Source organism: Benincasa hispida, chromosome 2 (assembly GCF_027475165.1).
Source record: "Benincasa hispida cultivar pf3 chromosome 2, pf3_genome.v1.1, whole genome shotgun sequence".
NCBI lineage: Eukaryota > Viridiplantae > Streptophyta > Magnoliopsida > Cucurbitales > Cucurbitaceae > Benincasa > Benincasa hispida.
Window position 1 is genome coordinate 30,992,921 of NC_143479.1, and position 144,179 is coordinate 31,137,099.

The 144,179-nt window shown below is 38.0% G+C and overlaps 1 protein-coding gene and 1 pseudogene across 5 annotated transcripts; one reads left to right on the top strand and one right to left on the bottom strand.

Moving 5' to 3' along the window:
* Positions 1 to 58,420: 58,420 nt before the first annotated feature.
* Positions 58,421 to 59,964, top strand: LOC120070771 (mitochondrial import inner membrane translocase subunit TIM23-2 pseudogene; annotated as a pseudogene). The gene is made up of 2 exons (XR_016527728.1): positions 58,421 to 59,181; positions 59,475 to 59,964. The product of XR_016527728.1 is annotated as a mitochondrial import inner membrane translocase subunit TIM23-2 pseudogene (transcript).
* Positions 59,965 to 60,701: 737 nt separating this feature from the next.
* LOC120070734 (Pseudouridine synthase family protein) lies at positions 60,702 to 106,700 on the bottom strand. 4 transcript variants are annotated; one of them, XM_090310809.1, is made up of 21 exons: positions 106,436 to 106,700; positions 105,740 to 105,818; positions 105,436 to 105,633; positions 104,898 to 105,109; positions 104,154 to 104,226; positions 103,250 to 103,306; positions 91,642 to 91,721; positions 91,489 to 91,551; positions 91,243 to 91,330; positions 89,021 to 89,124; positions 88,792 to 88,894; positions 88,474 to 88,547; positions 80,389 to 80,453; positions 80,086 to 80,270; positions 68,455 to 68,522; positions 68,294 to 68,354; positions 63,381 to 63,418; positions 63,203 to 63,271; positions 62,801 to 63,122; positions 62,529 to 62,618; positions 60,702 to 61,041 (listed from the first exon to the last, which is right to left on the bottom strand). In XM_090310809.1, the coding sequence occupies exons 1-20, from the start codon at positions 106,630 to 106,632 to the stop codon at positions 62,592 to 62,594; spliced, it is 2,163 nt and encodes a 720-aa protein (XP_090166935.1). In that variant the 5' UTR covers positions 106,633 to 106,700; the 3' UTR covers positions 60,702 to 61,041; positions 62,529 to 62,591. The 4 variants fall into 4 exon arrangements, with proteins under 4 accessions (XP_090166935.1, XP_090166937.1, XP_090166936.1 ...); XM_090310808.1 differs by having other exon boundaries at positions 61,018 to 61,041; positions 62,691 to 63,122; XM_090310811.1 differs by lacking the exon at positions 63,381 to 63,418.
* Between the last annotated feature and the right edge of the window lie 37,479 nt (positions 106,701 to 144,179).

Genomic DNA, 144,179 nt, shown 5'->3' on the forward strand with positions numbered 1-144,179 from the left:
TTGACATGAAAATTCCTCATCTTAGGGTGCCCATTCCTATCCACTGGGCGTGCATTGATAGATGTGCAAAAAGAAGAATTGACCATTCAAGTTGATGATCAGCAAGTTAAATTCAATGTGTTTAACACATTGAAGTATCCAGATGAGCTAGAAACATGTTAATGCATTGATGGCGTGAGAGTTGATTATTGGGAAGTTTTGAAAGAGGAATTGGAAGAAGAAGAAAAAGAAGAAGAAGAAAATGATTTGGTTATGAAAGAAGTCCATGCGGTGATGAAATTTGACTCTAGTTTTGAATCTCTGAATCTGAATGAAAAAGATGGCAACAATGTTTTCAAGGGCAATGGTCAGCGAGTGAAGCCTTATCACGGAGGATCTGTGGATCGTGGCAAGGAGACCATTGACTTAGGCAGGCAAGATTGATTGCCTGTGCGAAAGAATCCTTGCGGCTCTTCACTTCAACCTTTCCAGGGATGTCTTCTTTTACTTTATAATGCTTTCTTAATTAACTTTTTCAGTTGATTTATCTGATTCTTGTTGTTTTGGACTTCTACTTCTTGACTTCCTGACTTGGACATAATTGAATTTGAATTCCTGTCTGATGCGATCAACATTGTTTAATGCGATAAACAAAAATAAAATAAAAAATAAAAAATAAAAATGAATGATGAGTTCATATTGAGTATTACGCAATAATTAAAATCAACCCAGCTCAATGCATGGAATGTGTAGGGTCTCTGTCGATTTGTATCCCGAGGAAATCGAGTGTGTAGTATGACGAAACTCCTTTCGTCTGACCTGTATTTAATGAAATGTCACTAAATGTCATGATTGCCCTCGACATTTGCGAGTTCTGATCTTAAACCCTTATAAGACCCTTGTTTATTCCCATTCATTTGTTTATCGTTTACAGTAGATCCTTTAAACCCTGAACCTCTGCGCACTTAAATTCCCTACCTTTTTCGATCATTGTTTTTCCATCCCTTTCTTACCTTGCTAGAATCAATGGCTTCCTAAAGCAAAAACACCCAAAACCCTGCTTCTGAGGGCACTGGAAGCCTTCCTTAGCAGCCAATGGCCTCTATTCCATTGGCGTTAATAACCATGTCCATTTTAGAAGCTGCTTATCTTGCTGCCAGCCAATGAGCTCAAGCCCAACCAAAGCCAACACGTCCACCACTCTCTTGTCTCAAACCCATAATCCATAAACCCACTTCCTTTCTGACCATTTCGACATTAGTGCTTAGCCATGAGGGACAGCACAAGGAGAATGTCTCTTCCACCAGTCCTGAACTTGTCATGGCAACACTTTTCTCTGAAAGTGAACTTAAGAGGAAAGACGATAAGGAGATGTTTGGTAGTATCTTGAGCACCATAAAAAAGGATAGTGGTTTGGTGGAAGCTGAGGTAGTCAATCAACTAGAAAGAAGAGAAGAGCACCATGATGAAGTAGCCACCGCAAGGGTTAGCCCTTACGGCTAAGTTTCCGAAAGGGAAAGTGCCACCAAGCCCTAATGATAGACCTATTAAGCCAGTAGTGGAAGAATTGACTGCAAAGAAGAAAGAGAAAGAAAAGAAGATAGAGGAAGAGGAGGAAAAGGAAGTAGAGGAAAAGGACAAAAAGAAAAAGAGAAAGGAAGAAAAGCACGCAAGGCGGAACGTCAAATTGTTGAGGACTTGTTCACCATCGAAAGGGTGGAAGAACTGTTGGCGATAAAGTTTACTGAGCCAATGTCATAAGTTGAAGATGAGCTCCCACAAGAAAGAATGGCCGAATCTGAGGCCCAACCAAGGGACACATAAGACGAGGATAATGTGCATGTACCTCTCATCCAACGACCAGGAGGAAGAGAAGAAGAAGAAGAGGTTGTTGGCCCAAGGTAGATGGACAAGTGACCGATCCTGAGGTCACTGCAACTATGTCTTTTGTGGACCTAGCCCATGTGCAGTTAGGAAAAATAGGAGAAAAAGAAGGTGAAGAAGAAAAAGGCAGAGATGATGGAAAGGGCCCGCCTAATTATCGCATCAGGTGGTCTGGCGAGGAAGCTGTACCATGAGGAAGTCCATCGCGACAACATGATGACAAAAGAAGAAATGCGGAGAAAGGAAGAAGAAGATAAGCACATTGAGGTAGAAACTGAAGAGTTTGTGCGAGAGATGGAAAAGGAAGAAGAAGAAGAGAGAAAAAGAAAAGAAGAAAAAGAGGCACACAGAAAGGACAAAAACATATGCCAGAGAGAGAAAAAGAGAATTGAAAGAGAGTAGTGGGAAAAAGAGAAGAAGGAAGAGGAGAAGAAGAAGAAAAAAGATGGGCGTGTAATTATTGAGCACCCAAGAGACTCAAAGGCCCATGCAAAAGGAAAGGACAAGATGGATGAGTCGTCTCCTGGAAATGAAGTAGTAAAGAAGAAGAAGAAGGAAGATAATGATATGTTATTGGAAATAGGGTTCTTCTCAGTGCCATCACCACTACCCGACTACATCACCAGTATCATCGCAGATCTGGAATGGGAGGACTTCTGCCAGACTCCCTCCATTGTTATGCCTAACGTTGTGCATGCCTTTTACCAAGGTAGCCTGCACGATGAGAACGATGTGGTGATGGTGTTTGGTCACAATGTGTCGTTCAACATTGACGACATCGACAATCTCTTCAAGTTAAAAAGCAACCCTAATGCACCTTGTAATATGTTGATAATGGCATCGAATAGTGAGCACATGGATGATGCACTGAAGATTTTGGCCCAAACAAAATCTACATGGAAGAACTCCCCAAATGACATTCTGACTTTAGATTCTAATAGACTACTTCTAGAAGGGAGATTGTGGGTCTATTTGGTTAAGAAAAGACTGATCCCCACAACGCATGACAAAATAGTATAAGGGATCGCCTGATGGTTGCCTACTGTATTGCGAGAGGGGTCTTCATCAATGTTGGGCGCCTCATCGCACCGCAAATACAGAGAGTGTTTGACAAGCCCAGAGGACAACTTTTCTTTCCCTAGACAATCACAAGCCTTTACTTATGTGTGGGCTTTGGTGTCCAAGAAGAGCCACTGGCAAAGGTAAACGGGGTTATCACAAACAAGATTCTGCATCGTATACTAAGGAATTCCTCTCTTTACCTCAAACCTGCCAAAGCCCTTAAGCACTCAATCCTCATTGACCTTAATGACCCTCAACCTCATCCAACCAAATGCCAAAGGTCTAAAGCCAAAGTTTGGGAAGTAGCCAGAACTAGCATTGAGCATCATAATCTTTAAGAATAGTTTCCGTACTCCTTTGTCGCTGAGGATCCTCCAACCTCAAGAACCCTTGCTACTCCTGTACTCTTTGCCCAATAATCTTAGTTTGCTCCCTTATTTCACTGATCCAGAACAACAACAGACCTCCTCTTCACCATAAAAATGTCCATTCCCCGACCATTAAGAAAGATCTCTCTCTGTCTCCTTCCGTGTCCAACTTTAATGACCCACTCGACGTGTCGTTGGTCTCTCCAACCAGTCCCAAATTGTAGCTAGTAAAAATTTGGACATCTTGCCACACCAATCTCCTCGCCACATTCCTTCACCACCTCATCCAGCACCAACACCTGCTCTATTCCCTTTCAATCTCAATGAACTCCAGGTCTTCATTTCCCAAGAACTTCAGACCTAGCTTGCACCCATCTACCAATCCCTCATCGAAGTGCGACAAGACGCAGACACAATTAGCCACTCCCTTGTCAATGTGCACCCTTTCCAATTTTAGCGCATGCTGGTGATGCGTTATTTTATGAGGTGAAATTATGGATGAAATGTGGTGATGGAATTGCGTTGAGCAACAAGTTTTCTTAGTAGAATCCAAGTATAAACCCCACTGAGTTTCCTGGTAAGTCCAGGGTTGAACTTAGGGACTTGAGAAAACAGTTTGCGGTGGTAATTTTCAAGAAAACTTTACGGTAACCGGTAACTCAAATAGTTGTTTGGTATTGTTGTTTGCAGTAATGAAAATAAACAAATGCGGCGGAATTTCAAAAATAGTTGATAAAATTGGAGATGCGATGAGTATGCGATGAATGGGTTGAGAAGGGTTTGGCTAACACTTCCTAGGATGCGTTCATGTTATGCGACCATGCAACACACATATAATAGTAAACCATCTCTCGATGCGAATGCTACGACTTCTAATACTAGAACGCATGCGATATATGTGATGAGTCTATAGGACCTACATAAGCCTGTATTCTTATTTATGCGATGACAAAATGAAACACACAAATAAGGTGACCACATAATATCATATCCTATCTCTAGGGTACATGCGATGCATGTTGACAAACAGAGCTTATCTCTAAGTCCCTATCTCTTGTTTATGCAGATCTAATCTTGCACTCTCAAGTCTAGATTCTAACCTCGCTCTCTCAAGTCTTAGGTTCTTTCTTTAGACTCTCTCTCGAGTAGTTCTAAAAGGGATGTTGGGCATAGCATAAAACAAGATAATCGCAAGCAATGAAGATCCTAGGTCATGTTAGCTTAGTTCTTCTTAACCCATTCGACAAGTTTAGCTACTCATGCGTGCTAAGAGAGTGAATAGATATAGAATAAGAACTTCCATTGTATAAATATAAAGTTGAAGTACAAAATAACAATGCAAGAAGAGAATAAAGAGCCTGGTAGCAATCTCTTGCTTCCCAGGCTTTTACACTGTCTTTTCTACTCTTGTTCAAAAGATAGTCTCGCTCTCGCGAGAGTCGGACCGCTCTCTGCTTTCCACGCCTCCGGGTTCTCTCTCTAGTTGCCCTGAGCGATCTTCCGACGTCTCTTTTCTTCTCTTCTCTTCTCTCGCTTTGCCTTCTTAAAAATAAAAGACAACTATGGACAAGGCTGAACTATGAACAAAAATTTGCTGAACTGCTGAACCTCTTTTCTAAGGGATGCCTTTGGTATTTATAGAGTTTCGGGGTGAAGGGCGACTTCTCTCTTATGATTGCACAGATGGGATGGCTTTAATTCTCTGACTGATGCTCCGAATATTTGTCATCGAAAAGCTGAGTGTACTTGTTATCGTTAGTGGCTTGTCAACTTAATTCGGATTCGACCATCATAAGCTTTCTGTCCCATCATGATTAATTATACTTTTCACTCAGATGTGCCCACTGTAACGCTAAATTTATATCTTTAAGCATGTGGAAAATTATGAATGTGAATGAATGAACAAGTCCATGTCTCCAGCAACGGCGCCATAAACTTGACACGATGTTTTTATATCTTTAGTCTTTATGCGATACTACTTCTAAATATGCGTTGTTAATGATATGCTTGTAGTATGTGATAAAGTAATGCGTGTCACAAGTTTCCTTGCGCTGAAACCAAGTATAATTCCAACGCAAGTTTTTCAAAATAATCCGAGGTCGAACACAAGGATTGTTTTCGTTAATGCGTTACTTTCGTGATACATGTGACCGGTTTTACAATTAATAAAGAATGGTTATTTATACAGGAATTTAAATTGCGATGGAAGAAAATTGCGTTTATAAAATAAAGTTGCGTTGATAAAATAAAATTGCGTTAAGAAGTAAAGTCCTAAACTAAAATGATACAGGATACAAGATACATGATACATGATATTGAGTTCGAGACTGACTGTGAAGTTATACAAAGGATCGTGGTATGCGATGGCAAGTCTTTATGGATGAATCAGAAAGAGAAAGAGTAAATAGTAAAAACAATGCAAGTTTGTTAATTGCGTTAAAGAAGCAACTAAGGTTCCGCTTTCCCTTGGCGGACACCTCTCGGTGATCGGCCGTGTTCCTATATCTCTATGGTGAAACAGGGATGAACGCAAGGTTGCTTCCATCTCTGGAAGTAATTCTTGCTTTAGTTAACGCATTCTTCCAGCCTTCTCTCGATAGGCGGAATAATATCTTCACTTCTTCTCTCACAGGTGAAGATGCCGTCAAGCATGCTTTAGCTAAACTTAATCATTTTCTTAACACAAATTAATTTACTTGCCTAATTCTTGCTAATTACCCAGGAAATTAGGAAAACATCATGAAGAAAGTGGATTATGGATGAACGGAAATAGACAGAGAGATGATAATGGTAATGATCATAACATTTAATACTAAGATTAGGCGTTCGATACATGGTGTGAATGAAAGATTAAGAAGATGAATACAAGTGATGAAATAGAGATTAGAAACGAATACAAAAGGAGTGTCAATGTCTTGACATAGATCCTGAACGGAGGTTTTGCTTGCCGGCGTTTGGTAGAAATGGAGAGGAGAGCTTCTCTCTCAGGCTTGCTCTTTTGGTAGAAGTGACCTTCGTATAGAGCTTTAACGACGGGGATTGGAAGGATTCTTTGCCTGGAGACTCACCTCTCGGCCTTGGCTCTTAATTATCCTGGACTTACTCTGGAAATCGCTTCAGACCAATCTCTCTCTCAGATCAGTATATGCATATCTCTATGTATTCAAGTATATCTTTCAGTGAATTTGCAGAAGCTATTTATAGGCGAAGCTTGGCTCTTTGACTTTGTGGTACCCACTTTATGGTTATGGTAGTTCCTGAAATGGCGGAGTGAATATTCCTTTTGTTATGCAATCAACTCGTCAGAAATGCACTACTAAAAACTGTACATTTGTCAGAATCCTCCGCAAATGCGTTGCTCTTTACATCTTCGATCGATCGCCGCATGCGGTGTTATTTTTGATTACCGCATGCGGTTGAAATTGCATTGATCGCTAAGCTCTTGATCGATTGTCGCATGTGTCGTCATTACGTTGATCATCTCTTCATTCCTGAATGATGGGCGCAATGTGACGTAGATACGTTGTTTATTTTATCTTTGAGCCATGAACGCATGCGGTGACTGATTTCCTGCAAAACATAAATTGAAATACTCTATTCTACCATCGCAATAGTGTCAGTGGGTGTATTGACGACATTTTATAATTTTCGTATTTGTTAGCCAATTTCTATACTATCGACATAACTTTTCTTTCTTTCTACCGCAACATCTAAATAAAACAGTATAAATAACTTGTATTTCTACAAGTTATCACCCACCAAGTTGCGCCGGCTCTATGCGGCAATCCTTCTTGAGCAGATGTTTGCGAGCATAAATCACCACAAAGCCTTGCAGTAATGCTGCGCTCGACCGATGATTTCTTGTGATCGTGCTTTGTGCCTTGTGTCAACGCATATTCGGCATAAAAATACAAAAATTGACTGTTTCTATGCGATGAACGCATACGACCACAATGTTATAAACTTATTGTTTTTTGGACGCAATCTAACATATTTTATCAACGTAAACCTTCATTGTTTAATAACTTAGCACTGTAATAACGTGCATTTCTGCCCGTTATCACACCCCCAAATTTAAACAATGCTTGTTCTCAAGCATAAGCTAAAAATTTCCTTTTGAAAGTCGACCGCAAATCTATTTTCCTAGATTTTTCAAGGATACTTCATCCTATACATCAAACTTTCCTTGATTCTTATTCAAGTCTCTTCTTAAAATATTTCTAAGACCTAGGGACTACAAGCTTAACCTTCAAAAGAATTTTACTAGATTCCAGGACATCGCATGATTTATTTCAAAAAAACTTTTTCACTGGGGTGTTAAATGATTTTTACTCCTGCATATTTTTGACATTGTTATTTTTTTTCTGACCTTACGTTGATCCAAGTACCTCGCCTTCGTTTTGGCTTGCCCCCACGTGTGTTATGCAGACATCCAACTACGAGCAAGGCGCTCTTCCTCAGACTAAACTCATACCTACTTGGCAGCGAAGTTGCGGTAATTTATTTATGCGTTGATCCTGGCGACTTACTTTCATTTTGGCTTGCCCCCACATGTGTCATGCGGACATCCAACTACGGATAATGCCTTTCATAACTTAACTCTTATCAACATGGGTTTCCCATTTGCGTTGACAGTGGAGTTGTTATACTCAAAATTTTCCTCTCTTTTATTTTTTTTCTCTTTTTTTTTCCATAGAGCTAAAAATAGCAAGAAAAAAAATACCTCACCCCCAAATTTAAAATGCGGCAATGTCCTCATTGCCAAAAGATTGAAAGAAGTCATGCGATGTTCTTAGGAAGCTTGGTAAAAGGTTAGTTTGAAGGAAAGCTAATAGACCACTAACTTCTAGAAATATTTCATGAGGTGACTTTTCTAAGATTAAGTTGACTCTAACGTATACGAAAAAAATAAAAGCATGTATGTCATCATCGAAATCATAATTGGTAAAAAAAAGAAATCATGCAGAGACTTACTAAATTTATCAATGTTAAATGATTGCGGTAATCAAAGAGTATGCGATGATAAAACTTTCAAAGTTAAAAATGCGATGTGAAAGTGCAGAATTTGGAATAAAGTGAAGGAAAAATACAACCCCCAAATTTGCACTGTCGCCCGCATTGTTTGTTGATGCATCCTGCTTTGCGGCGATCTATCTTCTTTAGGTTACGGTGACGGAATAAGATAAGTTGCTTCTTCGTGTAACGCCTCCGCAATCGTTCGCCTCGATCGTTGTAAGAAAAACAATGAGAGGGTCAAATAATATTAAACAAAACAAACTCTTTCACCGTAATCAGTTTTTTTTTTTTTTTTTTTTTTAGACTAAGAACTGAAAAATATAGTGAAATGAAAATTATGAGTAGAGAAAAGTTGAAAATTTTATGATTCCAATAGGTACATCACAAAACTTGTGTCCCTGATGAATTTCAATTGTCTGATAACACAGGGACCACCTACTTCTTTCTTATTAAGAGTTTCTCAATTCCACGGAGCCGACTTGGCGATGCCAACCTTCTCCGTGATACACTTTTACTCGTTGCCCATTAACTTTGAATATGTTGGTTCAGTCATCATTAGATAATTCGACCGCGCCATGCGGGAATACCTCTCTAATTGTGAATGGTCTGGACCAACGTGACTTTAATTTCCCAGAGAAGAGCCGTAGTCGTGAGTTAAATAGTAAGACCCTCTGCCTGACTTGGAGGTTCTTGACGCATATGTGTTTGTCAAGCCAGTGCTTTGCGCACTCCTTGTAAATCTTTGCGTTCTCATATGCGTTAATCCTTCATTCCTCCAGTTCGACCAGTTGAAGTTTTCTCGCTTCTCCTACTTTCTTTAAGTCAAAGTTTAGCTTCTTCACCGACCACAGTGCTTTGTATTCTAGCTCTAGAGGCAAATGACACGCCTTACCAAATACCAATGCATATGGAGACATACCTATAGGTGACTTAAATACAGTCTGGTATGCCCACAATGCATCGTCGAGCTTTATTGCCCAATCCTTTTGCAAAGGCCTTACCAGTTTCTCAAGTATCAGCTTGATCTCCAAGTTGGACAACTCGGGCTGACCATTCGTCTGCGGATGGTATGTGGTGGTTACTTTGTGGAGAATGTTATATTTGTGTAGCAATTCCTTGACAGTATGATTGATAAAGTGGGACCCTTCATCACTTATTATGGCACGAAGAATGCCAAAACGAGTGAAAATGTTTTTTTTCAGGAATTGAGAGACTATCGCTGCATCGCTTGCGGCGCATGCCACTGCTTCTACCCACTTGGATACGTAGTCGATGGCTAACAAAATATAATTTTTACCATTCGACGGAGGAAATGGTCCCATGAAGTCGATACCCCAGACGTCGAACAACTCAAGTTCCAAGATGGTGTTCATAGGCATCGCATGTTTCCATGAAATGTTACCTGTGCGTTGGCACCGATCACACTTCATCACGTAGTCAGCTGCATCCTTAAACAATGTTGGCCAATAGAATCTACTATGTAATTTTTTTGCTGCGGTGCGCTGTCCTCCAAAGTGCCCACCATATGGTAAGTCATGTCATTGCGATAATATGCGTTGTTGAGCAGCATTTGGTACGCATAGTCGCAGGATCTGGTCTGCCCCCTTTTTATACAGATTTGGCTCGTCCTAAAAATATGATCTGCATTCGTACTTGAGCCTCCTCTTCTGGTGGTCAGTATAATCCTCTGGAAATTGCCCGCAGACAACATAGTTGACTATGTCAGTATACCATGGCAGTTCTTCAATCTAAAACAACTGCTCGTTTGGGAACACCGCACTCACTTCTGTCTAATTGTGGTCAACCTTTGGGTTTTCCAATCTGGACAAGTGATCCGCAACTTGGTTCTCCATCCCCTTGCGATCAATTATTTCTATGTCAAACTCCTGGAGGAGGAGAACCCATCTGATCAACCTCGGTTTCGCATCCTTCTTTGTCATTAAATACTTTATCGTCGAATGATCAGTGTGGATGAGTACTTTTGTTCCCAGCTAATACGCTCTAAATTTTTCCAACGCAAAAATTACCGCAAGGAGCTCTTTTTCTGTGGTGGTGTAGTTAGTCTGAGCAGGATTCAACGTTTTTCTCGCATATGCAATGGGATGTAAGATTGTTTTTCTTTTCTGTGCCAGAGCTGCTCCCATCGCATACTTGCTTGCATCGCACATTAATTGAAAAGGCAGTGTCCAATCAGGTGCGATTAACACGGGCGCGATTGTCAGTGCATCCTTCAAAATCCTGAATGCGTTGAGGCAATTGTCGTCAAAATCAAATTTTCTATCAGCCTCCATCAGCGCACTCAGCGGTCGTGCTATTTTCGAAAAGTCCTTGACAAACCGTCTGTAAAATTCGGCATGCCCCAAGAAACTTCTTACAGCCTTTACACTTGTTGGAGGTGGGAGTTTATCAATTGCTTTTATTTTTTCTTTATCCACCTCCAACCCGTCCCGAGATACCTTGTGCCCCAACTCAATGCCCTCCTTCACCATAAAATGGCATTTTTCCAGTTAAGAACGAGATTCGTTTCCTCGCATCTTTTTAGTATCTTCTCCAGGTTGGCAAGATAAACTTCGTATGTGTGCCCATAGACAGAGAAGTCGTCCATGAATATTTCGACAGAGTCCTCAAGATATTTTGAAAAGATGGCCATCATGCACCTTTGGAACGTGCTCAGCGCATTGCAAAGGCCGAACGGCATGCGGCGAAAAGAAAAAGTCCCATATGGGTAGGTGAATGTGGTCTTGTCCTGATCTTCTGGAGCAATCATAATCTTGTTATACCGAGCATACCCATCTAGAAAGTAGTAGAATTCATTTTCGGCTAGATGATCTAGCATTTGGTCAATGAACGGTAGAGGGAAATGATCTTTCTTCATTGCCACATTTAGCTTGCGGTAGTCCATGCAAATACGCCACCCGGTGACGGTTCTTTGTGGTTTCAGCTCGTTGTTTTCGTTCGGTAGTACTGTCATGCCACCCTTTTTTGGCATGCCCTGCACAGGGCTGACCCATGTGCTTTCTACTATCGGATAAGTAATGCCCGCTTCTAACCACTTGATGATCTCCTTTTTAACGACCTTTTTCATCACAGGGTTGAGTCTGCGTTGATGTTCGATCGATGCCTTGTGGTTTTCTTCGAGACGAATTCGGTGCATACAGTATGCGGGGCTAATTCCTCGAATGTTTACGAGCGTCTAGCCAATCGCTCACACATGTTTCCTCAAAATGCTCATCAACACATTCTCCTGGTCTTCATTAAGTTCCGAGGAAATAATGACTGATAGCTTTTCATTCTGCCCCAAAAATGCACACTTTAGGTGATTCAGCAAGGTCTTCAATTCCATTATTGGTGGTTATACTAAGGACGGTTGCGTTGTTTTTTTTTCTTCTTTTACTATTGGTCTTCTTCTTGGGTTGCGATCATCTCAACTTCCTTGTTTGTTTTTTCTATGATCGCATTACATGTCACAATGGATGCGTTTGCATCATCTTCTTCATTTTCTTCGTCAAGCTTTTCTTCTTCAGTCAAATTCTGGTCGTCGTCAGATTCATGCAGGTCTTCTTTGTCAGAAAAATTCATGGCACGGATGATGTTGAACTTGAGCTTCTGTCCATTTATGATCAAAGTGATCTCTCTTTTGTACACATCAATCTGAGCACGACCTGTTGATAAAAATGGTCGCCCCAGGATGATGGGCACATCTTTGTCGGCTTCGTAATCTAAGATGATGAAGTCGACTGGTAAGATAAATTTGTCGATGGTGACCAGGACGTTCTTCACCTTCCTCTCTAGATGCACCAGAGATCTATCTGTAAGTTGGAGAGTCACGGTCGTGGGCACAAGTTGCCCCACATTCAGCTGCTTGAAGATCGACAGAGGCATCAAGATGATGCTGGCTCCAAGGTCACACAATTCTTGCTGGATGTACAGTCCTCTAATGGAGTAAGGTATAGTAAAGCTCCCAGGATCACTCATCTTCGATGGAATTATTGATTTTGAACTCCGTGTTAAAGCCACCATGGCAAACTTACTAGTTCCTCTCTTCTTGGTTACCATATCCTTCAGAAACTTCGCGTATGCAGGCATCTCCTCAATCGCTTCACTGAATGGAATATTAATGTGCAATTGTTTTAACATAGACATGAAGCGTTGGTATTGTACCTCGTCATTCTTCTTCTTTCTGAGTCTTTGCGGGAAAGGTGGCAACTGTACTCTCCTGGTCCCCTTTTCTGTTGGCTTTGAGGTGGACGCAACTTCTGGTTCTATCACTTCTTTTCTCCTTCTTCTTCTTGAGTCACCCCGGCTCAAGGGAATACGCCCATTTTCTTGCCCAATCACACAGAGAAAATGGAAACAAAGTAAGTCGAAATTCTTCGGCAGAGATGTTCGGGAACACAAAATTTTTGCAAATTTCTATAAAGCTACGGAGGTGGACGTGTGGGTCCTCGCCACGCCGTCCTCTGAATTGTCCTGGAGTCTGGATCATCTGCAGTATCATCGATTTCATTTCAAATTGGCTTCCATCAAGGGCAGGCCTCATGATTCCTGGAGAGAAATCATAGAGGTTTGGCGATGCATAGTGCCTAATGGGTCTATTACGATCGTTTGCCAATAGGATTTGATTCGCCATGATGTTGTTCTCGTTTGGTGCTCCGTTTCCAGGCTGCTCTACAATATCTTCTTTATTTGGCTATTGTTGTTGGCAGCTGTTTCTTAGTTTCCGTCTGAACGTCCTCTCAAGCTCCGGGTCGTAATTCGCCAGAGATTGAGAGCTGCAAAGAAATCAGAAAAATTACCGTTAGCACACTGATTTGCCGAAGTCCCTGACAACAGTGCCAAAAACTTGATGCGTTATTTTATGAGGTGGAATTATGGATGAAATGTGGTGATGAAATTGCATTGAGCAACAAGTTTTCTCATTGGAATCCAAGAATAAACCCCACTGAGTTTCCTGGGAAGTCCAGGGTCGAACTCAGGGATTTGGGAAAACAGTCTGCAGTGGTAATTTTCAAGAAAACTTTACGGTAACTGGTAACTCAAATAGTTGTTTGGTGTTGTTGTTTGCGGTAATGAAAATAAACAAATGTGGCAGAGTTTCGAAAAAAGTTGTTAAAAGAAGATGCGATGAGTATACGGTGAACGGGTTGAGAAGGGTTCGGTTAACACTTCCTAGGATGAATTCATGTTATGTGACCATGTAACACACATACAATAGTAAACCATCTCTCGATGCGAATGGTACGACTTCTAATACTAGAACGCATGTGATATATGCGATGAGTCTATAGGACCTACACATAAGACTCTATTCTTATTATGCGATGACAAAATGACACACACAAATAAGGCGACCACATAATATCATAACCTATCTCTAGGGTGCATGCGATGCATGTTGGCAAATAGAGCTTATCTCTAAGTCCCTATCTCTTGTTTATGTAGATCTAATCTTGCTCTCTTGAGTCTAGATTCTAACTCGCTCTCTCAAGTCTTAGGTTATTTCTTTAGATTCTCTCTCGAGTAGTTCTAAAAGAGATGTTGGCCACATCATAAAACAAGATAATCGCAAGCAATGAAGATCCTAGTTCATGTTAGCTTAGTTCTTCTCAACCCATTCGACAAGTTTAGCTACTCATGTATGCTAAGAGAGTGAACAGATGTAGAATAAGAACTTCCATTGTATAAATATAAAGTTGAAGTACAAAATAACAATGCAAGAAGAGAATAAAGATCTTGGTAGCAATCTCTTGCTTCCCAGGCTTTTTCACTGTTTTTTCTACTCTTGTTCAAAAGATAGTCTCGCTCTCGCAAGAGTCGGCCCACTCTCTGCTTTCCACACCTCTGAGATCTCTCTTAAGTTGCCTTGAGCGATCTTCTGACGTCTCTTCTATTCTCTCGCTCCACCTTCTTAAAAATAAAAGACAACTATGGACAAGGCTGAACTATGAACAAAAACTTACTGAACTGCTGAACCCCTTTTCTGAAGGATGCCTTTGGTATTTATAGAGCTTTGGGGTGAAGGTCGGCTTCTATCTTTTGATTGCATAGATGGGATGGTTTTAATTCTTTGACTGAGGCGCCGAATATTTGTCACCAAAAAGCTGAGTGTACTTGTTATCATTAGCGGTTTGTCAACTTAATTTGATTTCGACCGTCATCAGCTTTCTGTCCCATCGTGATTAATTATGCTTTTCACCCAGATGCACCCACCAAGTTGCGCCGGCTCTATGCGGTAATCCTTCTTGAGCAGATGTTTGCGAGCACAAATCACCGAAAAGTCTTGCGGTAATGCTGCGCTCGACCAATGATTTCTTGTGATCGCGCTTTTCGCGTTGCGTCAACGCATATTCTACATAAAAATACAAAAATTGACTGTTTCTATGCGATGAATGCATGTGATCGCAATGTTATAAACTTAATGCTTTTTGGATGCAATCTAACATATTTTATCAACACAAACCTTCATTGTTTAATAACTTAGCACTGTAATAACGTGCATTTTTGCCCGTTATCAGTAGACAGAGCCAAACAAGGAATACTTTAACTTCTTAACCGCTTACCTTCATAGCCCAACCATTCCCCCCATCTTTTCCAGTCGTTGCGCTTTTCTGATGCACAAAGCCCTGCACCTCTAGAGCCACGTAATGATGATCCTCCATCGCAGTTGTAAATTTGGGGATGATGGTTTGGAGTTTGATTCTTTTCTTTCTATTTGTGATTTCCTTTACTTATATTTACCAATCGTTGTAATTCAACCATCACATTATTTATATCGAATGAATTCTACGTTTATTTTTGCTCATTATTTTGCCTTATCTAGTCTTGCCTTGTTATTTTTCATGCCTTATCCTTTTGAAATTCATTTTGATGCTATGTCTTTTTGCGCATTGATAAATTGGCAACTGTGCTGATCTTTATGCACTTCATTAGTTCACTCACTAAGAGTCGGATACTTTTCTCAGCCATAATAGCCTCTTCATTGTTTGACAGTCTTAAATTTTGTGCGCGCAAGCCTCTGCTCAACCCTCTTTTTCAAATTTTTTGAGTAATTTTATTCTTGTTTTTTAAGCAATGAGAACCTTGCTACTCTAAAAAATTTGGAGTGTGAGAAGTAGGAGCAGATGCGTTTAACTTACATACTGTGATTACATACATCATTTTACGTTAAAAAAATAAAAATAATAATTATAAAAAAATTCAAATAAGGAACTCCACTATCAGCGCAAGGGAAAAACCCAACCTGATAAGAGTTTAAGTTGTGAAAGGAATTTGCTCGTAGTTGGATAATTCGCATGTCACTCGTGCAGGTAAGCTAAAACAAAGATAGGTTACCAAGATCAGCACAATGTAAATAGCATTTAATAAGAACAACTTCAATGTCTGGCTAAAGTAAACTTAATCAAGATAAGAGTTGAGTTGAACTTGGCATGTAATCGTAGTTAGATGTTTGTATGACACCCTTAGGGGCAAGCCAAAAAAAAATGGCGTTACCAAGTTTAATGTTGTTATAATCTAAATATGCAATCACAAAGTGTCAAAAACTGCTTTTCCTTCAAAACAAATGTATTACAAAAAAGGGACATGAATGTGTAAAAAATGAGAAAAAAGTTTTTGGGTAAGGGTTTGTCGGATTTGAATTAAGGAAATATTTCCTTAAAGAAGTGGCCAAGCTCAAGAGAAAAATGTGGCTTGAAAAAGGAGTGTGAGTGAAAAACATTTTGAGAAGCTAATAAGCGCAACTTTAAGATGTAGAGTAAGTATGAATTTCTTTAGTATAAGATTTCTTCCTCCCTTTTCCCTTGGATTTCTCATTCTTTTCACTTTATATATATATATATATATAAACAATCAAACAAACTCTCTTATTCTAAGATCTTCTACGTTGAAGCATGGCGTCGATTGAGCTAAACATAGATAGTCAGATGTTCTTTTTTGCTCATCGCCCACTTTTGGTCACTAGCGTTGGTCTTTGTTTTCTTCCCCTCTTTCTTCTTCTTCCTCTCTCTCCCATTCTTACTCAATTTCACACAGACACTCCAAAACTAAAAATTGACTCTTTCATTTAGGAGCTCCAACAACTGAAGTGTTGCATCAATTGTGCTCCCCATGGGTCATCAAATTCTCTTCCTTAGCCGTTCCCCACCTACCATCGTTGGTCACTCACCAGCGGTTATCGATGATTAAGTTTCTTTCTTTCCTCATTCCTCCCTCTTTTCCCTTCAGTTTCTCATTCCATTCTCCTTCTTTTTCATTTTCACACACAAAAAATGTAGAAACTGATGGATAGACTAAGAATCCTATTAAATGCAAACCTCAAATGTAAAATTAATTTAATTGCTACAAGAAAAAAGAGATAATTTAGGAATTTAAAGCGAAACAAACTTTGTTATAAATGCATTATAAAACTAAAATTTGAACTTTACTACTTTGATATCCAAAGATAAATTTATTATAAAAAAAAGATAAATTAGAAATTTAAAGCTAAACTGAATTTGTTATGATTTTTTTATAAGACTAATTTTCAAAGTTTTGTTATTTTGTAACTAAAAACTATTTTACCAAAAGATTAATTTAGGAGTACCAAAGACATATCAAATATAAATGTGTGAGAACTCAAGATGACTAGTTGATGTTAGTGAGGATCTAATTTAAAGTGATACACCCCCTCCCGAGCTCACCTCTGAAGTCCAAAAGGAGGCGTGAGGACGACAGATACCACCCTTTTGTGATACCTACTGCCCATCTGAACCCGTTTCACTCATTAATTTTAAAGCCAAGTAAATAAACAATGACTCAATGGCTTAATTTATTTTATTACAAACAGTATAACGTTTATACAATTTCCAGACTCAACTCAGCAATTCCAGACTCTTAGGTACAACCATTTACAACAACAACTTAAATCCGGAAGTGCGGCTGTAGTGTGGCAGATCTTGATCTTAGTAGCACCCTAGAGCTTATTTCTTTTGCTACCTGGGGAAAACGTGAGCTAGGAAGCCCAGTGAGTGATATTTTATAAAAAAAACTTTTAAAGAAAACTACGTAAAACTATATAGCAAAACTTTTCAATAAACTTACCGAGTGCATAATAAATCATACATCAAACTTGTACCAAGCTTCCCTCGGTAGACATACTCACACCTTCATTTACTGAGGTGGAACCAACCCAACACACTCAATTTTAGTGCTAATGCGGAACCAACTCAACGCATAACACTCGTCATACGTGCATACAGAACTCTCAACTTGGTACTAGATCTAATGGTTTTGAAACTTACTTTCAAAAACCGTAACTTAAACATTCAAAAAAGAGTTTCAAATAACTCAAAGCATAAAAACCTAATTTCTAAAGCTTTGCTAAAACAGTCACTCATAGTTTGCCAGCAGTTTTCCTCCCCTCTTTCTAAGCCTTCTTACTCTCTGTCTCCTTCTGGAATCCTGAGCCTGCATTAGCCCAATTTTAACATAGAATCTCATGTTTAGGGTTAGAACAACCTTAGATTACCTTCTTGGCCCTAAACTTATCTTACCAACTCCAGCGGACAAGAAAACAGGCTTCCGATCAACTCAGAACCACTGTGGACGCATGGTAGCCTTCCTCAGCACCAGTTGGACGTATGACTGGCCCACTAGGCCAATTGAACGCATGGTACACCATCTTGACACATGGGATACCTTCCTAACTTATCACAAACTCATATGGATGCTTGGACTACTTCATGGACGCATGGTTGGTCCATTCCAATGCATGTCATACCCCCGGAACCCTAATTCTCTCCAACACTCCCCTTTTTGAGTCCTTTTTGGGAGAGCTTTGAGTTGAGATAGGAAATGAGGCTCCCTTGGGGTATATGCCTTCGAAAACCATCCTCATCATCCTTTCAAGCTCCAAATGCATGACACCTTCTACTTCATGAAAATTCTAAGTGTCAGCACCATGCAAAGTTCAGCACCAAGATCTTTACACCTCCTATTTGCATGCTACTTGATGTGTCCTTCTCTAACCATGTCCAACGCCTAGTGCTTGCTTGAAGTGTCTTCTTCAAATTTTTCATGCTTCAAGCTTGATTCTAAGCCATCCACCTCTTGCTGAGATTCCCAAGGTTGCACTTGGTGAAGATACATCAACCCTACTTAGCCTTACTCCAATGCATGGCTCCTTGAATGTGTCCCAAAACTTCCAACTTTTCTATCATGCGTCCAAGGTGAGGTCCAACGCCTACCTACTTGGTGTTTGTGTGTCTAAGACCAATCCTTTGTGACTTAGAATTCCCTAAGTGCTTCCCAAAACACTCAACTTCCTCACTTAGGTGTCTAAGTATGTTATGTTTTCAAGGCATGCGTTTTCCTTAATTCTCTTAAGGTTCTTGTTTTAGCTTCCTCTTCCATTGTTACCTTAAGCTCTAATATTTCTTTCCTTAGGTTCATATTGGCTTTTAGTTGTCCCCCCGTACATCCAACATGCCCCCTGGGTGTCCAACCTTCAAACTCTAGGGTTCTACCTCTTGATTAGGTCATATGCATTCTAACACTTAACCAAATTTCCAGCTTTGACCTACCTCATTACCATTACCATGCGTTTACCTTAGGCATTCCCTACCTCATTACCATGCGTCCAACCCTTATCTTTCAATTGTTTGTGCCTAGATCAAAGTATGGTTGTCCAAACTTAACCATTTCTTCCCCTTAGGCGTTTGACCTATCCAATGTTGCTAAAGTTGCCCTAACATGCGTCCAAATAAGCATTTCTATCTTAGGGTAGCATCCAAGGTTCTTACCTTTTCCAGTTATGCTTCTAACTCCGAGATGACTCATTACATACTTAATACTTAGTCCAATTTCCTCCTTCTTCCTTGGCCTATGCGTTTACCTTGTCCCCCAACACTTAGCCAATTTGTTTCTTCCATTTCTAGACCAATTCTAGGTTTAAAGCATAATCTTGACACAACCAAAATTCTGCCCTCCAACCTACTATGCTTCAAACTCTTGAATTGTTTAACACTCAGCTAAAATTTCCTTCTCTAAATCCTCCTTAATTCCTATGTCAACCATATGGTCTCCATACTTAGCCATTTTCTTGACTACTAAAGGTGACTACTTGATGCCACCTCCAAACCATGGTTCAAATACTTAGCCAAAATTTCTACTTTCAAACTTTCTAGCTTGGGTTCCCATCAAGTATTCTTAACTCCAAGGAATAGTTTAGGGACTTGGCCAAACTTTTTCCTTCCAAGACTTAAATTATGAGTTCTTTTCTCACCCTAAGGAATCTTGTGAGGGTCCGGGTGTTACACAAAGTATGGAAGAAGCTAGATTATGTGTGGAAGTGAGAGGAGGAAGATGTAAGAGTGTAATAACATGCAACAGAAGTAACAAGGATCAATAAGCATTCAAATTCACTAATTTTGACAGAAACTAAAGCATGTTCATCTAAAATAAGAGGGTTTGTAGTCATACCTTTGTAGAACTCTTCAAGATCTCGATCAACAATAGCTATCTTCACCAAAGAACACCGTAAACCACCTTAAGTTCTTCCTCACTATCCTTTTGGAGCTTTAGAACAAGTTGTGTCATTCAAGAACAACTTGAAGCAATGGAAAACCAGAGAAAAACTTACTGCACCAGCACACTCGAAGATCTCTTCTTTAGCCCAAAATTTTCTCTAAATTTTCTATTGAATGCTGATAACGGGTAGAAATGCACGTTATTATAGTACTAAGTTATTAAACAATGCAGGGTTGCATTGATAAAATATATAAGATTGCGTTAAAAAAACATTAAGTTCATGACATTGCGGTCGCATGTGTTCATCGCATGAAATCAGTTAACTTTTGTATTTTTATGCCGAATATGCATTGATGCAAGGTGGAAAATGCGATCACAAGAAATCAACAGTCGAAATGAAATCAGGGGAGATCATTTCCTAGGAAAAAGTCGAAATGAAATTGGTGATGCTGCAGATGATCCAGACTGCAGGACAGTTCAGAGGAAGGCGTGGCGAGGACCTGCACGGCCACCTTTGGAGCTTCATAGAAATTTGCAACACTTTTGTGTTCCCGAATATCTCTACCGAAGAAGTTCGACTAACTTTGTTCCCATTCTCTTTGTGTGATCAGGCACGAAAATGGGCGTACTCTCTCGAACCGGGGGAGATCACTTCCCAAGAACAAGTCGTAGAGAAGTTTATGAAGAAATATTTCTCACCCATTGAGAACGCCAGGAGAAGAAAATTAATAACCAATTTTGAAGAAGACATGGATGAATCGCTCAGTGATGCCTGGGCGAGGTTTAAGAGGCTGGTAAAGGACTGTCCACACAACAGATTACCAGACTGCTTGCAAATGGAGATCTTCTATCGTGGATTAAATCCCGCTTCGCAGATCGCAGCCAATGCAGCAGCCACTGGTGGTCTGCTAGACAAAACATATGATGAGGCCAAGAACATCCTCGATCGCATCTCTAAAAATCATGAGGACTGGAGAGAGAGCGATCAGAGATTGAGAATAAAGGATAATGACACAAATAATGGTGCTATCGCATCACTTCAGAGTCAGATGACTGCGATGATGAACCTAATTCAGGGAATCACAATCAACAGCCCAACACCGCATAGTGGGCAAGTAAAAGCAATTAATCAGACTGCCGCAAGGTGTGCGACTTGCGGTGAAGGACACGCAATGGAAGAATGCCCGTAGAACCCACAGTCTATTTATTTTGTGAAAAATAATCCATTCTCTAACACTTATAACCCTGGGTAGAGAAACCACCCCAACTTTGCATGGAAAAATCAGCAACAAAATTTCCAATCAGTTGGGGAGGTTTTTCCATGCAAAAGTTTCCTGATGTAGCTATCTTCACCATCCGGGCACATCACCTGGATTTTTCATGGTGAAGATAGCTACATCACCCGTAGAACCCACAGTCTGATGTGCCCGGATGCGATCATTTTTATCAACAGGTCGTGCCCAGATTGATGTGCACAAAGGAGTGATCACCTTGAGCGTGAATGGACAAAAGCTCAAGTTCAACATCATCCGTGCCATGAAGTTTCCTGATGTAGAAGACCTGAATGAATCTGACGACGACTAGAATTTGAATGAAGAAGAAAAGCCTGACGATGAAAATGAAGATGAGGATGCAAGCACATCCATTGTTGCATGTAATGCGATTATAGAAAAAACAAACAAGGAAGATGAGATGATCACAACCCAAGAAGAAGAGCCAACAGTAAATGAAGAAAGAAAAACAACGCAACCGTCCTTAAAAGAACCACCAATAATGGAGCTGAGGACCTTACCTAACCACCTAAAGTATGCATTTTTGGGGTAGAATGAGAAATTGCCAGTAATTATTTCCTCTAAACTTAATGAAGACCAAGAGAATGCGTTGCTGAGCATTCTGAGAAAATATGTACGAGTGATTGGCTGGACGCTCGCAAACATTAGAGGAATTAGCCCCGCATATTGTATGCATCGAATTCATCTTGAAGAAAACCATAAAGGATCGATTAAACATCAACGCAGACTCAACCTTGCGATGAAAGAGGTCGTTAAGAAGAAGATAATCAAGTGGTTAGATGTGGGCATCATTTATCCAATAGCAGACAACACGTAGGTCAACCCTGTGCAGTGGGTGTCGAAGAAAGGTGGGATGACGGTAGTCCCCAATGCAAATAATGAGCTGATATCGCAAATGACCGTCATCAAATGGCGTATTTGCATGGACTGCAAGTTGAATGCGGCAACAAAGAAAGATCATTTCTCTTTATTGTTCATTGACCAAATGCTGGATCGTCTAGCCGACAATGACTTTTACTACTTTTTGGATGGGTATGTCGGGTATATCAGATTATGATTGCTCCCGAAGATCAAGACAAGATCACATTCACCTGCATGTATGGAACTTTTACTTTTTGCTGCATGCCGTTCAGCCTCTACAATGCGCTGAGCACTTTCCAAAGGTGCATGATGGCCATCTTTTCAGAACATCTTGAAGACTCCGTTGAAATATTCATGGACGACTTCTCTGTATATGGGCACATGTACGAAGTTTTTCTTGCTAATCTGGAGAAGATATTGAAAAGATGTGAGGAGACGAACCTCGTACTTAACTGGGAAAAATGCCATTTTATGGTAAAGGTGGGCATTGTGCTGAGGCATAAGGTATTTAGAGACAGGTTGGAAGTGGACAAGGAAAAAATTGAAGCAATTGAAAAACTCCTACCTCCAACAAGTGTAAAGGTTGTAAGAAGTTTCTTGGGGCATGCCGGATTTTACAGACGTTTTGTCAAGGACTTTTCAAAAATAGCACAACCGCTGAGTGCATTGATGGAGGCTGACAGAAAATTTGATTGCATTGATGACCGCGCCCGTATTGATCGCACCAGATTGGACACTTCCCTTTGAATTAATGTGCGATGCAAGCGGGTATGCAATGGGAGCAGCTCTGGCATAGAAGAGAAAAACAATATTACAGCCCATCGCATATGCGAGTAAGACTTTGAATCCTGCTCAGACTAACTACACCACCACAGAAAAAGAGCTACTTGCGGTCATTTTTGCGTTGGAGAAATTTAGAGCATATTTGCTGGGAACAAAAGTACTCATCCACACTGACCACTCGACGATAAAATATTTGATGACAAAAAAAGACGCGAAGCTGAGGTTGATCAGATGGGTTCTCCTCCTCTAGGAATTTGACATAGAAATAATTGATCGTAAGAGGATGGAGAACCAAGTTGCGGATCACTTATCCAGATTGGAAAACCCAAAGATTGACCACAATCAGTCAGAGGTGAATGCGGTGTTTCCAGACGAGCAACTGCTTCATATTGAAGAATTGCCATGGTACATAGACGTGGTAAATTATCTAGTTTGCGAGCAATTCCCTGAAGATTATACCGACTACCAAAAGAGAAGGCTCAAGCACGAATGCAGATGATATTTTTGGGATGAGCCAAATCTGTATAAGAAGGGGGCAGACCAAATTCTACGATTATGTGTACCAAATGCTGCTTAACAACGCATATTATCGCAATGTCATGATTCACCATATGGTGGACACTTTGGAGGACAGCACACCGTAGCTAAAGTATTACAAAGTGGATTCTTTTGGCCAACACTGTTTAAGGATGCAATTGACTATGTGATGAAGTGTGACCGGTGCCAATGCACAGGTAACATTTCATGGAAACATGCGATGCCTATGAAAACCATTTTGGAACTAGAGTTGTTCGACGTCTGGGGCATCGATTTCATGGGACCATTCCCACCATCGAATGGTAAAAATTATATTTTGTTAGCCGTCGACTACGTGTCCAAGTGGGTAGAAACAGTGGCATGCGCTGCAAGCGAAGCGGCGGAAGTCTCTAAATTCCTGAAGAAAAACATTTTCACTCGTTTTGGCACTCCACGTGCCATAATAAGTGACGAAGGCTCCCACTTTGTCAATCACACTGTCAAAGAATTGCTGCGTAAATATAATATCCTCCATAAAGTGGCTACCGCATACCATCCATAGACGAATGGTCAGGCCGAAGTGTCCAATCGGGAGATCAAGTTGATACTGAAGAAGGTGGTAAAGCCTTCGCGAAAGGATTGGGCAACAAAGCTCGACGATGCGTTGTGGGCATACCGGACTGCCTATAAGACACCCATAGGTATGTCCCCGTTTGTGTTGATATTTGGTAAGGCATGCCATTTGCCACTAGAGCTGGAACACAAAGCACTATGCGTGGTGAAGAAGCTTAACTTTGACTTAAAGTCAGCAGGAGAAGCGAGAAAACTTCAATTGGTCGAGCTGGAGGAATGGAGAATTAACACATATGAGAACGCAAAGATCTATAAGAAGCGCGCGAAGCACTGGCACGACAAACACATATGTAGCAAGAACCTCCAAGTCGGGCTGAAGGTCTTACTATTTAACTCACGACTACGACTCTTCCCTGGGAAATTAAAGTCACATTGGTCCGGACCATTCATAGTCAGAAAGGTATCACTGCATGGCGCGGTCGAGTTACCTAATGATGATGGAACCAACATATTCAAAGTTAATAGGCAACGAGTTAAAGTGTATCGCGGAGAAGGCTGGCATCGCCAAGTCGACGCCTTAGACCTGAGAAACTCTAAATGAGAAAGAAGTGGGTGGTCCTTGCGCTATTAAGCGATCTAAATTCATTAGGGACGCAAGTTTGGAAAGTACCCGTTGGAATCCTGAAATCTTCAACTTATCTCTACTCCTTAGTATTTTTATTTCACTATCCTTTTGCTTATCTAAAAAAAAAGAAAAAGCGATCGTGCTGAACGATTACGGTGAAAGATTTTGTTAACTCTATTTTTTAATATTATTTGACTCTCTCAATGTTTTTCTTGCAACGATCGATGTGAATGATTGCGGAGGCGCTACACGAATACGCAACTACTTTATTCCGTCACCACAATCTAAAGACAGTAGATCGCCGCAAAGCAGGATGTGTCAACAAATAATGTGGGCGACAACGCAAATTTGGGGGTTGTATTTTTCCTTCACTTTATTCCAAATTCTACACTATCACATCGCATTTTAATTTTGAAATTTTATCACCGCATCCTCTTTGATTACTGCAATCATTTAATATTGATAACTTTAGTAAGTCGCCGCATGATTTCTTTTTACCAATTATGATTTCATTGATGAAACACATGTTTCTATTTTTTCGTATACACTAGGGTCAACTTAATCTTAGAAAAGTCAGCTCATGAAATATTTCTAGAAGTTAGTGGTCTGCTAGCTTTCTTTCAAACTGACCCTTAACCAAACTTCTTAAGAATATCGCATGAATTCTTTCAATCTTTTGGCAATGAGGACATTGCCGCATTTTAAATTTGGGGGTGAGGTATTTATTTTCGACCTTGTTATTTTTAGCTCTATTAAAAAAAATCATAACTTTCCAATCGGATCCTACTCGTAGTTGGATGTTCGCATGACACACGTGGGGGCAAGCCAAAACGAAGGTAGAAATCGTGATCAACGCATAAATAAATGACCGCAACTCCACTGCCAAGTAGGTATGAGTTTAGTCTGAGAAAGAGCACCTTGCTCGTAGTTGGATGTCCGCATGACACACGTGGGGGGGCAAGCCAAAACGAAGGCGAGGCACTTGGATCAGCGCAAGGCCAAAGAAAAATAATAATGTCAAAAATATGCAAGGATAAAAGTCATGTAACACCCAGTGAAAAAGTTTTTTTTTTTAAAATAAATCATGCGATGTCATGGAATCTAGTAAAGTCTTTTTGAAGGTTAAGATTGCGGTCCCTAGGTCTTAGAAATATTTTAAGAAGAGATTTGAATAAGAATTAAGGAAATTATGGTGTATAGGATTTGAATGAAGTATCCGTGAGAAATCTAGGAAAAGAGATTGCGGTCGACTTTCTAAAAGAAATCTTTAGCTTATGCTTGAGGACAAACATTGTTCAAATTTAGGGGTGTGATAACGGGCCGAAATGCACGTTATTACAGTAATTATTAAACAATGTAGGGTTGCATTGATAAAATATATAAGATTGCGTCCAAAAAGCATTAAGTTCATGACATTGCAGTTGCATGCATTCATCGCATGAAAACATTTAATTTTTGTATTTTTATGCAGAATATGCGTTGACGTAAGGCGGAAAATGCAATCACAAGAAATCAACGGTCGAGCGCAGCGTCACCGCAAGACTTTGTGGTGATTTGTGCTCGCAAACATCTTCTCAAGAAGGATTGCCGCATAGAGTCAGCGCAACTTGGTGGGCACATTTGGGTGAAAAGCATAATAAATCACGATGGGACAGAAAGCTGATGATGGTCGAGTCGAATTAAGTTGATAAGTCGCTAACGAACTACTGTAGCAAGTACACCCAACTTTTCGGTGACAAATATTCGGCACATCAGACAGAGAATTAATGCCATCCTATCAGTGCAATCATAAGAGAGAAGAAGCCTTTCACCCCAAAGCTCTATAAATATCGAAGGCAGCCTTCAGAGAAGGGGTCGTTCGTATAATTTGGTCATCTCGAGAGAGAACCCAGAGGCGTGGAAAAACAAAGAGAGGGTCGACTTTCGCGAGAGCGAGACTATCTTTTGAACAGAGTAGAAAAGACAATGTAAAAGTCTTGGGAAGCAAGAGATTGCTACCAGGCTCTTTATTCTCATCTTGCATTGTTGTTTTGTATTTCGACTCTATATCTATAAAATGAAACTTACTTATCTACATTTGTTCACTCTCTTAAAAGTACGCATGAGTAGCTAAATTTATCAAATGGGTTGAGAAGAACTAAGCTAACATGACCTAGGATCTTCATTGCATGCGATTATCTTGATTTATGTTGTGTCCAACATCCCTTTAGAGCTACTCGAGAGAGTCTAAAGAAAGAACCTAAGACTTGAGAGAGCTAGGTTAGAATCTAGACTCGAGAGAGCGAGATTAGATCTGCATAAGCGAGAGATAAGGACTTAGAGATAAGCTCTGTTTGCCAACATGCATCGCATGCACCCTAGAGATAGGTTATGATATTATGTGGTTGCCTTGTATGTGTGAATGTCAATTGTCATCGCATAAACAATAATAGAGGCTTATGTGTAGGTCCTATAGACATATCGCATATATCGCATGCGTTCTAGACTTAAAAGCCGTATCATTTGCGTTAAGAGATGATTTCCTATCGTATGTGTGTTGCATGATCGTATAACATGAACACATCCTAGAAAGTGTTAGCTGAACCCCTTCTCAATCCGTTCCCCACTTATTCATCGCATCTACCATATTATCAACTCTTTTCATAACTCCACCGCATACATTTATTTTATACCGCAAACAACAATCCAAAACAACTATTTGATTTATTGGTTACTGCAAAGTCTTCTTGAAAATTATCATTGCATACTGTTTTCTTTAGTCCCTGAGTTCGACGTTGGACTTGCCAGGAAACTCAGTAGGGTTTACATTTGGATTCTGCTGAGAAAACTTGTTGCTCAACGCATTTCCATCACTGCATTTCATTCCATTATTTCATCATATAAAATAAAGCATCAAATGCATCCCTCAAATTCACTCAAATCTTCTTTATTTATTAGAGATGAACATGCAAAGAAGAATGCTGCATGAGTTGCAGTTCATGCTTGGAGAAATGAAGAGGAGGAAATGGGATTTGTATGAGCATGTAGAAGATGAGTAATGAAAAAACTCATTTTTCCATTTATGCATGTTTTTTAACTTTTCAATTTTTCTCAAAATCAAAACCGATTTCAAAATCTATTTTGATTTTAAAATTGAAAATTTAATTTTATAAAATTAATTTCATAAATTAATTTTTAAATAATACTAATTAATTTAATATCAAATATTAAATTAATTTTTGCACAAATTCATCTTCATATATTTAAATCATATTAAAATATAAAGTCTCCTATTCCATTTAATTCTAATTTGAACGTTTCAAATTAACTTATCAAGCTACTTTAAAGCTTATCCATTTACAAGCTAGTAGGGGGACCTCGCGGACCTATAGATCATAGGCTCCAACGATCCGAGATTAATCAGCTAAACTCATTAGATTGATCTAACCCCCATTGGTTAACTAGTGGGTCACTCCACTATAGCCCAAAGTTGAACTCCCTTCATTGTAGATATATTATGTCCACTTTATATAACCATAATCAGTAAGTCGATCCTTCACAGGTTGTTCGTAATCACAGTTGGGTCAATATAACCGTTTTACCCCTGTGAATACATCTTATTCCTTAAGTTCCCACTGACCCTCTAATGAACAATTCTTATTCATAACACCTATGAATCAAGTCCTTTCTCTATCATGAGAACGCGGGGCCTTGATTGTTCAAGACCTGGAATCAGTACTTAAGAGAATAACCTATCTGTTAACCCTAAATTGGGTAGGAGTCAATTCCATCTTGCAGGGCTATGTCCTCAGCTATTCATCCGGTCTTATCCCCAAACTGGGAGGCTTATTGAGCAAAGTTGTTGGACTACTTTCACCGTTTGCAAATCAAAGGATAATCCCAAATAAATAGGAGTTCATAGCTAGCTCAGAATTAAGATTGAGTTAACCTAGGTTATTCGATAAATGAAATAGTCAGTTTTAACAGTAAACAGTTGTTATAAAGAAAAGTGACTATTTTCGTGGTCCAGTCTATATGCAAACTCATTGCATAGGATGCCCCCACTCACATGTCTTAACGTGAACTATCTGTGGATCACATCATTTGTAGCACTTTACAACTTCTTGTAACAACTACAAAGTGGACCGCATCTAATAGTTTTACCAGGATGAGATACCCAATTTCACCCATATACTTATTAGACCATTTAGACTATATAATGTTAACTTGATCCTGTTTATAATAGAATGAAAAATCAACAATTTATTATTATTGATAAATAAAATGTATAACACGAACTGCGAGTTCTATGACATTCCCAACAGAAGAGCTCAAACTTAAGGAGAACCTATGTAATGCCCCAGTCTCAAGATTTAGATCAGAATTCAAAATTCATATTCGGCACCTTATTTGCCCCGATATTCTCTGCATTCCCTGCAACTAGACACATTATCGTCTTAGGCTTCCAAGACTTAAGACTATCCCCATAAACCAACATTGGTTCTTTCAGCATGCTTTGTCCTCACTCACATGCATCTTAGGAAATTTCCCAGGAGGTCACCCACCATAAGATTGCTCCAAGCTAAGCATGCTTAAGCCAACGAAAAGAAAGGTGCACCTTGAGTGACTTCTATTCTTTTAAGCCTTTCTTAACCATACTTTCATGTCCTCAGGATCCCTCTCATTCGGATATGGTCTCGGTTCATTCATGTACCCCTCCTAAACTTAGATTGTTACATGCTCATTAGCTTTTGCTTAGTTCATCCACGAAACACATCTTACTGGGAGAGGTTCACCAAGAATAGGTCTAGTGGAATTTCAAGGATGAAATTTTTTTAAGGGGGTAATAATTTGTAAACCCTAAATATATTTTCCTTCACTAAACTTTAAGAAGTACCAAGCAATGGCTACACTCAATATGCTAGAGTTCAGCTTAAGAAACTCAGGAATGGTACGAGTGAATTGGAAGAACTATGCATCCAAAAGTGCCTTATTTATAGTAGTCTCCAAGCCCTCTTCTTGGGCCAGCTCCTCCTTGGCTGCATGTCAAGATGTCTTTTGAAGGACTGATGTGGAAATGTGGATCATGTCCCAGTTTCAAATTTCACAGAGAATTAAAATTACAGAAGAACATTATGCATATCAAAACAATTTTACAACATGCTTTTAAAATTAAACAGAAAGAATAGGATTAGAATTATTCTAACCTTTGAAAAACCAATTCTTCACGATAATCCTCCTCGATTTGATCACGAACTCTTAAAAAACAAACACCCAAAAACTACAACAAAAGCAACCCAATTTGGACACCACCAAGAGGTAATCTTTTGTATTCTCCTTAGGGTAGGGTGAGAATAAATAAAGTTGTGGGCTCTGTCTATTTTGGACGAGGGAGGAAGAATTTTCTAAGAGAGAACTTTCTAGGAGAATTACATAGGGAGAATCTCACACACAGACCAACACTATGTGATCTCCTCAGTGAAGAAGATGAAATACCTAGGAAAACAACTCCCACACTTCCACAATTTTACTAAGAGAAATACGGGGAGGGAAGTTGTAACTCCCGTCCTTTAATTTAAAATTTAATTAATTTTATTTATTATATATATATATATATATATATATATATATATATATATATCAAAATATGTTATATCAAATATAACACAAAACCTATAGTTTACATTATAATATAGAAAATAGAGAACACAAGATTTATGTGGAAAACCCTAGAATAGGGAGTAAAAACCACGATAGAGAGTCTCTCTTTTATTATTTCTAACTTACAATTAAAGTTATAATAAAAGTCATATTTATAGGCTCTAGCAAGCCTTAAATAAAAAGGAAATAAACCTAGAGTAAAGTAAAATATTAAAATACCCTTGGAGCTATAAACTCAACAAAGCCCCTTATTTCCAACACTCCCCCTCAAGATTGGGTGTAGATGTCAATCAGACTCAACTTGCTAACACTGAGCAAAAACTTTTCCCAAGTAACCCTTTGGTGAGAACATCAGCAACTTGTTGACTAGATGGAATATACGAAATACAGATACTGCCATTGTCCAATTTCTCTTTTATAAAGTGTCTGTCAATCTCCACACGTTTCATTTTAACATGTTGTACGAGATTATTGGCTATGCTTATAGCCTCTTTATTATCACAATAGAGCTTTATAGGTAGAACACTATCTTAGTGTAGATCAGACAGAACTTTCTTCAACTAGATTTCTTCACAGATTCCCAAACTTATAGCTCTATATTCAACTTCAGCACTGCTTTTAGCAACAACACTTTGCTTCTTACTTCTCCAAGTAATCAGGTTAGCCCACACAAAATTACAATATCCAAAGGTAGATTTTCTGTCAATAAGTGATCCTGCCCAATTAAAGTCGATATAAGCCTCAATGCATTTCCTATCAGTTTTTCTGAACATCATACCTTTATTTGGTGAGCTTTTCAAATATCTTAGAATTCGATTCACAACTTCCATATGTTCTTCGTAGGGTGCCTGCATAAGCTGACTAACAACACTGACATCATAAGAAATGTCTGGTCTAGTTTATGGAGAGACCAGTCTTTATAAACTGCAACAGAAAGAAGGACTCGAACTGTGTTTAACTTCGCTACAGGGGAGAAAGTCTAAGAATAATCTATCCCATAAGTTTGAGTAAACCCTTTTGCTACAAGTCTAGCCTTGTACCTGTCTAGAGTTCCATCTAATTTATACTTCAGAACATCCATTTGCACCTAACTGTTTTATGCCCTTTAGGAAGAGCAACAAGGTCCCACGTATTATTCTTTTCAAGAGCTCTCATTTCTTCCATGACGACAGTCCTCCACTCAGGAATTTCCATAGCCATATGTATGTTTTTTGGTATTGTTACTGTATCAAGGCTAGTAATGAACACCCTTAACCCAGAAGACAAATTACTGTAAGACATACAACTATACATGGGGTACTTGGTGCAAGATCTAGTGCCTTTTCTCAATGTAATGGGCATGTCAAGAGAGATATTATAATCCTTTGGTTTGTCTGATTCCTCATATGTAATGGTATTTGGATTACATTTTCTAGCCTGATGAAGAATCTCACCCTCTCGTGTTTCTGTCGAAGTCTCATCACTGCTTGCAACCCTGTTATTCTTTGGAACTAACATATCATTCTTATCATTCGAAACCAAATCAACAATATCATCCTCAACACACAAGTTAGAATTATCAAGGCCAGTAGTACCCTATGAAGGAACTCTTATACAAGAATACCTATGAGCGGAAGCAGATCTTTCCAAAGATATTGTGACAGAATTACCACATTTACATTCACACATACAAATATGCATTAAACTACTAAATTACCGGCATGCTTAGAGATAAAAAAACACGAGAACGAGTAAACTTACCAGTTGAAGACTCTCTTCACAGAAAATCTCGCTCTCTCCACGAACGGACTCCTTGCACTCTCGCTAGAACAACAAGCTTTCATTCAGCAACACCTGATCGTCTACCACGAACGGACTTCACATGAACAGACGAAGAAGATGGGGACAACACCACCACTTGGAACCCTTAGTATTCTCGGAGTGAGAATCCAAAGAGTGGACTCTGTTCGGATTTGGTAGAGGTGAGAAGGAAAGAGATCGTATACAACGATCAACTAAGTGGGAAAAGACAACATCTATCGTATAGACAGGATGCTTGATCGTTTAGGCAAAGTACACGATTGTGTAGGAAAAGGTAAGCAATCATCTATACGATCATTTAAAAAAGCTCGAGCGCTAAGTGATCGTTTAGAAGAAGGTAAGTGATCATTTAGAAAAGCGTGCATGGGTGTAAGCGATCGGGTAGTATATACAAGCTATCGTATAGGCTTTGAATTACTAAGCGATCGAATGCAAAACACCCCGTGAGCTATTAATCGAGTCCTTTGAAAAATGAAAAAAAATTTCATTTTATTCTTTAGTTATGAAAACCGAATTAGAACTTCCCACGGACGCACGATTATGGAGAAAACGGTGGCCAATTATCCCATAATTGCCAAATTAATAAAATAATAAATATAATCATATTATATTCATAATCTATAGTTTAATATCATATATCAACCATAGTGTTTTCTCCTCCACTAGATATAAATCATATTTATATTCAATTTCCTCCAATTAATGAATCTCATACATAAAGTCAATTATATCATATATAATTAACTAGTTCGATCATATCATATATAATCAAACTCCCTCTTGTCAATTTGAACATTTCAAACTGACTAAAATTGATTCTCAACTTGAATCCAAGCTACCAAGGGGACCTTATGGACCTATGGATCGAAGCTCCAACCGTACGTGAATAGCTGATTAAACTCTTTAGCCACGAGATCCATCATCCGTTAACTGGCAGGCATTCCATTAAAGACCGATAGTTGAACTCTCATTACCACATATATATTTATGTGTCCATCGGATATAACCAATCATCAATATGATAATCCTTCACAGATGCTCGTAAGTACAGCTAGGCCAATTTACCGTTTTGCCCCTGTAGTTACATTTCACACTTTAAGTACCACAGATCCCTCTAATGAACAATACAACATAGTCCAACATGTGTGAACACCTCTCGGGCCATGAGAAGGTGTGTGGTGCCACATCGTTCAAGCCCCGGGATTAGCCCTTAAGGGAGCAATCTATCTACCTACCCCTGTTTTAGGGAAGTAGTGAATTCTATCTTGTGTAGCTGAGTTCCCAGCTCCCAAATTAGACGAATCCTTAAAGTGGTAGGTTTGAGTCGGCGACCTGGCCACTCACACCCATGCAAATTAAAGGACCGCCCTCAATGGCAGGAGTTCCCAACTTACTCAGGATTGAGGTCATGTTACCTATAGTCATCCTAGTGAAGTGAAGTCTCTGTCATGAACGGTGTTATATACCGAGACGTTAACACTTCGTGGTCAGGCCTTATACAAACTCTTTGTATAGGACGCCCCTGCTCGCATGTCCCCACATGAATGATCAGGAGAAGACCATAAGTAGAAAATCACAATGCTTGTAACTATTCTACAAAGTGGGCCGCATCCGTCGCGTTACCAGGATAAGGTTTCCCTCCTGTATCTATATACTACATACCATTTTGTTTATCAATTAAGACATGATCCACTTGTATGTCATCACATATATGCTTAAGTTATATAGTGATAACCAGGGATTTTAGTTTATTGGTTTGTGGTAAAGCAAATAAAACATCCAATGTACAAAGTCAAGAAGTGAAGTAAATATCATATAATATACATCACAAGCGTTCGTACAAACTGTGTTTACAAACTACAGGACACGAGACTTTAGGCATCATCCCCAACACCCTAAGCATGCATTGGTTCAGATTCATACACCGGAGTCGATGGAGTAGTAGGGGACACCATTTCTTTTATGAGATTCTTCCTGTAGCAGGTTATCCAATGGACTTGTTTAGTGGGTTGAATAGTGTCATGGGCACTCAGGATGGGTTCAGGAAGGTCATTAGGGACTGAAGATATGAACCACTTAATCTCTTCACCAATACTCTCCCCTTGAAGATGGCTAACGGGAAAGAAAGGTTTATGCTCAAGGAACGTTACATCCATTGAGATGAAATATTTTCGGGAAGAAGGGTGGAAGCATTTATAACCTCGCTGGTGAAGGGGATGCCCATCCAAGACACCTTTCTGAGCATGAGGGGTGAACTTAGTTTTGTTAGGGCTATGACTATGGACAAAGGGAGTGCACCCAAAAAATCGAAGAGGGATGTCAGGATTAAGCCACGTGGTAAGGTATGACTCCTTGAGGCTTTCAAGAGGGGTCAGGAGTTAGTGGACATGGGAAGGTTTCGATTAATAAGATGAGCTGAAGTCAGAATTGCATCCCCCCATAAATAAGATGGAAGCGAAGAAGACAGCAGAGGGACCATGCAATCTCAAGGAGGTGACAATTTTCCTTTCAGCCACCCCATTTTGTTGAGGTGTATAAGCACACAAGCTTTGGTGGACAATGCTTTTAGAAGACAGAAAATCACGAAGAGTATTATTGAAGAACTCACAACCATTATCACTACGAAAAATAGCAATGATCTTTGGTGTTGAACTGAGTCTCAACAGTAGTGTAAAATTTTTGAAATACCAATGAAACCTCAGATTTATCAGTGAGGAGAAAAACCCATGTAAGATAGGTATGATCACCAATAAAGGTCACAAACCACCATTTCCCTGAAGAGTTGGTAATACTCGAGGGACCCCACACATCACTATGAATAAAGGTGAAGTGTTGAGAAGGTTTGTAATGTTAAGACAGAAATGTGACCCTATGTTGTTTTGCACGAATGCACATATCACAAGATAGAGAAGAGACATCAATTTTATTGAATAAATGAGAAAATAAATATTTCATATATTTGAAATTTGGATGACTAAGGCGAAAATACCACAACATACAATCTTTTTCTGAATTTGAAAAATAAGAAGACAACAAACTAGTCATAGAATAGTTCCTAGAGAAAACATCATCATCAAGGACATAGAGTCCCCTATTATTTCAGACAGTGCCAATCGTCTTCCCCGAGCTCAAGTCTTGAAAGAAAACATTCTCTAGTGAGAAAGGAACTTGACAATTCAGATCTCTAGTTATCTTACTAATAGATAGTAAATTGTAAGATATTTTGGGCACATGCAACACGTTTTGTAAAGTTAAGCCATCAAAAGGAGAAATATGATCCTTGCCCACAATAGAAGCAAAAGACCCATCTGCAATCCGAATCTTTTCATTACCAGCACTCAGAAGATATGACAGAAATTTATCAGAAGATCTAGTTAAATGATCTGTAGCCCCTGAATCAAGTGTCCATTGTTTCTTACCATTTATGTTGAGGAGACTTAAGGATTGAGAGTACCTGATTGAGCAACAACCCTAAAGGATGAGACACTAGGGTCACTTTGACAAATCACCTTCTGCCATTCGAAGGTCGTAGATTCACTGGGGGGCACTCACAGATTCACTCATAAGAGCCCAACCAGGATTGGACCTATCATTTGGAGGTCATCTTCTGCCATTCGGTGGTCTTCCATGTAACTTCCAACATTGATCTTTTGTATGACAGGGTTTCTTGCAATGTTCACACATTGGGGTCTATTTCCCATTTTTCTTGTCACTATCAAAACCAGATAATTTTGTACTGAAAGCAATAGAATCAATAGCAGATCCAGTCGTGATGTTCATAGCTTCCTCAATCTTGGAATACTGCACACCTCCACAAAGACAATCCAGATAATTTCATGACACAGGTTCGTCTCTTGCAAGATTAAGGACAATTTGTTAAAGTATGAAGTGACATCCATCGTCCCCTGTTTGCACTCATGAGCCTGTTTATGAAGAATGCAAAAATGAGACACATTTTTCCTTTTAGAATATAATTTTTGAACTGCATCCTAGATATCTCGAGTAGTCGCAACATACAACAACGATTTCCCTATCTGAGGCTCCATAATATTAATTAGCAATGATCAAAGCAGGGAGTCTTCTCCTTTCTAAATGCGTTCATGAGGATACCCTAGCCTAGGTCTTGGTATCTCACCAATTAGATACCAAAACTTGTGACGCCCCTCAATAGTCATTTTAATGGACTGAGACCAGGAGAAATAATTCTGACCATTCAATTTTTCTCTTGCAATTAACCCTATTAAATTTTCCATAGATCCAGACAAGTAGTTTCCAATAGTTAAAGTAGGGAAAGAGGTTACCAGATTATCTGGATACATCGATAGACCGGAAGGAATATCATAATTCACTAGACTAGAATTCAAGTTTGTGGAAGCACCTAGAACTGCCCCAAGAGCAACGATTTGTTACTGAAAACTTGCCTAATGATTAGCCAATTGTTGTTGAACCATTACCAGAGATAACCCAATCGAACCTTGATGTTCATAACTAGGTGGCTCAGGATGAGGAAGGCTCAACGACTACAGATAGGTTGCTTACGCTGAAAGGGAAAAGTCGAGGATTTCCAGCGTTGCCATGACAAGGGATTTACAACTATGGTAGGCGGATGACTCACCAACCTCGGCTTCAAGGTGTAGCTTTCGACACTGACAGTGAGGTTTGAGGGATAAGCAACGGAAGCTCTTGGTAACAAGGGAGGAATGTCGCCGACTACATTGTGAAAAAGGGCAACGGTGCTAGGGTTTCCATCAAATGGTTGAGGTGGTGCTAGAGTTGGATGGATATGCAAGAACTGAAGGTACTGATTAACCGTGGCTTAGACAGTAGTAACAACGACAGTATCGGCAGCATCTCCACGGTATTGGCGGCATCTTCGATGGTGGTGGCGACAACGGTAATAACATCGATGGTCAGAATCGGCAGTAATGGGGTTGGTGCAGAACTAAGATTATCTTACACCGGTTGGTTTTTCTGATGGCGTCTAGGGTTTCGTCACCACACTCTGATACCATGTTAAAAGATGGAAAATAGAGAAAACTAAGTTTACGTGAAAAACCCTAAAATAGGGAGAAAAAACCATGATAGAGAGTCTCTTTTATTATATTTGACACACAATGAAAGTTACAATAGAAGTCATATTTATAGACTCTAACAAGCCCTATAGTAAAAAAGGAAATAAACCTAAGGTAAAATAAAATACTAAAATACCCTTGGGGTTATAAACTATCGACAAAGCCCCTTATTTCCAACATAATAATTCATGGTATTTAATATAAATCAAATTTATACTAAACTTAATTATATGAATCTAATCCATATAATTAGTATTTGAATCATATTATATGAACCATTCAAACTAAACTAAGTTTATTTATTTCCTCTCATAATAAACTTTATATAATATATCAAATACATTATATTAATTATATCATATATAATAAATATAAATTAGTTATATCATATATAATTAATTCCCTCAATTAATATGAACCATTCAAATTAATACAAAATTAATTCTTAATAATCCAGTTGAGCTACAGAGGGGACCTTATGGACCTGTAGATTGAAGTTCCAATGGTACTTGAATAATTAATTAAATTCCTTTAATTAAATTACTTAACATCCATTAACTACCGGTCACTCCATTAAAGAGCGACAGTTGCACTATTCGTACTACAAATATATTTCTATATCCATTGCATATAACCAATCAACAGTACAACGACCCTTCACAAATTGCTCGTAAATAAAATTAAGCCAAAATTACCATTTTGCCTCTATAGTTACATCTAACTCCTTAAGTCATGGTTCAACTATGACCAAACCCCTCTCGGGCCAAGAGAGAGTGTGATGCCACATTGTTCAAGCCTCGGAATCAGCTCTTAAAGGAGAAATTTATCTACCTACCTCGACATTTGGGAAGGAGTAAATTCATCTTGTGTAGTTGTGTTTCCAACTCCCCAATCAGATGAATCCCCGAAATGGTAGGCATATTGTTTGATGATCTGGCCACTCTCATCCATGCAAATCAAAGGACCATCTTTATAGGCAGGAATTCACAACTCACTCATGATTGAGGTCATGTCACCTATGGTCATCCTAGTGAAAGGTAAGTCTCTAGTTTTAACGGCGTTATATAATGAGACTATTCATTTCGTGGTCCAGTCTTATACAAACCCTTTTGTATAGAACACCCTCATTCACATGTCTTTACATGAATCATCAAGATTAGATTATTTGTAGAACTTTACAACAATTATAACATCTACAAAGTGGGTCGTATTTGTAGTGTCACCAGGATAAGGTACCCAACCTTCTCCATCTACTACAGGCCATTTAGGTTATCACTTATACGTGATTGACCTGTATGTCTCTATATACATGTTTAAGCTACAAAAGATAACCTTGGATGTTAGTTTATTGGTTTTGTGGGTAAATTCTACTAAATGTCGAATAAAGTACCTCAGATTTTATTAAATAAATAAATCATTTGTACTTTACAATTACAAACTACAGGACCCCCGAGACTTAGGTTATCAACCCCAACATCTCCACCATGCATATTCCAGCACAACACTCACCCATGTGGTGTCTACGTCAATCCCTTGCATGCCTCTCCTTGTCTCCCATGCACCCCTCTACTATTTAAACTAGGTCAAGACTTCACCTCGTTGCACCACATACTCCTCCTTGCTGTCACCCATAGCCTTGCTCCCGAAGCAAACTCCAACTCAATGCATAGCACCATCTTTGCCACATGACCCCTTACTTTCCACGCCTAGTTCCTACCCTTGTGGCTGCATGTTCTTCATGCATGGCTCCTTCTTTGGCCGCCTCTTTCTTAAATGTATCCCCTTTTTCCTTTGGGTGAGGTACACTCTTCTTTAGGCACATATGCTACCTCTTCTGGGCTTATACCCTAATCTCCTTTAAGGTGCATGGTACTTACTCAGTTGCTTGGTCTCATAATCAACACGCAGTCTAAGCTTTGCCTTTTATAGTATGTGGCCAACTACACCCCCAAGTATCCTAAAGTTCACTTATGCGCTCAACCCTATCCTTAGGTTCAACGCATAAGTCATGGTTACAACTTTCCTTTGGATTCCAAGCCCTAATTCCTTTGTATGTTCCTCTAAATGTGCTTAACCCTAGATGCAATCAAGAAAACTTCCTCTATACAAAGCATGCGTCCAACATGGTCCTTTCTTGGCTAAGGCATGTGTCCAATGCTTCTAAGCTAAGGACAAGTCCTCACTTCTTACATACTTAATACTTAGTTACTTCCCAACTTCTCTATGGACTCTACGTCCAAATGGTTTTCTTTAATCCGAGTATGCATTTAACCTAAAGGTAATGAGTTCAATCCTTCCTCCTTAATGCTTAAACTCATGGGTCCAATACTTAAACATTTTCATAAGTTCCACCTCTTTTTCCAAAGCCTCCTTAAACACTTAACCAAATTCTTAGATTTTAAGACCTCAAGTAGGCGTCCAACTAGGGCTTACTGTCTCAAATCATTGCCTGGTACTTCTTAAAGTCTAGTGAAGGAAAAGAGATTAAGGGTTAACAAATTACTACTCCTTTAGAAGAGTATCGTCCTTGTAATTCCACCAGACCTATTCTTGGTGAAATTTTCTCTTTTCTTGGAAAGTTTCACAACAATCTCCTTTATTAAAACTTAATTCACAATACCTAATATTTACACTTACAAAGGTGACTTCTAAGGTCTTAGTCTTGGGAAGTAGCTTTTTGTATAACTTTGTTTACTTGTTTGAATTGTGGACAATTTTTCCTAACATGCTCTACTTGACCACAATGATAACACAAATCAGATCCTTTGAGACACTGGCCCGAATGATACTGATTACATGTCGGACACTTATTTATGCTTATAATAGACTTTTCTAGATCGGTTCCTCCTGATCTCTAACTTTCTTTACTTGAGCTTGCTTTAGAGCTTGATGTATTACTATGTTTGAGTTTGAAGATTTCTTTATTTGTTATTCTTGGTACAAACTTCCCACTTCCTTCTTCATTTGGATGCTTAATCGTCGCTCTCTGATGTTCGAATACATCTTTTCCTCTTTCTTCTTCAAATTACTTCGTTGTTACATTTTTCTCCACTCGCATGATAGCCTCTACCAGTTAAAAAAATTTGACCCACTCGGCACAAGCAGTTACGGGTGTACGAATATCTTCTCTTAGTATTTCCTCAAACCGCTTACATCTTCCACCTCATATGCAATTATATTATTGGCATTCTTTGACAGTTCAGTGTATTTCTTTTCATACTCTACTACTATCATGGTGCCTTGTACAAGTTTCAAGAATTTATTCCATTTTGCATCGCGAAATGATCTTGGATAGTATCTTTCATAGAAAGCTTTCTTAAACTCACTTCAGGTGGGTTTCTTCATATCGATTTGCCTATTTTCCACCACTCGCCACCAATCTTCTACTTTCTTTTGTAACAGAAAGATAACAAGAGTGACTTTCCTATCTTTAGGGCATCTCATTAGCATGAAACACTTTTCCACTAAATTTAGCCAAGCCTCCCCGTCAGCTATGTCTATGGTTCCCTCGAGGGTTGTATCACCCAATGCTTTCGACCATTCTATACTATATCTTTTCTCCGGGTCCAAATGTGCAGCTTCCAACCTTTCGATCAATCTTTGGGTGAAATTGTCAACGAACTGTTCCCCTATAGTTGTAGTGCCTAATTCTACAACAATCAATGGGCATATTTTATTAACAAAATTATTGTTCTGTTTTCGTTCTTACCTGAGGATGATTCACGTACTCGTCCTTCCCCGTGTTTCAGATAGAGTTTATGAGTTCCATCCTCGGGTTCTTGCTGGTTTGCCACTTTTACACAAACTTTAAGAAATTCTAATGTTTCACCCCAACTTTTAGGTTTCCAACATCTCTTAACATCAGCAAGGAATCCTATCTCATTCCCAATGAGTAGGATATCATCAACATATAGTGTCAGAATAGCTATAATTTTGTTGACAATTTTCTTGTAAACAAAAGGCTCGTATCCATAAATGGATCTTCTGAGCTTGCAAATTTTTTGCTCTTGACCCTGTTCAATAAACCCTTCTAGTTGAGACACGTAGATTCTTTCTTCAAGATAGCCATTCAGAAAGTCTATCTTGACATCCATTTTCCATATTTCATAATTATAAAAGGTGGTAATGGATAAAAGTATTCTAATAGACTTGATCATGGCAACAGGAGAGAAGGTTTCTTCATTTTTACCCCCCTCTTTGGGTAAATCCTTTTGCCACGAGTCTAGCTTTATAGGTTTGTACCTTACCAACTTGGTCTCGTTTTCTCCTATAGATCCACTTACAACCAATAGGTTTTATCCCATTTGGTTTATCTACAAGTTCTTGAAGGAACTCTTACACAAGAGTACCTATGAGCGGAAACGGATCTTTCCGATTTCATTGTGACAGAATTACCACACATATATTCTAACATACAGATATGCATTGTAAACTCTAATTACTGGCATGCTTTAACAATTAAATGCAAAAGACCGAGAGAACGTACCAGTTGAAGACTTTATTCAATAAACTGAATCCAACGATGAATGAACTCCTCTCGTTCTTACTCGTCCAGCAAACGATCATCTAGTAGCAGCACGGTCGTCTACACGATGAACAGCGCACGAACACAAAGCAATTAGGGATGACACCACCACTCGAAGCCCTCGGTATTCTCGGAGTGAGAATCCAAAGGATGGACTTTGATGAAATTGGTAGAAGGGAGGAAGAAACATGGTCGTGTAAAATGAACAAGCAAGTGGGGTATAGTAGAAGACTATCGTATAGTCGGGTGTGCTTGATCGTTTAGATCGAGGTACACGATCGCGTAGGTTTAGCTAAGTGATCGTTTAGATCCACTTGGCGCGCTAAGCGATCGTGTAGTAAATGTTAGTGATCGTTTAGAAATCGCAGGTGATCATTTAGTATGCGAGTGTGCGATCGTTTAGGAAGATGGGGGCTATCGAATAGGACCTCAATGCTAAGCGATCGTATACTTTCACACCGTGAGTAATTTTTTGGATATCTTACAAAATGAAAACCATTTTAATTTTTATTCTTCAGTTACAAGAACTAAATCGAACTTCCCACTATCGCACAAATCCGGAGAAAAACTCGACCAATTATCACATAACTGCCCAATTAATTAATTAATTAATATAATCATATTATATTCTTAACTTATAGTTTGATATCATATATCTAATATGGTGTTTTCTCCTCTACTTGATATAAATCATATTTATATCCATGTTCCTCTAAACTAATGTATCTCATACATTTAGTCAATCATATCATATATAATTAACCAGTTCAATTATATCAATATAATTGAACTCCTCTTGCCAATTTGAACATATCAAACTTACCCAAAAACTGATTCTCAACTTTTATCCAAGCTACCAAGGGGACCTTGTGGACTTATGGCTTGAAGCTCCAATGATACGTGAATAGCTGACTAAACTCTTTAGCCACAAGATCCACCATCCGTTAACTGTCAGGCATTCCACTAAAGACCAACAATTGAACTCTTCTTACCATAGATATATTTTTGTGTCCATTGGATATAACCAATCATGAGTACGATAATCCTTCACAGATGCTCATAAGTATAGTTGGGCCAATTTATCGTTTTGCCCCTATAGTTACATCTTACTCCTTAAGTACCACTGATCCCTCTAATGAACAATACAACATAGTCCAACTATATATGAACACCTCTCGGGCTAAGAGAAGATGTATGGCGTTACATCATTCAAGCCCTGGAATCAGCCCTTAATAGAGCTATATATCCACTTCCCTTACTTCAAAGAATAAGTGAATTCCATCTTATGGAGTTGAGTTCCAAGCTCCCAAATCAGACGAATCTCCAAAGTGGTAGGTTTGAGTCGGTGGCCTAGCCACTCGCATCTATGCAAATCAAAGAACCGTCCTCAATGGCAGGAGTTCCCAACTCACTTAGGATTGAGGTCATGTTACCTATGGTCATTCTAGTGAAGTGAAGTCTCTATCATGAACAATGTTATATAACGAGACGTTAACACTTTGTGGTCAGGTCTTATATAAACTTTTTGTATAGGACGCCCCTGCTCGTATGTCCCCAACACGAATGATCAGGATCAGATTATCTGTGACAAGTCACGAAATTTGTAACTAGTCTACAAAGCGGGCCGCATCCGTAACATTATCAGGATAAGGTTTCCCTCTTATATTCATATACTACAAACCATTTTGGTTATCACTTAAGACATGATCCACTTGTATGTCACCACATACATGCATAAGTTACATAAAGATAACTAGAGGTTTTAGTTTATTGGTTTGTGGTAAAGCAAATAAAACATTCAAATGAGCAAAATCAAGAAGTGAAGTAAAATATCATATATTAATCACAAGCGTTCGTACAAATTGTTTACAAACTACAGGACACAAGACGTTAAGGCATCAACCCCAATAGTTTCTAGACTGAATTGAAGTACATTGACTCCATTTCAAGGTCCATGGCTTTTATCCATTAGTCTCTATCAACATCCTCCATTGCTTATTTAAAGGTCAATGGATTCTCTAAGCCATCATCAGGTATGAAGACTTGAGTTTTTGTTAAACCCATGTACCAGTTAGGCTGTTGAACAACCCTCCCACTACATCGAGGTATTCTCAATTCTTGAAAAGGATGTGATAGACCGGTTTCATCAACAACTCTTGTTGAAGAACCGGCCTGATCAACAACTTTTGTTGATTTGTCTGTAGTTTATCTGGACATCTCATTCAATATTGGTTTACTGTGAGGTTGATGATTTTTTATATGGTTTTCCTCTAATAATGTAGTGTTTGTCGATACAAGCATTTTATCATCTTGAGGATCATCAAATAGACCACCTTTTGTTTCTTTGGGGTATCTTACAAATGGCCATACTTTAGAACGTCGTTCCAATTTCTTTGGGTTTTTCACCAATACATGTGTTGGGCATCCTCAAATCCTAAAATGACGTAAACTACCTTTACACCTTCTTTATAACTCGTACAGTGTTTCTGAAACACTTTCTGAGGGAATCATGTTCGAAATAAATACATTATTTTGTACTGCATATCCCCAAAAAGGCTGAGGTAACTGAGCGTAACTCATCATCAAACAGACCATGTCTAACAAGGTTCTATTTTTCCTTTTTGCTACATCATTTTGTTATGGTGCACCAGGTGCAATAAGTTGGAATTGAATTCCATGTTCTATCAAATAGTTTTGGAATTCTAAATCCATATACTCACCACCTTGATCTGATCAAAGTGTCTTAATATTTTTACTTAATAAGTTCTCAACCTCTGCTTTGTACTCTTTGAACTTTTCAAGAGTTTCAGACTTATGACGCATTAGGTAAACATAATCATATCTCGAACAGTCATCAATAAAACTGATGAAATAATTAGATCCTCCTCGAGCTTGAATATTCATCAGACCACAGAGATCTGAGTGCAAAGACTCTAAAGGTTCTTTGACTCTTAGACCTTTTCCTATAAAAGATCTCTTAATGATTTTACCTCTAAGACATGATTCACAGGAAGGTAGAGAATTGTCTTCTAACTGATTTAGAAGTCCATTTTTACTAACTTCTTAATCCTATTGATATTTATGTGTCCAAGTCTTAAGTGCCAAAAATAGGCATTAGGAGAAATTTTACATTTCTTATTTTGAGTTTCTACTGTTTTAAACATTTCTATATTTAAAATATCTTTTGCCTCAGTTGGTTTTAACATATATAAGTTATTTTCAAATTTAGCTGGAATATATTTGAACACCTTTTGAACTAATGAACACTTCATTGATATCAAAAGAAACTTTATACATAGTTCTAATAAACAAGAGACTGGAATTAAATTTCTTTTTCATGTCTGGTACATAATATACATTTTCCAAAAAGATATAAGCATCTCCAGAAAATAACTTTAGATCTCCCACTGCACGAGCCAAAATGACTTCACCTGTTTCAACCTTGAAAGTCATCTCATTCTCTATCAGCTGTCTTTAGGAACTAGTTTCCTGAAAGAAAGTGCAAATATGGTTAGCGACGCCTGAATCTAGTATCCAGGTCAAATGAGAACTTTCCACTAAACATGTTTCAATTACAAGTAAATCAAATTTACCTTGGTTTTCCTTTTCAACCTTATTTTCAGCAAGATATTTAGGGCAATTTCTTTTCCAATGTCCATCTTTATTGCAATGGAAATATTTTCCTTTCGCAACCATCGTCTTACTATTCTTTGCAGGAGTCTTCTTTTTTCTTTTTCCCTTATTCTTCATTTGGATACTCTTATCCTTAGAAGTTCCAGACTTCTTATCAGAAGGTTTCATCCTAGATGATGACCCCTTCAGAAATTTTCTTTAGCTAACAACATTTGCTTCCCCTTCTTGATTCTTATTTTTCATCAGGGATTGGTAAGTCTGAAGCTCATTCAAAAGAGTAGTCAGATTATATTCTATCTTATTCATCACAGCATTTGTGCGAAATGTTAGAAAACTCTTCAATAGAGATTCCATAATACAGCTGACTTGGCTCTTTTCGTCTATGACAGTCTTATTTGCTTCCGCAATATTGAAATGGACCATCATATCCAGGACATGTTCTCTAATAGAGATCCCTTCCTTCACACGGGAATTGAAGAGTAATTAATAGCATCATGTCGAATGGATGAGGATGTTTGTCCAAACATCGCGTATAATGACTTCATGATCTCCTTGGCGATGGCTATGCTCTCATGCTTCTTAGTTAACACATCAGATATGCCAGCTAAGATGTAGGCTCAAGCTTTCTCATTAGACCTAACCCACCTGTCATATGCATCCGAACATTTCAATTTGCAGTAGAGTTGGGAACTGGAGGACGTTCCTCCATTAAAACGAACCTTAAATCATCTACAACTAGTATCGTACTGATGTTTGATTTCCAATTGGAATAACTCTTGCCGTTAAATTTGTTAGAGGCTAAAAGTTGGATAATTGAATTCGACATGCTGAAACATAAACAAATTCTATTAGAAAATTGCATCTAAATCCAATTTTATTTTAGCAAAAGTAATAATGTACCCAAATATCATTATTTATTTAAAACGATACTTTAGTGAGACAGAATAGATGCTACCGAGGGGTAGTCAAATACTCCTCCACTGATTCTTGACTAAAAAACTAATTCCAAAGTAACTCTTTATTCCTTTAGTTTATTTAGTTACCATCTTCGGTCAAAAATTTACTAACACTTAGTAACTCTTGTAAGTGTGACCCTCCATTTTCAAATTTTCATAGAGCGTTATCAACAAGCCCACAGAATGAAAGACAATGTTGAAGACAGAACTAAGAAACCTTATTTATTTACGAAGTTTGAGTTGTTCTGAATCCTATGTTACAACCCTCCAAGAGGATAGTCGCTGAAAAACTACTAGCTAATGCCACCTAAAAACGAGAATAGACATAACATAAGAATCTCACGATTCAAACTAATGGAAGAGATTGTAGGATATGTTGGCACATTTTCTTCACCCACTTACTATGAACAACTTCCCCTATTCACCTTGTTATTGACCCATACAAACACTTTCTGAATGGAGTAGTCATGGTAAAAGTGACACGAAACCAAATATGGATCTCACGGTGTGAACTCTTAGGGACATGAGAACTAGAAACAATATATTGATAGGTCTTGAAAAGAACTACATTTTAGTACATAACTCCCTCAATTTTATACTATCAATTTGCTTAATATATCAATTTTATAGGTAAAATAGTCCCAGGAGCATTTTAGAGTACAACAAAATTTGATTAAATAGGAGCAAAAGGGACAAAAAAATATAACCAAAGAAGTCGAAATCGAGTAATGGATCAAAGGAAGAGAAGAAACCATGACAAATTACACTTTTGCCCCTAAGTTGAAGCAAGTCCGCGCGCCTTTGCACAAATAAGCGTCGAGCCAGCGTCACTCCTGGGTTGCAATGTTATGACCTGCATCTATTAAAAACCAATTTTTCCAGAAATTAAAGAGAGACCATTTTTATGATTTTGAGATCAATTTTCACGATTTTGAGAGAGAGTTTTGTAGTTTCTTCATTCTTGTATCATTTTTTTGCAAGATTCAATGGATTTCTTGAAGATTTTGCTACTTCATGGGTAGGTAAATTTTCTTTCTTGGGGATTATGTTAGATTAATCAAATCTTGAGACTTTTCTTTAATTTTCCTCTTGTAATTTTTTATTCTTGAATGTTCTTGCTCTTAATCTCAATAAAATCTATTAAAGATGAATTGACAACTCAAGTTTAGTTGATTTTTTTATATAAAATTACATGGCTATATAGCATAATTGTAATTAGGTTGTAAAAACTAGAAATCTTGAATGAAAATGTGGGCTTTTTCCTATTTTCTTGAAGGTATGACTAGTTTAGAACATTTAAATAAATCATTCTTGAATTTACTCTATAGTATTTCAAGAATGTCATAGTTGAGAAAACCCAAGAAGTGCATGCGATTTAGGAATTAGACGTGGAATGTCTTTAGGAAACATCTATGATCTAAATTAGGGTTAATTGACCAATTTAAGTTAACTGGCTAATTAGGGCATTAGGACTTAACCTTAATAGACTATGGAACAAATTAGTTACATGAAATCAATTAAGTCTATGATAGAATTAGGTTAATCAACATAAATCCCCAAGATCTTTTTTCCATTGAAATTCTTACATAATTTCTTTCATACTCTCTCATTAATCTCATTACTAAAATTTCATATCAATTCTTGTTTTATTTTTACTTTGTTTCTTAAAAACCAACAAACCTCTCTTCAATTTAGATTTCAAAACAATTTTGCCAATTAATAAAAGTTCTCTGTGGATCGACCTCGTGCTTCCACTATTACTACGTATTAGTATTTGTAGTTGTGCATGTTTTACAAATTTTATTTGCTTTGGGTTAAGTTGAACTAACGATATCATTTTTAGCTCGAACATATATCATATATAATGTTAATCTCCTACTAAAGTGTTCTAATGGATTGGGTATATGCCGGCTAAAATATCCTAAGTTTAGGTGATTATCCAAGTATAACGATTATATTTGGATTTAACATACGATGTCTAAGTGATAAAACCAGTGTATTACCTTTCACCGCTCACGCATGCTCATAAAACTGGATTAACAATGCTTAACTATTCGGTTATAATCCCCAGGTAGCAGGTATTCCTTAAACTATCAACTTAAGTACCTCTAGCCATAGACAGGATTATAGACCGGTTGAGTTTGTAACCAAGGTTTTACAAGATAACCACCTATTTTAACTATTAAAACAAGTTGTTATTTATTAACCCTAGGTGAGCATGCAGCTTATCTTTGTTATAGATTTTAATGTCTAATTCATTTTATATAACCTTATAAAATTATAGACATACTGTAACATACATCAAGATTTCATAATTTAATATAACAACTTATATTAAATATATGAAATCTTAAACCACGCATACTATATATATAACATATTATAACATACTTTCAATGCATGAAACATGCTTCCTATGGTGAGATGTTAAATCTACATGGCATACTTTATGCACATACAAAATTTAATGTAATTAAACATACATTTAAAATGCATAAATAATTAAACATATACTGAAATAGACTGGTTTTGGCATTCTAAGCAAACAAAAGCCTAAAATTATTACAAAATAATTTGAAACAAGTCTTGAACCATCTGAACTGACCCGAATCGAACCTCCAAGGGAAAAATTTGAGCTAACCTGGACCTCCAAAAAAACGAACCGGTTGGACCGGTTCACTTGAACCACCAGTCTAGTCGCACACTCGCGTTCTGGATTGGGATTAATAGCGTTGCAATGCTTCATCCCAATGTTGCAATGCCACGAGATTTTCTTTCTAACTTCATGCTGGCTAAAGAACGACATTACAACGCTCCGAGGACAGCATTGCAACAATGTAAGATAGTAGTATAGTAGTTTCACCTACTGCTGATGATACTTCGATTCTTCTTCAATTACAATCTAATTGCAACTCGATTGACTTTAATAAATTTACAGACTCTTAGTCACACATTAAGACCCATAAACAAAGAGCTAATTACAATAATTATTTCATAATTGAAGAGAAATCTAATGCCAAAACCATAATATATCCATTTCAAAAACTATTTCATGCAATTCATGAAAAAAATCCACCAAGCTAAAATTAACGTAAATTGAGTGCTTAAATCATGTTTTAATACTAATTGATAGAGTTAACATTCAACCAATGGAAGCAATTAGGATCTTAAACACTCTAATAACATTAATTTTAGTAAAGAAACATGCATGTTTATAATAACAATAGTAGTAGGGTTTCAAGTATACAACCTTTGTAGAATCCTCTTGATTGCTTCAAATCTCCACGAGTTTCTCCTTCAGTCTCTATTGTAGACCACTACAAGAGTCTTCTCTACTATTCCCAGGCCTTAGATTGGGTAATGGAACCCAAATTGAGAGAGATTTGGTGTGGTTTTGAGAGTTGAAGTGAAGAAGAAAAGGACATAATTTTTCCTTTCAATTTTTAGGTTGCATGCCTCCAATTCAACATGAATAACCATGTAATTGTAGAATTAAGAAAATCTAAATAGAAGGGAAGTTTGACACTCAAAATTCCTCTAATTAAGTGGATTAGGTGGAGGCTTATTGGAAAAAATGGGAAAACCCCACTTTTCAATTTTCAAATTAATTTTTCCCTTTTAATTTAGTTTTAATTTTTAAATAAATATCAAATCACATTAAAATAAAAACTTAATTTCTGATTTTTGAAATTTCAAAATCAAATTTATTTTTAAAAAATTACTTAAATAATTAATTAAATAAATTTTAATCAATTAATTTAATATCAAATATTAAATTAATAAAACACCCAATCCAAACATGAATCCTTATTCATATAATTAATATTTAAATCATATTTAAACATTTTTAACTCTCCAAAACCGTTTAATTAATTAATTAAATTATATCGAATATAATAATCCAAACCCTAAACTAAATTTGAACATTTGAAATTCTCTCAACATGATATTTTAAGGTTTAATCCTTTTACGAGCTAGTAGAGAGACCTAATGGACCTACAGATCACAAGCTTTATAATAATTTGAGATTAATCGGTTAAACTCTTTAAGCCAAATTAATCAATATTCGTTAACTACGGAGACACACCACTATAGCTCAGCAGTTGCACTCTCCTCACTGTAGATATATTTCTGTCCACTTGATTTAACCATAATCAGTAAGTCGATCCTTCACAAGTTATTCGTATTTACAACTAGGTCAAAATTACTGTTTTACCTCTGTAATACATCTTGCTTCTTAAGTCTTCACTAGTCCTCTAATGAACAATTGGTTTATGATCCTACTGTTAGGGTTGATGCCCTAAATCTCGCAGGGTTCAGTAGTTTGTGAATATATGTATGAATAAACATTATGTGATGTAATGATACAAGATATTTTCTTCACTACAGTATTTGATATATGAGATATTTTGTTGCATTAACTACAAACCAATAAACTAAGATCCCTAGTTATCATTGTAACTTAAACATGTATGTGATGACATACAAGTGGATCGTGCTTTAAGTGATAACCTAAATGGTCTGTAGTAGATGGATAAAGGAGGAAAACCTTATCCTATTGACACTACGAGTGTGACCCGCTTTGTAGATGTTACAAGTATTGTAAAGTACTACAAATGGTCTAATCCTGACCATTCATGTATTAGACATGCGAGCGGGGATGCTATATACAAAAGAGTTTGTATAAGACCAGACCACAAAATGTTTAGTCTTGTTATACAACGTCGTTCATGACAACGACTTTCATTTCACTAGGATGACCATAGGTAACTTGACCTTAATCCTAAGTGAGTTGGGAACTCCTACCTATGAAGATGGTTCTTTGATTTGTATGGGTGCGAGTGGCCATATCGCTGACTCAAATCTATCACTTTGGGGATTCGTCTGATTGGGGAGCTGGGAACTCAGCTACACAAGACGAAATTCACTTCTTCTCCGATTTAAGGGAAAGCAGATAAATTGCTCCCTTAAGGGTTGATTCCGGGACTTGAACAATGTGGTGTCACACCTTCTCTTGGCCCGAGAAGGATTTACATATAATAGGACTATGATGTATTGTTCATTAGAGGAATCAGTAGTACTTAAGAAGTTAGATGTAATTACAAAGGCAAAATGGTAAATTGGCTCGGTTGTACTTACGAGCGATTTGAGAAGAGTCATCGTACTATTGATTGGTTATATTCAATGGACACAAAAATATATCTGTAGTGCGAAGAGTGCAGCTGTCGGTCTTTAGTAGAATGCCCGACAATTAACAGATGGTGGATATCGTGATTAAAAAGTTTAATCAGTTATTCACGTACCATTGGAACTTCAAGCTATAGGTCCATAAGGTCCCCTTGGTAGCTCAATGGATTCATATTGAGAATCAGTTTTTGGATTAGTTTGAAATGTTCAAATTAACAAGAGAAAATTTGATTATATATGATATAATTAAATTGTAACAATTATATGAGATAAAATTGACTTAATGTATTAGATACATTAATTAGAGGAATTATTATTAAATGCTATAAGGGAGAAAAAAATCTATGGTTTATATATTGTATGAGATGTGATATTAAAACTATAGGTTATAAATATATTGATTATATTTTTAATTAAACCAATTATAGGGTAATTGGTTACAGTTTTTTCTCCTATAACAAACTTAATGGGAAGTTGTGATCAATTATGGTAACTGATGAATAAAATGAAAAATTGTTTTCATTTTTACAGAATGTGATCATTAAGATTTAGAGAATCAGACGATCAAAAGTATAGCTTTACGTTAGCTTGAGAGCATACACGATCGTGTAACAAGTTTTCTATACGATAGTCACTTATCTAATAAACAATCGAGTACATTGTCTATACGATAGACTAAAACCATCTCCCACTTACTCGATCATCTACACGATCTAAAAATTCTTCCTACCCTCTATCAAATCCTACAGAGCCCACAACTCCTGGATTCTCACACCGAGAATACTGAGGTAGCCTTCTGGTGGTGTCATCTTTCTGTTCGAAGGACGAGTGGAGATTTATTCTTGTTCGAGGAGATTACTGAAGCTTGATGTTCGTGTTTGGTGAACGACCGTGCAGTAAGTTCGAGGGAACAAGAAGAATAGTTCTTCAATGTAAGTTCACTTGAACCTTAGTATTTCCCTTTTGTGGCATGTTGTAATTTAGAGTTTTGCATAACTATTATTGTTTGATTGTAAATGTGTATGTTTTGTCACAATGGGGTTTGGAACGATCTCGCTTCCACTAATGGGTCTCTTTGTTAAGAGTTCCTTCACCTACTAATAAATCGAATCTCTCTCAGCCATAGAGAGGGCGGGGCCCCTTTGTTCAAGACCAGGAGTCAGTACTTAAGGGAACAACCTATCTACTAACCTTAAGACAGGTAGGAGTGAATTCTATCTTGTAGAACTATGTCCCCAACTATCTATCTGGTTTTATCCCTAAAATAGGAGGCTTATTGAGCAGTGATGTTGAGCCACTCTCACCTATACAGATTAAAGGATAATCCTGAATAAACAGGAATTCATAGTTAGCTCAAGATTGAGATCGAGTTACCTTAATTCATCGAACTAAAATAGTCAGTTTTGACAGTAAATGGTCGTTATAAAGAAAAGTAACTATTTCGTAGTCTGGTCTTATGTAAACATCTTTTGCATAGGAGGCCTCCACTCGTATGTCTCCACATGAACGACTTTAGGATCACATTGTTTGTTTCAATATACAAAGTGGGCCACATCCATAGTGTCCCTAAGATAAGGTACCCAGCCTTATCCATATACTTGTAGACCGTTTTTGCTATTTACTAAAACTTGATCCTCTTTTATGTCTCTACATAAAATTTAAGTATTCATATTATAGCTATGGGTTCGTTAGTTTATTGAATTTATGAACCTATGAATGTAATTAATATATTAATAAACAATTGTATTGAAAAAAACTTTCAACAACATCTTTATTGTAAATAGAAAATGTTTACAAACTACAAACTGTGAGTTTTAAGACATATAACCCAACAATATCAGACTTCAATTTGAGTATCTTACACCACCCCGAATGCAGGTTTGGTTTCCTATGCTAACCAACTTAGCCCACGTAATCCTTGTACCTTCCACTCTCCAAATTTCATATTCAGATTTCTGGGTTGACTTACTTAGCCCAGGCGATTGAGGCCTCGAATCCTTGTGTTGACCTATTCAGCCTAGACAATCTCCTGCCAATCTAAACTCTCGGTTAAGGTGTTAAATTCTTGTGTTGACCCACTTTGTGCCCAGGCAATCTCCTCTAACCTATGTGGCACTATGGAACATCATTACCAGATGATCAACTATTGACTACCAACTAGGGTTACTTTTTTACCCACACATCATCAAGTCATAATCAAGGAAATCATGCTTTGAATTTATAAGAGATTCAGAGATGCTTGCACTTTCTCAAAGCATATTGCAGCGAGAGTCACGTCCATAGCATATTTTAAAACATTTCTTTTGTTAAGCAAATCATGATAACATTTCAAATCATACATATAAATAAGGCCATATATGTATGTAATATCAATCAAGCATTAAAAATAAACCACTCACAGTTACGGTCAAGGAATTCCCTTTTTCCAAGCCTCTTAGCTCCTCCTTGGTCCCTCGGCTTCTCTTGCCCTATTGGCAACAAATTACTCAAGGGCTTGCATTGGAGATTGTTGGTCGTAAGGACGTGGGCGGTCTAAGTGCACAGACACTCTACTGGACGGGTAGCCACACATAGATACGAGGTTAAGCTGTTGAGCCGCACGCGTGCGTATGCATTGGCTGGCGACAAGCACAAGCATGTGGCGAAAGGCAAAGGTCGTGGGCACTTGCAGACGCAGGGGTTGGGGCACTGATGCATGCATATGAACACGACATGTGCAACAAAGCCTGGCAATGCAGTGAGCAGGCGAGGCTTGCAGTGGGGAGGGCTGATGGGCATGCGCTGGGCACCTACTACTGTCCTATGCGATAAAATGACCTTCTCTGCTTTTTTCTTAATTTTCTCAATCTTCTTGTACTCTAAGTCTCATCGCAGCCCAAGTATACTCTCTACACTCAATTTTCTAGAGTTTAGCTCAAGAAACTCAAGAGTGGCACGAGTGAATTGGAAGAACTATGCATTCCAAAGTGCCCTATTTATAGTAGTCTTTAAGTCGTCTCCTTGCGCCAGCTCCTCCTTGGTTGCATGTCAAGGTGTCTCCACTATGCATATTCCAGCACAACACTCACCCATGAGGTGTTTGTGCAGCCCCTTGCATGCCTCTCCTTGTCTCCCATGTGTCTACCTCCTACTTGGATTAGGTCAAGACTTCACCTCATTATGCCACACACTCTTCCTTGCTGTCACCTATGGCTTTGCTCCCTAAGCAAACTCCAACTCAACGCATAGCATCATTTTTTACCGCATGATCCCCTTACTTTCCACGCCTAATTCTAGCCTTTGTGGTCGCATGTTCCTCATGCAGGGCTCCTTCTTTGGCCATCTCTTCCTTAAATGCATCCCTTTCTTCCTTTGAGTGCATACCTCACTCTTCTTTAGGCACATACCCTACCTCTTCTAGGTGCATACCCTAATCTCCTTTGGTGCGCATGGTACTTACTCGACCGCTTGGTCTCCTCATAATAAATGTGTAAGCTTTGCCTTCTAAAGTATGTGGCCAACTACATCCCCAAGTATCCCAAAGTCTACTTATGCGCCCAACCCTATCCTTAGGTTCAACGCATAAGTCATGGTTACAACTTTCCTCCGGATTCCAAGCCTTAATTCCCTTCATATGTTCCACTAAATTCCTAGATACAATCAAGATGACTTCCTCTACACAAAGCATGCATCCAACTTGGTCCTTCCTTGGCTAAGGCATGCATCCAATGCTTCTTAGCTAAGGACAAGTCCGCACTTTTTACATACTTAATACTTAGTTACTTCCCAAGGATTTTGCGTCCAAATGGTTTTTTTTAATCCTAATATGCATTTAACCTAAGGGTCATGAGTTCAATCCTTCCTCCCCAATGCTTAAACGCATGGTTCCAATACTTAGACATTTTTCTAAGTTCCACCTCCTTTTCCAAAGCATCATTGAACACTTAGTCAAATTCTTAGCTTCTAAGACTTTGAGTAGACGTCCAACTAGGACTTACTATCTCAAGCCATTGCTTGACTCTTCTTAAAGTCTAGTGAAGGAAAAGAGAATGAGGGTTTATAGCCTGAGGTGAAATTAAATAGTAGGCTTTATGTGAGTCACTAAAGAGGGATTCTGTCAAGAAAGTACTTTGTTATAATCTCTCAACTTTTTACATAGTGAAGTTTCTTTTCACCAAGCATACAGGCCCAAAACATGTGGCATTGCACCAAACTGGGTTACACCAACTTATCTTTGCTTTTGTTATCTAATATTAAGTTATTTTACTTATCAGTTTTGTTTCAATAGTTTACTTGATTTGCGTTCATTGTGTGTTGATTCACTTTAAAAAAGTACTTATCATTGGTCATTATTTTAATCAGCATTGGTATCTATATCTGTAATTTCATTGTTTTAATTATGTAAATTGATAATGTGATTTGTGGTTATTATTTAATTAGATTTTTATTTTAAAAATTTGGAAAAGTCTATAATTTTAGATTTTTTTTGTTCTGGTTGTTATGTTTATCTAGCTTGATGCACTCCCTTTTTCGTAGGCTTTTTTGGGTGGTTTGAAGACCTAAACTCTCCCATGGCCACGAGTACATTCATCGCCATGGAATTTGGGTATTCTATTTGGAAATGTGTTTAGTCATTTTCCCAAAATATTCTGGTTTTTTTTTCCCTTTTCGAGTTGTTTTGTTTTGATTTAGATAGTCTTCTTGTTGATCCTATTTTCTTTTATTAAAATATCATCAAATATAACTTTAGACTTGTTTTATTTTATTTGATGTAGTTTAAATATTTGTCACTCGAATTTTGTCTTGTTTTGCTACAAGTGCCTAATGACCTTAGCCTCCAATCCGTATCAATATTCTCTGAGCTGACCTATGTAAGAGATCATTCCACATGTATGTAATCAAGCCTACTACACTCCAATACTTAAGTTAGTACGAAGAGCAACTAATTTAGCTAAGCACAAAAATAAGTAAAGTTAGGACTCTCCTTTGCATATTACTTACTCTCACTTTTTGGGTGGTTGAATGTGGCTATTTATAAGTCTGTTCTCTAAGACAAGTCTACGATTACGTGTGATAGAAGTAGTGTTAGGAAAATTTCTAGTGCTCGAGGTTGTAGGGTGCTAGTCTAGATCTCACTTGCTTATTTTTTATTGGTATATATTCACCATCTTAACTAGTCAACCCAAATCCCAAGGCACTAATATTTTTCTTTCAAGATACTATCAGTACCCCATGGGTTTTGGCCTTGCCTTAGGCAACCCTCAAACAAGATGTATAAATTTAGTCTCCGTATTTTAAATAAATCTTAAAACTAGTCCTTTCTAATTTATTGTTAAACTTTTTTTTTTTCTTTTTTAAGTTTTTATATGTCTTCCCTCTATAAGTTTAGAAAGCATTTTGAATAAAAGTTATTATCATGCTCTTACCAAGTGTGATAGAAATTAACTTTGAGTTAACCATAAGAACTAATTATTTAAAGTAGTGGAACTAAATTTAGACATTTGAAAGTATAAATACTAAAATGAAATGAGGCACAAAATATAAAGACCAATTCGATATTTTTAATCTTTTTCTTTTTAATGTATAGCAAATATATATATATATATATATATATATATATATATATTTCATTGGAAAGATATGGGTAAGGATAGAAATCACAATCTATAAAAAAGAATTTAAAGTTATTCACAATGCTCAATATTTTTTATCAAGGGGTACACACTTTATTAGGCAGTTGAACTATATTCATTTTGGCTTGCTTCTGCCACTAATACCATAAGACATAATTAATTAAATTCAATATTGATTTTTAGTTAGTTTTCAAATTTTAAAAGGTTTCGATTGAATCTTCAAACTTTTAATGTTAGAATCTAAAAATTTCTTATTCTTACGTTTCTCACTTAAGTTGGGATGTAAAACAATCCACTATGCGTGTTATGTCAACATTGAAATAATGAAAGTATTAGGAACATTATTTTTTTTTATTATTATTACAACAAAATTAATGGGAGTGGAGAACCAAATTTTCAACCTATAGAGAGGAATTTGGTATATAATGATGTTATGAAAACTTTTAAAAGTATATAAAGATTAAATTTATAATCTATTTCTTAGATTCAACATTATCTTTAAAAGTGGTTACTATAGTTAACGATGAATGGAGTTTGTTGTACACATCACTACATTAACATAAACGTAAATAATCTAGTTAATGTGTCATAAACGTTAAAATGCATAGAATTAATAGTAAAGATATATTAAATATAAAATTAAAAGCTTTGAGACTAACTATTATAACTTTTTAAAGTAGGGAGTCCAATTATAGACATTGAGGCGCCACTTACTTTGTTAAGGATAATATTAAAGGCGTCTTAGACTCTTAATTATATTAGAATTTGAAGATGAAGTTGCATTTAGTCACTCATGCTTCATTTATGGATCTAGTATTTCAAGCTACATCAAATTACTTCAATTTGAAGCTTCAATTATTCTTGGATGGTTACAAACATTTCTCTAGTGGATTGAAATGACTGATTTTTGGATTTATGTAGCGTTATTAGTTTATTTTCATATTAAAGACCTTAAATTCACCTTTTTAGGTTACTTTTGTTAGTGAATCATTAAGATATTGAAGTGTGGGAGAATACACACTTTAAGACATTTTAGCGACGGTTATATTTTAAAGGATACATAAAGCCATCCTTTTTTGTTACACAAATTAGATTTAGTTTGACAAAATTTCAATGAAATTGAAGTTTTTTGAACTTATAGCCATGAACAAAACTTACTTGCGCTTAGATTTGCATGCTAGGACCATTCAAATAGTCTTGATCAAACTATAAGTGATAGATGATAGATATCTATCAGTGTCTATCATTAATAAATAGTGACTTTTTACTATATTTGTAATTTTTTTTTTTTTGTGTTCATTTTACTGAATTTAAAATTGAAAATAGCCTTTTGTAATATTACTATTTTATTTTGATACTAATAAAATAGACAATTCACCAAGATCGAATTTTCTTATACTAAAATTTGAGAACAAGAAGGTGAAAATAGAACACTAGTAGTCAATATTTTATTCTTTTTCCTTTTCTTTTTTAATTATTTTATTTTAGCTTCGTTCGGCGTTAAACCCTACACTACGCACGAAGCTTCCTCCCATAAACCCTTTGAAAACCCTTTGAAGCTTTTGAAGAAACCATTTTCATTCCCAAACCCTTCTTTTCTCTTTCTCCCCATTGCTTTCTCTCTCTTCTTCGACCTTTGATTCACACTCACCCAAACCCTAATTTCTGTTCCTTCAATCATCTCTTTTTCCTCCTCCCATGGAAGATTCCTCCAAATCAGCCCATGATCGGAAAACCCGTTTCTATCACCCCTACCAAGACCTACACGTTCCGATCGCCAAGCTCTACGAACTCCCCACCGCCCCCGAGCATCTCTTCTTCGAAGAGGCCGCCAGGCCCCACCGTTCTTGGGGCGAAAACCTCCAATACTACACCGGAATTGGCTACCTCTCCGGCGCCCTTCTCGGCGGCGCCAGGGGCTCTGTCCAGGGCCTCAGGGCGGCCGAGCCCGGCGACTCTGTCAAGCTCCGTCTCAATCGAGTTCTCAACTCTGGCGGCCAGCTTGGCCGGAGGGCTGGGAACTCTCTTGGGATCCTTGGCTTGATTTTTGCTGGTTTGGAAAGTGGGGTTATTCATTTGAGAGGTAGGGATGATGTTTTGAACAGTATTGTTGCTGGATTGGGGACTGGTGCGCTTTATAAGGCAGCTTCTGGGCCAAGATCGGCCGCCATCGCCGGTGCCATTGGAGGGATTGCTGCTGCAGCTGCTGTTGCAGGCAAGCAGGCAGTTAAGAGATATGTGCCAATATAGGAATTGGCATACCAAGTTTTGACTAGAGGGAGGGTTTGCACGGTAAAGCATTTGGTTATGTTTGATTTTTATTTCTTCATATTGTTACACAGTTAGTTTATTCATGGATTGGTGAATAATATACACTATTGGGTTGCAAATGCTCGCTCTTGTTTGTAATTGTTATACACAATCTGTTGACTTGCCACTTATAACTTATTGATGCCCTGGATCAATGGGAAGCTTTAAATTTGTTTTTGATTGATCTCTTCCTATGTGTAACTGATTCTGAAGCCTTTAAAATTATCTTGCCTGGGTTCTACCTGGGTCTCACTCCATTACAAATTGTTTTGAAGGAGGAAGATATTGTAGACACAGTACATTATTGGAGAAAGGGTTCCGCTTAGATGACTGGATTTCTTTGTAATTTGTGCTTATTGAAAAGTAGGGGCTGATTTTGGTAGTGTATTGCTGGATATTTCTAGTTCATCGGAATCAATATATAATGCTGAAGGATTTGGTGGTAGTAGCCATTAATTTCTTCCTGGAGGCTTAAGTTCTTTTCAATGAGGCATTTTCTTTACCCCTATGATAGTCCTGGAAGTATTGTCAAATGTGGCGCTTAGAGCAAATTTTCAAAGGTAGAAATTAGAGGTGGGATTGACTTGACTGCATTATGATGAAGTCTGTATGGGATGAAGGAAATGTTTCATGTTAATGTGCTGTAATTTCAACAGGTGCTTCATGGCTGTCCTGTTTGACATAGTTTTATGGCAGCATTTTTCTGGTGTAATTTAAACAAAAATGGATTGGTTTAACTTGAACAAAGCTGTTATGTTCATAACACACTGGTCTCTGACTTGTTTGACCCACCGTTTAATTTCCTTTTAAATAATGAATTTGGGAAAAGGCTCTTTATGTGTGAATTTGCTTTATCTTATCAATAACAAGTTCACTGTCTTTTAGAACATAAATGACTTCTTTATAGGAACAAATATATTGCCAATGTAAGTTCGAAATCATTTTTCTAGATTTCATAATAGAGTTTCGATCTTAAGTTATACCAACATACCTCAATCTTGTTACTTTTGGATACTTAATCTTCAGTAGAAAATCATATCTATCAAAGAAGCAATTCATAATCAAATTTGCATCATTTAAGCCAAAATGTACATTTTTATTTCCAACTTAACAAAATTATTTGTTATCATTATTATTATTTAGTTTGAGTTTGCCGTCCTATTTATTTTGTACCTGCTATTTGGTTAGGCTCTCCGTGGTCCCTTGTGCATTTGTTTGCGGCCTGTATTTGCCTCGATCATTATAAATCAAAAGCTCAATTTTCAAATTTTTAGACCATATCTTGAAAGAAAGAGTTTCTGAACTCCTTCAAAATTATAATTATGAACAAGACGGGTAGGAGCAAAAAAAACAATGTATGTATAATGTTGTCAACATTTCTTTCTTTGTTTCTTCAGTAAATGAAGTCTTTAACTATTAAATTATGTTCGAATTGACGAGTCTAACACTTTATTCAAGGCATAATTGGTAGGGAAAAAAACATTTCCATGTATGACATGAAATAAGCACAATAAAGGGTCCTTTCATTCACTTAAAAATTGTCTACAAATGAATACAATGCTGAGTTGGAAAAAAAAAAAAGAAAAAAACCCTCGGTATGATCATCATTGTATCGTCATTTTGATTTGTTTATTTCAATTCAATACAAATCCTTGCACATTTAACAGCGGTTCCGTACTTCCTAAACATTCATTTCCGGCATTTTCATACAAGTGAATGTCGAAACTTGACTCTCTTAGATATGACACCGTACCTCAAACGGAATTGGTTGAAACTGAAACTACAAATCGACTCAGTAGAAGGATTTCCGTGTTATTTCTCCAAAGTGCCATTCTACTCTCTCTGCAAACAGCAAAACGGGCAAGTTTACAGAAAATGTTAAAATTATTCAAGAAAATAACCACCAGAAATAGGTAATAATGAAAGACTACACATTCAATGCAACTACATCCATGTGGGTTCATGTATGTACAACTTTAAGCACGAGTTAAGTTTGGCCAAACTAATTTATGTACTGTTTCTTTTTGTTTTGGAAAAAGAAAGTGATTGCTAAATACCACATTGGCTCTATATTATAGTTAGTTCTTAGTTAAGTGAGATGGTTTGGAATAACAACTCGCCTAGTGCATGTTTTGTTATAAAACAGAAACAAGACATTTCATTTTATCTAATGCTCAAAATAGAAAATAGGACACAAGATACAAAACCATCAAGAAATTAAGACTTTCCAGTACAAAAAAGGTAATACAAGACTAGTCCAAGATATAACTAATTATAGAAGAGTAAATAAATACTCACCTAATGCATGTTACAACTTAATTAGGACGGGGTTTAAAAAAATTAAACTTCAGCTATAGAAAATCGGGGAGGATTCCATGTTTATTTTTGCTGATTGATTGTATATATTTGCACAAACTTTGTGTAAAAATCATTGATTATTTAAACTACAACATCAAATATAATAAAAAAATGGTCAATTTCCTAGTTTTATAAGATTTGTAGAACCTAAAAAGCATAAACACTTTAGTTTGACTAGCGTGTCCAACATATGACACATATCAGACACTTGTTAGTACAATAAATGGACTAAACACTAACGATACAAAGTCGAAATAGGACCAATATCTATTAGGCATGCATTAAACACGTTACATATGCTAAATACACATATATATGACAAAAACAACAAAATTTTGAGAGCATAGTACATCAAACAAATTTTTTAAGAATATAAATGTCTAAACTCATTGACTTTAAATGTCCTTGTATAAAAAAGATGTATATTTTAAAAAAATGTAAATAATTGTGTCCTTACGTTCTTGTCCTAAATTTTTTAAAATGGCATGTTATTGTGTCCATGTTGTATCCGCTCATGTAACCATATTTGTGCTTCTGTGGATTGAACTATAGTCATTCTTACAATTGAATAAGACTTTTGCCAAGATCCGTTAGTCTACTTATCTTGGATGCTTTTAGCTGGTTAGATTTGGACATTTTATTGCCAAGTTTAAGGATCTTCATTTGTCAATTTATAAGTTGAATTTTGTGCGATTTATTTGTTGATTCTGTTCACTTGCTTTTCAAAAGTAACCATACTTATTCAAATATAGAGTTTAAATGGATGAAATTGAAAGTTTAAGGTCAAAGTTGACTCACCCGCCTATCTTTAAAGGATGACTATATTTGACAACTGTATTTGTAACAAAAGAAGCCTTTATCCTTTAAACAATAACATTTGTGATGTACAAAAGAAACTTAGAATCCTATTCTGTATTCTTCATTATTTCCCCACTCATATTTAAGCAATACGCCCAAAGTAGAAGTTTTACCTTTCCGTTCCTACTGAACTTCTCTGGATTCCCAGCTGTCTCCATGTATGGCGAAGTTGATCACTAGTTTAAAGCTTTGTGGAAAGCAACCTGAAATAACAAACAAACAATAAATCCATGACTTCTAAAGTAAAGGTTACACAACACCCAGATTGCACATACTCAGTAAAGGTTTGCAGAAAGTTTGCAGAAGTCTACTTCAACCGAAATTTATATCTGAATAAGACAATAATTATAGGCTAGTAATGAAAAAGAGACAAAATGGATCTCACAGAAGTTGATGTTTTCAGCAATTCTCTAATCGCCATTGTAGCATAAGAAGACGCGGGGAGAGTAAAGCTCAACTTGAGAGCCAGCTGATCCTGAGAGCCTTGCTCATTTTTGTTCTCGTTTTCATTTTCATTTTCACCTGCCTCAAGTTGAACATTCTTTTTACAGCACCCTGATTGTTCTGTGGAATCCAATAAATCTTCATTTATAGATTTATCAGCTATCTTTTCTTCCTTACTAATCTCAACACTTTGAGATTTCAAAAGGTTATGTAAATCACTCTGGGCCAGGGGTAAATTACGATCAACATATGAGATCAATTCCCTGCCAAACAACAGAATTTAATCTTCTAACTAATAGATAAGTGCTAGGAATTAAAAATTTAAACAACTTAAAGAGAGTACCACTCGTAGTCCTTTGGTCTTTGAAAAACTCTCCGGTAGCTTCCAGTCATACTGGTAATCGAAAATTCCCTATGGACATGTACCGCAAAGCACAATATAAAGATTTTACGAATACAAAATTCTACAGAATGAAAATAGGAAGGGGAGATGGCTTAATCTCATGAGAGTTTAAACATACTTTACATTATGAACAGTCTCCATCAAGCTAATTGAATCCTAAACAAATAGACATCAAGATTAGTAAAACCAAATTGAAAACAGGGTTGAACAAGTAAAATGTTTCTGATAACTGGCAGAAATGCCAGTTATTATAAGCCTTTTATTTATAATTATGAGGGCTAACAGGTAGAAAACGCAGTGATAATACTTAGAATTTGTGAAAAAATGAATTTTGCGTCAATAAGTACCTAAAACCTCACTGACCCAATATTATGCGTTATTCCGTGCCAAAGTGTCTATTTTTTTAGCTATCGCAGGAATCAAACGCATGCATTTATAATAAGCAATCACAGACAAACGCATGCGCTGAAGCCAGGCGACCGCAAAAGACGAACGCAAACGGCAATCCCATGCGTCCAACGCATGGAGAATGCAGTGAACAAATAGAGATTGCGGCCACGGATTGACAGCCATAATAGAAGATCGCAAGATGTGTAGAACGCGTTGATAACTTCAGCTAAATTAAGCTCGGACGCATACCTTAGGAGTATCAACAAGATAAGGCGATGTGACATGCCCATACCGCGACAAAAGCAGCAGTGAGCCATACCTTCATCATTACAGCTGTCGGCGTACAAATTCTATAAATAGCCCTTGAGACCTTCATTTTGAGACATCCGAGCTTCTGCCTCAAGGCAGAAGTTTGTGATCACAGATGAGAGCTTGAAAGAGATTTACAGTGAGAATTCTTCATCTCCACAACCCAGACCGAGTGACGATCAGAGCATTCGTCGAAGATAGAGCTCGAGAGAGACATCTCCACCATTCAACCATAGCACCACCGACAGCCTTGACGCAGAGTCCATCTCCCTTCTAATCTCTATATTGTATTACATTTTAGCTTGAGATATTAAGATATTTTGTGATCAATGCAAATCTTAATTCCTTCATTACCATCTTCTTCATCATCTTCATCTCTATTATAGTTTATCTTCAGCGTTTATTTATCAAAGTCAATCACATGCTTAATCGTGTAGCCTAGAGATAAGACGCATGTAGCAACCCACCGAGAGGTGTGCGTTGTGCGAGTATAGTGAGTTAATCCTCTTTGCTTGGTGAAAGGCTGTGGCAACGCCTGTCTATGGGATGCTGCATTACTTATCTATAAGTTAAGTAGCCGCGTCTAATTGCCTAAGAAGGTAAGGGATGGAACGCACTAAGCAAGGTTCGTATTGTTCCTAGAGATAGGCACAATCTTATGCTCGACGCAACCATGCACTATAGAGATAGTCATGCGGCTGACCACCGAGAGGTGTAATGCGTTAGTGCAACAAGTTGGGATTACTAGGGCGATTTAAGATAGTAAACATTACTATGCGTTATTGGTTGTTGTGTCTCTACTTATTCTCATTGCAAGTCTTCTATTGTTCAATTTGTTTAGTTAGGAGTAGGAGTAGTGTGTAAAACATTTAAACCTTCTTCGCTTTATTTTTATTCTTATTCATCGCCTCAAACGTATCACCTCACAAATATTATTGAGTGACAAGTCCCCGTGTTCGACCTCGGATTACCCGAGAAACTTGCGTTTGTGTTATACTTGGCACAAGCGTAAGAAAACTTGTGATAGGAACGCGTGATCATTGCATGCTAAGATTAACGCATCATCATTCCGACGCATGACCTCAGACGCATGGGAGCAAACGCATCAGTTATGTCTAACGCATGATTTCATGTTCAAACCCATCCGTCCTTAAATGATAAAAATAAAACAAAACAAAACGCGTCCCTAAATTATCCCAACAGCTACTACAAGGGGGAAAAAAAAAGATACAGCACAAGCTCCAAACTCCACCCCAAATAAATAAAAACTACACCATCCTCATTCTTAGTTTGGGTAGGTGTGTCCTTGTCCAACATGTGTTAGACACTTGGACATTCCGACATGTTTTGTACACATATCGAGTACTTGTTAGTGCAATAGATGGGTCAGACACGGGTTATATAACGTTAAAGGTCCAACATTTTTTTAAGGGAAAAAGTAAGTCCAATATTTGTTAAACATGTATCAAAGTGTTAAATATATTAAATGGATACATACGACAAAAATAATAAACTTTGAGAGTGAAATACATCAAACTAATTTTTAAGTATATAAATACATAAACTCATTGACATTGTATTTTGTTTCTTGTATAAAAATGATATATATTTAAAAATGTATATTTTAATAAACGTATTCTTGCCATGTGCTAATTTTTTTTTTAAAAAAAAAGGTTACATGTTGCGATGTCCGTGTCGTGTCATATCCATGTCTCATATTTCGTATACGTGCTTCTTAGCTTCACCATCATTCCCCAAAAGTATAATATCATTATCATCTAACTTGCAAAATAGTTACAGAGTGACATGCTTATGGGTCATTAATGTACTGAAGATTGCTCTTGAAACTATAAACTCTAAGAGATATTCAATTTGATGAAAATGAGCAAGCAGTATGAGCACAGATAAAATGACTGCTTTGTTTTTGTGCACAACTTTAGAAAAATAATCTTCTGATCATCTACAATTATGCGTACAAAAGAGAGAAATAGATAAGGGAGTTAGATGTGTAAACTGTGCTCTGAAATATTGGCCAAGGATAGTAAGTTTGGGAAGGTATATTTAAGACAGGGAGTCGGGAATATTTTGGTTGAAATAAAGATCTTCCTATTCAACTGTGCATTCCTTTTGGCTCTCTCCATGAAGCCCTAATTAAAGACATTCACTCAGGGGGGCCTTGGCGGACACTTTGACCAAGCCAAGACTTTTTGATCTCTCTAAACCATTTTTTGGGCCAAAAATCCGATGTGATGTCTCCAACTTCTTTCGCCATTGTTATATTTGTTAGACATGTAAAGGATGTCCTCAAAACACAGGCCTATATAATACACCATTGCCAATTCCACACACTATTTGGGAAGACCTGTCGATGGACTTTGTACTTTGGTCTTCCAAAGACACAACGAAAATATGATTTGATTATGGTAGTGGGTGGACCAGTTCAGCAAGATGTCACACTTCCTTGCAAAAAATCATCCGATGCAGTCTATGTAGCTAACCTTTTCTTTAGAGAGGTTGTCTGCCTCCACTGCATTCCAAAGTCTATAGTTTCAGACCAAGATGTTGAGTTTTTGAGTTATTTTTGGAGAACACGGGAGAAATTTTGAGACTAGCCTAAAATTCAACACCACAAGCCACCCACAAACCAAAAAACAGAAGTAACAAATAGAACTTTGGGAAATCTCATTCATTGTATTGGGAGCATTAAACCTAAAAGTTGAGTCTGCCTTCAACCACATGAAGAACAAGTCTACAGGAAAGTCACCATTTGAAATTGTTTATGCTCGTTTACCTAGACTAACTGTTGACCTTGCTAATATTCCTTCATCTGTTAATGTTAGTTGTGAAGCTGAAGAAATGGCTGACAGGATTGTAGAACTTCACAAAAATGTTTGCAGTCAGTTAGAAGCTGCCAACAACGTATATAAGGCTGCTGCAGATAAACAAAGAAGAGAGGAGTTTTGCTGTTGGAGATTTAGTCATGATTTATCTAAAAAAATCTAGGATTCTAGATTACCTTATGGACACCATGACAAACTTGCTCTTAAAAAAATCGGTTTAGTCCGTGTGTTAGAAAAATTGGCTATAATGCCTATCGTGTTGAGTTACCATTGGGTTTGAACATTCACCCTACATTCAAAATGTAGTTGAACTCTCCGAGTACCATGCTCCAAACTCCTTTTCATTAGCCACTTGAACTCGATGACAAGTTTACTCTTGGATGGGTGGAATTGATGTAGATCTTTTAACTTGTGATCCTTCTCAATGTATCTTGACTTTCTTTTGTATTCTTGGGGTCAGACTGTTCCATTCTTGGACAATCTTTGAGATATTTTGGTTTTATATTGGTTTAAAGACTCATTGATTTTTAATTAGTGGGAGATCTTTATTTCATAAGAATAACAATTATGGGGAGATCTTTGTTTGTTAGTTGGTTGCTAGTTACAACCTGTCTAGCTGTATACTTCCTATATAAGCTGGTTGCAACTCCGTTTTTGGATTGATGAGTAACATTTTCTCAAGTCATATTTGAGTTTCCATCACTTAACCTCTCAAAAGTATGGAAGACTACTTGAATATTAGGTTCTCCGCTTTTGCAACTCAATAAAGAAAGACTTCGAGTTTTCCATCAATTTCTATTCTGCATGCCAAACTTACCATGTAACTAAAATAGTCATACGAATGCTTTTTGATTTGCACCAAGTGTGGTAAGCGGATAGTACATGCTCTAGAAAGAATGCATGTACCTTTTTCTTTGTCAATACTTTTCTCTTCATTCTCAGTGGTGGTCAAGTAGTTTAATCCAAGTTGCTAATGCTAACTTGGGGCCTATTGCCCAAATAGAAATTACTTTCTTTTTTTATAAGAAAATAGAAATTACTTTCTTAAACAACTACGGAGTTGGAACCAAAGGATGCTTAAGAGTGGGGGAGGAATGAAGAAGGGGATGGAAGGAGAAGATGGAGATGGAAAAACCCAATCATAAATAATAATACAATAACAATAAATTTTGCCATCTCATTTAAAATTTCCATGTCATCATAATCCAATCAACAAGTTAATTACCATGTTATTTTTTCATTAGGTCACCTAAAGGTCAAATGAGCTTGGGACCCTTTAGAACCATTTCTCAAATCTCAATGGTTAAAAAGTCTCTTTTGAAACTCTAAAAACCAAATAGATACCAAGCTCAAACCTCAAGAACCAAAAGTGTAATTCGTCCTAAATTAAATCAATGAGAAGTATAGATATAAATCGCAATATAGAAAGGAAAAATTAGGATATTTTGAAATAAATGAAGATACTAGATAGAAGATAAGATCAATAGAGGACCTTAGTTGCTAAATCATTATACACTTCAGCAATATCATTTGTGGGATAGATTACTCTCGACCTGTTGAAATAAACAAACAAATAAATCAGATAATTAAGTTAACAACAATTATAAGACCAAAATAGGTTTTCAACAGGTCAGAAATACTTTATACCCTCACCCAGGCAACGGAAGAACAACATCATCAATAGTAAAGTTTCCACTGAGGAGATCTTCTGCAGTTACAGCCTGTCAGATGTCAAGACTAATGTTAATTTCAATCACGTATGTGGAGAAAAATATCCAGTTCTAAATATTTACTAAGAGACTGCATGGACCCATAAATATACAATTCACATCAACTTGCTGCAAGATGGATTGAAAATGAGATTGCAGTTTTGTTCAATAATACATGGAAACTGGGAAAGGCATATGGATTCCAATTCCAGAGAAATGAAAGTAATTTTTATAAACTGCTTTGACTGCCAACATTATCCGTGCGTGAAGAAAGTACAAAACCGTTGGACTAAAGCGTAGAAGCAAACAATATAATGTCAGCCTTAATACAAAGCACAGTAACAGAATTGAATATGGCAGTGTATTTTTTTTTTTAAACGGAAACCAGACTTTTTCATTGATGTAATGAAAAGAGACTAATAAACATAGGCTAGATGTAGACAAGGATAATGAAGAAATAATTTAACTTGTAAAGTAAACATAATCTATTTTGAATTTATTCTGAGAATTTATCTTCAATTGGTTTAATTTATAAATACTGATGAAATATAGAAGAGGAAAAGAGAAAAACAACACACAGTTACGTGTAAACCCTAGTATAGGGAGAAAAACCACGGTATAGAAATCTTTCTTATTAGTTAAACTAATACACAGAGTACATAGGGACATAACATATAAATAGACAGTAGGAAACCCTAAGGGCCTACAAAATTACATAAATGCCCCTAGGTTAATAACCCTATTTTCAACACTCCCCCTCAAGTTGGGGTATAGATATCAACAAAGTCCAACTTGCTTATACAATAGTCAAAGCTCTGTCTTAGTAACCTCTTTGTAAGCACATCTGCAACTTGTTGATTTGAAGGAATATAAGGGATGCATATGTTTCCACTGTCCAGTCTCTCCTTAATGAAATGTCTGTCAATCTCTACGTGTTTAGTTCTGTCATGTTGAACTGGGTTATTTGCAATACTGATGGCAGTTTTGTTGTTACAAAACAATTTCATCGGAAGCTCATTATCTTGCTGGAGATCAGATAACACTTCCTTCAACCAGATTTCTTCACATATCCCCAGACTCATGGCCCTATACTCAGCCTCAGCACTACTTCTAGCAACGACTCCTTGTTTCTTACTTCTCCAGATGACTAGATTACCCCAGACAAACGTACAATACCCAGACGTCGACTTTCTGTTAATAACAGAACCTGCCAATCAGAATCAATGTAGGCTTCAATAGATCGTTTATCGGATTTTCTGAACATCAGTCCCTTGTCAGGGGTTCCTTTCAGGTACCGAAGGATACGTTCAACCGCTGTCATATGATTCTCACAGGGAGCTTGCATAAACTGATTGACAACACCTACTGCATAAGAAATATCTGGCCTTGTGTGGGACAAGTAGATCAACTTCTCGACTAACCGCTGATACCTCTCTTTATTAACCGGAACTCTATCATTTTTCTCACTGAGCTTCGCATTGTACTCTACAGATGTGTCAACAGGTTTACACCCAGTCATGTCTGTTTCTTTTAGTAAGTCCAGAGTGTATTTTCGTTGAAAAACTGAGATACCTTCCTTTGATCGAGCCACTTCCATTCCAAAAAAGTATCTTAGCTTACTAAGGTCTTTAATTTCAAACTCTTCGGCCATCTTTGTTTTGAGCCTCATAATCTCAGCATCATCATCCCCAGATAGAACAAGATCATCAATGTAGACAATAAGAACAACTATCTTCCCTAATCTCGACCTTTTTGTAAATAGAGTGTGACCAAAATGTCCCAAAACATACCCCTGTGCTTTCACAAAGATTGTAAATCTGTCAAACCAGGCCCTTGGAGATTGTTTCAAGCGACTTTCTCAGTCTGCACACCCTGTTTTTGAATTGACTCTCGAATCCAGGAGGGCTCATATAGACTTCCTCTTCAAGCTCCCCATTCAGAAACGTATTTTTAACATCAAATTGGTGTAAGGGTCGATCCTTATTTACGGCAACCGACAAGAGCACTCGGATAGTGTTTAGTTTGGCCACGGGAGAAAAGGCTTCAGAGTAGTCCACTCCATAGGTCTGAGTAAAGCCTCTCGCAACAAGCCAAGCCTTGTACCGATCGTCCCATCAGACTTGTATTTTATAGTAAACACCCATTTGCATCCAACCGTCTTGTGCCCTTCGGGTAGAACCACCTGTTCCCAAGTTCCATTCTTCTCGAGAGCTCTCATTTCTTCCATAACAGCAAACCGCCATTCTGGTTTTTCCATCGCAACACTTATGTTATTTGGAACCATCACAATGTCCAGATTGGTAGTGAAAGCTTTGAACTCGGGTGCCATATTGCTATACGTCACGTAACTATGCATAGGATATTTAGTACATGAACGAGTGCATTTCCTTAAAGCACTTAAAACTTCACTTACTAGAAGGAAAAGGAAAGGTGAGAGGGGATCACCTTGCCTAATGCCTCTTGTGGCAGCCACTCTTCCACTTGGTTTTCCATTGATGAACACTGAAAACATTGGATTTTTAACATAGCCCAGAATCCAATCTATCCAATTATGGCCAAAGTTTTTGCTTCTCAACACCTTTTCTAGGAAATCCCAATCCACACGGTCAAAGGCCTTTTCCAAATCAAGTTTGAGAATCCACCCTTTCTTCTTTTTCACTCTATACTCTTCTACAGCTTCGTTAGCAATGAGGATGGGGTCTAAAATTTGCCTTCCTTCAATAAAGGCACTTTGGGAAGAAGCTATAATGCTAGGCATTACCAATTTTAATCTTTCAGCCAACACCTTTGCAACAACCTTATATATCATTGATGTTAAGCTAATTGGCCTAAAATCACTTACTTTGACTGCTATTTTCTTCTTTTGAATAAGACAAATGAAGTTTTCCTTTATGCACGCATTTAGCTTACCATTCTTATAAAAATCTTCAAAGGTGGAATGCAGATTATCCTTGATCAAGTGCCAAAATTTCAACAGAAACTCCACTGTGAAACCATCAGGTCCAGGTGCTTTACATTTTCCAAGTTTCCTTACAGCAACCTTGATTTCTTCAGGTGAAAACTTGGCTTGTAAGCTTTTCTGAGTTGAGTTGATACAAGACCAATCAAGGTTCAAGGGAAGATGCCTTAAACCCAAGGACTTCAGGAAGATGTTGCTGTAAAAATTCAGGAATAGATGTTCAATCTCTTGAAAAGAAGTTGTTGGCACCCCTTGATCATCTACTAATTCAGCAATGAAATTTCTTCTCTTCTTTGCAGCTAAGTACTTATGGAAAAAACTTGTGTTTTCATCTCCCAACTTTAACCAATTCAACTTACTTTTCTGAATTAGATTAATTTCCTCCAATCTGTAAAGAGACATTAAATCTGACTTCAAAGTGGATCTAAGTGTCAATTCACTACTAGCAAGAGTAGAGCAATCAGCAAGAGCATACCATTTTTCAATTTCTTTTAACAACCCCACTGCTTTGCTTCTTTGATCTTCCTAAAATTTAGAGTGCCATTCCTTTACTGCTGCCTTTACACATTTCAGTTTCTGATTAAGGGCAAAACCAGCCCACCCTTGAATGTTGCTATTTGACAAAACTGATTCGATGATTTTGACACACTCCTTATTAAACAACCAGCTGTTACAAAATCTAAAAGGGGAAGGACCCCAACTGAACGACCCAGCTTCTAGCAAAATTGGAAAATGACCTGAGAAGGATCTGACTTGTCTATTGGCTTTAGAGTTCTCAAACAACTCATCCCACGTTTTGGAGATGAGAAATCGATCTAAAAGAGATCTTGAAGCTGAAACACCTTCCCTAGACCAAGTGAAGCTGCCATTTCCCAACCGTATCTCCAAAAGATTGGCTTGATCTATGAAGTTGTTAAACTTCCTCATTCATTTAGTGCTTCTGCCCAACGGATATCTTTTATGAGCCCATCTTGTGATATTAAAATCTCCCCAGATACACCATGCTTCTACACAATAATATGAAAGAGATAGAAGTTCTGGCCACATGAATTTTCTCTCTTTGTAATCATTTAGTCCATAGACATTAGTGATCCAGCAAGTCTTATTGCAAGCAGTGATGCATTTTACTGATAACGAATACCCCCTTCAAAGTTTCAACAACCGAGATCAAATTCTTATCCCATAGAGTCAATAATCCACCTAAATAACTATAAGATTCCACGAATTCCCATCCTATATCTTTAGAACTCCACAAGGTTTTGATGAAACTCAATTCAAAGCTATCTTTCTTTGATTCTTGAATTAGAACTACTGTTGGATTAATTTTCTTTAGAAAACGCTTGAGAGCTAACCTTTCATTAACATTTTTCAGGCCTCTAGTATTCCACGACACAATTCTCATGATTCAGGCTTAAAGGAAGGGTTGTAGCCTCGACTATTAACCATTAATCAAGAATGAGATGACAATCCATGACAATTGAGGTTAGATGAGCTGGGAGATCACAAGGAATGGCTGGAAAAACTAATCCAACTGCCTCTGAAAAATTGTCATCCACTATCTGAAATAAGGGATTCAAGTCTGGTACTATAGGGTCTTCTTTACTTTTTTCTTCTGAAAAGCCATCTGATTTTGCCCAAACCTCTTCTTCACTACTCACGCTGAAGGGAGAATCAATGAGGACCTCCCCTTTGTCTGCGGGGAACTCCCCCGGATGGGTTGTAGAACCTCTTAAAAAGGTATGCTCTGAATTAGGTAAAGAAAAAACAAAGTGTTCAAAGAGAGTAGGGAGAGGAGAAGGGGAGCCTGACCTGGAGCACTGAGGCTGTCCTTGAATTGAAGTGCACTGGTTTTCTAATAAATCCGGATTGTAAACTGCCACTGACTTGGCTTTGAAGCTTGATTTCTTGGTTGAGTCCTTTGCTAACTTTCTTCTGATAAAATGATTAGGGAATGATTTAAAAAGGTAGGGGGGATGCTTGGTTTTGTGCTGACGTTTAACCCCTGATTTGCTTGTCCTTGACACTTGTTTACTGCAGGGGGGAGGAGAAGTGCCGAGGAGGGGGCTGAGATTTTTGGGGCAAGCTCGGAGGCCAGCTGAGGCAGGGGAGCCGGATTTTTAGTGAAAACAAGGGAGGGAGGCTTACCCGAACTGGAACGGGTGAGCAGAGCAGCAGCCTTGGAAGACAAAAGGGCAAATTTGTTGTTTGAGAAAAGCAATATCGATTGCTTTGAAATAAAATTATCATTAATTCCCAGTGACTTTTCATTTTTTTGAATAAGTGACAGTTCAGATTCCACAGTCAAGGGGCCGGATACCCCATTAAAATCTCCCTTCTCTCTCTTCTTAAAGGCTCGAGGCACCTTTTCGACTTTATCATTAAAATGCAGTGAGTCTACGACTTCTTTCACACAAAACTCTTCACTTGCAGGGGGCTGAACGACTTCCTCGGCAGAAAAGGAGGCAGGGGTGGTTGGATTCTCTGTAAATAAACTCCTTGAAAGAGGAGAATGAGTCTTTTTGACTTCCTCTGTGTCACTTGCGGCTATTTGCTGGGGTCTTGGACCGGATTCGGGTTTCTTGAGAAAGTAGGTTTGGAATGTGAAGAGACAAGGAAATTCCATTCTGAAATATCCAATTTAAAATTTACTCCTTCATCTTTAATAACATCATTTAACCTAACAAGGTCAATAGGATTAGAGAAATCCTTGAATAATAAATTCCCCACTGCCTTGGATGGAACTTCTAAACAATCGATATCTCCAAAATTTAGATAAAAGTTCCCACGAATTGCATCCTTTATTTCAATTGTGGTTGGCATAAATCCACATAGGTTTCTTCTAACTTGAATTTTGGCTTCCAAACAATTAGTTAGGTTAAGAGTTTCTGAGGCAATTGATTCCAAACCCCCAAAGTAAGCACCTATGGCTTCAAAGGTCTTTCTTCCCCAATAATCTAGTAGAAGGTTCTTGATTGAAATCCAACCTCCAAAACCTTTTATCACAGAGGCTCTTCCATGCGTTTTGGGATTCCATTTTTCGAACAACAAATGAAAAGGACCAAACAACTACCATTTGCCCGGATTTGATATCAAAGTGTCCAAAACACCATTGCTGACTTTGATTAAAGCTTTATCTGCAAACAGAGGATTGATAGTGACACTGGTTTTAAAGGCCTCACTCAATACCTTCGAAATTTCCTTCCAATCATTAAAGACTAAAAGCCTTGAAATGAGCCATAAACTACTAAAATCTTCTTTGAGAACTTCATGATCTTTTTTAATCCAATAAGAACCCCTTCCATGTTTTAATTGACTTTGAATAAAGGATTTTTGAACTGCAACTGACTTAAACTTTGAAGGCTTTGGATATGGTTGAGAGAACCTACCTTTCACCACTTCTGAGAAGTCACTTGAGGGGCTTGCTGAACTGAAGGATCTTTGAAGATATGAATGTTGGCTTCAATCATTTCCTTGAAATCTTGCCAGCCTGAACATCCAACCCCATAAGGAACGTGAATGTTCTTTCTTCCCCCTGTGGAAGGCCACACTGCACATTCTACAAACCATTTGTCTTTAATTCTGAATTTGGCTAGGCGTATGAAACTCTCATCTACTCTTTCCTTTAACAAAAAGAACTCGACCGTTGAGGCAAACAAAAGTCTTCTAAAGCTCTCTTTAAGCCAATTGGTTGCTGCTAAAGAGAGGAACAAAGATTGTCCTTTTCTCAAATCTTCCACTATGAATCCTAGACCCTCTTGCCACATACAAAAGAAATGACCCAAAATGTTACATCTTTTAATCTCCGTGACCGGAAAACACCCCTTTCAAGGAGTCGAAAAGTCTTCACTGAAAAAGCTCCCCTTTACTCGAAGCAGCAAAGGGTTAAAAGCCAGGGCTGGAAACAGGGCAAAAATAGCGCAAGAAAGGAGATCGGGGGAAGGGAAGGAGCCGGAAGAAGGGCAGAGGGATAGGGGAGGGAGAGGCGGTCAGAGGGAAGGAAGGCTAAGGAGGGCATGGTGAGCTCCGATGGGGTGGTCGGAAGGGGGGGCGTGGGGGAAGGGAGAAAAGGAGGAGAGAGGGGAGAGCATTTTTTTTTCTTTTAATTTTTTTTAATTTGATATTAAAAATGTGTTTCTGAATGGGGAGCTTGAAGAGGAAGTCTATATGAGTCCTCCTCCTGGATTCGAGAGTCAGTTCAAAAACAGGGTGTGCAGATTGAGAAAGCCACTATATGGGTTGAAACAATCTCCAAGAGCCTGGTTTAACAGATTTACAACCTTTGTGAAAGCACAGGGGTATGTTCAGGAGTATTCTGATCACACTCTATTCACAAAAAGGTCGAGATCAAGGAAGATAGTTGTTCTTATTGTCTACGTTGATGATATTGTTCTATCTGGGGATGATGATACTGAGATTATGAGGCTCAAAACAAAAATGGTCAAAGAGTTTGAAATTAAAGACCTCGGTAAGCTAAGATACTTTCTTGGAATGGAAGTGGCTCGATCAAAGGAAGGTATCTCAGTTTCTCAACGAAAATACACTCTGGACTTACTAAAAGAAACAAGCATGACTGGGTGTAAACCTGTTGACACACCTGTAGAGTACAATGCAAAGCTCAGTGAGAAAAATGATAGAGTTCCTGTTAATAAAGAGAGGTATCAGCAGTTAGTCGGGAAGTAGATCTACTTGTCCCACACAAGGCCAGATATTTCTTATGCAGTAGGTGTTGTCAATCAATTTATGCAAGCTCCCTGTGAGAATCATATGATAGCGGTTGAATGTATCCTTCGATACCTGAAAGGAACCCCTGACAAGAGACTGATGTTCAGAAAATCCGATAAACGATCTATTGAAGCCTACACTGATTCTGACTGGGCAGGTTCTTTTGTTGACAAAAAGTCCACATCTGGGTATTGTACGTTTGTCTGAGGTAATCTAGTCACCTGGAGAAGTAAGAAACAAGGAGTCATTGTTAGAAGTAGTGCTGAGGCTAAGTATAGGGCCATGAGTCTGGGGATATGTGAAGAAATCTGGTTGAAGAAAGTGTTATCTGATCTCCAGCAAGATAATGAGCTTCCGATGAAATTGTTTTGTGACAACAAAGCTGCCATCAGTATTGCAAATAACCTGGTTCAACATGACAAAACTAAACACATAGAGATTGACAGACATTTTATTAAGGAGAGACTGGACAGTGGAAACATATGCATCCCTCATATTCCTTCAAATCAGCAAGTTGCAGATGTGCTTACAAAGGGGTTACTAAGACAGAGCTTTGACTATTGTATAAACAAGTTGGGCCTTGTTGATATCTATGCCCCAACTTGAGGGGGAGTGTTGAAAATAGGGTTACACGCATAGAGATTGACAAACATTTTATTAAGGAGAGACTGGACAATGGAAACATATGCATCCCTCATATTCCTTCAAATCAGCAAGTTACAGATGTGCTTACAAAGGGGTTACTAAGACAAAGCTTTGACTACTGTATAAGCACGTTGGGCCTTGTTGATAAGGGGGAGTGTTGAAAATAGGGTTATTAACCTAGGGGCATTTATTTAATTTTGTAGGCCCCTAGGGTTTCCTACTGTCTATTTGTATGTTATGTCCCTATGTACTCTGTGTATCAGATTAACTAATAAGAAAAAATTCTATACCGTGGTTTTTCTCCCTGTACTAGGGTTTCCATATAACTGTGTGTTGTTTTTCTCTTTTCCTCTTCTATATTTCATCAGGTTGGTTATTGTGTGTGCCTTTTTCTGGTGGTTGTGGGGAGAAAGGAACAGTCGACTTTTTAATGACTCCTCTTCCTCTTTCAATCGTTTTATGGAATTGGTTTTATATACTGGTTTTTTTTTTTTTTTTGGGTACAAAACTAAGCACCCTTTTAGTCATTTCAGCTTATCTTTTTTAGTGAGCAATTGGGATTCCTTGACGTAATCTCTCTCTGGGGTCTTTCCCTATTTTCATTTATCAATGAAATGTTTCTTTTACCAAAAAAAAAATTTATAAAAACATTAATATGTTCACACGTCAATAAAATATCTTTGAACAAACAGAACATTAGGATATACACAATGTTTTAAAATGCTAAAGGCTGCCTCATCAATCTCTCTCTAGAATAAGAATGTCATAAGCCTCATTTTAAATAGAAAAATATTAATAAATGAAAATGTAAAATGATGTATTATTAAACATTATGATTGTGATTATGATTATACAGAAACAAGAAGGTACTACATCCATTAACCACTTAATAAAAGACTAAATGTCATTTTTAACATATCATATCTCTAATATATTCCATTGTTTCTTAATTTCTATTTTAAGTGCTTCTTTTCGACGTATAGTATCAAAAGTGAAAATAGGCTAAACTACCCTAACCCATGTTGTATAAGAGTACTATAGACAACAGCTGACATTTGTGCGTTTTAGTCATTACATGAGACACAAAGGCATCAAGCAAGCATGCATTCCCATGGAAGTGTAAGCCACTTAAGTTTGTCTCATCCCACATCAAAGGCGGACCACAGTGTCTCAAAAAACCTTTAAGACAACCAACATCTGCATCACCCGTAAATTAAATTAAATTTGCTAATTTTTTGTTATAGAATCAACAACTTTCATCGAGAAAAAAATGAAAGAATAGGACATCCAAAAAAAATAAGCCCACAAAAGCACCCCATGTAAATAAAGGGCTCCAACTAAGTAAGATTTTATCTAGGGAATATTTACCACAAAAAAATAATAATAATAATAAAAAAAAAAACTTTGAAACCAAAGCACAGAGCAAAACATAAAACCACATTAAGGACCAAACCTTCATGTTGTGTATAGGTAAATAATATCATTTTAAATATCGTGTTTTTTTTTATAACATTGTGTTCTAACATTTTAAATAATATGTTCTAACATTGTGTTTTGTTTATAAAATCAACTTTCATTGAGAAAAAAATGAAAGAATAGGACATCCAAAAAAAAAAAAAAAACCCCACAAAAGCACCCTTTCTAAATAAAGGGCTCTTACTAAGTAAGATTTTACCTAGGGAATATTTACCAAAAAATGAAACCAAAGCCCAAAGCTAAGGACCAAACCTCACTAAGGATCAAACCTTCACATTGTGTACAGGTAAATAATATCATTTTAAAATGCAGAAGTGCATAACTAGGAACACTTCTAAAAAAGGCCCTCATTTCAAAGAAGTGAAGCACGCTAGTTTATTTAAATTTTATAAAGTTATTGAAAACATGTCCCAGAAACCCTCATTCTCCCAAAAAAAACTCTTACAAAAGCTCTAATTTATTAAAAAAAAATCATTATTTTATTATTCATTCATATTATACTTTTTCACGTCTAAATAATTTAATGCATTTCATACCTAGGAAGGAAATGGCTAGGAAGGTTAGGGGCTTTAAACTCAGAAGTCTAGTTACCAGCGTGAATATAATCTTGCCAAGGTGTTGTCTAATAGGCTGAGAAAGATTCTTCCTACAACGATTTCAAATTCCCAAGGTGTTTTTAAACCTAGCAAGCAAATCCTAGCAAAGCAAATCAAGGCACTTAGACAAGGTGACCTACTGTCTCCTTTTCTTTTCTTGCTGTAGATATTCTTAGCAGATTTGTATCGAAGGGGGTGGAAGGCAATATTCGTGAGGGTTTTGTAGCAGAGAAGAATAAGTTATGCACAGAAGAGTTAATGCCTTATTAGATTGGATTGCGAGTAACAGATCAACTCAGTAGGGTCGTTTTGTTATATTCTTTGTAAGAGAAAGGCCAAGGATGCTGATCATATTCTTTCAAGATGTGATTTTGCCAGAGCGGTTTTGGAGTTGCTTCTCTGAGAGGTACTACTGCTTTGTCAAATCTCAAGGTTGTACGCAATTACTTCCTCACTCACCCCTCTATGATGAAGGAAAGTTTTTGTGAAGAGTCGAGATTTGTATTATATTGTGGAGTCTTTTGGGAGAAAGGAATGACATAATATTTAAAGGGCTTGAGAGGTCTTTGAGAGATGTCTTGTCCTATGGTAAGATTCCATGTTCCGCTTTGGGTTTCATTAATAAAGTTATTTTTTAAATATCCTTCACGTCTTATTTAGGTCCTATATTACTTGATTGAAGTCCCTTCCTTTAGTTTGGCTCCTTTTGGTAGTTGAATTATTTTAATTTGTCTCAATAAAAGCTCAATTTCTAATATATATGTATGTAGTCGTATAGATAATAGATACTTGTCTACCATGCTCCCAGTCCCACCAATAGGAAAAAGAATTCACTAAATTATAAATTTAGTTTCTAAAGTTGATGTTTGCAGCCTTTTGGTTTCTAAACTTTTGCAAATGTAAATTATGCCCTACTCAGAAGCCTAACATACTTTTCTTGTTTGATATAAAAATAAATAAACAGATGTCTATTCATTGAAAGATCCTAGAAAATCTTCTTTTTAACTATTGTATAAATTGCAAGAGTGTTTGGTGTCCATCAATATAAAATAACCCCACCTATAATGAACCAAGTTGGTACCTAAACCTCAAATATCAGGCTCGCCCTCGGGAAATGATAAGTAATAGTAAACAAATCTCTAGGATAATATTTTGAGTGTTAGGACCAGGAACCAACCTTCACTAGCTTATTTCTTTCTGTTGGAGGATCTAGCTTGCACATTTCCTCTAAATGACAAGAATCATATGAATTAGCATCGCCACAGTCCTCATTTTCATATTCTTCAAAATTTTGAACTGCAGCTGTTTCAGTATGGTTTTCTTTACAGTATACCAAGTCTCCAACAACCACTTTGTCGATCCCTGTTACATGGTGAAACCACAGAAATTATGGCACAAATGGTTACTACCTAACATACCTTTTACAATGATCTTGATCGAGAAGATCATATACCATAAGTAGATAATTATGGAAGCACACCGTATTTTTGCACTCTCATACTTGCTGCATGATTCCATAAATAGCTTTGGTAACTATGCACATACCTGAAAAGTAGAGGATGCTTAAACGGTTAAACTATACATGTTCTCCAAACACATCATCCTTTGCCCATAATCATCTATGATCTAAATGACAACCAAACATCAATCTCCATAAAGATCAAGATGTCTTGCAACAACATACAACATGTAACATGATGTCATGTCATCATTCAACTGATAAATAATGGACTTTGGATGCCAGTAAAGTGAAATGAAATTAAATAATGGACGTTCAATGTCAATATGAAAACCTTAAATGATGCCAAGATCTTCACACAAATCTTGAAGTCTCCTCAAGACATGCCAGCAAAGTGAAATGAAAGGTAACAGTGCAATTGCCTTGCCCTCCCAGGCAGCAAATGTTTTGCACTTGCATTTTCCATTAATGGAAAGGAAAACAAGGTAGCTAGCTTTCTTCCTTTTTTTTCCCCTTAAAGGAAACAAGGTTTTTCAGTTTTTCATGGATGAAATGAAAAGAGCCTAATGCTCATAATACAATAAAACAGAATAAGCAAAAAAAAAAAAATACAACCAAATGAAGCCCTTAACTGAACAAAGCCAGAAATGTAAAGCAAATATAATCAAATACAACTCATAAACGGAACAAATTGGCTCTTGACGAATACCGCTAAATCTGAAATGAAAACAAGGTAGCTAGCTGAAAATAAACAATCTTCCTTTTGGACCAAAGCCCTTTCTACCATAACCCATACCTCAGAATGTCCAATCTACCAAATCTTAGGCGTTTCAGTATTTATTCGTATTAAAAAAAAAAATTTTAAAACAGAGAGAGAAATCCTAATCTAATGATTCATGTCCTCATTATCAAACTAGACAGCACTTGAAAATCTGCCAACAGGGGGGAAAAAGGCATTTTATTTCTTACAATTGGAGCACAACTTTTCATAATCTTCTGGCTAAGCCTATAAGTACAAATGTTCCTAAAAACCAAACTTCAGGCTCATTGAAAAAAAAAAGTACAAGGCTAGCAAATGCCCACAAAAATAGTAGACCAACAAGGATCTCCAATCAAGCACAATAAGACCTAACTTATAAGTACAAAAAAGTTTCGCCACAAACGCTATAATGAAGCATTTTTTAAAAGGAAACAAACTTGATAGCATTAAATCTAATAAGGGACTAAATGTTCTCTTTCCCACTGTATTCCAAGCATTTTTTGCTGTATTGATAGGTCGGTCAGCACCTTCACTTGTACAGAAGTTCTTGTAAGAGGTTCGTTAGTTCAAATTTATGGTGACCAAGGATTCTGAGTTATAAAAGTTGGTGAGGCATAAAAAATCTCTCCATGCCTTCCTCTGCACACCCAATGGAATCAACAGACGAACTTCCCCCATTGTAGTCTAGCTTGGCAAGTTCCACAGCGAAGCCCTTTTTGTTTGGAGGTTTTTTTAATCCATATCACTTGGCCGTCGACCCTAGTTTCCTTGAAGAAGTTACGATCTAAAGGAGCCAATAGGAGGTTATCGAAGGTCGAAGAGATCCATCAGTGAGTGCCAATGAATCAACAGGGAGAAAGCTTCGTCTTTTGATGATTCTTTTAGACGAACTCTAGTGCCATGAGAAGCTGGGTCTATGTCTATTGAGAAAGTATTCTCTTCAATGGTAACCACTCTGGTCTCTCCTTGTCTAGCCATGGTGGTGTGAAACAGCATGAGGTCTAGTAGGCAAAGACATGATTGCATCTCCGGTGACAAAAGGCAGGGTGGGGAGGAGAAAAGGTTGAGACATTGGGTAGAGAGAGCATCAGGTTTTTAGTATAAGCATTCAATTTTTAATAGTATTTATAATTAACCAACCAATTAAAATTATTCTTTTATTGTTAACTATTGAAATAGGGAAAGAGGATAACACAAGGAGTTTACGTGGAAAACCCTAATTCAGGGAAGAAAAACCACGATAGAAAAGAACTTATTATTTTATGTATCTTTACAATAGACCCAACCCTAGATATAAATAGAATAATGTGAAACCCTAATTTAGCAAATATAGTAAAAAGACAAAATTGCCCTTAGGGCTAATTTAACATATTTCAACACTCCCCCTCAAGTTGGGGCATAGATATCAGCAAGGCCCAACTTGCTAATACAAGCTTCAAACGTCTGCCTTGATAACCCTTTCGTAAAGACATCGGCAATCTGTTGGACTGAAGGTACATAGGGAATACAAATAGATCCGTAGTCTAACTTTTCTTTAATAAAGTGCCTATCAATTTCAACGTGTTTGGTTCTATCATGTTGTACGGGATTGTTTGCAATACTGATGGCAGCCTTATTATCACAATACAGCTTCATAGGCCCAGGACTACTCTCGTGAAGATCAGATAAAACTTTCTGCAACCATATTTCTTCACACACTCCCAGATTCATAGCTCTATACTCTGCCTCAGCACTACTTCTGGCCACTACACCCTGTTTTTTACTCCGCCAAGTTACCAAGTTTCCCCATACAAAGGTACAGTACCCTGAGGTTGACCTTCTATCAGTCACAGATCCGGCCCAATCTGAGTCAGTATATGCCTCGATGCTTCGTGTGTCATGTTTCCTGAATACCAAGCCCTTCCCAGGGGTGGACTTTAAATATCTCAAAATTCGAGTCACAGCTTCCATGTGCTCCTCATATGGACTCTGCATGAACTGACTTACTACACTCACAGCATAGGAGATGTCGGGTCTAGTATGAGACAAGTAAATCAGTTTTCCTACTAGACGTTGATACCTCTCCTTATTCACAGGAACTCCTTCCAAAACATTTTTCAGTTTGCTATTGACCTCAATAGGGGTGTCAATAGGTTTGCATCCGGTCATTCCTGTTTCTTTTAACAAGTCCATCGTGTACTTCCGCTGAGAAACAGATATTCCTGCTTTCGATCTTGCCACTTCCATCCCTAGAAAATACCTTAAACTACCAAGATCCTTAATTTCAAATTCACTCGCCATCCTTTGTTTTAGCTTAGCAATTTCTGCCTGTATCATCCCCTGATAGGATGATGTCATCAACATACACTACCAACACAGCAATCTTTCCTAAGGGTGATTTTTTGGTAAACAAGGTATGATCAGAATGTCCCTGAACAAACCCTTGGGACTTAACAAACACGGTGAATCTATCAAACCATGCCCTAGGAGACTGCTTCAACCCATATAAAGACTTTCTGAGTTTGCAAACATGATTTCCAAACTTAGCTTCAAAACCTGGAGGTGGAATCATATAAACTTCCTCTTCCAACTCACCATTTAGGAATGCGTTCTTTACATCTAGTTGATGTAGGGGCCAATCTTTATTCACAACGACAGACAGAAGAACACGAATCGTGTTTAACTTAGCTACTGGAGAAAAAGTTTCTGAATAATCAATTCCATACGTCTGAGTGAATCCTTTAGCAACTAACCTGGCTTTATATCTCTCAAGTGTTCCGTCAGACTTATACTTCACTGTGAACACCCATTTGCAACCAATTGTTTTGTGGCCTCTAGGGAGAGCTACCAACTCCCAAGTCTTATTTGCCTCAAGAGCTCTCATTTCCTCCATTACTGCTGCTTTCCATTCGGGAACTTCCATGGCCGCATGTACACTGGTAGGTATTGTTAGAGCATCTAGCTGAGTAGTAAAAGCCTTAAAACCAGGAGATAAGTTATTATAGGTCAAAAAACTATGCAAAGGATATTTTGTACATGACCTGGTTCCCTTTCTTAGAGCAATTGGCATATCTAGGGTGTTATCATAGTTGTCAGTTTTCGTCTGTCTCTCTTCAGTATCGGACTTTTGAGACAATTCTGCATCCTCTTGAGGATTTTTAAGCATCTCATCCCTTCCTGCCATTTCAACCTTCTCTGAGCTCATTTCGTCACTTTCTATGTTCCCAGACTTTTCTTCAATACTCTCCTTTGAGACAACGGGATCTTGAACTTGTGCTGGTTCTGACGCTTGGACACTTTCCGATGGAACACCAGAGGTTTCCTGAATTTCCTTTCTGAGATTCCTCCTATAATACGTTATCCAGGGCACTTGTTTAGTAGGGAGAACCGACACGGGAACAACAGGAGCCGAATTAGGTTCAAGACTAGGTAGACTAGGTCCAGGAATATTGGGACTAAGCTCAGATTCAGGAACATCCGGACTAGGCTCAAGGTTGAGGCTAATGGGTATGGAATACGTGGAATTGTTAGTCTCTTCATTCGTGGTCTCCCCCTGAAGATGACTAACGGGAAAGAACGGTTTGTCTTCAAGGAACGTGACATCCATAGTAACAAAATATTTTCTGGAAGATGGATGGAAGCATTTATAGCCTCGCTGATGAAGAGGATACCCGACAAACACACATGTTTTAGCTCGTGGAGCAAACTTAGTCCGATGTGGACCATGAGTATGGACAAAGGCTGTACACCCAAACACACGAAGAGGAACCTCAGGAATAAGACGGGTAGACTGATAGGACTCTTTGAAGCACTCAAGAGGGGTTTGAAACTTTAGGACTCGGGAAGGCATTCTATTAATTAGATGAGCTGCGGTAAGAATCGCATCTCCCCACAGGTACGAAGGAAGAGATGCTGGAATTATCAAAGAACGAGCCACTTCAATAAGATGGCGATTTTTTCGTTCAGCTACCCCATTTTGTTGTGGAGTATATGCACACGAGTTTTGATGGATGATCCCTTTTGACACTAGGAATTCCTGGAAGGTGTGGTTGACAAACTCACGACCATTGTCACTTCGAAGAATGGCAATCTTTGTGTTAAATTGTGTTAATACAGTGGTATAGAACTGTTTGAAGGTAGATAAAACCTCGGACTTATCAGCAAGAAGATATACCCATGTAAGTCGGGTATGATCATCAATGAAAGTTACAAACCACCGTTTACCAGACAGGGTATTGATGTTCGAGGGACCCCAAACATCACTGTGAACCAGGTGGAAAGGCTGGGTAGGCTTATAGGGCTGAGAAACAAATGACACGCGATGTTGTTTAGCACGTATACAGACATCACAAGATAATGAAGAAACATTCACATTATGGAATAAATGAGGAAACAAATACCGCATATATTGAAAACTAGGATGTCCAAGACGAAAATGCCACAATAAATAATCTGTTTCAGATATAGCAAACGAAGATAAAAGGCTAGTCCTAAACAAGCTTCTGGAGGAAGCATCTGTAGAAAGGAAATATAGGCCTCTGTCATATCGGGCAGTGCCAATCGTCCTCCCCGAGCTCAAGTCCTGAAACAAAGCAGTATCTGGTGAGAAGACAACTCTACAGTTCAAATCTTTTGTTATTTTGCTTATTGATAATAAATTGTAAGAGATTTTGGGCACATGTAAGACATTTTGCAGAGTTAATCCATGAAATGGTGATAGTCTGCCTTTTCCAGCAACAGGAGCGAAGGACCCATCCGCAATTCGAATCCTCTCATTTCCAGCACTTGGATAGTATGAGAGAAATCGGTCGGATGAGCCAGTCAAGTGATCGGTTGCTCCTGAATCTAGAATCCATAACTCATTCCCCTCAGCAAGGAAACTCAAGGATTGAGGATTACCTGATTGAGCAACTGTTCCGATTCCTACGGTACCTGAATCCCCAGGATTAGTCACTGGAAGCTGTGTTTGAGGTTGTGCAGTCCCCTCAACTGATTCACCCACTAGAGCACGCCCAGATCTCGACTTGTCATTCGGAGGGCGACGTTTACCATTTGGAGGGCGACCATGCAATTTCCAGCACTGATCCTTCGTATGCCACTGTTTTTTACAATGCTCACAAACTGGGGGTGTTTTACTATTCTGCTTGTCACCATCAGCTCCAGTGGACTTCACCCTGAAGGCAGCTGACTCTATAGTGATAACACTTGGCCCATTCATTGCACTTGATCTATCTTCTTCCAATCTAACTTCTGAACATACCTCCATGAGAGACGGAATTGGTTTCTGCCCTAGTATTCTACTCCGAACTGTATCAAATTTGGGGTGTAGCCCGGCAAGAAAATCATACACACGCTCAACCTCTTCTATCTTGGAGTATTGAATTCCATCTTGTGGACAGGTCCAGATGATCTCCCGACATAGATCCATTTCTTGCCATAACAACGACATCTTGCTGAAGTATGATGTTACATCCATGCTCCCCTGTTTGCATTCGTGAACCTGTTTACGTAGAGTATACAGGCGGGATGCGTTCTGACGCCTCGAATATAACCTTCGGACTGCATCCCAAATATCCCGGGCAGTGGCTGAATAGAGTAAGGGTTTCCCGATTTGTGGTTCCATACTACTAATTAACATTGAGCGGAGCAAAGAATCCTCTGCCTTCCAGACACGCTCTTGAGGATCCCCAAGATTCGGTCGTGGTATCTCTCCAGTTAAATATCCAAACTTATGGCGTCCCTCAAGAACCATTTTAATGGTTTGGGACCAAGAGAAGTAATTTTGCCCATTCAACTTCTCTCCTGTGATCATTCCTGCAGAATTTCCAATTGTTCCAGATAAAAGATTAGAAGTTGGAGTAGGAAACATTGATACCGGATTTTCTGAATACATCGGGGAAGAATCATGGCCATTCAATCGGGCTCCCAGGGCGACCATCTGTTGCTGAAGACTAGCTAATTGTTGTTGGAGTTCCCCATGAGATTCAGATTTGGAATTTTTCTGTCTAAATACCATGGGATTTTCTTCAATGGATTCACCCATTCGAAACTGGGGCTGAACCGGATATACTTGAGGAAGAGACTGTCCACCATGATGCTGTGAAGACGCTACTGCCGGAAGTCCACCAGCGGCAAAGTTCGGCAACCCGTGACCGGCGCTGCTCCCAGACTGCTGTGATGGTGGGTAACGGATGAACGGCTCGGCGATCTGCTGTGCAGCGGAAGAAATCGCGCCGATCTGACCCGACCCGGCAGCTGGAACACGCCCATGGGAAGAAATCGCGCCGATCTGACTCGACCCGGCAGCTGGAACATACCCATGATCGTCTGGTGAAGACGCGATTCTGTGCGACGCCGAGATACCTACCGGCTGTAGACCGATCGCGTGCACTGGCTGGAGAACGTTTGAGGCTGAGACGGTTGTGAGCGACGCTGAGGATCCGATTGGTTGTGACCCGATTACGTGCGTCGGCTGTTCGGCTGGAAGATTCCGATCGATGGTGTTTAGCTGGAACGGCTGAGATTGGAGGCTAATCGGCGAGCCAGCTGGAGCAATTCCACCACCTGGGATGATGGTTCGGAGATATCGGTCAACCGCTGCTTGAATCACAACCTCATTATTCAGCGTACCTTCACCTACTAAGTTTGACGACTGAGTTTCTTCTACCGGGGCTAGGGTTTCATCACCTTGCTCTGATACCATATTGAAATAGGGAAAAAGGATAACACAAGGAGTTTACGTGGAAAACCCTAATTCAGGGAAGAAAAACCACAATAGAAAAGAACTTATTATTTTATGTATCTTTACAATAGACCCAACCCTAGATATAAATAGAATAATGTGAAACCCTAATTTAGCAAATATAGTAAAAAGACAAAAATGCCCTTAGGGCTAATTTAACATATTTCAACATAATTAATTTTTTATTTGAATAATTTAATTTATTAAATGTATATAAGGTTACCATGATTAATTTCATAAGATAATTATAAACATAATTTGTTTCTTTCGAATCCTGATAACATTCTCATGCACAACCAAGACACAATAATCTCTTATTCCCAAAAATCTTATTCTCAAACATCCCCTAAAGGAATATTTACATTTACACCTGAACAAATAATGAAACTATATCAAATCCAGAAAACTATTAAAAGTTGAGAAAACATCTTCAAAATTCTTCCATTTCTTTCACACCACAGGCTCTTTTAAAAGCTAATCAAAAGGTCTTTTTTTTTTTTCACACCTTGTAAAGGGTGGCGCACAAACACTGAATCAAAAATATCAAGCATAAAGGATATCAACAACAAAGCCAAGAATAGTCCACTCAGCAAGAAAACTAGTATCCTCCAAAATATACACTTACATCATTCTCAAAGTTCTAGGTATAGCTTTGAGCGCCTGCAAATAGTTCCCAGGACATTTCTTCAAACACTGTAGCTGCATAATTTAAAAGAACAATATATCATGATTACATACAAGGAAAATACAACTGTTACCTGCTATAATGTGAAATCACACACACACACACATCCATGTATGTATGTATGTTGCAGGCGATCAGTACTAGACAGTATAAAACTACAGTGAAAACCGGAAATAAAAAAGTTCATTTGCGAGATAAATGTATCAGAAAAGCAAGCATGAGTAGGAATTAATGACTGACTAATATTTATGAACTTACTATTGCCCTTTCAGCCACTAAATATCGAGGTAATTGCTTCAACGTTCCATCAATATCATCACTTTCCTTGTAGTATTCTCTTGCCTTTGCAATTACATTGGTTTGTAATTAAATACTGAGTTAAGAAAACAATCGACTATCAAACTAAGCCAACAAGGAGAGAAACATTGGAAGGGAAGTAGATAAGTAGAGTGACAATCCCTCCTTGCACACAGATAATAAAAGGATATCCCCTTCTCTTGGATCAAGAATCATATTGACAGCACCCTTCCACTCTCCTCTAAGAAGTGAAGCTCCAACAAGATGAGTTGGTACAGAACCACTGCCAAAACGCTTAATTCAATAGCACACATGGCATAGTTAGCAAAACATTTAGAAAGATTCAATCAATATCACTCATTGCATCAATTAACAAAATATATCTCTGATTCAGATGCAGTGTATTTTTTCATCTGCAATGTCTCTCACTAGCGCTATCATGTGTACAAAAATCTACCTGGTGGTTGATCAAGCCCATCAAAAATCAAACAACACGTGAATATACTTCTATAGTAAAGAATGGGCACCTTGCATTTTGTCCACCGTATGTTTTTCATGAGAAACAAATTTTTCATTGAGAAATATGAAAGATGCAAAAGGGATACAAAAATGTCGCCCAACAAAAGAAATAAGCCAACACTACTTATATAAAAAATGGCCCAATCTAACAAATAATTACATAAATCCTTCACCGCCTCTAGTTGAAATCGGAATTCTCTAAAGCTCGAGGCACAATAAAGCGCAATAGCCTTCTCGGGCTTAAGCACGGGGTGGAAAAAGAAAGGCGGCCATTTTTTTGTGAGGCACACAATATATAAAAGTACTATATAAAGAAGAGAAAGCATAGTTAGAGTAGGAATATGAAAAATAAATAAATAAATAAATAACCTCTAAACACAAGGAACTTTGCATTTAGTCTTAGTAAATTCTTTTTTTAGTTAATTAAGAAGGAAAAACCTTAATCATCACTATTTTAAAAATAATGAAAAAACCCCATGACCTAGGGCTTTGGGCCTCACAAAAGGGGTGCAACTAATGCCCCAAATTTTTCATTTAATCAGAATCAATTGAAGACAAATTTTTAACTCGTACAATCTGTTAGCACTAATCTGGAAAGAAGGCCCCAAGAACTAATAAGACGATGAAATTTTAGGACTTGCCAGCTAGCCCCAACAACCAAAATGCTTATTAACTATGAAGCACAGATACTTCATGCGAGGTAAAGAATCAGTGTCAGACACATGTCGAATACCGATACTTCTAGATACTTTCCAGATACGTATCTGACACGCGATTTGACGTATCTATTTCTATGCGTACTTTTTTTTTTTAAGAAAAAAACAAGTAACTCATCTAATCTTTCCCAATCTAAAATTAGGCAACCTATTTTAAAAGCTCAATACTCGAGTCCGAAACTAAAAGAAAAATAAATAAATAACGGACCAAACCCTAAACTAAAATCATCTAATCTCCATTTTCACATTTGAGTTCCCATAAAGTCCACCAAAATATAAATCATTTAAATATCTTCAACAATAAGTTCTTCGTTTATCTTTATACTTCTTTCTCTAATATTCTTCTTCTTTCTTTTTCGCAATATGCGTCACTTTTCTATTGCATTTTATTAACTATTGTACTTCAACATCTTAGATGTTACTTTTTTGTATTGTATTTCAGTGTTTGTATTCTATTTTGTGCTATTGTTATTAACTTGTATGCTAAATTTATCTATATCCTAGATTTTTTTAAAAAAAAAAAATGTATTCCAACGTATCAATATCCTCGTTTTTTTAGAAATATATATATTAAAAAAATGACGCATCCTTAGACGTATCTGTATCTTAGTTTTTTAGAAGTTCGCTAATCGCCGTATCCAATCGTATCCGTATCGTGTAGCCGTATCTGTGTCTGTGCTTCATAGCTTATTAATAATCCATCTTCAAAGAACCTACTCTTGATTAAAATAATGTCACCCTCATTTACCCACATGTGTAAAATTCCTCCATACAAGGCTTCCAATGTTCAGAACTTTACAATAGGTAAAGGGACCTTTCAGTTGACAAGATTCTATGCTCCCGTGCCTGCAAAGTTACCCCCTAAGGTACATCAAATACTTACAGTGAGTTTCCCTCCCAAAGTTACACCCTAAGGTACACCAAAGGCTTACAATGAGATTCCCTCCCAAAGGCACTCTATTGTACGCTGAGAACCATCTAACATGAGAACACACGTGAGAATCCATGTCAGTACCTCCTACAACAGAAGTCATTAATTTTTATACATGGATCCTATGATGCGTTTGGACAAATTCAGAGTCAGAGTCAAAGACCACAAACTGCACCTACAACCTTAGATTTATTAGGAATGAAGCAAGTTATTTATGAGATGAGATATTAAATTTAGAAGGCATACCTGTAAGCCAAAGTAATTAATAAAACCATGCATTCCTAAAGCTTCTGCAGATGCTTTGATGGTGTCTTCACTATCAGCTACAACTCCTCTGATTATCACGGTTCAAATATAATTGAATCATTATTACTTAAACATCATTTAACATTTTGTAAGGGTAGAAATTTGAACCTCTAACCTTTAGGTTGAGGCTATCATTTAACATACTAAAATGTTAAAAACCAACTGGATTTATAGTGACGAACTTACCGTAAGGTGATGGTAAACCTGTTACCCAAGAGCTGCCCAAGAAGAAGCCCTTGTTGGATATAGCTGGAAACAAAGTATGGATAACACATGCATGAATAAAAAAATTTAATATGTTGTAAAAGGCTAAAAGCATGAAATTGGATCCTTCCTTACCTAAAGTTACCCAACTTGATACCAATCAACCGATCATTAAGAGCAGCTAATCTACTTGCGTGTTGCTTAAAAACAGTGACCTGGAAAGGCAAGAAGTATTTTCCTCAAATCCCTAACGAAATGGATACATCCTATCTGAAAGCATATTCTAGTCTCCACCTCCAACAATCTCATAAAATCCTTTTAATTAAAACACTATATCCAACTTTGGGGTTCTCCACACTTGAGCAAAAAAGAAGTATGATCAGCAAGACAAAATAATAAAATACTTGGTCATAGGCTAAAGAAATTACAACAAGCAACCAACAGGTTTTTATTTAAAAACAGAAACACGCAACAAACATTTTTATATATGGGAACATAATTTTTCAGCTCCAAAAAAGCGGGGTAAACAAATATTAAATATTAAATACTAAAAAGAAAAGGGGGGAGAGAGAGAGAGAGAGAGAGAACTCCAATTTTGGAAGGGGAACAATTAAAATTAAACAAACTGGATCCTGAATCGCTGCAATACTTGCTCTGAAAAAAAATAATCTCAATCCACACAATCAAAGGCCTTTGCAATAATCCATCATTTCTTCTTCATCACTCCATATTCTTCCAATATCCCATTAGCAGTAAGGACGGGATCTAAAAAATTTGTCTTCCTTCTATGAACGCCCTCTGATAAGGAGATATAGTAGAAGACATTACCCTCTTTTAATCTTTCCACAAGAAAGGAAAAAGGTATGCTCTCTCCCATCTTTCCCTGCCATTTCTAGCCTTCCAGCCTCACTTGTCGCCACCCGACTTTCTCCAGTCAACCTCCATCACTTCTAGTTTGTTAGTCTCCCATGCTGCTGCTATCTGGCGCAGGTATATTGTCAACCCTTGGTTCTTTGATCATCTTCCTTTTTTGGTGCATTCTTTCTGGACTCATGGAAATTAGCATTGTTGCATTCGTAGCAACTTCATTTTTATAAGAAACATTACTTTCATTATCAAAGAGAACGGTACAAAAGGAGGGGAAGATTAGATATCCACACAACAAATTACAAAAAAGAAGCTCAATTAGTATAAATTTGAGTTAGGCCATAATTAAAAAAGTTTTTTTTATATCCATGAGTATCCGGATCAGCTTACGTGTACTCAACTAATCTCATGAGACAACCCATCTAACCCTACAATATTTAGGTGTCAAGAAAACTCGTAGGATATTAAATCCTAGATATGTGGCCACCAATTACAAAATAATTTCGAAGTGGTGGACCAAGTAGAAGCAAAAAGAGTAACCAAACTCCAAAAAAGGTCACTATTAGTTTCATGATCAACTAATTTTTGTACTTGGCAAGATAAGAATGGTTTCTTTCTTGAAGATATGATCGACAAGAAGATCTTTCTCTCTACCCCTGTTACGTTGGGTTGAAGCAAGTTTAGTGGATCTATTGCATCATTTGGTAAATTCTTACTTTCAAATGAAAGTTAGAGATGATTTTGGGACTGTTCAAATTTCAAGTTTCATTCTACTCATGATTGGTTCCTTGAATGCACTGTTTGGCCGGCTACTGGAGGAAGACAGAACTTACATGTTTCTGCTAGATTTGAGAAGGAAGGATGGTTGGTTTTCTGGGAAATGGTAAAGACTTTCTCGATGCTCTTATGATAAAGGAAGGTTTGTAATCCAAGTCCACTTCTAAAGCTTCACAAATTGATTCACTTCACAGAGCATCTTCTCCTGATTCACCCAACTAATGAAGCATCTTCTCCACCTAAGCAAAGTTATGTGAATGCGGTTAGTTAGACACCCAGTCTTCAACAGTCTAAAGATCATTCTGATTCACTTCACAGAGCATCTTCTCCTAAGAACCCTTGGTTCTGGGTTAGAAAGGAGAAAGAGGTGTTGGATTTGCAATTTGATTCTGTAATTGTGGTTACCAGGTTGTTAGCACATTATTATTGGGAAGAGATTAAGACTGTTTTAGAAGGCCATTTTCAATCCCAAATTACAGTCAACCCTTTCATGGATGATAAGGACATGATTAAGTTGGCAGAGGATTTCTCAAGCATTACCTTTTCTGGAAAATGAATGGTTTACAGTGATATGCATTTAAAATTAGAAAATTGGTCTCATTGTATCCACTATCATCCAGATGCCATTCAAAGTTATGGATGACAGATTCAAATTAATAATTTGCCTTCACAATACTGGAAATATACGGTTTTTGAAGCCGTTGGAAAGAATTTGGGTGGTTTCCTGCATATTTTTTTTTTCAAATCTCAATTGTTTGGATTGTTCTGCTATAATTCAGGTGGAAAAAATATTTTTAGATTTCTTCCGGCTGAGGTTATGATTAAGGATACAAATCTTGGTGAATTTTCCCTTCGTTCTAGTGATATTGCCTCCATAGAAGACTCTAGCTTGAGTTCTTTCAAGAATGGTGACTTATTTGCCGAGGACTTTGCAAATTCTGGGGACTTATTCAAAATGAATCAAGTGATGAAAGATGAAGGGATAGTTTTGTTTGATGATAAGGAAGGCACCTGATTTATTGGTTGGGGTTCTGTTGTGGAATCTGAAGGGTTTGGAAAGGAATGTGTAGAGGCTCTTGATGAAACTGATTCGGTTGGCCAGGAGAGAGATTTCCAAATGCAGACCGTTTTCATTATTGAACATTCTGATCATTTAAATAAGGAATATTTTATTCCAAGGCAATCAGGATTTAAATGATGGAGTATTTAATGCTGGGAACGTTTTGGCATTAGAAAAGGAATTGGATATCTTCAATAATTTTTTTGGTTTGCAATTGGTTAGTACAAACATCCAGTTGTTACATGAAGAGTGCATTGACTCCGGTGATGAGAAGGATGTTTCGGATGGGAATGTGTTCCTCTCTCCTGCATTTAATGAGAGTAATAATCCTCCTGCCTCATCTTGAAAACCCAATTGAGCCGAACTTGTGGGTACTCTACTGCCCCATAATATTGATTCTATCTTTCCTCAATTAATCCACCAGCCTTTTTGAAAAAAAAAAACAAAAACATAGCCTTTCATTGATGTAATGAAAAGAGTCTATTGCTCAAAGTACAATGATAAATAAGAGCTAGTTGCAACTTAAAGAACAGGGATCAGCAGACGCACCCAGCTATCTCAACTAGGTCGACACACCCCTAGTGCCCTCATCACATCCCAATAGAAAGAAGTACATCAATAAGAAATATATCAAAGAGAAATACAACTAAAACCATAACAAAAGTCTCTCAATTAATCCACCAGCTACTGATGTGTTTTCAATCCCTTTGGGAGGTCCAATGGCTGAGAAGCTTCTTCCAGCCTTTTCCATTGCATTACTCTCGTAAAGGTGCTTCTTCTCATTCATCCAAAATTTCTGAAGTTAACTATGATTTAATAGAAGAAAGTAGCACTTGCGTGCAAGTTCGAGATTTAGTTTCGTCTAAGGTCAATTGTGATCCCTTGAAAAATCCTCCCCCCTCTCTTAAGACTTCAAGCAGTCAGTTGTCTTTATTCTAAATTTGAGGGTTCAGTTTGTACAAAGCATTCCAGATCGTTCCACTCCAAAAGTTTCTTCTCTTCAGCAGGAATCAGATGATGATTCTGTGGCCAGCATAAGTAGTGAAGAGTCTAGAGTCTGACATTCATAATTTGGCGCCAACCTTTGAGAGGAATTCTAAGACGTCAATTCTAGGGAAGATATTGCTAGCTTGTTTCAAAAAAAACAGAGGAAAGGAAGTTTGATCAGAGTTCAAATGTAAGGTTTCCCCTTTTGCCTCCTCAAATTCCATCCAATTTCTCCCCATTTTTTATATTCTTGGCCTCCAATTGTCTCCAATTGTGTAAAATTCCTCATCCTTCATCTCAAATTGTCAGTGGCAGAATCTTGATTCTTTCAGCATGAAGATTATTTAGTGGAATACTAGAGGTCTTGGGAACAAATCCAAGTGGGCCACATTAAAAAAAAAAAAATCTTCAAAACCATAATCCAGAGCTGATTTTAATACAAGAAACAAAAAGGGAGGAGTTTGATCTTGTGTTTATCAAGTCTTTGTGGAGCTCAAAGGAAAGTCTTTTGTGGTTTTCTTTCCCATATTTTCACCTCTTGTTCATAAAAAAAAAGTGCTATAACTCCGGAAATTGCACATTCAATCCAAGGATGCATTACATTAACTAAGATATTCCTTAAAATAATGATTTTATACACTTCATGGTGTTCTTTATCCAATGCTTTTGTTAATTATTCCATTCAAGATATTTGCTTGATCTGGAACGCTTAGGTTTAATATTTACTTCATGTGTGTTTTCTTGGTTAAAGTATCTTGTATTTTTTAGCATTAGACTCTTTTCACAATTTCAATGAAAAATTTTGTTTCCTTTTAAAAAAAAAAGTATATTCGATCAGTGATTAAAAGTGAATTATAGGGCTTTACTTAATGGAAGAACGTAATTCAATTTAGAAAAGTTAGATTGGCTTCGGTTGGGTGATGAGAATACAAGTTTTTCTCATTGATTTTTGGTGGCCAAAAAGAGAGAGAATTTGATTACTTAGTTATTAACAGATCAAGGGGTCTTCATTTTTTCTTTCCGAGATATTGAGCATGACATCTTGGGTTTCTTCTCATCACTATATCAGAAATGTTTGGGATTTGAATCCATACCAGTTAACTTAATTGGCCACATGTTTCTTCAGCTCAAAACTTACTACTTACAGCCCGTTTGCCACTGTTGAAATTTGACAAATAATGAAGTCCCTTGGTAAGAACAAAGTGCTGGGTCCTGATGGTTTTACTCTGAAATTCTCTCTCAAATTTTGGGAGTTATTTCATGCAGATTTTCAAAAGATTTTTGAGGATTTCTTTGAAGATGGACGATTAAATGCTTGTACGAAAGAAATTTTCATTTGCTTGATCCCAAAGAGAGAGACTGTTGTTTTTGTCAAAGGTTATCAGCCTATAAGTCTTACCACTTCAGTTTACAAGGTAGCAAAGGTACTTGCTGAAAATTTAAAGAAAACTCATGTCAACCATCATTTCAACTTCTCGACGTGCTTTCTTTGCTGGTAGTCAGATTTTAGATCCTATTCCTGTTGCAAATGTAGTGGAGGAGTATCATTCAAAGAAGAAAAAAGGTAGGATTCTCAAACTTGATCCGGAGAAAGCTTTTGATAGAATTGATATGGATTTCCTTGAAAGGAAAAAAGGAAACGAATGTAAAAATTCTTCCTCATCGAAACTGCAAACTGCTTGACGAAAAATCGGAAACGAATGTAAAATCTCACCAAACGCTCATTGTATGTTTTCCATTTTTAACATACTGTTGAAATATGTTAAATTAGCTCTAAGGGCAATTTTGTCTTTTTACTATATTTGCTAAATTAGGGTTTCACATTATTCTATTTATATCTAAGGTTGGGTCTATTGTAAAATAACGAAGAATAATAAGTTCTTTTCTATCGTGGTTTTTCTTCCCTGAATTAGGGTTTTCCACGTAAACTCCTTGTGTTATCTCTTTCCCTATTTCAATATGGTATCAGAGCAAGGTGATGAAACCCTAGCCCCGGTAGAAGAAACTCAGTCGTCAAACTTAGTAGGTGAAGGTACACTGAATAATGAGACTATGATTCAAGCAGCAGTTGACCGATATCTTCGAACTATCATCCCAGGTGGTGGAATTGCTCCAGCTGGCTCGCCGATTAGCCTCCAGCCTCAGCCCCAGTTCCAGATAAACACCATCGATCAGAATCCTCCAGCCGAACAGCCGGCGCACGCAATCGGTCTACAGCCGGTAGGCATCTCGGCGTCGCACAGAATCGCGTCTTCACCAGACGATTATGGGTATGTTTCAGTTGCCGGGTCGAGTCAGATCGGCGCGATCTCTTCCCATGGGCGTGTTCCAGGTGCCGGGTCGGGTCAAGATCGGCGCGACTTCTTCCGCTGCACAGCAGATTGGCGCGACTTCTTTCGCTGCACAGCAGATCGGCGCGACTTCTTTCGCTACACAGCAGATCGCCGAACCGTTCATCCGTTACCCACCATCACAGCAGTCTGGGAGCAGCGCCGGTCACGGGTTGCCGAACTCTGCTGCTGGTGGACTTCCGGCAGTAGCGTCGTCACAGCATCATGGTGGACAGTTTGTTCCTCAAGTATATCCGGTTCAGCCCCAGTTTCAAATCGGTGAATCAATTGAAGATAATCCCATGGCATTTAGACAGAAAAGTTCCAGATCTGAATCTCATGGGGAACTCCAACAACAATTTGCGAGTCTTCAGCAACAGATGGTCGCCCTGGGAGCCCGATTGAATGGCCATGATTCTTCCCCGATGTATTCAGAAAATCCGGTATCAATGTTTCCTAATCCAACTTCTAATCTCTTATCTGGAACAATTGGAAATTCTGCAGGAATGATCACGGGAGAGAAGTTGAATGGGCAAAATTACTTCTCTTGGTCTCAAACCATTAAAATGATTCTTGAAGGACGCCATAAGTTTGGATATTTAACTGGAGAGATACCACGACCGAATCCTGGTGATCCCCAAGAGCGTGTCTGGAAGGCTGAGGATTCTTTGCTCCGCTCAATGTTAATTAGTAGTATGGAACCACAAATCGGAAAACCCTTACTCTATTCAGCCACTGCCCGGGATATTTGGGATGCAGTCCGAAGGTTATATTCGAGGCGTCAGAACGCATCCCGCCTGTATACTCTACGTAAACAGGTTCACAAATGCAAACAGGGGAGCATGGATGTAACATCATACTTCAGCAAGTTGTCGTTGTTATGGCAAGAAATGGATCTATGTCGGGAGATCATCTGGACCTATCCACAAGATGGAATTCAGTACTCCAAGATAGAAGAGGTTGAGCGTGTGTATGATTTTCTTGCCGGGCTACACCCCAAATTTGATACATTTCGGAGTAGAATACTAGGGCAGAAACCAATTCCGTCTCTCATGGAGGTATGTTCAGAAGTTAGATTGGAAGAAGATAGATCAAGTGCAATGAATGGGCCAAGTGTTATCACTACAGAGTCAGCTGCCTTCAGGGTAAAGTCCGCTGGAACTGATGGTGACAAGCAGAATAGTAAAACACCCCCAGTTTGTGAGCATTGTAAAAAACAGTGGCATACGAAGGATCAGTGCTGGAAATTGCATGGTCGCCCTCCAAATGGTAAACGTCGCCCTCCGAATGACAAGTCGAGATCTGGGCGTGCTCTAGTGAGTGAATCAGTTGAGGGGACTGCACAACCTCAAACACAATTTCCAGTGACTAATCCTGGGGATTCAGGTACCGTAGGAATCGGAACAGTTGCTCAATCAGGTAATCCTCAATCCTTGAGTTTCCTTGCTGAGGGGAATGAGTTATGGATTCTAGATTCAGGAGCAACCGATCACTTGACTGGCTCATCCGCCCGATTTCTCTCATACTATCCAAGTGCTGGAAATGAGAGGATTCGAATTGCGGATGGGTCCTTCGCTCCTGTTGCTGGAAAAGGCAGACTATCACCATTTCATGGATTAACCCTGCAAAATGTCTTACATGTGCCCAAAATCTCTTACAATTTATTATCAATAAGCAAAATAACAAAAGATTTGAACTGTAGAGTTGTCTTCTCACCAGATACTGCTTTGTTTCAAGACTTGAGCTCGGGGAGGACGATTGGCACTGCCCGATATGACAGAGGCCTATATTTCCTTTCTACGGATGCTTCCTCCAGAAGCTTGTTTAGGACTAGCCTGTTATCTTCTTTTGCTATATCTGAAACAGATTATTTATTGTGGCATTTTCGTCTTGGACATCCTAGTTTTCAATATATGCGATATTTGTTTCCTCATTTATTCCATAATGTGAATGTCTCTTTATTATCTTGTGATGTCTGTATACGTGCTAAACAACATCGCGTGTCATTTGTTTCTCAGCCCTATAAGCCTACCCAGCCTTTCCACCTGGTTCACAGTGATGTCTGGGGTCCCTCGAACATCAATACCCTGTCTGGTAAACGGTGGTTTGTAACTTTCATTGATGATCATACCCGACTTACATGGGTATATCTTCTTGCTGATAAGTCCGAGGTTTTATCTACCTTCAAACAGTTCTATACCACTGTATTAACACAGTTTAACACAAAGATTGCCATTCTCCGAAGTGACAATGGTCGTGAGTTTGTCAACCACACCTTCCAGGAATTCCTAGTGTCAAAAGGGATCATACATCAAAACTCGTGTGCATATACTCCACAACAAAATGGGGTAGCTGAACGGAAAAATCGCCATCTTATTGAAGTGGCTCGTTCCTTGATAATTCCAGCATCTCTTCCTTCGTACCTGTGGGGAGATGCGATTCTTACCGCAGCTCATCTAATTAATAGAATGCCTTCCCGAGTCCTAAAGTTTCAAACCCCTCTTGAGTGCTTCAAAGAGTCCTATCAGTCCCGTCTTATTCCTGAGGTTCCTCTTCGTGTGTTTGGGTGTACAGCCTTTGTCCATACTCATGGTCCACATCGGACTAAGTTTGCTCCACGAGCTAAAACATGTGTGTTTGTCGGGTATCCACTTCATCAGCGAGGCTATAAATGCTTCCATCCTCTTCCAGAAAATATTTTGTTACTATGGATGTCACGTTCCTTGAAGACAAACCGTTCTTTCCCGTTAGTCATCTTCAGGGGGAGACCACGAATGAAGAGACTAACAATTCCACGTATTCCATACCCATTAGCCTCAACCTTGAGCCTAGTCCGGATACTCCTGAATCTGAGTTTAGTCCCAATATTCCTGGACCTAGTCTACCTAGTCTTGAACCTAATTCGGCTCCTGTTGTTCCTGTGTCGGTTCTTCCTACTAAACAAGTGCCCTGGATAACGTATTATAGGAGGAATCTCAGAAAGGAAATTCAGGAAACCTCTGATGTTCCATCGGAAAGTGTCCAAGCGTCAGAACCAGCACAAGTTCAAAATCCCGTTGTCTCAAAGGAGAGTCTTGAAGAAAAGTCTGGGAACATAGAAAGTGACGAAATGAGCTCAGAGAAGGTTGAAATGTCAGGAAGGGATGAGATGCTTAATAATCCTCAAGAGGATGCAGAATTGTCTCAAAAGTCCGATACTGAAGAGAGACAGACGAAAACTGACAACTATGATAACACCCTAGATATGCCAATTGCTCTAAGAAAGGGAACCAGGTCATGTACAAAATATCCTTTGCATAGTTTTTTGACCTATAATAACTTATCTCCTGGTTTTAAGGCTTTTACTACTCAGCTAGATGCTCTAACAATACCTACCAGTGTACATGCGGCCATGGAAGTTCCCGAATGGAAAGCAGCAGTAATGGAGGAAATGAGAGCTCTTGAGGCAAATAAGACTTGGGAGTTGGTAGCTCTCCCTAGAGGCCACAAAACAATTGGTTGCAAATGGGTGTTCACAGTGAAGTATAAGTCTGACGGAACACTTGAGAGATATAAAGCCAGGTTAGTTGCTAAAGGATTCACTCAGACGTATGGAATTGATTATTCAGAAACTTTTTCTCCAGTAGCTAAGTTAAACACGATTCGTGTTCTTCTGTCTGTCGTTGTGAATAAAGATTGGCCCCTACATCAACTAGATGTAAAGAACGCATTCCTAAATGGTGAGTTGGAAGAGGAAGTTTATATGATTCCACCTCCAGGTTTTGAAGCTAAGTTTGGAAATCATGTTTGCAAACTCAGAAAGTCTTTATATGGGTTGAAGCAGTCTCCTAGGGCATGGTTTGATAGATTCACCGTGTTTGTTAAGTCCCAAGGGTTTGTTCAGGGACATTCTGATCATACCTTGTTTACCAAAAAATCACCCTTAGGAAAGATTGCTATGTTGGTAGTGTATGTTGATGACATCATCCTATCAGGGGATGATACAGCAGAAATTACTAAGCTAAAACAAAGGATGGCGAGTGAATTTGAAATTAAGGATCTTGGCAGTTTGAGGTATTTTCTAGGGATGGAAGTGGCAAGATCGAAAGCAGGAATATCTGTTTCTCAGCGGAAGTACACTATGGACTTGTTAAAGGAAACAGGAATGACCGGATGCAAACCTATTGACACCCCTATTGAGGTCAATAGCAAACTGAAAAATGTTTTGGAAGGAGTCCCTGTGAATAAGGAGAGGTATCAACGTCTAGTAGGAAAACTGATTTACTTGTCTCATACTAGACCCGACATCTCCTATGCTGTAAGTGTAGTAAGTCAGTTCATGCAGAGTCCATATGAGGAGCACATGGAAGCTGTGACTCGAATTTTGAGATATTTAAAGTCCACCCCTGGGAAGGGCTTGGTATCCAGGAAACATGACACACGAAGCATCGAGGCATATACTGACTCAGATTGGGCCGGATCTGTGACTGATAGAAGGTCAACCTCAGGGTACTGTACCTTTGTATGGGGAAACTTGGTAACTTGGCGGAGTAAAAAACAGGGTGTAGTGGCCAGAAGTAGTGCTGAGGCAGAGTACAGAGCTATGAATCTGGGAGTGTGAAGAAATCTGGTTGCAGAAAGTTTTATCTGATCTTCACGAGAGTAGTCCTGGGCCTATGAAGCTGTATTGTGATAATAAGGCTGCCATCAGTATTGCAAACAATCCCGTACAACATGATAGAACCAAACACGTTGAAATTGATAGGCACTTTATTAAAGAAAAGTTAGACCGCGGATCTATTTGTATTCCCTATGTACCTTCAGTCCAGCAGATCGCCGATGTCTTTACGAAAGGGTTATCAAGACAGACGTTTGAAGCTTGTATTAGCGAGTTGGGCCTTGCTGATATCTATGCCCCAACTTGAGGGGGAGTGTTGAAATATGTTAAATTAGCCCTAAGGGCAATTTTGTCTTTTTACTATATTTGCTAAATTAGGGTTTCACATTATTCTATTTATATCTAGGGTTGGGTCTATTGTAAAATAACGAAGAATAATAAGTTCTTTTCTATCGTGGTTTTTCTTCCCTGAATTAGGGTTTTCCACGTAAACTCCTTGTGTTATCTCTTTCCCTATTTCAATACATACAATGAGTGTTTGGTGAAGTGTTCAAAGACAATGTCATTCAGCTTTTTTTTTGTCCATATTTGAAGCCTAATTCTCAGTTGCTATGGTCAACTGTAGCTAAAGCCATTGTCCTCGAAATATGGTTTGAGACAAAATCAAAGAGCTTTTCAAGATAAATCAGTTGCATGGGTTGATATTTCGATGTCACTCGAATTAATGTCTCCTCTTGGGTTCTCTCTCTAAGTTCTTTGCAGAATTTTCCATCCAAGATTTAAGCTTAAATTGGAATGTCTCTTTACAGCTTAGTTTTTTTGTTTTATGTATTTGTTTTTTCTGGTTTGTTTCATTGTATTTTGAGCATTAGTCTAAAAAAAAAAAACCAAGTCCATGGAAAATCTAGAAAACTAGCTTCAAAATTTTCCTAGGAACTTCAAGAATTTTCTTATTTCTCTCCAACCAAACTAACAAAAGACACGCCAATCAATTCTTCCAAACGATCTCGTAGAAACTCGAATAAAATGTAGGAAGGGTATACAACTGAGGGTAGGGGTAGGTGGTTCATAAAGCAAACACAATACAGAAGCAAGCAAGAAAAATGGTAAGAAACAATTAATTACCCTTTGAGTTGAGATGGAGCGCTTATCCTTGGTGCCAGCAAAACCAAAAGACCTCGTCTGTCCAAGAAAACTAGTGTGAGGAAGAACAATAATTACTATAACCAAGGCTAGCATAAAATATATCTCTGAACTCAAAATGAAGAACATGTTCAACCATTTCTCCCCATTGAAAACAAAAGACAAACCAGACAAACCAACACATTCCACTCTGCTTTATTTATTTTTTGATAAGTGGCATATCTAAAAGGGTGGTGATTTAGCCATAATTCAAGTTTATTCCTAGTACAATGATGGGTGAATTTAACATCAGAGAAATCCTAACTAAGGAAATAAATTATAAAAGGAAAGAATATAAAAGGAGATAGATGACTAATATCATAATCTAAATGCATCTATACTATAAACAAACCTACATTTTCAACCTTTTTTATGTTATTTTATGATTAATGTGTCCAAATAATGAAAGAATGAGAAAGACACATATTTCTAACCTAATTCGGCTTAATGTACTTAAATTGGAGTAAAAGGTCCAAGTTTAGGAAATATTTTTGTAGTTGTGTTTTTATGCAGATATCTCTAAGAAGCCCAGTTGCGGCTGCAACTTCTGCAAAGCATTTTCAATATGCGGCCACAACTTTACATTTGACCAGAATAACAAGATTTCAGCAAGTCAAGACAAATTGACAACTATCCCTAGTTTGAACAAGGGACAAGGGCTAGTCAAGAGCTGGTATAAATGAACAAAATTACACAGGATTAAGTGGCCACACCAAAAGGATTAAGGAGCTCACAAACAGATTATCCAGTTTGTCGATAGAAAAAGAAAAAAATCAAAAGTCCCTTGTAGTGAATCAGCCAAACAACTATAGACAGAGAAATAACCCAAGACTAAGAGTAAGCGAACCTGGATGCCAAGCATCTTTCCTATAAGTCCTAATGCCTCTTGCGTGTCCTTGTTCTCCTTGTAAAGATGAAACCTAAAATATTTTTAAGTGACATCTTAAAGTTGATCAAGAATCCAACATCCAGATATATAGAATCATCAATTGGGAAATTTGTTAGACTATGTGCATGATTACATGGAATAAAAAGAAAGACACCAGTTCTAGAAAACAAAATAGTCTGGACAATCCATGACACTTGATGATTTTTTTTAAAAAAAAAAAAAAACCCTCCTTTTTGGATTGACGCAATGTGACAGTGCAACCTTTATTTTAGGGGGATGGGAAATGATATAAAAATATTTCAATGAACAGATAAAATATACAAAAATGAAAACCAAAAAAAGAAAAACAGAGAAATGTTCACTAAAGCTAGAGGATTACAGAAAGAACTTCCCTTAGCAAAAAGATAACTTAACCTCTTGTTAGAAAAAGCCATCAAGCATTTACATCAAGGATCAAGATAAAGCAAGAGCACAAAGTAGCTGTTTTGCTGGTAACAAAATCTTCATCATGAAGAATACAAATTTTTGAAAGTCAGTTCATATTTAGTACCTCTATTTCAATTCAGATCTAGAAGTTAAGACCCAAGCAGAAATATAAATATTTTCGTATATAAAGGGAAGGCAAAATGATGAATAAGAAGGCAAGAAGCATTAGGCATCCACAAAACAAGCAGAACTACTAAAAGGTAGAAAATCCTTTACCTGAGAAACTTGCCAACATGTTCAGGCCAGTTGTCTGAACCTCTACTATCAAAAGGTTTATCACCCCTTTCTTTTCGCTTCTTAGAAAACCGACCTCGATTATTTTGCACCCCTGAATCCACCCTCACGCGGACACATTTTGATGAAGAATCTGGTCCATCAATAGTATCGGTCACAAGGAACTTAAATTTCTTAAAGAAATTGTGGACAGCCTGAAAACCTCAAATTTAAAGAGTAAATAATATGGTGATAGAAAGTAAACAACGATATATCTTTATTTGTTCGTTCAATTTGTTTGAATGATGAGAGAAGCTACACTTTGAGCAAAAGTAAAACTAGAATTAAAAATGTATACAGATATCTATTCGACAATGGTCAGTTTTTGCCAAAAACTAAAGGAATAATATACAGATCAGCTGAAAGAAGAAGAAAGAAGATGGTCTGCACTGGTTGTGGTTGTTACTTGGAATAAAAAATTTCAAGACAAACTAAAAAATAAATGTGCAAAGACATTAACAAACAAGGTTTTAGAGCTAACCGTTCGATGAGTTTTGTCTGTATCTGGGGAGAATACAATGGGTGAAATGCCGTCATCCACACCAGAATTGATTTGCTTGAGAAAAGCTTTCAAAATCTCAGCATCAGAATCACCAGCAAGAGATCTGAACGATTCAATTTCAGAAGCATAACTCTCGCTTGTACTGTGAACTATCGTTGGTCTGCTTTCCGAAAAAATCTGAATGCCTCAAAAGAATTGAAATTACCATACATGTTTATGCAAAAGGGGAAAAGTCAACATCTAAGGCATGCAATAGAAACACTGATAAATTTAACTTCACCACCTCTGGAGGAGCATCCAAGGACGTCAAATGCACAACATTTCCATCAGTGTCAACTTCATTCACAATGAAGTCAGAATACCTGTATCAAAACCAAAGAAGGAAAAGTTTAAAATGATAGAGTTCTAAAAGCTTTAAAAAAAAATTGTCATACATGATACAACTGGATCGTTGAGTAAAAGTATTTTCAAAAATTTAAAATAAAGAAAATTTGTCCCTTCATTCAGGTCTTGTGAGGATATGGTTGAATGATATTATTTGCTATTAGCATTCCTACAGCAACCTAAAAGCTCATTGCTTTATTTCCCACTAAAAGAATACCAAGAGAACAAATAACAGATGCTAAAACTGCAAAAGTGGGAGAGGAGAAAAAACACTCCTCCGTACAGATAACAGCCACAAAAAAATCTCTGCCAACTAAAGCATAAGAACATTTCCATGATGCCAGTTATCTCGACTAATTCATAACAATAATTAGTTGCTGAAGTTACCCATTTGTTCTCATTCATTCTGATTATGTTATCAATTCAGAAAAAGAGTTCCAATTTTCCATAACTTAAATTTACTCTCAGCATTTCATTTCACATTCTAAAAAGTGACCCTTATCTTCAGTACAATCAAGCAGATAGTACGAAATTCGTTTGAGAAGTATAGCATCCATGAGAAATGAAGGGCACCATGTGGGTAATAAGCTGAGACCTTTGCTTAAGAATGCCGCGAAAGCCAGGGAGAGAAGAAATGTAACTGAGTATGCCAACATCTGATTCGCCAATGGATTTCGTCGACATGACTGTAATCGAAGATCTTTTGGTGCGTTGGGGAGTGGTTAAAGGGTTAGAGAGAAAGTAGGGTTTTAGGAGAGTGAAGTACGATGCCCCTGGACAGTGCCACCCCATTCAGGGTTTTTTTTCCCTTTTTCTTTTATTTCTTTTTTTCCTTTTCCTCGGGAAAGTTCCCTTAAAATAGAATGGAAATACTATGTTTTATTTGCCTTTAATTTAGAGTTTTTTTAAAAAAAAAAAAAAAAAAAAAAACTTAATATTATAAGATTCTATGTTGGATTGTTGGTGATTTTAAGAGAAAATGGTTCATTTTTTTTACTAATAAAGACAAGAAATGGCTAAATTTGCAGAGTGGGGAAGAGAATGAGGCCAAATGGTACTAAAAAGAGGCGATGCAGTACTCCACAACACTATATGGGAGTCCAAACCTAAGAATGAAATTCTGAGCAGCTCTGTGACGCTACTAATTGATGTTTGCAAATGAGGGCACGGCAGCACCAAAACTTTGCGCGGAGCTTGGGCAACTCTACCCAATGAATGCAGTGCCACTGTATTTTTTGAATTTTTTTTCCTATAAGACCTAAAGTTTTCAACCTTCTTTCAAATCTAATTTTGGAGATCCTAGAGAATGTTTTGATTGCAGAGAAGAGGTCATAAAGTGAAGAGAATGCATGGAGGTCGTTCATTGATTCTGAAGTGCAAACACTGCATGGCTAACATTATTCAACCATGGAAAATCACTTTGATAGTAGTTTTTTCCTTATTCTTCTTACTTCATCCTCTTTATTTGGTTGTTAAAGTATATGCAAGTATGTTATTGAGAACGATGAGTGGCTAGACTTATTGTTTCTAGGGTGTTGATGTGTTCATGGATTTGAGTATTGTTTATAACTTTTATGGATATTGTGGAATTGATTGCTTTTCAATGTTATTATACTTTCTTCTATATTCATTAATCATCAATGTATCGTAAACTGAGCATTCGATTTAATAGATTGTATGTTTAATTAGACGTATAAGATTAGATCATTGTTAATCTATAATGAAAATAGTTAAGTTAATATTGAAAATTGATTTTGACTATGCTTAACGTTGTACCTTTTCACTTGGTTTCAAGAGATTAGTGATCAATTAGGATTGCATGAGAAAAGATTGTTTTCAAAAGAAAGTAATCTTGATTATAGCTTTTAGATTTAAACATATCAATGACACAAGATTTCGTAGAACCTATACATGACTTAATGAATTGAACAATGATATCGGCACCCCAAATGCTTTTATCTTTGAGCTTCAAACTTTGTTTTTAGTATTTGTTAGTTTGCAATCATCACACATCATGTTTCTACTGCTTAACTAAAGGCAACATAATTTTAAAATAGTTAAATAAAGTGGACATTTGATCTCCCAAGGACAATACTTGGTCTCGAGGCCGTTTTACTATAATACAACTTGATGCATGCACTTATGCATATCAGACCCAACCCGTGGTTTCTTGAGTTCTAAATATACGCCACTTTGGCTAATCACCCAACACTCTCAAATCTCTTAGGTTAGGTGAGTAGCCTTTCCACAACTCGTATGAAGTATTATCTAGGTTTTTTTTAGGAACCCTGTTAAGAATAAAACAAACAAAAAGCACAACTTTTCTCCACATATTATCAAATAACCCATAACTCGATAACATGACATTCATAAGGTCCTTTAACATCTATTCTTAATTTCAACTATGTCATTTTATTGAGAAGAATATGACATAGCAACTTCATGAATAATGTCGTTTAACTGTAAAAAAGATCTTTTAAGAGATTTATAACTATAATTTTCACCTCTATCAAATCTTAACTATTTTATCTTTCTATCCAGTCAATTTTCTACTTCAACCTTGAATTCTACAATTATACTACATGCTTCGGTATTTGATTTTAGAAGGTAAATTTACATATATCTAGAGTAGTCATCAACAAAAGATATCTAATATTTTTTGCTACCTTAACTTGTGGTGTTTTTTAAATCAACTAAGTCTAAGTGAACTAAATCAAGTAGTTCCATTACTTCTCGTCGTGATTGATTTAAAAGTTTTTTTTTTCTTTTTTTTTTTTTTACAAATGTTGCTTCTACACAAATTGAACATATATTATTTTCATGTGATTTAGATGAAGGGATTGAATCCCAATGCGGAAGCACATGAGCACCTTGCGCCATTGAAATTCAATTTGGAAATTATGGAAAAAACAAAGAAGAAAGAATAAACATAATATAAACTTACAACATGCTTTTCAAGAAAGATTTTTAGGAAGAAGAACTAACTACCTTTGAAGACAGGTCTTTAATATTCTCCAAATCCTTGTTGTGATCACAATCTCAACAACTTCCTCTTTGAACTCAAACAAGACGTCACCATAGGTTCTTCCCCACTATTCTCCGGTAAAAATTGGGTTTGTGGAAACCTCTTTTTGGAACAATAAGGGAAGAGCAAAAAATGTTAGAGAAACTTTTTCTATAAATTGTGTGTTTTTGGGAGTTGATAGAGAATTTTTCTATTGATCTATTGAGAGAATAAAATTTCATACTTCAAAATAGAATACCTTATTCTATTTTAGTGAAAGAGTGGGGAAAACTTAATAAACCTCCATTTAACTCACTTTTAACTCCCCTTAACCATGGAGAGTTAAAATTTAATTAAAGTTAAATTAAATCATATTTAATTTAATTTAATTTAATAAATCTAATTATTCAATATCAATTAATTAAATATTATATATTTAATTGATATTACATTTGAATCATATTCAAATATATTTCTCTTTCATAACCTATAGATTAAATATGAATCTCATTCATATTAAATTTTAACTTGTAGTTTTAATATGAATCTCATTCATAAAATTTTATTCAAATATATTATTCTTTCATATTATATAGTTTACTTTGAATCTAATTCAAAATTAACTTTATAATATAATGTATCTACATATATTATATTATTGTGTAACATCTCAAACTTTTAAGTACTTTTTTTAATTTAGTTGTCTTAATTATTTTGGAGTTATGTTAAGTATTGAGGCTAAAATTAAATTATTGGGATCAAGATAACTCCATCTAAAATAAGTGTCAAGATTCAAATTTTGGATTTAATTCAATTGGTGGATTTATATTTAGGTTTGAAATATAACTGGATCGTTGTTTAAGAAAAGAAAAGGAATATATATATATATATATATAACATATATATTTAGGGTTTTGAAATTTATTGAGGAAAAGGGAAAAGTTGTGTATTTACATATATATTGGGAATGAGGGTTTTGAGAAGGAATGAAATAATATATATGGGTTATTTAAGTCGCCTAGGGAAGTTGAAAGCATATTTGGAAGCAAGTCACTTGTCGGGTAAGTATTGGAGACTATTTGGGGTGAGTTTTTTATTTGGTCTAAGTTCTAAAGATCTAACTTAGTTTCAATTTGTGTCTAGGGGAGAACCAAGAATTTTAGTCAAAGATAAAAAGGAGTCTGATTTGCTTAAATTCGAGGTAAGTGATTTATTATTGGTTCACCTCGAACCTCAAGTTGATGTTAAGATTGTGAGTAGGACATGCTACTATTATGATGAAATGATTTGCTATGATGAACTGGTGAATGGATTATTGAGGGCGTTCTAGAGACCTATAGTTATGCTACTAAGTTGAAATATCATGTTTATGGTTTGATATAGAAATTTGGATGTTATATGTTACATGTTGGATTGATGGTGACTGTCAGCACTTCTATCGAGCTATGTACTTCTCTTTTATTTTATTTTTTTTGTGGACTTTGGAGCTCACTTCTTATGTTCATGTTTCAGCATCCCTACAGGACCACCATCTATGCTTATTATTTTGATTTCTCCGAGATCTCTATCTATGAAAACATGCCTTCGGGTTCGCCCCTTATGCCTATGATACGTGATGTACATTTGTGTCTCGATAGGAAGGTTAACAAGATCACCTAGTGGTCCCAACAGTGAGCCACTTACTGAGTATTTCTATACTCACCCTTTTTATCTACATGTTTTTCAAGTAAATGGAAGGATAGAACAACAAATAACAAAAAGAATCTGTGACCGAGCCTTTGGGACTGGACATCGTTTCCACACATATTTTTCTCAAATATCTATATTTTGGTTTAGGAGTCAAACACTTAAAATTCTTTGATTATTTTATTCTTGTTTAGTTTATTTTAGGTTAGAGTTAGGAGTATCCCGTATAGTGATTTTATGTTTTTATCTTTTAGAGCATTATTTAATAAAAAGGGGTTTGCATCTTTTCCTCAAACTTTACAAAAGACCCCTTTTCAAATTATGCATGCATGTAATAACATCCCTCCAGTAAGTGTTAGAGAATCGGGTCATTACAGTTGGTATCAGAGTCAGGTTTTTAGGTTTTGTAGACTGACTTATTATGTAAGTCCAAATTGTCTCACCGACCATTAACAGATTCTTCGTTGTCGCCAAGTATGTCCTTTAAAAAGAAAATTTTCTCTAGAATCTTATGCATGAGATTTTACCTGATTTATAATTGTAATTAACATGTTTTCTAATAGAGAATTTTCTAAAGGTGGATGTTGGAGGAAATGGTTCATGCGTTTTTGTTGATTTGAAATACGTCGATGGTCATGCATTGATCATGCGTTGATAGAAGAATATGCGTTAATGGTGCATGTGATGATCAATAAACTGAAGAATATGCAATATGTGTTAATCGTGTATGCGATAACCATGCGTCCTGTCACAAGTTTTCTTACTCTCTCGTCAAGTATAACGAGATCACAAGTTTTTCGGGATGATCCGAGGTCGAACACAGAGACTTGCAACTAAGTGATGTTTGTAAAGTAATGTGTTTGAGGCGGTGAATAAAAATAAAGAGAAAGAAGCTAATTGTTATACGCTACTTCTATTCCTAACTAAACTAATTGAACAATTGAAGTTTGACTATGAGAATTGGTAGAGATGCAGCAATTGTTAACGCATAATAAGATGCATGGAGAAGTAGAGTTATGAAAGAGAAAAATTCACCGTGTCCTTAAGTTTGGACGCAAAGGTAATCCCAGCTCACCACACTAACGCATCGCACACCTCTCGGTGGTCAGCCACATGCTTATATCTCTATAACACATGGTTGCGTTGAGCATAAGGTTATTCCTATCTCTAGGAACACTACTTATTTTGCTTAGTGCGTTTCTCTACCTACCCTCTTGGGCAGTTGGTTGTAGCTATTTTGCTCATAGACAAGCATTGCGATAGCCTTGCACTAAGCAAACATGATTGATTCACTATACTCGCGCAACACACACCTCTTGGTGGTTTGCTACATGTGTCATATCTCTATGTAGCATGATTGAGTATGCGATAACTCTTGCAATCTGCACTTAACTCAGTGCGGTGAAAGTAAAAGATGATAAAGTAGAAGAAAATAATGTAAATGATGTTGAAGAAATTAAAAAGATGCATTGATTACATAATGTATTAATGTCTTAAGCCAAAATGTAGTATAATATAGAGGTGAGAATAGAAATGGATGGCTAGATGTAAGCAATCTCTTGCTTCCATCAGATGTGTGTCAAGACTGTCGGTGGTGCAATAGATGGACGGTGGAATAGTCCCTCTCAAGATCTATCTCCGACGAAGCTCCGGTCATCAACCGGAGGAAGTTGTGGAAGTGAAGAACTCTCAAAGAATGTCTTGCTCACACTCTTGTCTATGATCGCAGGAATCTGCCCAAGGCAGAAGTCCCGAATGCTTTGAATTTGGCGTCAAGGCTCTATTTATAGAGCAAAATGCTGACACCTTTGATAATCCTACTCTAATTAGCCACCATCATTGATGCGGTAAGTGAGAATGTCGGCGCAACATCATGGTCAACGATTAAGAAGCACGTCAGAATATCTGTTGTACGATTTCAGAAATCCCGAGGCATGCGTTCATATTTGTTTCTCATGAAGGATCAACACATTCTACCCACTCTTTGCGATCATACTCTTATCATTGTTATCACTGTAGTTGCGGCATTTCATGCGACCAACTTATCTTCATGAAGATTAACACATGCGATCGATCCTATGACAGCTACAAAAATAGATATTTTGACACAAAATAACGCATGATATAGGGTTAGTGGAGATTTTAAGTACTGATCTACGCAATTCATTTTTCCATTTGAATTCTTAGTAATATTAACACATATTTTGCTCATTAACCCTCATAATTCTAAGTAAAAGGCTACAATAGCTTGTATTTCTACAAGCTATCAGTGGACTATGTGTGGTTATTAAGAAATGGCATCTCAAGTTAGAGAAAGAGGTGGTCATGGCATGAATGCCAGATGAGGTCAAAATCCTGAAGGTTGGAATCAAAGCCCTGAAGTTCAAAATATCCCTGTACTAGAGGATTCCCCACCGCTTAGTGACCTTTCTGGGTTAGGGTTGCCAAGATTTCCAACAAGAAGTTGGAACCAGAATATGCATGCACCTGCATAGACATAGGATCCCACAACTGTCCCAATCGAGTATGCTTTTATGGTCACGATAATAGGCGAAGTTGTTAGAACGACCTTGTTGGGATAAATAAAGAATATCGTGGTAGAACAAGTAACCTAACAAACCCAGACACAATAAGTACCACCAGTTCAGGTGCAACCAACCCAGCCTCAGAACCAAAATGTACAGGACTTGTCCCTTGAATCTAAACACTTGAGGGATTTCAGGAAATACAATCCTCGTACCTTCGACGGGTCGCTGAAGGACCCTATGAAGTCGGAGATGTGGCTATCATCCATTGAAACAATCTTCTGTTATATGAAGTGTCCAGGGGACCAGAAACTCCAATGCATAGTTTTTATATTGATAGATAAAGCGAAGATATGGTGGCGTTCAACGGAAAAGATGATTGATACCAGCAGAGGGCTAGCATCATGGGATCAGTTTAAAGAGTGTTTCTATAAGAAATACTTCTCCGCCAACACACGGTACAACAAGCAAGCTAAACTTCTGAATTTAAAGTAATGGGTTATGTCACTGGAAGAGTATGGGTAGGATTTTGACAAGTTGTCCCATTTTGCCCCTGAGTTAATGGTCACTTAGGTGGCAAGGACGGAAAGGTTCCTTTAGGACTTGAAGAGTGGATTATGAGTTATGGTGCATGCTCTTGAGCCCAAAACCTATGTTGCGGCGCTGCGAGCAATTGTGAGGATATTTTAGTTTCTTAACATTTTTGTGATAGTTTTCATTGATGATATCTTAGTTTATTCCAAGATAGAGGTAAAACACGAGGAACATTTATGAAAAGTTTTGGAGACTCTAAGGTCGATAAGTTGTATGCTAAGTTCTTCAAGTGTAAGTTTTTGCTATGCCAGATGTTCTTTCTAGGGCATGTGGTGTCAAAGAATGGGTATCTATAGATCCAACGAAGATTGAGATAGGCGGTTACAAGTTGGCCTCATCCCATCACAGTTAGTGAGGTACGCAATTTTTTGGGTTTTGGCTGGCTATTACCACCAATTTGTTCAAGACTTTTCTCGTATAGCTATTCATTTGACTCAGCTGACCAGAAAGGAAGCTTTCTTTGTTTTGAGCAGGGCTTGTGAGGACAATTTTCAAGATTTTAAACAGAAGTTGGTTTCTACACCAATTCTTACAGTACTGGATGGATCAGGAAGTTTTGTTATTTACAGTGATGCCTCCAAGAAAGGATTGAGGTATGTGTTAATGCAGTAAGGTAAAGTGATTGCTTAACCTCTTGTCAGTTGAAGAACCATGAACGAAACTATCCTACTCATAATTTGAAGTTGGCAGTAGTGGTTTTCGCTTTAAATATTTGGAGACATTATTTATATGGAGAGAAGATACTGATTTTCACAGACCACAAAGCTTGAAATACTTCTTCACTCAGAAGGAGTTAAATATGAGACAACGCAGATGGCTAGAGTTGGTGAATGATTATGATTGCAAGATTAGGTATCATCCAGGCAAGGTAAATGTGATGAAAAATGCTTTTAGTAGAAAAATAGCTCATTCGACAGCTTTAATTAACAAATAGATACATTTATGCGAAGATTTTGAACAAGCTAAGATTGAAGTGGCAGTGGGGGAAGTCATTACACAGTTGGCACGGTTGATGGTACAACCAACCTTGAGACGGGGATTATTGATGCGCAACATGGTGATTCTTACCTTACTGAGAAATTTCGTCAAGTAGAGCTAGGTCGAGATAGTGAGTTCTCGGTTTCCTTATACCATGGTCTCCATTACTAGAGATGGCTATGTGTACCTACAAATAGTGATCTTGAGAATGAATTACTGATGGAAGCTCATAATTCCCCATTTTTTAAACATCCTGGTAGCACCAAGATGTATTAGGACTTAAACGATATTATTTGTGGTATGATATGAAAAGGAAGATAGCAGAGTTTGTCACTAAGTGTTTAGTGTGTTAGCAAGTGAAAGCCTCGAGACAGAATCCAACAAGCTTATTGCAACCTCTGAATGTACTAGAATGGAAGTGGGTGAATGTGTCTATGGATTTCATTATGGGCTTACCAAGAATAGCAAAAGGCTATACAATGATATGGGTTATAATGGACAAATTCACCAAGTTAGCGCACTTTATTCCAAGAAGGTCTACGTATTCAGTGAATAAGTGGGTGCAGTTCTATATGAAAGAGGTGGTGAGATTGCATGAGGTGTCAGTGTCCATCGTATCTGACAGAGACCCTCGTTTTACATTTAGTTTTTAGAAGAGCCTCCAGATAGCATTGGATGCTAAGTTAGATTTCAGCACAGCTTCTCACTCTCATACTGATGGTCAAACGGAGCGTTTGAACCAAACATTGGAGGATATGTTGCGCACTTATGCATTGAAATTTTTAGGGAGTTGGGACTCTTACCTGCATTTGATAGAGTTTGCTTATAGCAATAGTTATCAGGCTACTATTGGTATGTTACCATTTGAAGCCTTGTATGGGAAGAGTTGCAGTCTTCTGTTTGTTCGGGTGAGGTTGGTGATGTTGGGTTTTATGTCCTAAAACTCATGGTTTGTAAACAATAAAACTTATTATGAAAATTCAATAAGTTGTTATTGAATATATGAATTGCTAATTTCTTTTTAGAAATAAATCCAACAAACTAAAAGATCCATGACTATTACATGAGTACTTGAACTTTGTTAGCAATACAATTCTTAACAAAGTGGAATACTCCCTTACCACTTTCCTTAACGAGTTGCAGACTTACCAATCCTTGCTGAAAAGTAAGGAGAAAAAGGGAGGTGAGGCAAATGTTTTCTCGTCCTAAAAAAGGTTCTATCGAGGTTCAACCTCAGGAACAAAGTATGCACCTTCAACTTCTAACTCTAGAAAGGGGAAGAAGAAGAAGGGTGGTAAAAGGAAAAGGAATGCGCCTGCTAACCCACCACCTATCGCCCAGAAGAAACGTCCACCGCTGGTTGAAAAAGGAAAATATTTCCACTGTAACCAGGACAAACATTGGAAGAGGAATTGTCCTCGTTATCTGAAGGAAAAGAAGGCGGTCAAGGCTAAGGCCAAGGCAGACAGAGGTAAATATGATTTGCTTGTATTAGAAACTTGTTTAGTGGAGAATGATGATTTTGCTTGGATATTAGATTCAGGCACCACTAATCATATATGTTTTTCTTTTCAGAAGATTAGATCCTGGCAACAATTGGAGGCTGGTGAGATGACGATGCGAGTAGGCACCGGACACGTCGTCTCAGCTATGGTAGTAGGAGACATCCAGTTTACTTTACAGAATAGGTTTCTTATATTAAAAGATGTCTTTGTAGTTCCTGAACTAAAAAGGAACCTTATTTCTGTAAAGTGTCTGTTACAATACAATTACACTATTTCTTTTAAATTGAATAAAGCGTTTATTCGTAAGGATGGTGTTGAAATTTTGTGCAGCTAAACTGGAAAATAACTTGTATGTGCTAAAACCTTTAGCCTTAAGTTTCCTCCATAACATAGAGATTTTTAAATCTACCGTAACTCAATCTAAACATCAATGAGTTTCTCCAAAAGAAAATACCCAACTTTGGCACCTTAGATTAGGGCACATCAATCTCAATAGGATTGAGAGATTGGTAAAGAATGGCCTTCTAAGCGAGTTAGAGGAAAATTCTTTACCAATGTGCGAATCTTGCCTTGAAGGTAAGATGAATAAACGACCTTTTACTGGAAAAGTTTATCGAGCCAAAGAGCCTCTTGAATTAGTACCTTCTGACCTTTGTGGTCCTATGAATGTGCAAGCTCGAGGAGGCTATGAGTACTTTATCAGTTTTAATGATGGTTACTCGAGATATGGATATGTCTATTTGATGCAACGAAAGTCTGAATCTTTTGAAAAGTTCAAATTGTTTAAGGCCGAAGTTGAAAATGCTTTGGATAAACGAATAAAAACACATCGATCAGATCGAGGTGGAGAGTTTTTGGATTTTGAGTTCCAGGACTATTTATTAGAACATGGAATCGTTTTCCAACTATCGGCACCAGGTATACCTCAGCAAAATGGTATAGCAGAGAGGAGAAACAGAACCTTGTTGGACATGGTTCGTTCAATGATTAGTTACGCTTCCTTACCGGACTCGTTTTGGGGTTTCGCAGTGGAGACTGTGGTATACATTCTCAACTGTGTTCCTTCTAAGAGTGTTGCAAGAACACCTCTGAAGTTGTGGAACGGGCGTAAAGCTAGTTTACATCACTTTTGCATATGGGATTGCCCAGCACATGTGCTTGAGGAAAATCCCAAGAAGTTGGAATCACGATCGAGGTTATGCCTCTTTGTAGGCAACCCCAAAGGTACACGAGGAGGTTACTTTTATGATCCGTCCGAAAACAAGGTGTTTATTTCCACGAACGCTACTTTCCTGGAGAAGGATCATATCAGGGAGCATAGTCCACGTAGTAAAGTCGTGTTAAGTGAGCTTTCCAAAGAGACTACTGAAGCTTCAACAAGAGTTGTTGAAGGACCTGCTTCATCAACCAAAATTGTTAATGATAGTTCATCTGATAGGTCGGTTCCACCTCAAGAGTTAAAGGAACCTCGATGCAGTGGGAGGGTTACGAACCCACCTGATCGCTATCTGGGTTTCACGAAAATCCTAGCTATGGTGACAGATGGCGATGTTGAGGATCTGTTGTCCTATAAAAAGGCAATGGAGGATGTTGACTGGGATGAATGGGTTAAAGCCATGAATCTCGAGATGGAGTCGATGTACTTCAACTCGGTATGGGATCTTGTAGATCAGCCTGATGGGGTAAGACCTATAGGTTATAAATGGATCTACAAGCACAAACGGGGTTCTGATGGGAAGGTGCAAACCTTCAAGGCTCGATTTGTGGCAAAGGGTTATACCCAGGTGGAGGGAGTCGATTATGAGGAGACTTTCTCCCCTATTGCCATATTAAAGTCGACCCGCATCCTCCTGTCCATTGTAGCTTATTATGATTATGAGATTTGGCAAATGGACGTCAAGACGGCTTTTCTGAATGGCAAACTTGAGGAAACCATTTACATGATGCAACCCGAAGGATTCATTGCCCAAGGTCAAGAGTAAAAAGTTTGCAAACTGAATCGGTCCATTTATAGGCTGAAGTAAGCGTCTCGATATTGGAATATTCAGTTTGATGCTACGATCAAATCGTATGGCTTTGACCAAAACGTTGATGAACCTTGTGTTTACAAGAAAATACTCAACAGTTCAATAGCTTTCTTAGTATTATATGTAGACGATATACTACTCATTGGGAATGATGTAGGTCTACTGACTATAGTTAAGAACTGGCTAGAGACCCAATTCCAAATGAAAGATTTGGGAGAGGATTAGTTTATTCTGAGTATACAGATCTTTCGGGATCGTAAGAACAAAGTGCTAGCGTTGTCTCAGGCATCGTATATTAACAAAATCTTGCACAAGTACTCGATGCAAAACTCCAAAAAGGGCATACTACCATTCCGGCATGGAGTCACTTTGTCTAAGAACATGTGTCCTAAGACGCCTCAAGAGGTTGAGGACATGAGACGAGTCCCATATGCATCTGTCGTTGGCAATTTAATGTATGCGATGCTCTGAACTAGGCCAGACATCTGCTATGCTGTGGGAATAGTCAATAGGTATCAGTCTAACCCAGGCCAGGGTCATTGGACCGTAGTTAAAAACATCCTCAAGTATCATCGGAGAACGAGGGACTACATGCTCGTGTATGGGTCTCGGGATTTTATCCTTACTGGATACACGGATTCTAACTTTCAGACTGATAAGGACTCTTGAAAGTCCACTTCAGGGTCAGTATTTACTCTTAATGGAGGAGCTGTAGTGTGGCGGAGCACTAAGCAAAGGTGCATCGCCAACTCCACGATGGAGGCCGAGTACGTAGCAGCTTGTGAAGCTGCTAAAGAGGCCGTCTGGCTCAGAAAGTTCTTGACAAAGCTGGAAGTTGTTCCAGATATGTCTAGGCCCATCACCCTCTATTGTGACAATAGTGGTGCAGTGGCGAACTCCAAGGAGCCCAGGAGTCATAGGCGCGACAAACACATAGAGCGGAAGTATCATCTGATCTGCGAGATAGTGCATCGAGGAGACGTGATTGTTACGAAGATCGCCTCAGAGTAAAACGTTGTTGATCCATTTACGAAGGCTCTCACAGCTACAGTGTTTGAGGGTCACCTTCAGAGCATGAGTCTACAGAACCGCCTGCAGCTGGACTAGGGCAAGTGGGAGATTTTGTTGCCCTGGGTTTTTATGCCCTAGTTTATTGTTTTGTGCCGGTTTACTTGTACTCCTCACTTCACTTTAGGACAAGTGGGAGATTGTTGGGGTTTGTGCCCTAAAGTCTCGTGTCTAGTAGTTTGTAAACAACTTTGTATGAACACTTGATATGTATAATATAAATGATATTTACTTCACTACTTGACTTTGCACATTTAGATGTTTTTCATTTTACCACAAACCAATAAACTTAAAATCCCTGGTTATCTGTATGTAAGTTAAACATGTATGTGGTGACATATAAGTGGATCATGTCTTAAGTGATAACCAAAATGGTCTGTAGTATATGGATATAGGAGGGAAACCTTATCCTGGTAACGCTACGGATGCGACCCGCTTTGTGGAATGGTCACAAGTGTTGTGACTTGTCACAGATGATTTGATCCTAATCATTCGTGTATTGACATGTGAGTGCGGGCGTCCTATACAAAAAGTTTGTATAAAACCTGACCATAAAGTGTTAACGTGTCGTTATATAACACCGTTCATAACTGAGACTTCAATTCACTAGGATGACCATAGGTAACACGACCTCAATCTCAAGTGAGTTAGGAACTCCTGCCATTGAGGGTGATCCTTTGATTTGCATGGGTACGAGTTGCCAGAACGCCGACTCAAACCTACCATTTTTGGGATTCGTCTGATTTGGGAGTTGGGAACTCAGCTACACAAGATGGAATTCACTCATTCCCTGAGGTAGGGGTAAGTAAATAGATAGCTCCCTTAAGGGCTGATTCCAGGGCTTGAACGATGTGGCGCCACGAACCTTCTCATGGCTCGAGAGATGTTCACACAGAGTAGGACTATGTTGTATTGTTCATTAGAGGGATCAGTGGTACTTAAGGAGAAATATGTAATTACAGGGGAAAACGGTAAATTGGCCTACTGTAATTACGAGCATCTGTGAAGGGTCATCGTACTGATGATTGGTTATATCCAATGGACATAGAAATATATCTATGACAAGAAGAGTTCAACTGTCGGTCTTTAGTGGAATGCCTGGCAGTTAACGGATGGTGGATATCGTGACTAAAGAGTTTAGTCAGCCATTGACGTACCGTTGGAGTTTCGAGCCATAGGTCTATAAGATCCCCTTAGTAGTTTGGATACAAGTTGAAAGTCAATTTTTTGGGTCAATTTGAAATGTTCAAATTGACAAGAGGGAGTTCGATTATATATGATATAATTTAACGAGGTAATTAAATATGATATAATTAACTTTATGTATGAGATACATTAATTTGGAGGAAATTGGATATAAATATAATTTATATCTAGTAGAGGAAAAAAATATTATAATTAATATTTGATATTAATTTATAAGTTATGATTGTGATAAGATCACATTAATTGGACGGTTATAAAGGAAATGGGAAGGCGCCTCTTTGTTTAAAATAACGTACGAGTGCATTATAAATAGCAGGCGGTGTGTTGATCTCGGTGTGCGCAGGTATTGTTAAAAAGATAGTGTCATCGTTTAGAAAATCAATGCCTATACGATAGGACTGCACGATCGCTTACATATACAATATTGTTAAGCGATCGCATACCAATTACATCATCGTGCGCTATTATCTAAGCGATCGTTTACCTTTTTACTAAGTGATTGTTTAGCTCCCGATATTTACTGAACGATCGTATAGACGATCGCTTAGTTTTTTCTACGTGATCGTTTTGGACGATCGCTCACCCTTTTCCTACACGATCATATAGACGATCGTTTACCTTTTCCTACACGATCACTTAGACGATCACTTACTTTTACTACACAAACGTACACTTTACCTAAACAATCAAGCATATTGTCTATGCGATAGATGACCACATCTCCCACTTGCTTGATCATTGTATACGGTCGCTCTTCCTCCTTCCCTCTACCAAATTCGAATAAAGCCCACACTTTGGATTTTCACTCAAAGAATACTGAGGACTCTAAGTGGTGTTGTCTTCTCTGATTCCTTCTGTTCGAGTGGTGACTATTCGAGGTAGACGGTTGGGCTTCAGACTCGAGAAATCTTCATCTGGTATGATTTCTTGATCTCTTTAGCATTATGAAAGTATGTTTGAATGTATATACGGTAATTTTGTCACAATGAATTGGAAAGATCCGCTTCCGCTCGTAGGTACTCTTCAATAATAGTTCCTTCAGGCTCAACAACACCGGCTCAATAAACCTTCATTTGAGGGGTAAGATCGGGTAGATAGCTAGGGACATAGGGTGCAAGATGGAATTCACTCCTACCCACTTTCAGGGATAGTAGAGAGGTTGTTCCTTTAAGGGCTGATTTCGGTTCTTGAATAAGGGGCCCTACCCTCTCATTGGCCCAAGAAGGACTCGGTTTATTGATCGGATCACAAATCAATTGTTCATTAGAGGATCAATGAGACTTAAGGAACAAGAGGTAATCTCGAGGGTAAAATAGCCATTTGACCCAACCGTTATTACGAACAACCAGTGAAAGATTAACTTACTAATCATGGTTATATCGAGTGGACATAATATATCTACAATGAGGGAGTGCAACTCTGGGCTTCAGTGGAGTGACCTAGTAGTTAACAAATGGGGGTTAATTCGGTGTAAAGAGTTTAGCCAATTAATCTCGGATCATTGGAGCCCATGATCTGTAGGTCCACGAGGTCCCCCTACTAGCTCACAAATGGATTAGCCTTAGAGTAGCGTGATAAGTTAATTAGACTTAAGGGAATTAGTAATTATATGTGATATAATTACGCGTTTAATTTTGGAATTAAATGAAATTGGAGAATCAATTAATATTTAAATATCATTTAAATATTAAATTCATGAATAGAGACTCATGATGGTGGAATTAGTGTTAAATTAATTTAATATTTGATATTGAATTAATTAGAATTAATTAAATTGTTTAATTAATTAATTATTATTAAATTTTATTAGAAAATTAATTTTGTAAAATTAATAAAGATTTCATTTTTGAAAAATTGATTTTAGAAATCAATTAGAAAATCAAAATTGAAAAAAGATAGAAAATGGGAAATCCCAAAAGTGGGATTTCTCCACTTTCAAACCAAGAAGCTCACACACACTCCACCATAGTCTTGAGTCAATCTTCCAAGCATGAGCTGCAATACATGCAACAATGAAGTTGAAGGAAATCGAATTCGGGATTTCCATGAGCAGCGGAAAAAAGATCATTCCAAATTACAATCATGAATGAACATTACAAATTACAGTCATACACAAAACATACAGTTATGCAATCAATAAAAAAGTTACAACATGAAAGTATAAATGAACAAGGAGAAATCTCTACGAACATTTTTTGACTCGTCTCCACGCTCCTTGCTCACGAACGCTCGAACACAGCAACCTCGAACACTCGAACAACACGATCAACACTACATGAACACTTCGTGCTCGTCCTCAACAATCGCCTCGGTCATGAACACTCCAACAAGAACACGAACGACCTCCACAGAACCTCAACAGTGTCGAGTTGAGTATGACACCACCAAGAAGGTTACCTTGGTATTATCGGTGTGAGAATCCAGAGGGTGGGCTCTGTGTAGACTTGAAATGAGGCAGAAGAAGGAGGAATGAACAATTGTGTACACGATTGGGCAAGTGGGAGAAGACAGAAACCTATCGCATAGGTCGATGCCCAATCGTTTAGCTAAAGCTAAGCGATCGTTTAGCTAAAGCTAAGCGATCGTTTAGCTCATCGCTTAGTACCGTGTCTGTCGCCTACAAAACACTACACGATCGTTTACTTCGCTCAAGCTGTCGCTTAGTAAATCAATATTTACTTGACAAGCTCCGTGTGTTTCTTTCTTTTTTTTTTCGAGAGAGAAAACTCAAAACAATTTTTTCAAAACAAACTTTTCAAAAACTTACTAAACTTAGGAAAACAATTTTCTTTTTAACTCACGGTTACCATGAATCACCAATAACCTCCCACTCAATTGGTTATTAGAGAAAAATATTTAATTATCCAATAATTAATATTATTATAAATATAAATGACAACCAATTTATCATACTATATTTATAACCTATAGTTCTAATATTTCATCTCATGAAACATATAAACCATAGTTCTTTTTCTATTCCATGGTACTTAATGTAAATCTCATTTATATTAATCCTCCACTAGATGTATATCATACATCATACTAATTATATCATATATAATCAAAATACCTCTTGTCAATTTGAACATTTCAAATCAACACCAAGAACTGATCCTCAACTGAATCCATTGAACTATAAATGGGACCTTATGGACCTGTAGCTCGAAGCTCCAACGGTACGTGAATAACTAATTAAACTCTTTAGTCACGGGATCCACCATCTGTTAACTGCCAGGCACTCCATTAAAGACCGACAGTTGAATTGTCCTTACCACAGATATATTATGTGTCCATCTTAACCAATCAGAAGTGCGACAATCCTCCACAGATCGCTCGTAAGTATAGCTCGGCCAATAATCGTCATGCCCCTGTAGTTACATTTAACTCTTTAAGTACCATTGATCCCTCTAATAAACATAAGTCATAGTTCTACTATGACTGAGTCTTCTCTTCCAAAGAGAAGTTGTGGCCACTATCTTCAAGCCCCGGAATCAACCCTTAAGAGAGCAATCTCTCTACTTATCCCTGCTTCGGGAAAAGAGTGAATTCCATCTTGTGGATTGAGTTCCTAGCTCCCAGATACAAGTCCCCAAAAAGGTAGGCATGTTGAGTTGGAAATCTGGTCACTCTCACCCATTCTAATCAAAGGATCGCCCTCAAAGGCAGGAATTTCTAAAACACTCAGGATTGAACTTAATCTTTCCACTATAAGTAATCGACCTCAATCCTGAGTGTTTTGGGAACTCATGCCTTTGAGGGCAGTCCTTTGATTAGTATGGGTGAGAATGGCCAGATTGCCAACTCAACATGCCTACCTTTCTGGGGACTTGTCTGATTTAGGAGCCGGGAACTCAATACACAAGATGGAATTCACACCTTTCATGAAGCAGGGATAAGTAGAGAGATTGTTCCCTTAAGGATTGATTCTGGGGCTTGAACATAGTGGCCATAACTTCTCTTTGGAAGAGAGGACTCAGTCATAGTAGGACTATGATTTATGTTCATTAGAGGATTCAGTGATACTTAAGAAGTTAGATGTAACTACAGAGGCATAACGGCTATTGGCCGAGCTGTACTTACAAGTGATCTGTGAAGGGTTGTCGCGCTGCTGATTGGTTAAGATGGACATATAATATATTTGTGGTAAGGAGAGTTTAGCTGTCGGTCTTAGAGTGCTGGCAGTTAACGGATGGTGGATCCTGTGACTAAAGAGTTTAGTTAGTTATTCACATACCGTTGGAGCTTCGAGCTACAGGTTCATAAGGTCCCTTTGGTAGCTCAATGGATTCAGTTGAGGATTAGTTTTTGGTGTTGATTTAAAATGTTCAAATTGATAAGAGGTATTTCGATTGTATATGATATAATCGGTATGATGTATGAGATACATCTAGTGGAGGATTAATGTAAATGAAATTTACGTTAAGTGCCATGGAATAGAATAAGAGCTATGGTTTATATGTTTCATGAGATGAAATATTAAAACTATAGGTTATAAATATAGTATGATCAGTTGGTTATCATTTATATTTATAATAATTTTAATTATTGGATAATTAACTCTTTTTCTCTAATAACCAATGGAGTGGAAGATTATTGGTGGTTTCATGGTAACCGTGAGATAAAAGAAAAAATCTTTTCCTAATTTTAGTCAGAAAAGAAAATGTTGAATTCAGTGAATTTGAGATTTCCTCTCTCGAAAATACTCTCATGAAAGTTATCAAGTAAATAGGATTTATTAAGCGATAGCTTGGATAAGGTGTGATCGTGGAGTGTTAGTAAGTGATACACACTCGACTAAGCGATGAGCTAAACGATCGCATAGCTTTTACTAGACGATCGTTTAGCTTTTGCTAAACGATTGGGCATTGACCTATGCGATAGGTTCAACCATCTCTCACTTGCTCAATCGTTTACACGATTTTTGTTTCCTCCGTCTTCTGCATCAAACCAAGTCCACACAGAGGCCACCCTCTGGATTCTAACACCGAAAATACCAAGGTAGCCTTCTTGGTGGTGTCATACTCAACTCCACATCGTCGAGGTTCTGTGGAGGCCATTCGTGTTGTTCGAGGTGTTTATGACCTAGGCGGTCGCTAGGTTCGAGTGCGCAATGTTCGTGCTATGTAGTGGTTGTATTGGACGACCGTTCGCAGTTACTGTGTTGCTGTGATCGAGCGTTCGTGATAAAGGAGCTTGGTGATGAGTCTACAAAAGTGTGTAGCTTTTGTCCTTGATCTTATGTGTTACATGCTGTAATTTCTGTATTGAATGCATAACCGTCTGTTTCTATTTATGACTGTAATTGTAAAGTTCATATATGATTGTAATTTGGAATGATCTTTCCGCTGCTCATGGAAATCATCATGTTTGATGTCCTTCAATTGGTACAGAGCCAAGATGTTTTGATATTCCAAATTTCAATTCAGTTTTGAACTTCTTTTACAGTTTTGGTGGGTTTTCTGTATTTTTATTTAATTGTTAAGTGCATTTGTGGATGGAGTTGATGAATGTTTTCGAGTTTAATTGCCTTTAGTTAAAGCTTTCTTCAATTACAAAGTGTTAATTTGTAAGGGCCCCTGTGTTTTTGGGTATAGTTAACTTGCAATCGAATTTGTAATTCAAAGAGTTTGAGTTAGTCGAGTCATTCGTGATGAAGTTTCGAAGCATGGAGATGCAGTTCTCAATGAAGAAGAAGACCAAGAGTTGGACGTATCGTGTATAGCCTAAGGTAAACGATCGTTGGGATTTATCTAAGTGATCGTGTAAATTTTTCTATATGATCGTGTAGTATTTACTAAACGATGGGGTAAATCGTTTACTCTATCGCGTAGCATTGGTTGCACGTTCGCGTAGGCGCTGAAGGTAGATGATCGTAGTGGAAGCATGTGATGCTCATTGTTTAGTAAAAGGTGCGTGCTCGATCGTGTAGTTAGCAAGCCTCATTGCTTAGTTACTACCTTCACGATCGCGTGGTATACAATAGAAGGCGCTAGCTAAGCGATCATGTAGGCGATGGTGCTTTGCCACATCGTAATCGTTTAGACGATCGCGTTAGGAGGGCGTTGTGCGGAGTGCGCTAGGCGATTGCGTACCTCGGGCTTCATCGCTTAGTAAAAGGTACACGATCGTGTAGTATTTTCTAAACGATCGTTTAGCTCTGAGAGCATTGTTAAGCGATAGAATGAAGTGTTTGTTTCATCGTGTAGAAGATCGCGGGGAGTTTAGTGCACGATGAATGGAGACATGTTGCTTCACCCAAGCGGTTCAAGACCCGATTCGCCTATTTGAACCGGAGACTCCTTGTTTTTGTAATAGTTAGCTTTAATTTTGTGTTTTTAAGGCAATTTTACCCGGTTCATCAACATTTATTTATTATACATGTGATGTATGGTGTTTATATGGCAAAGTGTTTGACATATAGTTTAAAACCCACCTTAGGTTGTGTAATTATTCATGCATCATGTATTATAAATGTTATAATATTGCATGAAGAAATTACTTGAAAGCATGCGCATATATCATGAAATATAAGAGTTATATTTTGCATGCAGTGAGCATTATCATGCATCATCCTTTTATTATAAGTGTTATAGTCTAAGGGTGAATGGAAGCATGTTATGCTTGTTTCATTATTATTATTATTATTATTATTATTTTGTATAAGTGTTATATAAAAGAAGTAGCAATGAATGGACAATGCATTGAGCATGACACTTAGGCTGTTTATAATCGTTATGAATGTCTTGCATGTCTTAGCTTAGCATTGTGGTTTTGGTTTCCGTTTATAAGTGTTATAAAGGAAATTAGACCTAAAATCGATAAAAAAGAGTTGCATGTAGACTTAGGGTGAACTCAAGTTTTTTAAAAGGGTTTTAAAATTGGATTGAGATTGACCTAAGTTCAAATGGTTCTAAAGAGTTTAGTAACCTAGATTAATCTTTTAAAATTGGTTTAATAGGATTAAATTGGTTGACATAAAAGATTAAATTTGTTTTAAATGTATCTATAAGGGAACTTTTATCTAAGGCGGGTTCTGGCTAGGCTGGGGTTCTTAAGTTGACGGAAACGTAACACCCCTACCTGGAAAAGTGAATTAGATAGATTTTCAACAAGCATGCGATAATTCGGTCCAACACTTCGTTAAAGAGTTTAATGGATGAAGATCAAAAGTTGTTTAACTATCCAAGGTAAAAGTTACTCTTAGGCAAACCTAAAAGTCACTTAGTTAAAATCCTTAGCCGTGTTTTTTCCAAGTAAACTAAACCCTAGGTTATAAAAAAATCAGTGGGAAGAAGAGGTGTATCTAATATGTCTATGATTCCACTCACGTTTCTCCCTGTATGTTCAGACCGTGAGATTCATGCTTGGCCTCATGGTTCCCTGGGAGCATCCCCCTTCGGATGAGATGTGCATGAGTCAATATCAAGGTGGACAGAGAAAGTGTTTATAGTAAGTAGGTGAAGGGTGTGTGTCAACACGTCCTATGGTCTCTGTCATTGGTTCACACCATGAGATCATTGTGTACTCCCTCGTGGCGCCCTGAAGCGTCCCCTTTCGAATGGGTTTTGTGCAGTTGGTCAAGATCAAGGTGAACTCTAGAAATGGATAGGGTTACTTTAAGTTTTGCCCCAATTGGATTTTTCCCTTCGAATTGGCTTTTTGAGGCGGATCTCTAGGGCCTAAAATGACGGGTCAAACTTACGGGAGATTGTTAAGTAAGTTAATGATCTCTTGGCCAAATCAATGATGGCTAGTCGTTATAGGAGCAAGAGTTGTTCTGGTATTAATGATTGGTTGAGAACTTCTCAATTCAGAGGAGGGATAATTGACCTCCCTTCGGCGGCTTTTGTCCTAAACCTTTGAAGCATCGTTGCGAAACTAGATGTCACATGAGGTTCATATTAGTTTTGCTAAAACCTTATTGGATGTTGTTTTGTTTCATAACGGGTATTTGCTTAAAACCTAACGTAGGTCAATGTGTTTTTCTTTTCAACAACTCATTAGTATTTCCGTTTAGTGCTTTTAATATGACCGACTACATACAGTGGAAAGAATCTTGTGAAATGTATTTCATCGCAAATGACCTTGTATTTGTCATGGTTGAGGAATGTCGTCAAGTCCCAACCCTTGATGCACCGTGAAGTGTTCACAATACATATGAGGTATGGATGAAGGCTAATTCGTTGGCCCGACTTCACATTTTGGCTAACATATCTGATGTTTTGGCCAAAAGGGTTGAGAACATGGTCCTTGCACGCGAGATCATGGACCCACTGCAAGATTTTTTTGAACGTCAGTTCTTACTTTTCGAGCATAAAGGGATAGATGACAAAACCAGTAGTGTCAGTTGTTTTGACACTGATCCCACTACACTCCAAAAGAGGAGGAAAGACAGTAAATCTGATTTATTGGTCTTAGAGACATGTTTGGTAGAGAATGATGATTCTGCCTGGATCCTTGATTCGGGTGCTACCAATCATGTCAGTTCCTCTTACCAAGGATTCAATTCCTGGCAAACGTTGCCACAGGAAAATGTTATAGAGCCAAGGAAGCCTTGGCGCTTATACATTCAGACCTCTATGGTCCGATGAATGTTAGAGCTCGGGGTGTGTATGAATATTTTATCTCTTTCATAGATGATTATTCAAAGAACGAGTATCTCTACCTAATGCAACGTAAGTCTAAAGTCCTTGACAAGTTCAAGAAGTATAAGGTTGATGTTGAAAACTTGTTAGGTAAGAAGATAAAAACACTACGATCTGATCGTGGTGGAGAGTATATGGACCTCCAATTCTAGAACTATATGATAGAACATGGGATTGCGTCCTAACTCTCGGCCCCTAGTACACCTCAGCAGAATGGTGTATCAGAAAGAAGAAACAGAACCTTGTTAGACATAGTTCGGTCTATGATGAGTTATGCTCATCTTCCAGACTCGTTTTGGGGGTTTGCAGTGCAGACTGCATGTTATATCCTGAACAACGTTCCCTCGAAAAGTGTTTATAAACACCTTTTGAGTTATGGAAAGGTCGTAAAGGTAGTTTATGCCACTTTAGGATTTGGAGCTATCTGACACATGTGCTCGTGACTAACACAAAGAAGTTGGAACTGCATTCGAAGGTTTTCCTCTTTATAGGCTACCCCAAGGAAACGAGAGGTGGGTACTTCTATGATCCGAGTGAGGACAAAGTGTTTGTTTTTACAAATGCTATCTTCTTGGAAGAAGACCACATTCGGGATTATAAGCCATGAAGTAATCTCGTTTTGCAAGAGATTTCTAGTGAGACAGAGACTACTGAGGGTTCAACAAGAGTTGTTGAATAGGCCGACAGATCAACAAGAGTTGTTGAGGTCGAAATGTCTAGTCAACCAACTCAAGAGTTGAGACTACCTCGACGTAGTGGGAGGGTTATGAACCCATCAGATCGGTACATGGGTTTGACTGCCTAAAACATCGTTTCGAATGATAGGGTCGAGGATCTGTTGTCTTTTAAGAAAGCAATGGAGGATGTTGACAAAGATGAATGGGTTAAAGCCATGAACCAGGAAATGGAGTCTATGTACTTCAATAACATCTGGAAGCTTGTTGATCCACCTGATGGGTAAGGCCTATTGTGTATAAGTGGACCTATAAGCGAAAGAGAGGTGTAGATGGTTAGGTGCAAACCTTTAAGACTAGTCTCGTGGCAAACGACTATACCTAGGTCGAGGGAGTTGACTATGAGGAAACTTTCTCACCTGTTGTCATGCTCAAGTCTATCAGGATTCTTCTATCCATAGCTACATTTTATGATTATGAAATATGGCAAATGGACATCAAGACTATCTTTCTTAATGGTAATCTTGAGGAGACCATCTATATGACTCAACTAGAGGGGTTCATAGTTCTAGATCAAGAGCAAAGAATTTGCAAGCTTAATTGATCCATCTATGGGTTGAAACAAGCATCTAGATCATGGAACATCAGATTTGATATTGCAATCAAGTCATTTGGCTTTGATCAGAACGTTGATGAGATTTGTGTTTACAAGAAGATCATCAACAACTTAGTAGCTTTCTTGGTACTGTATGTGGATGATATCCTATTCATTGGGAATGATGTAGGGTATCTGACTGACATTAAGAAATGACTAGCTGCCCAGTTCCAAATGAAAGATTTGGGTTAGGCACAGTATGTTCTAGGGATTTAGATCATTCGGGATCATAAGAACAAACAGTTAGCCCAGTCTCAGGCATCGTACATCGATCAAATGTTGATCAGGTACAGGATGTAGGATTCCAATAGAGGTTTGTTACCCTTCAGGCATGGAATCATTTTATCTAAGGATCAATGCCCTAAGACACCTCTAGAGGTTGAGAAAATGAGACAAATTTCTTATGCTTCAGCTGTAGGAAACTTAATGTATGCAATGTTGTGTACCAGACCCGAAATTTGCTTTGCAGTAGGGATTGTCAGTCGGTATCAGTCCAATCCAGGATTTGATCACTGGACGGCGGTCAAGACGATCCTCAAGTATCTTCGGAGGATGAGGGACTCTGACTTTCAGACCAATAGAGATTCTCATAAATCGACATCAGGGTCAGTTTTCACTCTGAATGGAGGGGTTGTAGTCTTGCGAAGCATCAAATGAGGATGCATCGCGAACTTCACTATGGAAGCCGAATACGTAGCTGCTTGTGAAGCAGCTAAGGAGGCTGTTTGGTTGAGGAAATTCCTTTCAGATTTAGAAGTTGTTCCAAATACGAATTTTTCTTTCACTCTTTATTGTGATAACAGCGGGGCTATGGCAAATTCAAAGGAGCCTTGGAGTCGAGGTAAGCATATAGAGTGGAAATACCACTTGATCAGGGAGATTGTGCATCACAGTAATGTGATAGTCACGAAGATCGCATCAGAGCACAACGTTGTTGATCTCTTTACAAAGGCTCTCACGACTATAGTGTTAAAGTGTCACCTGGAGAGTCTGGGTCTGCGGGACATACGACACCTTGTCTAGGGCAAGTGGGAGAAGATACTGAGGTAAGCCCTAGTTTATTATATATTGTACATATTTTATATTGTATTGCACATTAGTCTCCCGAGGCATTAGGACAACTGGGAGATTGTTGGGATTGATGTCCTAATTCTCCCAGAGTCTCATTGTTTGTAATGATACACATTGTTTTATGAATAAAATAATTGTTACTTCATTCTGGCATTTACTCATATCCAATAAACAAAGTTCCATGGTTATCTTATGTCAACTTAAGCATGTATATGTGATATACAAGTCGATCATGACTTAAGTGATAACCTAAATAGGTCTGTAGTATAAGGATTAAGGTGGGATACCTAATCCTGCTGACACTACAGATACGGCCCGCTTTGTAGAGGTTTGCAATTGTTGTAAACTACTATAGATGGTAAATCCTGACCATTCATGTGGAGACATGTGAGCGGGAGTGTCTTATACAAAGAGTTTGTAAAAGATCAAACTACGAGATGATTAAACTCTGTATATAACGCCATTGATACTAGAGACTTACATCTCACCTAAACGACCATAGGTGACATGACCTCAATCCTGAGTGTTTTGGGAACTCCTGCCTTTGAGAGCGGTTCTTTGATTAGTATGAGTGAGAGTGGTCAAATTGCCAATTCAACATGCCTACCTTTTTGGAGACTTGTCTAAGTTGGGAGTTGGGAACTCAATACATAAGATGAAATTCACTCCTTTCCCGAAGCACGGATAAGTAGAGAGATTGCTCTCTTAAGGGCTGATTTCAGGGCTTGTACATAGTGGCCACACCTTCCCTTTGGAAGAGAGGACTCAGTCATAGTAGGACTATGACTTATGTTCATTAGAGGATTCAGTGGTACTTAAGGAGTTAGATGTAACTACAGGGGCATTACAGTTATTGGCTGAGCTGTACTTACGAGCGATCTATGAAGGGTTGTCGCACTGCTGATTGGTTAAGATGGACACATAATATATCTGTGGTAAGGAGAGTTCAGTTGTCGGCCTTTAGTGGAGTACCTGACAGTTAACAAATGGTGGATCCTGTGACTAAAGAGTTTAGTTAGTTATTCACGTATCGTTGGAGCTTCGAGCTACAGGTCTATAAGATTCCCTTGGTAACTCAATGGATTCAGTCGAGCTTCACAAATACTGATGATATAAACGAATAGGATGAGCCAGAATCAAACAATACCAAAGCATAATGCGCCAAGATTGGGAGAATACCTGTTACCGATGTACCAAACTTCTCAGCTTCATTTCAAGTGGTAGAGCAAACATGGTCTTGTTGTCGTTGATGGTTTGAACCCCCCTAATGGGCATTTGAGGGCTGGTTTCTGCTAGTACCAGACTGAACGCAACTTCATTAATCAGTTGTATACCTCACTTGCTAACATCTATAGTAAGTGTCTGTGCCAACCAAACAAAGCCCCTCAGTGTCTCTTTCCACATGAATTGCTGATGAGCATGTGTCTCCAAGTCCTTCCTGACCCAATGGCCTGCTGTTTGAAGTGTCAGAATGGCCTATCTGTGTGCTGACTCTTCAAGTGGGGCTCAAAAGCCTTTACTCTACCTTTCTTTTCTGCCCTCCAAAGGTCCCTACTTTCAATGACCTCATGTACTCATCCTTCTCTTGTAAATTAGGTAAAGTCTCGTGCTTAAGATTCTAGAGATGTTTTCTTTTTAAAAGGACATACTGCCAATGACGAAGGATCCATTAATGGCCAATGGGACAATCCGGAGTTACATAATACGTCAGTCTACATAACTTAAAAACCTGGTTCTGATACTAATTGTAATGACCCAACTCTCTAACACTTACTGGAGAGACGTTACTACATGTATGTATAACTTGAAAAGGGGTCATTTGTAAAGTTTGAGGAAAATATACAAAACCCTTTTTTTTTAAATAATGCTCTAAAAGAATAAAAATATAAAATCACTAATCGGGGTACCCCTAACTCCAACCTAAAATAAATCAAACAAATAACTGAATAAAATAATCAAAGAATGTTAAGTGTTTGATTCCTAAACCAAAATATATACATTTGAGAAAAATATGTGTGTAAGCTATGTCAAGTCCCAAAAGCTCAGTCGCGAATTCGTTTTATCATTCGTCATTCTTCCTTCCCTTGACTCGAGAAGAATGTAGAAAATGAAGGATCTCATACCGAGAGTTCCATGAGTGGGTTCAAATCGCTCCGATTTCACATTGACCGAAACACAAAAGATATACATTCAACACTAACAGTTATGCATATAAACCTAATTGTCGGCATGCTCAAAACACAATACTTAACAAGGAAAGGGTTCATACTAGATGAAGAATCTCTTCGAACGTATGAACCCTAAGCAGCGGAAACACTCCAACAGTTTTACCAGCACTCGGGTATATGTCGACTGCAACAGCACGATCAGAATGTACACGAACACTGCAGCGGGGACGACACCACCACTAGTGAAACCCAGGTATCCTCGAAGTGAAAACCCAAAGAGTGGGCTTTGGTGAGTTTGGTAGAGGACGGAGGACAATGCGTCGTGTAGAAGATAAGCAAGTGGGAGATGAAACTGTGTTATCGTATAGCGGAAATGCTTATTGTATAGAAGAGCTACACGATCGTGTATAAAAGGCTGTAGATCATTTAGGAAAAATGTATACGATCATTTTGAGAAAACGAGAGGTAGACGATCGTTTAGACGGACGAGCTTCTATCGTATAGGCTCTCGCGATCGTTTTCACGAATTCTTTTTAGGGAGCGGACGAAAAAATAAATTCACGATTATGAAAAATGAAAACTATTTTCATTTTTAACCCGCCGGTTACCATAACCAACGCAACCCACTTCCCATGTCCGAACGTGGATAAATTAGTTAATTATTATATAATTAATCAATTAATAAATTAATAAATATAATCATATTATATTTATATTCTATAGTTTGATATCACATATCTACTATAGTCTTTTCTCCTCTACTTGATATAAATCATATTTATATCTAATTTCCTTCAAATTAATGTATCTCATACATTTAGCCAATTATATCATATATAATTAACTAGTCAAATTATATCATATATAATTGAACTTCCTCTTGTCAATTTGAACATTTTAAATTAACCCAAACACTGGTTCTCGACTTTATCCAAGCTACCCAGGTGACCTAAAGGACCTATGGCTTGAATCTCCAACAGTATGTGAATAGCTGACTTAACTTTTAGTTACGAGATCCACCATCCGTTAACTGTTAGTGATTTTACTAAAGACCAACAAATGAACTCTTCTTACCACAAATATATTTCTGTGTCCATCAGATATAACCAATCATGAGTACGATGACCCTTCACAGATGCTCGTAAGTATAGCTGGGCCAATTTATCGTTTTGCCCCTATAGTTACATCTCACTCCTTAAGTACCACTGATTCCTCTAATGAACAATACAACATAGGTATTTTTATGTAGAATATGCGTTAACGCAGGGCGAAAAGCGCGATCACAAGAAATCAATGGTCGGGTGCAGCATTACCGCAAGGCTTTGTGGTGATTTGTGTCCGCAAACATCTACTTAAGAAGGATTGCCGCATAGAGCCGGCACAACTTGGTGGGCGCATCTGGGTGAAAATCATAATTAATCACGATGGGACAGAAAGCTGATGACGGTCGAATCTGAATTAAGTTGACAAGCCGCTAACGATAACAAGTACACTCAGCTTTTTGGTGACAAATATTCGGCGCATCAGTAAGAGAATTAAAGCCATCCCATCTGTGTAATCATAAGAGAGAAGCCGCCTTTCATCTCGATGTTCTATAAATACCAAAGGCATCCTTCAGAAAAGGGGTTCACAAGTTCAGCAAGTTCGGATACTTAGAGAGTTTCCTACATAAGTTTTATTCGCTTGTTCTTAGATTTTCTTTTATTTTAAGGCGAAACCGAGAGAAGGAGATTGTGCTGATATATCGTTTCGGTGAGCTCAGGAGAGTGCCAGAAGCATCAAGATCAGAGAGAGGCCAGCTCCTGCGGAAGCAAGAATATCTTTTGTACCGAATAAAGTTTCTAGTGTAAAACCCTTGGGAAGCAAGGGATTGCTACCAGGCTCTCTACCTTTATCTTCCATTGTTATTTTGTATTCAAACTCATATATAAAAATGGAATTTACTTCTCTATATCTGTTCACTCTCTGTTTATCATGCATGAGTAGCTAAATCTGTCGAATGGGTTGAGAAGTACTTAGCTAGCTTAACTGAGGATATTCATTCTTTGCGATTATCTTGTATTATGTATGCTTCATTCATCCATTAGAGATACTCGGGAGGGTAGTCTAAGGACAGGATCTAGGCTTGAAAAAGTCAGGTTAGAATCTAGGCTCGGGAGAGTCAGATTAGAATGCATAATCAAGAGATAGAAGCTTAGGAATAAGCACTGTTTGCCATTAACGCATTGCATGCATCCTTGAGGTAGGATATGATTGTGTGCTGTCACCTTGTCTTTGTGTGCATCTTGCATCATCGCATAGGAAAAGAGTAAAGACTTAGGAATAAGCTCTATGGACACTTTTGCATCCAACACATGCGTCCTAAACTTAGGAGTATCACATTTACATTGGAAGATAATTTGCTGTGCATGAGTGTAGCATGATCGCATAGTCTGACGCATTCCCAGGAAATGCTAGCTAAAGACCTTCTCAACCCGTTCCGCCGCATACTCAGTGCATCTATCACATAATAAAACTTTTCTCAAATCCGCCGCATTTAGTTATTTTATTACTGCAAGCAACAACACCAAACAACTATTTGAGTTACCAGTTACCTCAAAGTCTCCCTGAAAATTTCCACCGCAAACTGTTTTCTCAAGTCCCTGAGTTCGACCTTGGACTTACCAGGAAACTCAGTGGCACACTTGGATTCCATTGAGAAAACTTGATTGTTCACCGCATTTTCATCACTACATTTCATTCCACATTTTCATCGCATAAAATAATGCATCAGCGCCACATCGTTCAAGCCCCGGAATCAGCCCTTAAGGGAGCCATCTATCTATTTACTCATGCCTCGAGGAAGGAGTGAATTTCATCTTGTGTAGCTGAGTTCCCAGCTTCCAAATCAGATAAATCCTCAAAATGGTAGGTTTGAATCGGCGACCTGGCCACTCGCACCCATACAAATCGAAGGACTGTCCTCAATGGCAAGAGTTCTCAACTCACTTAAGATTGAGGTCATGTTACCTATGGTTATCCTAGTGAAGTGAAGTCTCTATCATGAACGGTGTTATATAACGAGATGTTAACACTTTGTGGTCAGGTCTTATAAAAACTCGTTGTATAGGATGCCCCCGCTCGCATGTCCCCAACACGAATGATCAGGATCAGACCATTTGTGACAAGTCAAAACACTTTGACCATTCCACAAAGTGGGCCGCGTCCATAGCGTTACCAGGATAAGGTTTCCCTCCTTTATCCATTTACTACAGACCATTTTGGTTATCACTTAAGACATGATCCACTTGTATGTCACCACATACATGCTTGAGTCACATACAGATAACCAGGGATTTTATGTTTATTGGTTTGTGGTAACGCAAATAAAATAATTAACTGAGCAAAACAACAAGATGTGAAGTAAATATCATATATTAACAATACAAGTGTTCGTACATACTGTTTACTAGCTCTAGGACACGAGACTTTAAGGCATCAACCCCAACAATCTCCCACTTGTCCTAAAGCGAAGTGGGGTGTACAAAAAACTTAGTACAAAACAACAAACTAGGGCATAAAAGCCCAGTACAATAAAATCTCCCACTTTCCCTAGTCAAGCCGCAGGCAATCCTGTAGACCCATGCTCCGTAGGTGACACTTAAACACTTTAGCCGTGAGAGCCTTCGTAAACGAGTCAGCAACATTGTGCTCTGAAGCGATCTGCGTGACGATCACGTCCCCTCGATGCACTATCTCGCGGATTAGATGATACTTCCGCTCTATGTGTTTTCCACGCCTGTGACTCCTTGGCTCCTTGAAGTTTGCCACTGCCCCACTATTATCACAATAGAGGGCAATGGGCCTCGACATATCTAGAACAACTTCAAAGTCTGTCAAGAACTTCTTGAGCCAGACGGCCTTCTTAGCAGCTTCGCAAGCCACTACGTACTCCGCCTCCATAGTGAAGTCGGCGATGCATAACTACTTAGTATTTCGCCACACTACAGCTCCTTCATTAAGAGTAAAGACTGACCCTGAAGTGGACTTGTGAGAGTACTTATCAGTCTGAAAGACAGAATCCGTGTATCCTGTAAGGATCAAATTCCTCGAACCATACACAAGTATGTAGTCCTTCGTTCTTCGAAGATACTTGAGGATGTTCTTCACTACAGTCTAGTGACCCTAGCCTGGGTTAGACTGATACCTACTGACTATGCCCACAATGTAGCAGATGTCTGGACGAGTATAGAGCATCGCGTACATCAAACTGCCAACGGTAGAGGCATATGGGACCCGTCTCATCTCCTCAACCTCTTGAGGCTTCTTAGGACACATTTCCTTAGACAAAGTGACTTCATGCCTGAACGACAGTAGGCCCCTCTTGGAGTCCTGCATTGAGTACTTGTGCAACATCTTGTCAATGTACGATGCCTGAGATAATGCTAGCACTTTATTCTTACGATCCCAAAAGATCTGTATACCTAGAACAAACTGAGCCTCTCCCAAATCTTTCATTAGGAATTGGGTCGCTAGCCAGTTCTTAACTGCAGTCAGTAGACCTACATCATTCCCAATAAGTAGGATATCGTCTACATACAACACTAAAAAGACTACTGAATCGTTGATGATCTTTTTGTAGACACAAGGTTCATCAACGTTTTGGTCAAAGCCATACGACTTGATCGCAACATCAAACCATATGTTCTAAGATCGAGATGCCTGTTTTAGTCCATAAATGGACTGATTCAGTTTGCAAACTTTTTGCTCTTGATCTTGGGCTATGAATCCCTCGGGCTACACCATATAAATGGTCTCCTCAAGATTGTCATTCAGAAAGGACGTCTTGATGTCCATTTGCCAGATCTCATAATTATAATAAGCTGCAATAGACAGGACGATATAAATCGACTTTAACATGGCAACAGGCGAGAAAGTCTCCTCATAGTCAACTTCCTCTACCTGGGTATAACCCCTTTGCCACAAGTCAAGCCTTGAAGGTCTGTACCTTCCCATCAACACCCCGTTTGGGCTTGTAGATCCATTTACAACCTATAGGGCAAACCCCATCAGACTGATGTACAAAATCCCATACTGAGTTGAAGTATATTGACTCCATCTCGAGATCTATGGCCTTGACCCATTCATCCCGGTCAACATCCTCCATTGCCTTCTCATAAGACAACGGATCCTCAACGTCGTCATCTGCTACCATAACAAAGATTTCCGTGAAACCCAAATAGCGAACGAGTGGGTTCGCAACCCTCACATTACGTCGAGGTTCCCTCAACTCTTGAGGTGGAACTGACCTACTGGATGAACTCCCATCAACAACCCTTGTTGATCTAGCAGGCTCTTCAACAACTCTTGTTGAAGTTTCAGTACTTTAATTGGAAAGCTCACGCAACACGACTTTGCTTTGTAGACTGTGCTCCCTTATATGGTCCTCCTCCAGAAAAGTAGCATTTGTTGAAACAAACACCCTATTTTCCGTCTGATCATAAAAATAACCCCCTCATGTCCTTTGGGGTAGCCTACAAAGAGGCATAACCTCGATCGAGGTTCTAACTTCTTGGGATTAACCTCAAGCACATGTGCAGGGCAACCCCAAATGCGGAAATGACGTAAACTAGCTTTACGCCCGTTCCACAACTCCAAAGGTGTTCTGGCAACACTCTTGGAGGGAACACAGTTAAGTATGTACGCTGTAGTCTCCACTGAGAAACCCCAAAACAAGTCTGGTAAGGAAGCGTAACTCATAATTGAGCAAACCATGTCTAACAAGGTCATATTTCTCCTTTCTGCTACACTATTCTGCTGAGGTGTACCTGGTGCTGAGAGTTGAGAAACGATTCCATGTTCTATCAAATAGTCCTAGAATGCGGAGTCCAAAAACTCTCCACACCGATCCGATCGAAGTGTTTTAATCCATCTATCTAATGCATTTTCAACTTCAGCCTTGAACTCATTAAACTTTTCAAAGGCTTCAGACTTCCGTTGCATAAGATAAACATACCCGTACCTGGAGTAATCATCAGTAAAACTGATAAAATACTCATAGCCACCTCGGATTCGTACATTCAGAGGACCACAAAGGTCAGAATTTACTAACTCAAGAGGCTCCTTGGCTCTAGAACCTTTTCCAGTAAAAGGTCGTTTGGTCATCTTACCCTCAAGGCAAGATTCGCACACCCGTAAAGAATTTTCTTCTAACTTACTTGGAAGTCCATTCTTCACCAATCTCTCAATCCTATTGAGATTGATGTGCCCTAAACGTAGATGTCAAAATTGGAAATTTTCTTTTGGAGAAATTTGTCGACGTTTTGATTGAGTTACGGAACTTCTGAACATTTCAGTATTATGGAGGGAATTAATGGCTAACAGCCTTAGCACATATAAATTCGATTCTAGATTGTCTGTGAAAATAAAAACACCATCTTTATGAATAAATACTTTATTCAAATTAAAAGAAACAATGTATTTACAGTGCAATAAACATTTTACAAAAATTAAGTTCCTTTTTAGTTTAGGAACAATATATACATCATTTAAAATAAGAAACCTATTATGTAAAGCTAACTGGAGTCCTCCCACTGCCACAACTGAGACGACGTGCCTGGTGCCTACACGCATCGTCATCTCAGAAGCCTCCAACTGTCGCCAAGATCTAATCCCCTAAAAGAAGAACAAACATGGTTAGTAGCGCCTGAATCAATTATCCAGGCAGAATCATCATTCTCTGCTATACAAGTTTCAAGCACTAGTAAATCATATTTACCTTTATCCGCCTTGGCCTTAGCCTTGGCTGCTTTCTTCTCCTTCAGATACTGAGGACAGTTCCTCTTCCAGTGTCCATCTTGGTTGCAATGGAAACACTTTCTCTTAGCAACTGGTGGACGCCTCCTCGGGGCTACAGGCGGTGGGTTAGCAGGTGCCTTCCCTTTTCCCTTACCACCTTTATTCTTCTTCCCCTTTGCAGAGTTAGAAATAGAAGGTGCAAACTTCGTTCCTGAGGTCGAACGTCCTAGAGGATGAAGCAACATTTGCCCCACCCTTTTACCTCTCCTTACTTTTCAGTAAAGATTGGTATGTCTGCAACTCGTTGAGGAGAGTTGTAAGGTTATACTTCACTTTGTTAAGAATCACATTGCTAACAAAAGTGCAGGAAGCTCTCTGGCAAAGATTGCAAGATTATGCTAACCTGGCTGCCCTCATCGATGGTAGACCCATTCAACTCCGCCACATTGAACTGGACCATCATGTTTAGCACATGTTCACGAACAAAGGTGCCTTCTTGCATTTTGGAGTTGAATATGTATTTAAGATCCTCATGCATAAGTTGTTCAGACGGTTGTCCAAACATCCCCTGTAAGGACTTCATGATCTCACGGGCTGAGACCATAGACTCATGTTTCTTGGCCAAGATGTTAGAAAGACTTGCCAAGATGTAGGCTCAGGCCTTCTCATTCGCCCTTGTCCATCGTTCGTATGCCTTCCGAACATTTCGAGCGACATTTGGAGCTGGAATAGGTGGACAACTTCCGTGAGAGCGAATATGAGATCTTCGATGATTAGGATCGTCATGATCATGTGTTTCCATGATGAAAAATTATCGCCAGTTAATTTTTCGGCACTTAACAACGATAAGGTGGTTGTAGCCATTTGAAAAAGTTGCTGAAAATACGAACCAAACTTTATTAGATTTTGATAAACCACTTTTAAACCAATTAGTTTTGCAAAATAGTTCCAAGTACCCTAAGTTATCGACTTCTATTTTGCAATAATGCCCCAGTGAGTCAGGACAAACGCCACTGGTGGGGTGATCAGTTGCCCCTTCACTAAGATGAGACATTCTCAACCATTAGACAGAACCAACTCTTGGAACTAAACCTAACAGTCACCATTTTTTGGTCCAGAATCGTTAACCTTTAACTATTCTGTGTAAGTGTAACCCCTGATTTTCGATGCCAAAGTCCTGCCCTAATGCGCTTACCATAGGGAAAAGACAGATTAGGACAAGAGACTATGTTACCTTATCCTCTTACAGGAGATCAAATAAAGAAACGCGCAAATTTTCCATCCTTTAGGGGGACACTCCCAGGGTGCCTCAAGGCGAGCGCAGTAACTTTATTCAACCTAACGAGGGAGACCGAGGGATATGCTATCGCACTTCCCGTTCCCACTTACTATGAACATTCTCTCCATCCACCTTGATTTGACCTACCCAAACACCATCCGTTGAGGGGACACGCCAAAGGTGCCGCGAGGACGAGGATAGATCTCACGGTGTGGACTATTTAAAAGAAATGTGAAAGGTTTAAGTGAAGCATCTTATGTCCCAAGTACCTCCCACTGAATGTTCTACCTAGGGATTCATTAACCTAGACAATCCGACTACTGATTTTAGTCTAAGTTGTCTTTTTAAACTCTGCTCATAAACAACGTTTGTTTATGAAATATAAACAAGTTCAATTAGTCAAATTTAAACACTTTAATGGACTGTCCTTAACTTGCATGTATGCATCAAATCTATCTAATTCACCTTTCCAGGTAAGTTCCTAGGTAGGGATGTTACGTTTCCGTCAACTTAAATACCCCAGCCTAGACAAAACCTGTCTTAGACAAAAGGTCCCTTATAGATAGATTTGTTACACTTTAACCTTTTATTAGCCAATTTAATCCTATTAAACTGATTAAAAAATTAAAGCCTTAGGGTTGCTAATCATATTAGAACCGTGATCTTAGGTCTATGTGATCCAAGTTTTAAACATTTTAAAACCATGAATTAAACCTAAGTGAGCATGCATGCCTTTCTTATTTCTTTTAGTTCTAATTTCTCAACTCTTAAAAAGAAACAACCAAAAAACATTGTGCACAACAAGGTGTTTATAACATTTATAAAGTAACCTATGTGTCATGCTTCATGCAATGTCCGGTCATTACTATATATAACTTTTATATAACACGTAACAACCAAGCAAACATGCTATCATTCACCCTTATACTATAACAATTATAATATAAAGATGATACATGTCAATACTTTTTATGCATGCATAAATATAACTCTTATATTATATGATGCATCAACATGCTCTTACATAATTAAAATCATGCTTCTCTAAATTATAACAATTACAATAAGAGATGATGCATGATATGCATAACCTAAGGTGGGATTACTATATGTGCATACCATATGACATATAAAACATACATCGCATGTAATGAAATAAAAAAGATTAATGGACCGGGATGAGCCTTTTAACCAAAAAAAAGAATAAAAAACCCTATCTATTACATTTTTCATCGAGCAAACCGGTTCACAGGCGAACCGGGTCTTGAACCACCAGGAGGTCTTCATCGTGTAGCAAACTCAAGCAGGTAGACAATCGTTCAGTGCGCACTAGACGATAGGAACATAAGATAACGATCGCATAGACGACGACGAGGCTGCGAAGCCTGACCGTCCATGTGATCGTGTAGTGCGACGATAAATAAACGATTTACCTTGCGTTACTAAGTGATCATTTAGTCAGTTACTAAGTGATGAAGCTTGCTGACCTAAACGATAATCTAGCATGCTTTAAACGATACGCAAGCGTCTCATCGTCTAACCGATGCGTGCAACTTGGTAAACGATTTACCTTGCGATGCTAAGCAATCGTTTAGTCAGTTACTAAGCGATGAATCTTTCTGACCTAAACGATCGTCTAGCGCGCGCATTAAACGATACTTAGTGATCGCGTGCCCGATCGTCAACCCGATACGACCAACTCTTGATCGTATACCCCATCATTTAACCGATGTGTTCAACCGCGATCGCATACTCCTTTATTTTCACGATGCGATGGACAACAATCGTGTAGAACTTCTTCTGCACGTTGCGATCAACCCTAGATCGCTTCCTTCTTTGAAGAGCCGTAACCTTTGCCCAGAACTTCGACGAACAACTCAAGACTTCAAACACTTTGAATACAGACTCGATTACGATTATTTGTGCCCAAAAACACAGGGGCCTTTACAAACAACCGCAAATGTAAAAGGAATTAAACAAACTGAGGCAAATCATCCCGAAAACATCCATTAATCTGACACATCCACATCAGATTTAACATTTAAAAGAACGTAGAAATGCACCCACCATGAATGTATACGTTATTTCGTTGCAACAGATGAAATCGGAGTATCAGAAACCTGGCTCTGATGTCAATTGAAGAATCTCATACCGAGCGTTCCATGAGCGGGTTCAGATCGCTACGATTTCATAGTGACCGAAACACAAAAGATATACATTTACACTAACAGTTATGCATATAAACCTAATTATCGGCATGCTCAGAACACAATAATTAACAAGGAAAGGGTTCATACCAGATGAAGACACTCTTCGAACGTCTGAACCCTAACCAGCGGAAACCCTCCAATAGATCCACCAGCACCCAGGTATATTTTCACTGCAACAGCACGATCAGAACGTACACGAACACTGCAGCGGGGACGACACCACCACTAGTGAAGCCCGGGTATCCTCGGCATGAAAACCCAAAG

What these genes read in the sequence shown, in the direction of transcription:
- LOC120070734 (XM_090310808.1), bottom strand. Translation starts at nt 106,632, where the DNA reads ATGGGGTGGCACTGTCCAGGGGCATCGTACTTCACTCTCCTAAAACCC. An exon ending in CGCGGCATTCTTAAGCAAAG is followed by an intron (nt 105,819 to 106,435) that starts GTCTCAGCTTAT and finishes GTTTTGATACAG; the next exon opens with GTATTCTGACTTCATTGTGA. An exon ending in ATAATGATTTAGCAACTAAG is followed by an intron (nt 63,419 to 68,293) that starts GTCCTCTATTGA and finishes CTATTTGTTTAG; the next exon opens with GATTCAATTAGCTTGATGGA.